The sequence below is a fragment of the Chaetodon auriga genome, chromosome 24 (genome assembly GCF_051107435.1).
Source record: "Chaetodon auriga isolate fChaAug3 chromosome 24, fChaAug3.hap1, whole genome shotgun sequence".
NCBI lineage: Eukaryota > Metazoa > Chordata > Actinopteri > Chaetodontiformes > Chaetodontidae > Chaetodon > Chaetodon auriga.
In genome coordinates this window covers 8,103,136-8,225,568 of record NC_135097.1, presented here as the reverse complement: position 1 = coordinate 8,225,568, position 122,433 = coordinate 8,103,136, and the positions used below count along the sequence as shown (strand labels likewise).

The 122,433-nt window shown below is 45.5% G+C and overlaps 11 protein-coding genes across 24 annotated transcripts; 7 read left to right on the top strand and 4 right to left on the bottom strand.

The window, feature by feature from the left end:
• The first annotated feature begins 1,597 nt into the window (after positions 1 to 1,597).
• On the top strand, positions 1,598 to 23,754 carry zbtb4 (zinc finger and BTB domain containing 4). Of its 5 annotated transcripts, none has more exons than XM_076725279.1 (2): positions 1,598 to 1,763; positions 17,032 to 23,754. In XM_076725279.1, the coding sequence occupies exon 2, from the start codon at positions 17,048 to 17,050 to the stop codon at positions 22,586 to 22,588; it is 5,541 nt and encodes a 1,846-aa protein (XP_076581394.1). In that variant the 5' UTR covers positions 1,598 to 1,763; positions 17,032 to 17,047; the 3' UTR covers positions 22,589 to 23,754. The 5 variants fall into 5 exon arrangements, with proteins under 5 accessions (XP_076581394.1, XP_076581392.1, XP_076581391.1 ...); XM_076725277.1 differs by lacking the exon at positions 1,598 to 1,763 and adding an exon at positions 6,773 to 6,974; XM_076725276.1 differs by lacking the exon at positions 1,598 to 1,763 and adding an exon at positions 11,008 to 11,206.
• Positions 23,755 to 26,060: 2,306 nt separating this feature from the next.
• shbg (sex hormone-binding globulin) lies at positions 26,061 to 31,923 on the top strand. Its single transcript, XM_076725281.1, has 8 exons — positions 26,061 to 27,914; positions 28,733 to 28,830; positions 29,197 to 29,386; positions 29,633 to 29,794; positions 30,267 to 30,423; positions 30,639 to 30,775; positions 30,961 to 31,165; positions 31,414 to 31,923. Exons 1-8 carry the CDS (start codon positions 27,813 to 27,815, stop codon positions 31,545 to 31,547), a joined length of 1,185 nt encoding a protein of 394 aa, XP_076581396.1. The 5' UTR covers positions 26,061 to 27,812; the 3' UTR covers positions 31,548 to 31,923.
• A 1,078-nt stretch (positions 31,924 to 33,001) lies between these two features.
• neurl4 (neuralized E3 ubiquitin protein ligase 4) lies at positions 33,002 to 48,552 on the top strand. Of its 2 annotated transcripts, none has more exons than XM_076724255.1 (29): positions 33,002 to 33,184; positions 38,201 to 38,705; positions 38,805 to 38,870; positions 38,953 to 39,449; positions 39,719 to 39,830; positions 39,926 to 40,014; positions 40,110 to 40,182; positions 40,514 to 40,787; positions 40,866 to 41,047; positions 41,137 to 41,222; positions 41,325 to 41,487; positions 41,577 to 41,787; positions 42,447 to 42,523; positions 42,665 to 42,743; positions 42,865 to 43,034; positions 43,141 to 43,269; positions 43,895 to 44,040; positions 44,217 to 44,435; positions 44,990 to 45,088; positions 45,173 to 45,325; positions 45,409 to 45,576; positions 45,722 to 45,880; positions 46,041 to 46,220; positions 46,454 to 46,547; positions 46,631 to 46,738; positions 46,828 to 46,972; positions 47,286 to 47,398; positions 47,518 to 47,677; positions 47,809 to 48,552. In XM_076724255.1, exons 1-29 carry the CDS (start codon positions 33,020 to 33,022, stop codon positions 48,011 to 48,013), a joined length of 4,827 nt encoding a protein of 1,608 aa, XP_076580370.1. In that variant the 5' UTR covers positions 33,002 to 33,019; the 3' UTR covers positions 48,014 to 48,552. The 2 variants fall into 2 exon arrangements, with proteins under 2 accessions (XP_076580370.1, XP_076580371.1); XM_076724256.1 differs by having other exon boundaries at positions 43,898 to 44,040; positions 47,809 to 48,551.
• A 1,358-nt stretch (positions 48,553 to 49,910) lies between these two features.
• On the bottom strand, positions 49,911 to 67,612 carry hdlbpb (high density lipoprotein binding protein b). The gene is made up of 28 exons (XM_076724257.1): positions 67,499 to 67,612; positions 65,555 to 65,634; positions 63,805 to 63,906; positions 63,379 to 63,530; positions 63,048 to 63,263; positions 61,122 to 61,328; positions 60,700 to 60,915; positions 59,450 to 59,656; positions 58,824 to 58,931; positions 58,445 to 58,549; positions 57,883 to 57,961; positions 57,438 to 57,577; positions 57,254 to 57,358; positions 57,034 to 57,147; positions 56,862 to 56,948; positions 56,592 to 56,723; positions 56,095 to 56,313; positions 55,752 to 55,973; positions 55,434 to 55,652; positions 54,977 to 55,118; positions 54,637 to 54,764; positions 54,446 to 54,550; positions 54,210 to 54,344; positions 53,917 to 54,060; positions 53,611 to 53,790; positions 53,403 to 53,519; positions 53,001 to 53,159; positions 49,911 to 52,904 (listed from the first exon to the last, which is right to left on the bottom strand). Exons 3-28 carry the CDS (start codon positions 63,878 to 63,880, stop codon positions 52,812 to 52,814), a joined length of 3,807 nt encoding a protein of 1,268 aa, XP_076580372.1. The 5' UTR covers positions 63,881 to 63,906; positions 65,555 to 65,634; positions 67,499 to 67,612; the 3' UTR covers positions 49,911 to 52,811.
• Positions 67,613 to 70,319: 2,707 nt separating this feature from the next.
• On the top strand, positions 70,320 to 84,767 carry arhgef15b (Rho guanine nucleotide exchange factor 15b). The gene is made up of 16 exons (XM_076725678.1): positions 70,320 to 70,635; positions 74,532 to 75,047; positions 76,515 to 77,501; positions 77,591 to 77,645; positions 78,034 to 78,086; positions 78,739 to 79,019; positions 79,541 to 79,701; positions 79,942 to 80,094; positions 80,967 to 81,096; positions 81,684 to 81,758; positions 82,074 to 82,166; positions 82,260 to 82,414; positions 82,670 to 82,834; positions 82,954 to 83,039; positions 83,134 to 83,238; positions 83,612 to 84,767. The coding sequence occupies exons 2-16, from the start codon at positions 74,633 to 74,635 to the stop codon at positions 83,773 to 83,775; spliced, it is 3,078 nt and encodes a 1,025-aa protein (XP_076581793.1). The 5' UTR covers positions 70,320 to 70,635; positions 74,532 to 74,632; the 3' UTR covers positions 83,776 to 84,767.
• A 3,102-nt stretch (positions 84,768 to 87,869) lies between these two features.
• Positions 87,870 to 91,925, bottom strand: LOC143317460 (uncharacterized). Its single transcript, XM_076725615.1, has 17 exons — positions 91,847 to 91,925; positions 91,549 to 91,676; positions 91,316 to 91,456; positions 91,177 to 91,245; positions 90,915 to 91,085; positions 90,743 to 90,839; positions 90,448 to 90,656; positions 89,985 to 90,135; positions 89,711 to 89,919; positions 89,492 to 89,612; positions 89,203 to 89,408; positions 88,991 to 89,108; positions 88,740 to 88,912; positions 88,501 to 88,595; positions 88,290 to 88,420; positions 88,047 to 88,202; positions 87,870 to 87,960 (listed from the first exon to the last, which is right to left on the bottom strand). The coding sequence occupies exons 1-17, from the start codon at positions 91,923 to 91,925 to the stop codon at positions 87,914 to 87,916; spliced, it is 2,301 nt and encodes a 766-aa protein (XP_076581730.1). The 3' UTR covers positions 87,870 to 87,913.
• Positions 91,926 to 92,580: 655 nt separating this feature from the next.
• Positions 92,581 to 97,029, top strand: LOC143317459 (uncharacterized). The gene is made up of 17 exons (XM_076725614.1): positions 92,581 to 92,786; positions 92,865 to 92,954; positions 93,286 to 93,437; positions 93,541 to 93,681; positions 93,752 to 94,093; positions 94,226 to 94,322; positions 94,418 to 94,635; positions 94,725 to 94,977; positions 95,045 to 95,253; positions 95,381 to 95,498; positions 95,578 to 95,783; positions 95,878 to 95,995; positions 96,084 to 96,256; positions 96,339 to 96,436; positions 96,514 to 96,632; positions 96,710 to 96,865; positions 96,937 to 97,029. The coding sequence occupies exons 1-17, from the start codon at positions 92,699 to 92,701 to the stop codon at positions 96,981 to 96,983; spliced, it is 2,625 nt and encodes an 874-aa protein (XP_076581729.1). The 5' UTR covers positions 92,581 to 92,698; the 3' UTR covers positions 96,984 to 97,029.
• A 622-nt stretch (positions 97,030 to 97,651) lies between these two features.
• LOC143316722 (uncharacterized) lies at positions 97,652 to 102,771 on the bottom strand. 6 transcript variants are annotated; one of them, XM_076724330.1, is made up of 19 exons: positions 102,536 to 102,771; positions 102,406 to 102,458; positions 101,945 to 102,034; positions 101,747 to 101,871; positions 101,519 to 101,662; positions 101,241 to 101,279; positions 100,941 to 101,117; positions 100,750 to 100,846; positions 100,447 to 100,664; positions 100,119 to 100,272; positions 99,564 to 99,790; positions 99,376 to 99,493; positions 98,972 to 99,186; positions 98,708 to 98,825; positions 98,446 to 98,615; positions 98,270 to 98,367; positions 98,081 to 98,193; positions 97,925 to 97,972; positions 97,652 to 97,764 (listed from the first exon to the last, which is right to left on the bottom strand). In XM_076724330.1, the coding sequence occupies exons 1-19, from the start codon at positions 102,562 to 102,564 to the stop codon at positions 97,673 to 97,675; spliced, it is 2,325 nt and encodes a 774-aa protein (XP_076580445.1). In that variant the 5' UTR covers positions 102,565 to 102,771; the 3' UTR covers positions 97,652 to 97,672. The 6 variants fall into 6 exon arrangements, with proteins under 6 accessions (XP_076580445.1, XP_076580447.1, XP_076580449.1 ...); XM_076724332.1 differs by having other exon boundaries at positions 98,270 to 98,334; XM_076724334.1 differs by having other exon boundaries at positions 98,270 to 98,284.
• Positions 102,772 to 104,854: 2,083 nt separating this feature from the next.
• Positions 104,855 to 105,632, top strand: sst5 (somatostatin 5). The gene is made up of 2 exons (XM_076725376.1): positions 104,855 to 105,112; positions 105,271 to 105,632. The coding sequence occupies exons 1-2, from the start codon at positions 104,984 to 104,986 to the stop codon at positions 105,469 to 105,471; spliced, it is 330 nt and encodes a 109-aa protein (XP_076581491.1). The 5' UTR covers positions 104,855 to 104,983; the 3' UTR covers positions 105,472 to 105,632.
• A 1,270-nt stretch (positions 105,633 to 106,902) lies between these two features.
• Positions 106,903 to 113,619, bottom strand: trip6 (thyroid hormone receptor interactor 6). Of its 4 annotated transcripts, none has more exons than XM_076725371.1 (11): positions 113,541 to 113,619; positions 113,009 to 113,055; positions 110,834 to 111,065; positions 110,123 to 110,226; positions 109,909 to 110,022; positions 109,222 to 109,800; positions 109,002 to 109,098; positions 108,716 to 108,885; positions 108,406 to 108,584; positions 108,184 to 108,304; positions 106,903 to 107,985 (listed from the first exon to the last, which is right to left on the bottom strand). In XM_076725371.1, exons 3-11 carry the CDS (start codon positions 111,054 to 111,056, stop codon positions 107,854 to 107,856), a joined length of 1,719 nt encoding a protein of 572 aa, XP_076581486.1. In that variant the 5' UTR covers positions 111,057 to 111,065; positions 113,009 to 113,055; positions 113,541 to 113,619; the 3' UTR covers positions 106,903 to 107,853. The 4 variants fall into 4 exon arrangements, with proteins under 4 accessions (XP_076581486.1, XP_076581489.1, XP_076581488.1 ...); XM_076725374.1 differs by having other exon boundaries at positions 109,002 to 109,095; XM_076725373.1 differs by lacking the exon at positions 113,541 to 113,619 and adding an exon at positions 113,375 to 113,393.
• A 3,142-nt stretch (positions 113,620 to 116,761) lies between these two features.
• bcl6b (BCL6B transcription repressor) lies at positions 116,762 to 121,900 on the top strand. Its single transcript, XM_076725505.1, has 12 exons — positions 116,762 to 116,887; positions 117,270 to 117,347; positions 117,461 to 117,687; positions 118,056 to 118,304; positions 118,446 to 118,580; positions 118,757 to 118,949; positions 119,154 to 119,356; positions 119,445 to 119,551; positions 119,633 to 119,776; positions 119,856 to 119,986; positions 120,565 to 120,702; positions 120,832 to 121,900. Exons 3-12 carry the CDS (start codon positions 117,467 to 117,469, stop codon positions 120,970 to 120,972), a joined length of 1,662 nt encoding a protein of 553 aa, XP_076581620.1. The 5' UTR covers positions 116,762 to 116,887; positions 117,270 to 117,347; positions 117,461 to 117,466; the 3' UTR covers positions 120,973 to 121,900.
• Positions 121,901 to 122,433: the final 533 nt, after the last annotated feature.

The following is a 122,433-nucleotide window of genomic DNA, read 5'->3' as shown; positions in this document are numbered from 1 at the left end:
CTGCTTACGAGTTAATCATTAGCCAATTAAAGCTCTGGTTTAACCAGCCAACTTTTGTCTTAATGTTAATGCACTAGTATACGGGCGTTGTTACCAGTGGTAATGGGATATGTATTGAACGGTAAAGAATACTTTGATAGCTGAAATTTAATGCCATTTTAGCTAGCATAACTGAATGCCGTTAGCGCCCAACATGGCGGTGTTTGACGATATGCTTCTTGTTGTGAGCGAGAAAGATGGAGTCTGGAATATTCTTGTTGGCTAACTTGACCGGTCAAATAGCTGCGCATTTATAAAAAATAGTGGCCTGCTCCGGGTGTAATTAAGGGATGGCTAAGCGAACGTTTCATTTCACTCGTTTTTATGTAATATGGTAGAAAGTGCTGAAAGTACTTGGAAGTTTGCTAGCCGGTATTTTAGTGGTCTTGACTCCTCGTCGGCGTCGAAGTTGAAGCCATTTTGCTAGCTAAGTACGTGCATATTAGTATGTTACTGGAAGGATAAGCTTGCTGTTTTATCAGTAACGCTTTTTTACGGCAGATTTTACTATGAGTATGACAATGGAGACCTTCCACCCTTTTACTAAGTGTTTTCATTACTTAAAGTTTAGGTGTGTTAGTTAAAGTGTTAATCCTGTCTTCAGGGACTAGGAAGTGCCATTAGCTTGTTACACAATAGATTTATCCGGTTAGCTCTTGTTAGTAGTACCCAAGGGAAGGGAACAAGCAACGTTTGGCTTGGTATTAATCTAAATGTCGAAAGGCAGCTTGGTACACAGTGTTAATGTACGGTCCTTTTTTAAGAGCTCACCATCGTCCCATTCAAGCACTGTTGTGGTTTTTGCATTAGGTGCTGAAATATGTTGCTGTTGACCCTTTATGAATATTTTTTTCTTAATACATTAAAAGAAGTGGAAGTAAAAGCTAGACAGTGGTTTGACCGCTTCTCAATATCTGAGTGTTATGATTGCATAATCTCAATTTGATGTAGTGTTTTGTACATGCAATGACTATGTAACAGTGCTCAATACATCTTGTTAACAATGTTTGTTTAAATAAAGACGCTGAACCAATATGATGGACTGTGGGATTGTTTTATTATTTTGTAATTAAACAAGGTATTTTAAGATTGAACATGTGAAGTCATCTTGAAATATTACATTCATATTAAGTGGGACATCTTGGTGTTTATATGCTGCTACCATCGTGAACATGCTCCTTTGCCATCGTCTCTCTTGGCAGGTCCTGTAGAGGAAGGCATCATTGCAGCCCTGAAGCAAGGATATATGCCACATCTGCAGTATCCTTATGGAGTTAAACCCTGTTCCGTTTTGAACTTGCTCTGTTTTAACAAACTGAGGGCGAAAAAAACGTCCATGCCACGTTTGAAATGCACAGAAGAATGTGACAGTAAATCACTTTGTTCAGCATGTGCCATGCAATACCACGACTATACAAAGGATTCATTATTGACCAGCTGGCTCCCTCCTCTGGCTCATATTGAGAATGATCAGGGTTGCAGAGACATTGCACAACCACATTTTCAATGCGGAAGTGAGTCCCACAAGGCTGTCAGACGTGCTCCATCTACTGCTCTAAGGAGGTCAGTGCAACGAGGCCTGATGGTGTGAGCTCCGTGGTTTGATGGTAATCATCCAAATGTATTTGATGATTGTTGCAGCACGGTTTTTCAGGCATCGCCGCACAATGGTATTGTGGTATCAACGAGTTGCCTCCCGTTTCCTGACAACTGGAGGATTACAAGTAAGATTTCTACTCATCGATATGGGGACTGACTTTAAATGTAGCACAGTGGCTAAAGTGGCTAAATGCTCTTTAACAAACACCATAATGTTTATGCAATAATTACAGTAACTAAATACTTTGCAACTTTCGATTTTGCATGGAAAACGTATTGTTTTTTGGATAACTTGGTATAAAATTGCGCAAATTGGCTCCTTGACCAATTACAGGGTCCATCATTTAATGTCCCTGCTGCTGTGAAATCCACTGTTGACTTACCTTCTGACATATTTAGATATGTCATATTTTAAATTGAAATTAATTCTGACTGATGTTTAAATGTGCTGACAATGTCTCGAAGCTGATGAAGTTTGGAAGTACCCCGATGACGTCAGGTCTTGCTAAAGAACAGCTGATTGTTTTGGTACTTTCTACATGGACTGTTTAGGTGGGTGGCTGTAGGTTGTTCACAGCTGTTAGAGTAGGCCTCACAGTGACGCAGTGTTGGTGAAAGAGAGCATAATTGGCAATAATCTTTTGTTCCTACCTTAGCCACTAATATATTCATATATACATGAAGCAGCATGCATTTGCCTTCTAGAGACATTCATTCCCGGAAGGGGTGAGGATTCATGTATCTAGGGGGAGCTCTTGTCTGGTGCCTGACAGTGTTTTCAGGGGCTGGTGGGGAGTTGGGAAAGGGGGGAGCTTTGTAGCACAATAAAGTAGGCGAACGAGGAGGGTGGGAGAGACAGGAGCAGATGCAAAGCATGGTGGGAGGAACAGACTTTATTTTTTTTTATTTATCTGATGTACAATCAAAGCCTTAATTATAATTGCCCCATAGAAAAACAGCAACCTCGTTAGATGTGCTAGTGAGTCATTACATCTGAAGTTCAATTCACCCAAAAATTTCTTAAACAATTCTGTCACTGTTTCTGAATGTGGATAACTGTGTCAAAAAAACTGAAAACCGAGGCAACACGCCTGCAAGCTGTGACACTTCTTTGGACAAAATATCCCTGCAGACCATAAAATGGAGACATTGTGGACCGTAGTAAAGCCCAGATCAGATTCTGGCCTCTCATTGCTGTATAAATAACCAGCCCCACTCTGCAGTATCCGCCTAATGTGCACCATCGTAAAATAGACAAAAACTTGCTGGGATATCGCTCTAATCATGGCAGATTTGTGTGTAGGTCATGCAAGCAAAATGAGAGAGAATCATATGTCATTATCAGCACGAGAATTAATCGGTGTTAGGCTGTATTTCCCCTTAAGTTATGCACCAGGATGTTGTTTTGTAATAAAAATGGGTGACGCAGGGTTGGAGGCATGCTCTCTCTGAGAACCCTTTGGAACAGGCCGGCCCATTTCTGTCCGCTAGAGAATGTCCTGTTCTTTGGGTGTTTGTTTTGGCTCATGTCAGCCCCTGCCAAGCGTCTTCATCTTTCTTTTATCCTTCCTTTTATCATCCACACACCCTTTCAGACCTTCCAAATTCTCGTCTCCTCTCTTTTACACAGGATTCTTTGTAGGCAGCTCATTTGTGGAGAGCAGACGGGAGTAGGAATGTTAAGTCAGCTAGTATTTGACTCAGAGGATACACCAGAGTTTTGCAGGAGATCTACGTTTTGTTAAGGTTCTTTCAGTCTCTTCCTGGAACTATCTGGGTGCTAAATTAATTGCTCTTGATCCCACCTCGCGTTGCAATCGGCTTAGTGCTAATCTGGGGTTCTCGTCAGCGCAGCCAAGTCTCGCCTGGGCAATGCTGCTGCAGCGAGCTGTCCACTGCTCTCTTCTCCCAAGGTTTTGACCTCTGGCACAGTCTTTCAGGTTCCCCTTTTGCCATACGCCCTATTTTTTCCACTATCATTCTCCTCTCACTCATTGTTAAGCTGGCTGGAAGCTTCATTTTTTTTTGTTGTGAATCAACTTTGCCTACCTCCTCTCTGTGTACAGTCCTCCCTTGTAGTCACATGATTGCTTTTCCTCCCTCACACGACCGTCTCCTAAATTGTCTGAACCTCCCACTTGCACTCAAACCTTCTTTTACATTTTCTCTGACTCCCTCTTTTCATCTTCCCTCCCTTGCTGCTGCATTTCCTCCAGCCCTCTCTCTTTTAGACTCGGAGATGGCCACATGCTGCCTGCAGTGGCTCTCTCCTGGCCCTACCACTCGCCCTGCCTCTTTTCTTACTTTTTTGTGTTCAGTTTCTCTGCTGTGCTGCTGTTTTGTTTCCCCTGGCATGATGCCATTGCCTCTGACCATCTGCCTCACTTTCTTTTTTCTCTGTTCACTTTTTACTGCTCTCCTTTTCATTTTCTTCTGATGCCAGTGCAACTATTAGTGATTTATTATTTAAATATTTGATCACAGGATCGGTTTACCTCATGTTGTCATTGCTCAGAAACCCTTTGTATCGCTCTCTTTCTTTCTCTTTGCATGACTTTCTCAGCTCCCCGTCTTTCCGGGAGGCTGTGATTGAAGTGCCTGTGTGCTATTTAAAGAGGCGTGCAGAAAAGCAGGGTTGTTTACAGTGCCCTCAAAATACAGGCTGTCTAGAAACAGGAAGTACCATCGCCCCGAAGCGCAGCAGCACACAGCGTCAGCCAACATGCAGCCACTTCCTCCTCCTCCTCCTCATGGCTGAACACAGGCTCCGGCAAAACAACCCTCACGCTTATCAGAGAATTATGCACCCCTCCCCTCCGCTGCCCGTCCTCCTGAATGGCGCACATACACAGCAGGCTTTTCACCCCTCCACCATGTCCTATCTTGCTTTCTTCCATTCTCTTGTGCCTACAGCCCCCCTCCCTCCCTCCGACTGTCTCTCTTCGCCAGTACAGCATGCCTGAGTAGCTGCCTGGAGATGAAGGAGCTAATTAATTTGATTTAGCCGTCCTCTCGCTCTGGCAGTGGAAAAACCAGCCGTCCGTCCGTCCGTCCCCCCCCCCCTCCTCCACACCGTATCAGGCACCCCTCCCAGATGATTTTCCACCTATCCCTTCCAGTCTCCTTTGGCAATGTCCACACTCCGAACCCTCTTCTCCTTTGCTTTTTTCCTTGCCTGTTACACAACCATATTTTGCCAGAGGTTTATATGCGTATCAAACTGATTGTAAATTGCATGCCAACTGTAACTCTTACGTGTGGCCTACACCCATCTAATTCCTGTTTTTAGTATTTTATCTCTTGTGTGTGCCCATAGACAGTTTGTGTGACTCAGCAGTGTTCCGCTGCTCACACAAACATGCTTGTTATAGCTCAGTGCGCCTGCTTCATGGATCTGAAGCAGGCCTGTCAGACTCCGGTTGATGAAACCCCATTTCTGTCATTTGATACTCTGATGAATCCGCCCATTGGGTTATATTAGACAAGTCTAGCATAACTATATAACTATCCGACATCACTTGTCAACGTAAGTCTATGAATCCTTTCTGTGCTTTCAGCCTCTATATGGACATACTCTGAACTTTGCAGCATGTAGGTTGTGGACGTCTGCTCAGGATAGCCTCTATGTGATGTGTGTGTTTTCGTCCTTTGGCGTTGTCTTGCAGGCAAGGGGTGGTGCAATGATGAACTCACTAACCTCTCTACTGAAACTGAAAAAGCTTCACCTCTAACTCAAAAAGCGTTTGTGAAGTGGCAGCATTTTATACATGAGCTACAACCAAAATGAATTTTTCCCTTGGTCCATTTGAATAATATTTAGTACTGTAGAGGTAAAATGATCCAGTAATTCACAAGAATAAAAGCAAAGGCTTGGGTAATTCTGTAGATGAGTACAGCTTATTATAACAGAAATATGATTTGTGCTGCATTCTTTTCATCTGACAACCCCTCAGATTTCTCTTGGAACGTCTTGTGGGGGTCCCTAAAACCAGGTTGGCTATCATTTGCCTTTCATAAAACTGTATCAAAACTGCTGTGAAGTCACAAATCTTAGCAGCCTGTCAGGGTTTTAGAAAACATTTAGTTTTGCTTGTTTGCCACTGTTGAAGTCATTTAGCTTGGAGTATCAAATCTAATTTAGCTTGAAAGAGTAATTGCGCACTTCACTTTTTTGTACAGAAAGGCATTGTTGCACTGACCTCTGAGTTGAAAGTTTCAGCTCTGTTGCAGTTCTGTCCATGTGATTTCACGTGTTTCCACAGAAAAAAGGATGTCCGGGCAGAGCTCTAATATTTAAATTTTTATTGCATTTTTACTGGCTCGGTTGAAATCCTCTTCATCTGGGCCAAGTTGAAGCCTGGTTGCCTCAAATCTCCTCTAGCATTTTATGAGATGGGTTTTCTACACCCTGTGATGCATCAGGAAAAGATTTTGACCTTTTACTGGAAAAAGTAAAAGTTGTGAATTTCTTAGAAAAATATATAAAAATGCAAGTTTGACATATCTGGCATGTAACAATACACAGTGGGGTAACACAGCGATACACCGGGGACCCAAGACAGGAACACAGAAACGCATGTCATCCAACTTTAAATGGTGCATGTTTACTTAATAAATTTACTACATGACTCATCTGGAAGAGATGAAGATGGTTTCTGTTATCGTGCACAATTTTGATAGACAAGTGGTTATATAATAGGAATTTCACATAGCTCAATAGATATATATTCGGGGATATCAGCTTTTGTTTTGGCTGGTCTTCTTAAAACATCACATCTCTGCACTAAGATATGTGAAAGAAGAGGAGGGTGTACGAGTTTTATATGCTTTATTGGCATTTAACGTGGTGTTTCGCCGAAGGGCTCAGTAGTCTGAGGAAGAACGATTTATTTGAAATGTCACTTCTGCTGTGAAAGTGTTGGATTTTCTGTTCCATATTGTTTTTGTAAACAGCTCAGAAGTGTTAGCTGAGGACGTGCCCCAACACGCTCATCTCTCCCTATTTCAAAGGAGGTATCATCAAGTTACTCAGTGTACCGCCCCTGTGTCTGTAAGACAATGCTGAGGGCTCAAGCACCCTTCCATCTGTGTGCGTGTGTGACCACAAATGTAAACATTTGTCATGCTTATCTGTACATGTGCTTGCAAAAGATTTATGTGCTGTGGTCTTATTCTACCTCTCCGTCCTCACATTTCAGTGCACAGGCCTCAGAAACAGGAATCGCTGCGTCGTCCTTGTGAAGCCACCGCTTCCTCTTTAAGAAACCACTGACATTTGAACTCCTCAAACGTTTGACTTCCCACTTTGATCTCAGCCCAAGTCAGCTGGAGAGCAGGTCAGTCATCCCTTGTTTGAGATCACTGTGGATGTTTATGAACCCTTGAGCATGTCCCAGGTTATATTCACACACACGTATCAGCAGGAATGCAGCCGGGATTTAAGAATTAGAAAGAGCTGACTCATGCGCTGTTACCAATCATGTAGCTGTTGTCTCTATGCTGTATTTTTTATGAACTCACAATCTACCAAATGAAAGCCAAACTGAAGACCTGATACTTGATATGCATGGCAAACAGCGCTTGTATTGAATTTAACACATGCAGGACTCTACCAAGCCACTGCAGGTGTGACTCTGCATTTTGGGAACTGACAGCGACAGTGAACTTTCCCCTCCTTGTCAGATTTAAGACGACTCATCCGCTTTTTTACTGGAAACGCTAAGTTTATGTAGTAGGTCAATGTGGGGTCATTGAAATCGGAAATTGAAGTTACCCTGTGGATTTTTTGCATGCAAACAAAGTTTTGTTTTTAATCTAACAGGCATTGTGTGTCTCCTTAAAGCACCTATAAGTCATATTTTTTATTTTTTATTATGCTGGTGTTGTATTCACGGCTTGTTTCTGCTGCCCCACTGTGGACCAAAAAATCAATTATTGCTGTTTTAAGGCCGAACAGACACGTTGAACGAGTTTACTACCTCATGAGACATCTGCAAAAAGATTATTTAAATGTTTTGAAATGTGCGCCGCTCACATCGGCCCGCGGTCGTCTTCTCCTCTTTTATTGGCGCTCCGCTACAGCACATTAACGCTGTCAACTGCCCTCCACAGACGGCAGAAATGTGTTTCACTTTACCCCCATCGTGTGTGCACATGTGTCCTCATGCACACGCAGTACAACGGCTCACTTATGAAAACACTGCTCCTACAGCGCTGCCAGCGAGCAAACACTCCGTAGGGTATCTTTAACTGCACCAATTACTTAACGTTGTGTGTATGTGCGTGTGATTTATATGATCGTTATGCGAGTTGTCTTTCCTTGAAAAGGTTTTGAGGTAGTTTATATTCTTTAGATAGTCGATTGTGTGCTTGAAAAAAGTTGTTTTAGTCTGAATAAATATATATTTACAACAGGATGTTGATTAAATCCTCACAAAGGCCTTAGACTGGATTGAACGCTGATCTGGACACTCACTTCTTCTTTCTTTGGATAACGGTTAAATATTGAAGGTCTTGGTGAGCTAATGGTTTAAATTTTCCACCAAGATGGCTTCCTTAGTTCCTCCATCTTTGTGTATTCAGATGTGTGAGTCGCTTGGCAGCACAGCATGAAAAGCTATGATCACGTTTGGCCAAACATCCATGAAAAGGGACGGCTGGACGGCGGGGGTGCCTCTGAATACAGAGTTTGTGGCCGGCTGCAACCACGGGACAATGCCAGCACACATGTGTGGACTGAGCGGCCGCACTCCTGACACACACACACACACTATTGTCTTTTCCAACGGGCAATCTGCTTCACAGACACGGCCTCCGTCTCTTTTGCTGCGTCTTTTCACTCAGACGTGTAACCTCTAGCTTCCATTTTGCCGTCCTGTCCCGAAGCCTCTCGCAACCACTGTCATGTGTCTCGTCCTCAAACACCCAGCGCGCTTTGGAAACGTGCATGAGAGAGGACGCGGGGGGAGAAAAAAAAAAAAAAAAAAAAAAAAGTTCGTCCAACTCCAAGAGCCAGAGAGGTCACAGGAACAACACCCAATCCCAGAGCGGTTCCCATGGAGACAAGTGTGGCAGCGTACAATGAGGGTGAGAGAGAGTGATGAAAGAGAGGGAGAGAGGGAAAGGGCAGGGGAAGAGTAGGAGGAGGGCGGGTTGTTGGCGTCAAGGTTCAGTTGGTGGGTACTGGGGGGAGTCAGGGGGGTAGCAGCTCCGCTCAAAAGGACAGTGGGAAGTATGATGTTGTTGTAGCATAACAGTCCTGGAACATTCTTCCACCCCTCCTCTCATTTTTCTGCCCTCTTGTTCCAGCTGATAGAGTCCTGATCTAAGGTGACCGAGTGGCTCATGGCCGACGGAGAGAGAACAGAGATATGTGGAATTTCCACTGACCGTGACGTGCGTGGCCGAGAGCAGCCACGACGAGCAGAGTCACTGTTGTGAGGCATTGTGCGTGGATATGGATGAATCAGAAGTGATTTGCAGCTGCGGGCCTCGATGGTGGTGCCGTTGTTTTGGTGGGAGGGGGAGGCGGCGTTTCAGTTGCGCCGCACAACAAAACAGGTGCTTGTCACCAGGAGTTTTAGTTTAGCCACCTCTGTCAGACACCAATACACACGCTGACCCAAAAGCAGTTAATTGACATGACCGGCATCGCCGCCGATGGCACTTGAACCCTTTTAGCTGAGGGCATGGACAATCGAAGAGTGTCCCTGCCCCAGTTTCTGTCCCCGTCTGTCCACCTTTACGCCCTTTTCTCTTTTAAAGAGGCACTCCACTGGTATTTCACATGAAGATCAGTTTACCCATCACGGGGAGCAGTACTCAGCCTTTGAAAACAGCGGTATAATGTCTGGAGGGAGCTTTCTGAAGTCCACGAAAATGAGATCGTGTTCTGGGACCAGTGGTAGAGGGCTCATGCGAAAAAGTTGATCCTCGGGTCCGATTCACCACACAAGCTCAGATTTGTAACATTAGTAATTGACTCTCTTTAATTCTGACACCTTTCAAACGCCATACACCGCACCCATGTGTTAGCATGCGAGAGCCCTGTAGGACTCCATCTGCAAGGGACACTCACTTGTGTAATGTGATGCCACCACCATTTGCGATACGTGTGGAGGCAGTTTTCCCAAATTACCTCGGTGAAATGGGCCACTGGCTCAACTTTTCCTGCAACCAAAGGCACGGCATTGAGCGACGTACCATGTTGGGTAATCAAATATGGTAGATAAGTGTTTACTTTGCAATTGTCAAGACGATGAGTCGTAAAAACATTGTTTATAGTGCTATAAACCACTGTGCAACGTTCAGGCCTTCAAAGCCATGGATTCATCACTGAGACCAGCCGTCCTGGCTCGCATTTGTTTCACCGGCACTTGAAGGAATACGCCCTCACCAACGCAGCCTGTTTGGTTGTTTTGTATCTGAACGGCCTTTAGGGTCAGAAAACCAAGCAACTGGAGTTTGAAAGATATGGGCATTTGACCGGCAGAGAGAGTGCAATGAAAGATGCTATCAAGTTGCATCATGGGATGTAGGGTCCATTGTTTTTGGCGGTCGGCCCGTATTAGGGACTTTAAGTCAGGATATCTCGGCCTGTGCTGCGTCGATTTTGACCATTCTTTTTTTAATCTGTCTCTCATAAGTCCCTGAAAATACATCGGACTGCGGCGCTAAATCGCTGGAGTACCCCTTTAATGCCTCCATTTTTCCCTCAACTTGTTTCACTGAGTGCTCCCATCCGCCATTTGACTAGCGCCAGTTTGTCCTCCCTCTGTCTCACTTTCTCGCTGTCTCCCTCGTTCCCTCGCCTCTCACTCCCTGTCCGTGTCTCTGTCCGTGCGTCCTTGTGCCCAGGTTTTTTGAGTTGGCGTGGTTCCTGTTTGTTTTCAGCCATTTTGGGGACTTGCAGTGCTCGTAACAAACTGCTTAAATGGCGTCCTCTTGCTTGCTCTCCCACTCTGTCTCCCTCTGCCTCTCCCTCCCTCTCCCTATCGCTGGGCTTTGTGTATATAAAGTAGTGTGTGTGTGTGCATGTGTGTGTGTGTGTGTGTGTGTGTGTGTGTGTGTGTGTGCATGTGTGTGTGGAGAGAGAGAGGGAGAGAGGGAACAACCCTTCCAAATAAAAAGAAGATTGGATTCAGTGGGGGGGTTGATTTGGGGGGAGGGGGGGTGCATGCAGGGGGGGGGGGGGGATTCACTTGCTGGAAAAAAAGAGCAAAAACACTAAGAATCGTGTGTCAGAAAACTGGAGAGAGAGGAGAGAGAGAGAGCAAGAAAGGGGGAGTGAGTGAGAGCAAGTTCGAGTGTGAGAATCGCTCCTGCCCTCTGTCTTCACACACTGCTGCCTGTATGTGTGTGTGTGTGTGTGTGTGTGTGTGCGCACCGCCTCTCCCTGCGCTCACTCTCTCTCTCTCTCTCTCTCTCCCTCTCCCTCTCTCTCTCTCTCACACACACTCAGACGTGCGCATACACAGACCAAGGGGGAGAGAGAGAGAGGGAGAGGGAGAGAGGGAGTGTGAGGGGAGAGAACACATCGCAGCAGAGATGCAGCAGGAGGTTTTCCGAGGTACGTTCTCTTGTATGCTTGCCTTCCTGAGAGACAGCCAGAGAGAATAAGAGGAAGAGAGGCTGAATTCTGTTGTTTCCCTGCTTGTTTTTCTGCTTCACTCCGCTGCTGTGGCGGCGGTCGCTCCGCGCGTGAAGAGGAGGAAAAGGTTTTTATTTTACTGTGCGTGTGCTGGGGCGTGAGTGTTGGTGGGTGTGCGCATTTATGCAGTGTGTGTGCGTGCGTGTGTGTTTGTGGAAGCGTATTTATGTGTGTGTGTGTGTGTCTGTGCTGGGTCTGTGTATGTGTGTGCCTGTGTGTGTTTGTGTGTGTGTGTGTGTGTGTGCCAGTAACAGGCCTTGTCTCCCTCATCCTCCCCTCTGTTGCTGGCGCACCACGCAGTTCTTTTTCAAGAGCGATGACTCGTTTTGAGATTGTGATGAAACTTTTAATTTATCGAAGCCTCTTGCGTCTCTGTGATTCACCGCAGACTGGGGGGAGGGGGGGGGGGGGGCGTCCAGCACACGTCAGAACAGATGTGAGCTTTGTTGTTGGGGTCTTAACACGGTGGGCCAGTCTACCAGCCCTTGCCCATCAACTTGCTACAAACACCGGAGGAAGTGTTTTGAGGGAAAAACTTGTACGTAGGCGACAGTAAACATCTCTGGTTCCAGCGACTGGTTCCGTCTCTTATTTCGGTTGTGGGCCGCCCAGTTTGTCCTCCATTTTACCAGCCTGTTGTTGTGCTGGAGCTTGGCTCTCGTAGAGCAGCAGAGGGCATATTGATGTCACCAACCCCGTTGTGGCTGCTCTAAGCCTTACTTTTTTTTTTTTCCAAAACAACAGAGCATCTGCTGCCAACTACTCCACATTCCTGCTTTTCATGGATGCCAAGCCAAGCCCCTGCACTCAATGTATGGAATATATGAGCCACCCTGCCACAGGGGTAGGGGTCATAGGTCAGGCAATAGGAAGTGTAGTTTCTCGCTGCTCTGCAGTGTCTCACAGATGATGTTGTCATAGCCGTGGCAGTGTTTTTATTTTGGTCATTTGTGTTTGGGTCACTCATGAGATAAATCCTGTCTGCTGTGTTTGTCTTCAGGCCTTTTTCTACCCTGGGCGTAAAAGCGCTCACATGCAAGTTTGTCGGACTGCGAGTCAGGTCGATTTGTCGATCATGTCGTTTTTTTTTTTTAATGCCACAAACATAAAGGATGTGGACACGTTCAGGAAGCTGGTGCAGCACTTCGTCTTCTCTAAGCTGACGTATACTTGCAGTTTATGGTGACTGTTGTAGCGTGCCGCTCTGCCTCAGTCGTGCTAATACTTTCAAATGCTTCTTGGTTGTTTGAGACTGAGAACTCCGATGGGCCTTTCACACCACCTTCAACGGGGACTGCCTGTGAAATTGAAAATGATTTTGGGGAAATTACCTCAAAAAGGTCACCGGTGTAGTGTTACTGCTCTCCAGAGGTACTTTTTTGGCCTTACCGTTTCCTAATGCATCCTGTGATTCTGTTGCAGCGAGCAGAATTATGGGAATTACGTGCTGGGCTGAGAGCTAACAGAGCGTGGAGAGTATGGCGTTTTAGACATGGGCAGGTTCGCTGGTGCGTGGAGCGGCATGCGAAAACACCACGATACGACAGTTTACGCGTGGGGAGGGGGAGACGAGGGGGCATGCAGTCAGTCATGCTGAGGGGGATCTGAAAGACAAGGAAACCATGAAATGTGAACATAGGAGAGACATGTTTGAAGTTACCCCCAGCTCCCCCCGCTCACACCACCACAACCACCTCCACTCAACCACTCCCCGACCCATACCGACTTCCCTTACCTCCTCCCTCCCTCCCTCTATCCCATCTGGCTGGCTCCACCACGCTCTCTTGGCCGGGGGGTTGTGGAGAGTTCAGTAGCTGTTCTTGCTAACGATGCCCCCCTCCCACCCACTCACACACACCCTCATATTCGCACACATACACCCCTCTCTTCACAGACCAACTGCTGCTCTGATAGTCGGGCCCCCCTGGCCCCTCACTGGGGAGAAAGCCCAACCGACACCTTCCTCTTCCCACATGCTCCTTGCCGCTGGCTCACCGGCTGGAACACCGAGGCCCCCCACATTCTGCCTTGCAGCACTCCCCTTATCCCCCCCGATGCCGAAACATCACTGCTAAACATATTGTTAAGGATTATGGTTTTTAACTACGTCGTTCTTATTGTTGTAGTTATGGCTGCCATTCCGATCAGTAATAATAACGTTGCCTGCCTAATTGCTGAGATCTGTGAATATGTGAAAAGAAAGTGCGAGGAAGAAACACACCGAACAAAGACCAACTTCCTGGTTCGGCTTTGACCTGCGCTACTTAAGGCTCCAGCATACTCTGTCAGGATGCTGTAGCTTTGTGCAAACACGGCTTTCCTGTGCAATCAGTGATTATCAACATCGTGGGCGTACGCACTGTCAGTTTCATCTCAAAATAAAGTGATTTAGATCATCTGTGTTGTTCTACTGTTTCCAGATCTCAGCAACTACTTTGGTGAGCACAGTGATGGCCAGAAGTATGAAAATAAGGCTCAAGCTGTAATCAACCAGAATGGTCCTTTAATGGTGAGAGTGCTGCATAAACAGAGATGACTTGATTTTAGCTGTACTCTATTAAATGAATTTTAATGAGGCTTCAGTACAAATGCTAGCTGTTTACATCCATATTAAATTCTGAAAGTAATTTAAGTGGCACTAAAACGGTATTAAAAATGTAGTTTGCTACGATCAGACTTTTAATCGTCAATTAAAAGACATATTGGACCAAATAGCTAAAAACTGTTTATTATAGTGCCAAATGGAGTTTCCGTACGCATGCATTTTCTTTTTGAAGTGCGCAACGTCTCAATACTTGTGGTTACATTTTTAGGAAATTCCTTTGAGATGGAAGACGGCAAAAAGAAAACAAAACAAACACGCATCGAATGCTAACGGTTATTTGTCTGTTAGCACAAGTGCCAGTTTCAGTAGGGAATAAACAGATTGCTCAACGGCTGGTTCAAGGTCTTGAGCTGGCGTACCAGCCAGTCTCCTCTGCCGTCGTGCCTTATGTTATGCAAGGCCACTTTAGCAGTAATGTTCCTAGTGACTGTCCAAATTCAGTGGATTACTGACTGATGGTTTCCAAGGTCATAAAGTCATCCATGTTTTGCAGATGCTAGTGGCAAAGTATCTCGGAGTCAAATAGTAAAACTTCTGCTCTTTTGAATTGGGCCCAAAATTCAAGCAGACAGTATGTTAGAATTAATGAGCCAAATAGCACTTTTAAGCTATTAGTAATAAGTGAATTGGTTCTAAAAGTCAAACTGCGCTGACAGAGGGAGAGCAATCTGCAAGTTTGTGCTGTTTCTAATCATTTAACGTTCAAGAATGCGAGAATTAAATTCCCCGAATCGAAAGCCAACAGTGTTTGCTTTTGCCTCACATTTGTCAGTTGATATGGAATACGCATTGAATCAGCGTGTCGCTTAAAGTGGGCCTCTGTTCCCTCTGCCTGTCAGCGAAGAGCGTCTGTCATTACAGGAGAGCCAATGCGTTTGGTATCATGCATTTTATGTTAACGTGAGTCTAGTTAGTAATTTGTCCTGCACCAGCCGAGAGCCCGTTCGTGCTATGCGGTTTTGTAGTGCCACAAGCGTAAATAGATGAACACTTCATAGGCTGACCAACATGTTTGTTTGTGCAGAACATCCTGTTGCAGAGAGGTGTGGGAACAGGGTTGCTGTTTATTTTGATTTTGCTTTAGGGTCCCTTTCGCATTCATGGCCACATTTATTTGTGTACCTGTAAGTTGTACAGAGGGGATGTATGTGTGTTTAGGTACAATTAAGAAAAAGCTAAAAGTGTTTTTCTGCATGCCCTATGCATTTGCGCACACATTTCTGTGTGTATGCGTAAATCCGGTACATTTAAAGCGTGTTAAAAGCTGCCTGTCACAGTCAGACAGCATGTCGTGCAGGCTGTGCTTGTGCAGCGGCTGTGTGCGTCACAGAGAGATAAAGAAAAAGAGCGAGGGGGCGTCATACGCATTTTCCTGTCCGCGGCGCAAGCATCAGATGAGATGGTGAAATTTTTAGCCTTAGCACTGTCTCTCAGTGTGTCCGCCCACTTGTAGCAGACTGCCTCTTGCCATAAGGGATTTCCTGCACAACAGCTATCGCTCAGCAAATGTGAGTGACAATGACGGCCTGTTTCAATACAGAGCAGCAAAATATGACAAGCCTGGCGAGACAGCATTGTGCATCCTTATTCTTAGACATAGCTCATCATGAATAGGCACGAACCGGTTTGTTTTCCCGGTACAACAAAAAGCATGTGCACTAAATACGTCACGAATAGACACTTGTGTTTTCCTTTTGTTGCCCGTACTTCATTCCACCTGTGCCCTCAGCCTCAGTGCCATGTTGCACTCAGATTCACCTTTTGGTTTTGAATGTCATTTACAAGTGGGCCCATCCATGTTGAACTACTTTGTTTACGCCTGTCTGTCCTGCCTGTGGCCATGTATGAGTGTACGTACTGTGCTGTGTACACATGCATGTTTGTTTGTGTGAGTGTATGTGCGGGATTATATGTTTGTCTATGTGCTGGTTGTTATTGTGTGTGTTAGTGTTTGCCTGGGCTCCTGTCTGTCTGACAGCGCAGTGTGTCTGACTGTTCCTGTTTCAGCCCCCCACCCCCTCCTCGTGTCTCCTTCTCTCTGTCTCCTGCTCTCTCACTAACCCTCACTCTCTTTCTCTCTCCCTTTTTCTATCACCCTTTCACTCTCCCTCATCCTCACCCTCTCTCTCTCTCTGTCTCTCCCTCCTCTTCCCTCTGCAATAACAGTGCTGACCTAGTTTCTGCCTGTTCAGGGCTGCCTGTGGAATTTTACAGCGGCCTGCCTTCCTGGCTGCTTTGCTGCTTGAAAACGCAGGCAGAAAAGCATGACTGAGGATTTTTCTTCTCGTCGCATCATTATGGCCTTATACTGTCTCCATTCTTCGCCCCCTTCTGCAGACCTAAACAAATGGCTCTGTTTTAAATAAGTGATAACCGCAAACTGTTTCTCACATGTGTATCTGCAGCTATCCTATGTATGGAGAGATTGCACGAGGACTGCGTCCGCCACCATGGCAGTCAAATTAGAATGGAAATGAGAATAGCCTGTCGCTCATCTCCTACAGCTTAGCTGAGATTGTACCGGATGCAGAGGGCGGAAAAACACCCCACTCTCTGTGCACATGCATACAATCTCCCTCCCTTCCCCTTCTTCCTTCCCTCCCTCCTTTGCCTTCACAAATAAATGGTTAGAGTCATGCCCGGCAAATACTAGCCACTGCCAGGAATGGCTAACAAGGCTCTTGCTCAAATAGCAAGAGAGTGGGACTATTTTTATGCGCTAGGGCCATGGATCTAAGTCAACACTATTCTGAATCTTGATTAAATCTGAACGCCCTCCAATTAGGCATAGGGAATGTTGTGTCACAGCCGAGAGAGATGGATCTCTGGAATGCCTTTCTGAAGGCTTGGTTGTGGCACGCTGAAATCTAAACCAGCACTGCCGCAGATTCATTCCTTCCCCCTACCCTCTCCCTCCTTTCACTCACCATTCCTGGCTGAGCTGCTGGAGTTCAGCATTGCTGGGGCATTTAGTTTTCTTTTCCGTTTCTCAAAAGTGTTCCATAAGCGTCATGACTGCTACTGCAAAAGCTTTGGGTGTAATGTTAATTCTTTGCTTTACTTCAATGTAAAAGTATGTGTTGTACAATTATCTGAAGATGTGATAATGCTAATACATTCTTTCTGATTTCTCTCTCAGATTTCGGGGCCTGGTCATGGTGTCCAGTGAGAAGGTGTGGGACCCCCTCCATGCGGGCCTTATTCAGTCACGTCTGAGTGAACAACACCTGGCTGTTGGGCTAACTCCCCTCTGCAACCTCGCACGTAGTGCAACTAAGGACACCACGTGCCACCAGAGTCAGCGGCCGTCACCTTTGTCTTCCCAGCAACTGTCATTAGTGGCTGTAGACACCCTTCACCCAGTTCAGGCCGCCTCGCGGTTGCACCTGCCTGTCAACTTCTGCAGCTCAAGCAAGATCCAAGGGCTACACAAATCGGTTCGCTGTCTTGGAGCGGCCTCTCAGCGTGAAGAAGAGGAGGAGGAAGGGGAGGCTAAGCAGTTGGAGATGAAGGGTAAAAGGCATGGAGGCCGGGGAGAGGCCATGATGGAGGACAGGCTCGAGGACATGGCTGATGGACCTAAAAATGCAAAAATCACCCTAAGCTTCCCACTTAGTGCGGCCCCCCTTCCAGCCTCTCTGACATCTCCGAACCATTGCCGTAGCGCCTCCTCGTCCTCCCCTTCCCCCCACCAGCGGCGGCCATCCTCCAAGAGCTCAGACGAGGGGTCACTGTGGAAACTGGATGCTACCATGGATGTAAAGCACAGACCTTTCAAGCCCCCGAGGCACGACAGCTCTCCGTCCTCTTCACCGTCCTCCTCCTCATCGCCTATGACTGTTCATGCACTTATCAGGAAAGATATAAAATCCCCACCTCCTCTGAAGTGCTCCAAACTCAATCCAGAGACTCAGTTTCACCGATCGCCCCCAAGAATGTCCAGCGGGTCTTTAGGGGGCGGTTACGGTGGTGATGCATGGGATGAGCGGCACAGGTTGGCCAACGGCACAGCCTCACCTTCTCAAACTGCCCAGATCCTCTTCAGCCTGGGCACATCAGCTTATCAGAGAGGTGGGGATACGGAGAGGAGAGAGAAAATATCAGGAAGACCAGTTGGGAAAGTGGGAAGCCCTCATGGACCAAGTCTTCACCCACCCACCCTCCATCTCCCTCCACCTTTACCACCACCCCCTCCTCCCCCATCCGAGGGCCTTACCGCACCCCCTCACTCATCCTCCTATTCCCCTACCGACAGCCTGAAGCCCGAGCTGATTTGCGGGGTGTGCCATCGGCTTTTCAGCTCGGCCTCCTCCCTGACAGTCCACATGCGGCTGCATCGTGGCAGCCGCGCCCTCAGTTGCCGTTATTGTGGCAAAGTCTTCATCCACAGCAAGAGACTGCAATCCCATGAGACCTCCTGCAGGGTGCCAAGCCTGCCCACCAACAGCCTGGGCCCTCCTTCTCTCACTATGCAGCCAAAGGAGGAGCCGCTGGAGGAGGGTGAGGTGAGAGTGGAGGGGGGAGTGATTGTGGGAGAAACAGACATCAGTAAGGCGCGGCCGGGGAAGAAAGCGCGGAGCCTCCTGGCACGTATCCAAGGTGATGATGCAGCAGCCACAGAGCTACTAGAGGGTGATGAGAACCATTTTGTGAAGGTGGTAGATGGCAATGTCATTTACTTCTGCTCTGTGTGTGAGCGTTCCTACATGACTTTATCCAGCCTGAAGCGTCATTCTAATGTACACTCGTGGCGCCGCAGATATCCGTGCCATTACTGCGACAAGGTCTTTGCCCTGGCTGAGTACCGCACAAAGCACGAGGTGTGGCACACGGGAGAGCGGCGCTACCAGTGCATCTTCTGTTGGGATGCCTTCGCCACCTACTACAATCTCAAAACACACCAGAAGGCCATTCATGGGATTAATCCCAGTCTCATCTCCAGTGAGAAGACAGCTAATGGGGGTTATAAGCAGAAAGCTAATGCCCTCAAGCTCTACCGCCTTCTCCCCATGCGCTCCCAGAAGAGACCCTACAAGACCTACAGTGACAGTTTGCATAATGGCCTGCTACTGCCACCAACCGAAACACCTTCCCTCTCCCTGTCTGGCCTGGGCTGTACTCTGAGCCCTGGGGACCTACAAAGCCTCATCAGTGGGGCCCACCCTCAGAGTGTAAAGCCTGACCCAGATGCCTTCCCCGATGGCTTCCCTGTTTCTGTGGCTGCTGAGCACAGGAACCTCTCTGGACTAACACCCCTCCCCCAAATGGACATGCCCCAAGTTAGAAAACATGACAGTGAGGCCCTAGAGTTAGAGCAGAGGAGAGGCAGTGGCAGCTTCAAAATGTCCAGCAGCAGCAAAACCAAAACTCCCAAGACTGGCAGAGACACAGAGGCAAGCATGCCTTCTGTGATAACATATGGCCATACAAAACCCTCTGTTATAGTTCATGGAACAACAGTGTCATCCTCTGTCATCGTGCATAGCAACCAGGTCACCTCTGGAAGCGAAAAAAGCCCAGTGAACAGCCCATCTCCGGAAACCAGCAGCAGTCACACTTCACACAAGGGCAGCCCCAGGCCAATCAAAAAGCAAAAAGATAGTGCAGACAGCCATAGAAAGAGGTCAAGAGACAGTTCAGACACCACAGAGGAGGGCTCCAGAGGTAGACATGATGCAGAGACAGGCAGATTATTTCACAAATCACGCAAGTCCCACAGCAAAAGTGACATCTCTAACTCAAAGCAGCTGTCAGCATCTGTAGGGTCACAGGTCAAAGAGGCAGGGCCACTGTGCCAGATTACTGTACGTATTGGTGAGGAAGCAATAGTAAAGCGCAGCATCTCCGAAACAGACCTTAGGAGAGACAAGAGCCTTTCTCCCCCCAAAACCAAACGGAGTGAAACATCATCTGTGCGGGAGGCCAAGGAGCCACGGCATTCTCACTCCCACCACCATCACCATAAACACCGCCTCCAGCGCAGAGCCAGCCTGCAAGCAGAGGGCGATAAGGATGGAGGAGAGTGTGAAGAGGAGGAGGAAGAGGAGGAGGAGGAGGAGGAGGAGGAGGTCAGGAAAAAGAGCTCCAAATCCCCTGACGAAGTGAGAGAGTACTACTTCCGTCAGGAGGTGCGTGAGCAGGACAGTGACCACGACACAGAGGATAACTTATGGCGGCCTTACTACTCCTACAAGCCTAAGAGAAAGGCCCAAGCACACCTACAGAGGGTCAAGAGCTGGCAAAGAAAACTGAAGTTCAAGCGCTCCATCCGGCTCAAGAGGAGGGCAGAGAGGCTCAAGAACCATGTAAATAAAGAAACGGATAAATCACAAGATGAGGAAGATGATGGAAAGATCGAGGAAGCTGAGAAACCACCAAAAGCTAACAGAGACAAGGGAGAGAGGAAAAAGAAAGATTACCTCTCTGCCCCTTTAAAGGAGAAAAACAAAGAAGCAGAAGAACAAGTTAAAGAGGCCCGTCATGAGGTTTCCACTCCTCCTCTGCACTCTCCAAAGCCTCCTGTGTCTACCTCAGTGGCTCCTATGGGAATAAAGAGGCGGCCTTGGACTAATGGGAATGCAGCAGAGTGTGGTACATGTGGCCGCTGGTTCTCAAGCCCCAGGAAGCGAGACAAACACGAGCTGAGCCATCTGCTGGAGTTTGTATGCCTCTTCTGCCGAGCCACTTTCCCCTCGAGGGATAAATTGGAAGACCACCAGAGAGCCCAGCATCCGAAGCCTACTGAGACACCCTCTGCGCCCCCTAAAGTGGCACTTGGTGAACAAGCTGAAGGGGTCGGGGTTAAATCTGTGCCAGAGGTTGCAAAGTATGATGAAGAAAAAGGGGGGCAAGCAGGCTTAGTAGGGAGTAATTCTTGTCCAAGTCGCCTGAGCAGAAGAGCATTATCACGACACACCTGTCCACAGTGTCATAAAGTGTGCAAGACCTCGTCAGCACTCACTCGCCATATCCGACGTCATGAGTTAAGCAGTTCCCCGGAGAGAGAAAAGGAAGATAAAGACTCAGAGCCAAAAACAACAGAGACAATTGTTAACACTGTTAGCAGAGACACGGGGACTGAAAAGGGACAGGTGCCCAGTGCTCTCTCTGTTTCAGTTATCAGCTACTCCACATCAGACCCGCCCAGCAGCGGTAACTGTTCGGCGTCACGGCAGCATGAAGACCATCTGAGTGAACTGACAGATGAACATCAGATGTCAGAATCCAGTGACAAACCTGAACTGACAGAGCTCACTCATCCAGCTCCAGAGAGAGAGCCTAGCCCACAGATTGCAGACCCTCCATTAGAAAACCCAGTTAACCTCACACCCACGAAACATGAATTCACGCCTGCCACACCCTCCACTCTCCAGAGTGTACTAGTAATGAATGGACCTGAATGTCTGGACTACCGCACCCCCAGCAAAAAGAACCTAGACAGCCAGATCCACAGAATACCCAGCCCCGTTCACATCGCGGCATCCACCAACTCCTCTCCAAATGTGCCCATGACGTCACAGACCAGAATAACCACTGCTGCTCCTCCTGTTTCCATGACAACAGCTCTCATCTCTGAGGGGGGATTCATGAAACGGGATGGGGTCATTATGGACAGAGAGAGGCAGGCTGGGAGTGGTATATTTATACATGCAGGTTATGAGGAACCACCTCTGGTCCAAGATCTCAGAGTTCAATCCCTGTCCAGGAGTCCCTCTCCCAACGAAGCACAAGACCTGACCATGTCCTCTATTCTAGCAAGAGAGAGGGAGATAGAGAGGCAAAGAGAGAAAGAGAGGGAGCTCGAGAGACAGAGAGAAAAGGAGAGGGACAAAGAAATGGTGAAAGAGAGAGAAAAGGAGATAGAGAGGGTCCAGCAAATGAGTAGAGTCGCACACGACCCAGAGGACCAGATTTCTCTGCTGGTCCCGAAAGAGGAGCCCTTGAGCCCTGTGCCGTCCCCCCAGCATATCCCCACTCAAACCACTATGAATGGACCCTCCTCACACAGGCACACTCCTAAGTCCCCCTGCCGGTCCCCCTCAACTATTGGACTGTTAGCTCAAGCCAACCGCCAAGTTCACTCCAGTTCACAAGGACTCGACAGGCTCACACTGCCCACTGGAGCAGCCGGTGCCGTTGACCGCCCCTCTGCCCATGCTCTGCTTCTACCCCGAGCCCCCCAACCACCTGAGCCAGAGCACCAGGACACTGTTTCTTCCAGAGACTCCCAGCAGGGGGACGCCACCCCAGTGGGCTACCCTGCCCAGAATTACCCCCTACCCCTTATTGTGCCGGACAGCTACCGCTCTGGTAAAAAGCAGGAGGAGAACCTGCTCATGTCCTCTTATCCCGCCGGAGCTCTTCCCTTTGGACCACTGGGGAAAATGATGGTCCCTAACGGCGGGGACCTGGCTAAGCTGCCATTTTATCCGGACCCTTACCAGCTGCTCTATGGGCCCCAGCTGCTGGCTTACCCTTACAACCTGGCGGCTCTTCCTGTGGCTCTGAATATGATGGCACCTGGAGGGGACAAGGTGGAGCCTCTGCCTTTCCTCCCCGCCATCTTCAACTACGCAGCCACAGCTGGACCCTACATGGGCGCAGCCCCTCACCCCCTTGTGGCAAATCCCAGCCTCTACAGCAGCAGCAGCGGCAGCAGCAAGAAGCAACGAGACAGCAGCGGCGGAAAACCGTAGGACACAGAAGCACTATAAGGAATATATTTCAACAGGGACGGCCTGGCCTGTTTAGGATGGGAGCGGGAGGGGTGCGTGCTCACTGGGTCACTGAGTACACCCGCACAGTACCCCTGCCTCTCTTTTATTCAGTAGAGATCAGAGCTAGGCATTAAATCAGGAAGAGATTGAAGGGAGAAGGAGCAAAGAAATGGGGAGAGAGGCCGTTATTATGGTGACGTATCATTGCTCCCCTCTCTTTACTCTTGCTCACCTTTCTCTGCGTCTCTCCTGTCTTGCTGTAGTGTGTCGTAGTTCTAGAGCTTGATTAATCTTCCTCTCTGACTCATTATATTATCTATAAGAATAAGAACTGCTAACAGGGTGTGTGTGTTGTGTGAAAAATTAGTCCAGTCTGCTTCCCTTTATAGTCACCGCATAACGAGGATAAACGCTCTTCAGGGAAGGCTTGTGTGGGCAAGAATAAGGGATGAGACAGAAGAGTCCTCACTCAACACAGTTGGAGGTGGCACAATGAGCAACTCAAACCTTTGCGTGTGTTTATATGAGCAAATGAGAATGCAGGTGTATCCTGTTGTTGAAACTGTCCATGAAAGTTATATATGAGCATGTACGTGCACATGTATGTAGGGATTTGTGCATGCTGAGGTGGGCTTAAGCAGGTATGACTGCGTATGTGTGAAAGCGTGTGTGGGTGTGTGCGTGTGTGTGTGTGCGCGCGCGTTTGCGAGTGATGAAGTATGAGCGTGAATGGCTAGATCATTCCGTGTGAGACGCACACAGCATTCCTACTCTAGTTGGAAGAGCTACTGTAGGTCAATGTGTAGAAGTGCATTTAGAAGTGATTCCTCATATCCAAATCATTAAGAAGTCAAAGCTATGGCTGGACGCGAGTCTATGACAATGACAGATCATCTGAGCTTCTAATGTCTCGACTAACCTGGCGACCTTGTGGCCAGATGACACTGTAGGATCTGTATAGCATTCACCATAGTTTATACCTTATGTGCACAAAATAGAAAAGTAGTGGTCACTTAAAGGGGACACTTGTAGCTGCTTTGGATATGTAGCTGGCCACTGGGTAAGAATTTAAGGCTGGTAGACCATTGCACTTCCGTTTTTCATCTCATTTCCTTCACATAAAAAAAAAAGGAGAAGAATAAAAACCAGTCAGCCTTCATCTTGCGTAGCCATTTCCTCTTTAGTTGGAAGAGGAAAAGGCTCCATTTCCTAAGCCAGGAAGAAGAAAGCGATAGCAAGGAAGGAAGAAGAAAAAATGGATTCAGGGTATTGAGTTATTTCTGGATAGGAAAAGAAATATATGGGCACAAAACTGTTGGACTCTGAGTCAGAAAGCCCCCACAAAAATGACCGTCGGGGACAAAAAAAAGTCCTGCTCCCCGACCGAGGGGCGATTGGAAATAGCCTGAACTATTTCCCCCTCTGCCCTGTGTCATTTACTAAGAGGTAGGAAACGGCTGAGCTTAGCAGCCAAAGTGGTGGCCGAAACTCCCCAGGTGCCCTCCTGGGGCCTTTTTGTTACGTGTAATGTTATCTCTATATGTTTGTTTTGTTAAACTATGTTGTTGTTTATGTTGTTTAGCCCTCTGACCAGATGGAAATGGCTTCAGTGAAAAGGGGGAGTAAACTTAAAAATATGAATGTAAATTTAGTCATGAGGTTAATGAAGTACAGCTGCATTAATGGTAGAGTTGGTTTCAGTTCCTTTTTGTTTCTGTTTTGACACAAATAACCTGTTAAAGAACCGTATAACGTCTGGTATGCATATATACAGTAGTCCTAGGAACATGTCAGTAAACTTGGGTTCTGTATCCACAAAGCATGAGCAACACTTGCTTCCTAACCGTTTATATCCTCAGCAAATCTGGCATTGTGCGCACAGCTTTTGTTTCCGTTTCCTTTTATATTTTCTGGCCTCCTCATCTTCCATACCTCTGTTAATATCTTTTTATTAATTATAGCCCGCAGTTAGGAAATATTCCACAAAACTAGCAGCCACATGTACGTCTCACAGTCACTATTTAGGAGCTGTTTAATTCTCCCTCTTCCCTCAAGCTTACACTCGCGCACTGCACCTCCTCTGACTGAAGAACATGTGTTTCAGTGTGTGCGTGCGTGCGTGATGGTACTGGGGCGCCTTTTTGGTTCAGGCAGGAGTGTCAAAACACAGTGTGACCAACTGCAGGGGCGCACAAGCATCCCCTTGGGTGTGGTTACAAGCCTTTTGCGTGTAGGCGTACGTGTTTTGTGTACGAGAAGCGAGCGACTGCGTGAATAAGAAAACCAAAATCCTGTACATCTGCCTAAGCAGCGTACCCCCTGGCAGCATATGGGCCACTTGTTTTGTTCTGTTCTCCGACACTTTTCTGTGGGTTAGTTTCAGTGTAAAAAAGCCTTGCTGTCTCCAATACACTCTCTCAAGCCATTCCCGTAGACGGACATGTTTGTGTTTTTGGACCATTTCTTATGCCATAGTTCGCCATCACGGTTATCATACAGACCAAAAGCATGCAAATCGACGTATTGTAGTGACTGGACTGGAATCTGGTGGTAATATACAACTATTTACTGTATGTTTTAGTTTAAATGAATGTGCCTCTGCTTTGATATTTAAATAATTATCTATAGTAAGAAGTGGATCTGCCAGATTTCAACTGTTAAGGTGCCTTGTTATGGCATAAGAAATTTGAATAGTAAAGGAGCATTTTCTTGAGAAATGACAGTATCATTTGGAGATAGAGTTCATGGCTTTGTTTGCTATGAAGCTGTTCATAGACGTAGGGGTGTGGCTAAACTGTTTTGGTATCGTGTACATGTCTAGGGTAATACTGTGCCATATAGAGCCCACAAAATATGTTAATGTTATTTTTAAAAGATGTTTTAATGTTGCCTGATGACTTTGTCTTTAGATTTGATACAAAGGCTTGTAGCCACAGCTCTCCCAAAGTCTGTAGTCTCCTTTTTCCGACATTCTTCTCGTTCTCTCTCTCTCTCTCTCTCTCCCTCTCTCCCCTTGTTTCCGTCTCCCTTTCTTCCTCTTTGCTGCAATCAAACAAAATAAAGTATTAACCTGATGACCCAATGAAATCAGCTCTCGCCTGGTCTCATGTTTTGTTGAAAGTGATGTATATTAATCTTTACAAGTTGATGTAGTTCTTAATGTGGACCATGTGCTTAAAGTTGGCAAATCCCTGTGAATTCTCCAGTGAAATGTGCTTTAAAGTTGAGTGAATTGGTGAAAGCAGAGCAAATTCAGGACATTCTTTGCACTTCTTTTAAACACATGGTCCATTGCTGTGGACTTCCAAAACTCAGTGTTAATTTAATGTCTTCTCTGTTTCCACTTGTGAATGTTTTTTAGTATCTTTGGTTATTCGTTCCATATTTTTTTCTTCTTTTATGTAATATTAACCACAGCTCACGCTCATGTTTTCTCTATTAAAATACGCTACGTCCTGAAAGTTTGTTCCTGACATTTAAACCAGAGGCTGATTACAGCTTCCTCTTGGCACAGTCACGAGCTAATTTCTTACCATCCTTGAATGAGCACTTTCCCACTAGTGACACTCAGTGGTTCAAACAGAAACGGTCGGCTTTGGTGACTCACTCGTCTTTGCACTCCCGAAAACATGATCTCAGGGGCTGAATTTCTTCTGACAGAAATTGAATATGAATGACGGAGTTTCAGACATTTAACACGTTTCTCGAAACATTCACACTGAAATGTCATGAGTGTAAAAAAGAAAATGGTGCATTCGTGGCTTCTGGTTGCTGGTTTAAAGTCAGTCAGTTCAGTTTTTTTTAGCACAGCGGAGCACTGAATCAGTTTATCCCAGTAGGCCTTTCTAGCATTTTGACTGGTTATAGTAGGTAAAGCACAGGTGTTGCTAATACTATTAATGATGGTTTAATTCTATTCAGGTGTCAGAGTAAACTATGAGAATGGGCCAGCATGCACAATACCAGGACACTGAAACGTGCCCAGCTAAATGGAGCGCAGCCATCCTTAATGTTTACACCCGTGCTTTTTCTACTGTGATATTAAAATGTCTGCTTTGAAAATAGATCCATGTCAGACTGTTTTGGCTGGGGTGGCCCGAGTGGGGTGCCGACTTGTGCCGGGGTGCATCAAGTGTGTGCACACAGTCACGGCTCAGAATGGCATTCAGTTCCATCTCTCATATCTAATTATGAACATTACAGTTTCTTACATTCCTGTTCAGTTTATTTCATTTAAAGATAAATAGTCCTGCCAGCAACGACACAACAGAGTGGTACCATTCAAATGCAATATACAGCTTCCACGCTTTAATCTTTAAATGCTCAAAAAGGAATTGTACCTCCTGGGGTGTCTAATCAGATGTCAGGGGTGGCCAGTGCCAAACTAGGTTTTGGCGTGACTTGACATTTCAGATTAACTTCAAACAGCTGAATAATAGGCCGTTTACTGATTATTCAGGTGTGTGTGTGTGTGTGTGTGTGTGTGTGTTATTTATTTCTTTTTAACTTTTCCTAGTATTCCCCAGTTATCGCGGCCTTCCTGGAGGGAGACTATCACATGAATACAGCCAGCAGAAGAGAGAAAAGTTTTATGACTTGAAGCACAGTTCACCTCTCATCACTCCACACACACACACACACACACACACTGAGTCATAGCCAGCAGTGGTGAATCAAGGTCCCTGTGTAATGGGTAAACACACATCAGTGGTCTGGCTAAGGTTCATCCAGCCTGCAGTCATGTCCACTCTACATGAATCACCACAAAAGCAGGAGATCGACAGACGGATGGAAAGATTTAATTAATTACAAAATTAGGTTTGCTGAATTTGGGATTATTGATATTATAACAGCCGCTAACTGACATCTTTTCTCTGCCTTTGACTCTGTACTCTCTCTGTCCTCTGTTTGTCTGTTGGTCAGTCTGTGTCTTCCGCCCACCTACATTTCCACAAAGATCCCATTAGTTACAACCACACGGTCATGAAGCACTCCCTCCTAGGGATCAATAACCTGCAGTGGCCATGGAATATTTGCCCTGTGGACCCCAGGACGGCGTGCCAGCACACACCTCCGCTCCACACTGAGTCTCTCTGCTCCTCTTCCCACCCCCGACACCTCAGGGTAGCTGGGAGTCTGCAGACCACCCAGGGGCTCAGGGGACTACACACTGGGAGGCCTGGGTGTGCGGATGCACTGAAGGATGGCCGTGTTGTGGAAAGCGATGGCAGGTGGACTGCTGCTCACTTTCAGCCTCACTCTGTTGGGCTGGGGAGCTGAGGGCCAGGGGAACGGACGGGATAAGGTGTGTTCACATGCAATGCCACAATTATTTATGCCTGGAATGATTTTAAAAAAATCCTTCTATAAATATAGTGTGTGAATGACCTATGTGCACTGTAGCTTTTTTAAGCCTCCTAGATGTATGAGTGGTTCATGCTGGTTGCTTTTTTGCTCACTGTTAAATTCAGAAAAGGTCACACAGTCCTTAAGCAGGTGGAAATACCTGTCTCTGAAGAGTAATGATGCATAAATATTTTTCTTCCAAAACAACTTCTGTATTAATTTTGTTTAGAGTTTTTTTTTTTCAAGATAGATAAAAAGCCATTGATGAACTAGTCAAAAAATGATGAATCAAGTTGTACTGTACGCAGTTCAGATGCTATCAGAGGCTATCTCAGCATGCCCTAATAATAATTTGTTTAGACTTAGAACTTTGCTCACATTGTGGGAGGACAAATACGCCACCAGCTGTTTGGTTTCTTTTATCTCAATGGATGATTTTTTTCCCATTAGGTTTCAGGATAGCCTCTGTGTACTGATACACTGTGGGTGGATGCCATGTGGCTCTCTTAACAATGACACCACACTGATTTTGCACTTTAATACCAATTGAGAATTTGAGTGACGACCATCACCTCTTAAACAGTAATTAAAATCCCAACATTAAACATTAAATCCCTACATTAAAGTTTTTTAAGTTAAGTCAATAATTGAATGAAATTCATCACTCTGTTGAAAAATACAAGAACAGGGTTTAAAGAAGGCGAACTGTGCCGAAGGATGAGCTGAGGTGAATGATTTAGTGTCAAAAGAGTACCTGATGGACACTGTGTCTTCCAGAAAGCAGTGTCAGGCGGGGCTACCGTCTACCTCGGCCAGGATAGAGACATCTGGAGGCCACTGATCCACACAACAGTCAACCTCAGTGAGATCAACAGGTACATCAGCAGGAGCAAACCACTGCACCGTGAAGGCATCACATCCACTGAAAAATCTGTGCTTACGGAGGCAAAAAAAAAGAAAACGGAAGTGTGTGGAAGCAAGTAGGAATTCTGGGTCCGCTGGAAGACTGTTGATCTCAGCCCCTTATTTTCAAGAACTTAAATATGAAATAACCTTTCATTATATTGTCTGCCTTCAGCTATAAGCCCCAAGAAATTGCTCTTCTTTTTATCTTTCTATCAGTGGCACTGATCTGGGTGAAACCATAAGGATAAGCAGTAAGATATAAAAAGCAACCCTATGAGCGATCAAAAATGTGGACAATCAGCGTCTTTATTTCATCTCTTCTTCTGTCTCTGCAGTATCAAGTCATCCTTTCAGTTGCGGACATTTGACCCAGAAGGTGCAATTTTCTACGGAGACACCAAAAACGGGGATGACTGGTTTGTTTTGTCCCTGAAAGACGGCATCCCTCTGATGCAGATCAGCAAAGGCGACATCCTCATCAGCGTGGCAGGCGGCACAAAACTCAATGACGGAAAATGGCACACAGTGAGTTTCCAGTGTAGCTTTACTTTTTTTTTTTTAGGAATTAAGTGACAATGTCTTGAAACAGCACCGATCTCATGAAACAAGTTATTTTGCACTGCAAACAAGTCCAATCTGTGGCTAATTAGCAATTAGTTTGAAGAATTAAAGCTCAACACTATACTAGAAATGGTTCTTTGGACATGATATTATCATACAGTACACCAGTGTGTGAGTCTGAATTCTTTTTGTGCTCCTGGTGCCACCAAGCTGGAGGTGAGCAACCATGAGAAGTTTGTGGTTCTAGAGGTGGACGGCTCCAACAAGCTTGTGGTGGGAATGCAGTCCAAGCAGACGGTGGAGGTCCTTTCAGGTCAACTCCGGCTGGCCGTTGGCGGTATCTTGATCGACAAGGAAAAGATGATTGTTCAGGTATAGTGTGTTAATCCACCCTGGGATGAACTTCACTCCCATTTTTGAGGCTGCATTGCATTCTGGTTTATCGAGGCGTTAGTCAGCATCTCTGCCTCTTCTGTTTTGGATGTCAGCACAAACTTATGAGCCTAAAAAGAAGCTTTTGTTGCTCATCCTGTGGGACGAACACCAGAAAAAATACTTTTCTGTTGGTGGTTTGAAATTGAAAATTTATCACACTGCGCTGTAGCTGCAGCTTTGTGCCAGAAATACCTCTCCTACATTAGTGTCAACATTTGGTCAGCTATCCTTGGTAATAAAACATGCTACCATAAAATGGGCTTAGAAATTACAGTTTGTTTTGTACCAGTAAGGTGTAACAGGGGGTTTGGGGCTGGATTTCTCTGTTTAAGCACTCTGACACAGGACTGTGACAGTTTTCGCACTGCAGTTCATTCCCCTAAATGCATTGCTGCCTTCGTTGCTGTAGTTTGAGCCGCAGATGGACGGCTGTTTGCGGGAAGGCAACTGGTTAAACCTCAGCATCCCTTGGGAGACAGAGGCGGAGGAGCTCTGGCCCTGCTATCAACACGTGCAACCTGGCAGCTACTTCCCTGGCACTGGATTTGCCATTTTCAACACCTCAGGTGGGAACATTCTGCTCAATTATACAAGATATGGGCAAGTGCTAACACGCATTCACAGAATAACAGGTCTGGATCATGCATTCTTTTATGAAATATCCTTTTATTAATAGCTTGCTGTAATCATTTGTGACGTGCTAATGGACAATAAATGGACGTGCTTTTCACCCCAGCAGAAGTTCTATTAGTTTTATGAGTTATTCTTTTGTCCTGTGCAGTTTTCCCCATTGAAGCAGATCATGAGGTCAAGGCTGAATTGTGGGGAGATTTCAGTAAGATAGATGGAACCATTCTGAGCATCAAGGCTCCTGGGCAATGGCGGACGCTCGCTCTAGCGGCCAATAATAACACAAAGGTATGCACCTAAATCAGGCATGCAGTCAGAATGCATTTGCCAATAATTCCTTGCATAGTAGAAGCAAGGGTGATTTCGTAGCTTACATCAAGTTGTGCTTCATGCACACAAGCAGACACACAGATTGGAGACCACTGTGACTTCCAGAGTTTTGTAAAGTTATGTCTTCTGTCTTGGTCTTGCAGGAGGTCACGCTCACTTACGGGAAAGAAACAATGAGAATGAAAAACACAATCAACAGACTGGTGCTAACTTTTGACACAGATTCAATGCATGTGTTTGAAGCTGAAGATGACTCAGAGGTCACTATGTCATCTGACAGCGTAGTGAGCTTCCCTGGATTTTTGACCATGTGGAGAGAGGGCCGTCTTGCCATTGGAGGTCTCCTAGGTGAGATTAAACAGGGATACAATGTCTATTTAAGGTCCCATATTACTGCCAACAGAGAAGGAGTTGATTTGCAGAGACGCTTTGTATAAAAACCACACAATAAAAAAGACAAAATATACCACAAGAAGACAACCACTGCATTAACATAAATACCCAGACAGAAAATCCATTGTTTAGGCCTGGCAAGGAGCTTGCTGGTACGATACAAGCTCACTCGTGTTTTCTTCTTCACCTTTTTCACTTTTCAGGTGAGGGTGAGGACGACACCGGCTCCCACTTCTTGACAGGCTGTCTGGAGAAGATCCAGGTCCAAGGGAAGGATTTGGACCTGGATTTAGCCCACAAACACATGTCAATCTCCTCTCACAGCTGCCCTGCGTAGACCATGAAAGCATGCAAATACAATATGTGGACTACATATTTGCAGTGGATTCCTTTGGGTCTAGATGACATAAAAATACAATATGCAAAGTTGAAAATTGTCTACAAAATTATAGAGACAGAGAAGCCTCTACAGAGCGTAATGAATAACCATTAACTTTCCTATTGGGCTACTAATGGTCAAATGTGGTATTTGTACCCGTTAACCTCTAGAATGTGGAGAATTTACAATAAAACATGAATATGTTGTGCAATAATTATCTCTCCTATTAGCCCCATTTGAACAAAATATGCTGATTAATCTGAGCAATGTAAGTGCTGCTGTGACCTTGGTACGTGTAACAGTATGTTTCTGAATAAAATATGATTCTCCTTGATATTGTTATCCATGAATGTGAATTTTACTGCTGCATTTAAGGCAAAATAAAGGCCAATAGTGCTTTGAGGAGATTTAAACAATGCAATTAAATACTAATGATAGATACTGAGTGGGGTATGAATGAGCCAGAGATTTAACGCATGGATTTTGCTCCCTCTAGTGGATTCTTTAAGATAATGTTAGCGTCATATCATCCAAACAGTAAAACCGTTAGATTCATGTATAATCCAAAATATCGTTTACCATCTGAAAAATAGGACATAATTTTATGGAGCAAATACAAATGGTAATAAAGTTGAAATATACAGCATGTCACAATCAGATTAATCCTAAAAACATTTTACTTATCTATTGTTTTTAGTAAGATTTTAAGGAATGCTTTAAATGTGTTCCTGTGAATTAAAAGGTCATCAGGGTGTTATGGGCGTGTATGTCTGATGTACTTAAAATTATAATAGGCTGAAGAGAATTAAGCCTGTTTTTTTCCTCATCTTTCTTGTCCAAAATTCAAGCAGAAACGTTTGAGGCATTATATGAATAATACATTTTGACTACACGTTTATGTTTGACAAAACACATTTAACCCATGACAGCAAAATGTATTAACTAGGGGCGAATACCCTTCTTAATTAACATAAATGAGTTAAGTAAAATACATAAGATAAGATAAAATTAAATAAACCTGGTAGAGCTTAAGGTCCCCTTCATTCTCCCACTTTGTCATTTGGTGAATGAATAAAATGTTCACCCATTAAAATCAAGTCTATTTACTATAAACTGACTTCACATTCAGTGATGGCAACATTATTTAGTATACAGCCATAAATAAAAACATTGATTTCAGTCAGAAATAGGGCCTAAAATAAAATAGAAATGCTTGAAATTATATGTACCTTAAAATGTAAGTTGAATTTCGTGTTCAAATCATATTGAAATCAATTTCTAAACATATGTCAAGCTTTAAAGTGGGTCATTTTATGTATTACAGAACTGGGTGCGGTGCGGCTCAATTGCATGGATTGCAGAAATGTACCGCCTGCCATACGTTACTGTCGCAAAGCCCGACTGTCGTGAATACTGGCCGCCCACTGAAGATGGCGGCGGAGCTGCATCCGCGGAGCGGAAAGCTGATCGGCCTGTCCAACTCGAACCGAACCGCCCGGCGCAACCAGCCAGTCCAGGAGTTCAATCATGGGCTGGTGCTTAGTAAGGAGCCGCTGAGGGACCGGGATGTCTTCACCGTCCGCATTGACAAGAAGGTAAACAACAACAGGCCCACCGCTGCTGCTTCTCCTCAGCGGGGGTGAGAGCAGCGGGAATGCGGGAGCAGCGCTGGTGGGACGGGCCGGTGGTCAGTCTCTGTCCGCAGTGAGGGGCTTCTTCTATGCTGGGCGGTTCACACTGCTTGACAGCGGCCACAGTTGATGCAGTTGTTCAGGGGTGAATTACAGTCACAGTCAGAGATTTGTACTGGACAGGTGGATTTATTAAACACATTCTTCAGTGTAGAGATGTTTAACTCATCACTGAGCTAACGATAACCTGCTGGTGTTGCCTTGGTACCGTCAGTTAGCCATGCTAATGAGCCGCTAGCAGTAGCAAGTAGCAAGCGGCGTGAGCTCAGGCTAGCCGGGGTTAGCTTTTCTGGAAGGAGCTATTTGGGGGTCTGTCGTGTGTTGACAATGACTTGCTGTTGTTTATTGCACAACGGTAGTTCAACTAAGCTGGTTAATGTATCTCTGTTTAGTGTTATTTTGAAGGAGTGGGTGACAGTCGTAGGTGCCTGTCAGCCTCTCTGACTGTCGGTGCCGATGGCTAATAATACTGCAGTGCTCATACCAGGCTGGGCTATCACAGTGCCTCCAAGGCTATATGTGAACTTAAATACACACAATGCGTACAATAAGGTACTGCTATCTGTTACTACTGTCATTAATGATACCCACAGTTAAAGGACCTTCACTATTCATACACTTTATCCAAACGCAAAGCACTGCCAGTGTAATGCATGAGGAGTCTGACCACTAAATCGTATAACTCATTAATGGCTGGTGTCTGTAAACATGCACTCCTCCAGTATTACTGCAGGGACATTTGCCACTTTTTAGTCCTGTGAGATTTTATTTAATAAGAAATCAGAGTATGGGGAATCAAATGGAGTGTACATTTGTTGCTCTGCTAAATGTATGTTCATATTGTTCAGATCGAGATATGATATTGATCACTGTTTCCAGAGAAGATCTGTTTAGATCTCTTTCTCATTTTATCTGGGAAACGTCTCTTATTCCTCAGTAAAAATGCCAGATTGCTCATCACAAGTGTATCTTTTGCTACATAGATCCACAGTTTTAGGGCTTTCTTTTTTTTACACCAGTTTGTATTCATTGCTTTTTTGCCGGCAACTAGTAACATGTGACCAAGATGCAGGTCGCTTACTCCTAATACTTCTGTTCAAACCAAGGTTCAGTATCTTGTTGTCCTTGAGGATCTCATAGTCTTCACTCTGCTGTTCAGGATGAAGTTGTTTAGTTTGAACATGGTTTGCAATGAAAGAGCAAATTAAATCCTCCATTTCCTTGAATTTGCAGCTTTCATGTCTTTTACATGAGTGCTTATTTATGGCTTGTATGTGCTCTTGTGGCTCAGGTCTCTCTCATATCATATCAATGCCTGTGCACACATTTTGCCTGTTATCAGCATAGAAGCGCTTGTCTGTTGTAATGGCCTCTGCAGCTTGCAGCCCTACTGGGTTTGTCAACAACATGGCAGCTCTGAAGCCGGTGCCAGTGCCAACTGGGCCACATGCAGTATTCACCCTCTGAATAGCAGCGTGTCCGGCCAAGATGCATAGTTATTCAGAAAATCTACCAGGATGCACAAGGGCCAGTGAAGCTAACGTAGTTCAATGGCACCTTACTGTATGCAAATGATTATCTGTCCCTTACAGTGCTCTCAGCCTGATAAGAGCTCTCGTAAACAGCCTCATGCTCTGTCATGACAAGCATTGCCTGGGTGAAAATCAATAATTTTCCATCGCAAAGCACCCAGACTGGTATGACTGCCCCTCTCGTTTACTGACATCCACTAAGCTACAGTGAGACGTTAGAAAATGAGCACAAGAGGACGAGCAAATGAAATTATTTATTAGACAAACAGTTTGCTCAGACTGGGACTCTGTCAGTGGTTTAGGGTTTGTATTTAAAGCTGTGGTCTAGAGGAATGATCCAGCTTTGGAACATACATCTCACATATTGCGCATATTAGTTGGAAACGTTGATTTGAAATGGAAAATGACCCATAGTGTAGGCTGTTATCAGCATGTTATTAGTCACAGGCAGAAAGAGCTGAAACAATTAGTTGATTTGTTGATTTTTCAGGAGAAAAATGATCAGTTTGATAAGTAGTTTTTCAAACCTTTATGTCAAACATTCTGCAGCTCCAGCGTTTCATCTGTGACAATTTGCTGCTTTTTTCTCTCTTATATGACAGCAAAACAAATATTTTTGGGTTTGGGACTGGTGTTCAGACAGAATAAGCTATTTGAGGAGGTTGCCTGACAAACTGGGAGAAACAGTGTTTAACATACCGAACTATAAATCGATTAATTAAGGAAGAAATTGGCAGATTGATCAGGAATGGAAATAATTGCTAGTTTCAGTGCAATAGCCAATGTTAGGCCTGTAATGTCATCAGTATTATATTGTTCTGTTATTAGTTTTGTTGCCAATATCATGTCCACTTTTGAAATGAGATTATTAGGACCTTTTTGACAGTGTACTCTATGCATATGTTACTAAGACGATTGTCAAATGAGCAGCAGAATGAAGGTATCAGCACAGTTAGTGTTTTTAAAGCACAGCTCGTTTTTATATTGTAATACAACTTAGAAATATACATTTTAGTTAAAATTGGTACAAGTGTAAAAATCCAATTTTGTCATTGTCAGTATTTTAAATGGTGGTAAAACCTTCCTGTTCCAAAATTGTGCCCATGTCTCACCTATGCAGAACTCGGCTGTTACATTTCGTCCTTGTGTGTGGTTTGCGAGCTGCGAAGCTTTTCCCTCTCTGTGTAGTCTTAGCAGTGCTTCTCAGTCCCTGCTTTGGATGCAATTAATTTTTCATTCTTTTCAAAAGCTGTCTAGTGGTCGTGCTCGGCATGTATGGTTATATCCTATAGTTATTGGTCTTTTGAACAGAGAGAGAGAGACAGAGAGAGACTGAAAGGCAGACACCCACAGGCTGGCTGTTACATAAGTGAATGAGCAAGGGAAGGCGATGTCTGTCTCCTCCACACAGCGACCCGGTCAGACTGAGTTACTTCTAAATCTGTTAACCTAGATACCCGGGCTTTCGTAGCACACTGCCTTACATAGCACCTGCCACACAGCTGAGGAGGACACCATGGGAGGAAACAAAGGAGTGGAGGCAAACAGGACAGTGTTTTTGAAATGATTCTGATCTTGGAAGAATCTTTCTATTGTTTTTTCCTCGGTGCGGAGGTGAGCTGCAGAAAAACATCCCGGGAGCTGGTGGGACTTCAATGTTATGCTCAAGGTCACTTCATTGGGGTGGATTTCTGCCAACTTGCACTACAGTCCTGTGGAGTAGTACCAGGAGGGGAAAAGGAAAAGGAGAGCGGTTGATGATTCATCTTAAAGTACTTTTGACTCGATCGTCTTTTCTCGAGGAACGACCTGCATGGTTTTTCTTGGATGTCATTCTGCGGGGGGCAGAGGGTCAGGTGGAGCCAGGAGGTCACTCCTCAGTGGGATGTCGTGGGTTCGTGCCCCTGTGTGTCGGCAAGCATCTGCTGGGCTGAAGTGTCTCTAAACAGGACTCCCAATCTCCACCAGCTGCACCGACTCCGCTCCGTAGCTGACGGTGCACTCTGTCATCGACATCATGGAGGCAAAACCCATGAAAAAATAGAACTCAGCCCTGGAGATCAATAGAGTATCACATTATTGTGAGCTTACGCTGAGTTTTCTGTATCGGGGGAAGAAATGGAACTTCTGGGCTGCATGTTACGCGATATGATTTCAATGTCATGCAAAGGCAAAAGGAGTTTTGCAGTGAAACATTTGTTTTGTTTTTCATGTCTTAAATCATCTGCGGAAAGCAAGATCATGGAGGTGAAGCTTGCTTGCTTAAATGTTGTTTTCATTGTGTGCACAGATTTAATCACCACAGCTGGACCATGTTGACGTCTGTGTTTCCATGAGAGTTTGTTTCTGTGACTATACAGAAGAAAGAAGAAACATGATCAGGGAGGTGGGAGGGTTAGCTACGACTGTCAGCTGGCAGAATCGAGCAGCTGAGGGTTCATAATTCACTCCACTTTTAGCTGAATAACACAGAGGTCGCAGCAGATTTTCGAGCAAATTCCAAAAAGTAGGAAAGGAAAGAGAGTGGATGAAAGCTGCCCACACTTAATTGGACCGACAAAGGGATCTGATGAGTCTTCTGATTCAGTGGTCAGCTCATTACACAAAAATGTTCAACACAAGTGTGTTTTTTGTGGGATTAGTTGACCATGAAGCCAGAAAGATGTGTAACTCTATTTTTTCTCTGATCTGTTCCCCTGGACCTGGTCTAAATATAGCACAGGATGTGCACTCTGCTGCCTTTCTGCATCAATATGTTTTTAACATCTCATCTTGGAAGTTGGATTCTGGTGCTACAGTCGTGTTTGAGGGAACATCCCACTGGTTGGTTCGTTAAGGAGAGTACGGTGATGAGGAATTAATTTGTTTGACCCTGGGTTAATTTTTCCACTCAGTGTTTGAGGTTAACATTGGGGATTGTAGCGTACTGCTAGATGTACAACCGCTGCCTCTACATTTTGCTATCCCATAGCTCGGTTTGTTTCCTTCATGTCGCTGTGTGTTCACACTGTCCTGTTTTATTTTCAAAGGAGCGCTCCCTGAGCCACGTTCTTCACTGACAGAGTGACTAAAAATAACAAGATGGATCATACAACAAGGCTCACTTTGTTTTCCATAGATATCTACCTGCAGTTTTTAGCACAGTGCTTCACCCTTTGAACATCACAGCTTCGACGCTTCCACTGAGCCTCAGAGTAACAGCTGCTGACAACTGTTTCCTTACTGCTTTCTCTCTCTGGATCTCTTATTGTAGTTGCCAGTGTGTCTAAATTTCATAGTATCCACAGAAAAATTTCATATGAGTAAAAATAGAAAACTTTGAGTGCCATGATGTGTCATAATTTGTGCGTGCTGATAATGTAAATATCCATTAAATCTTTTCCGTCAGGTGAATTCGTGGAGCGGCTCCATTGAGATTGGCGTCACGGCACTGGACCCCGCCGCGCTGGACTTCCCCAGCAGTGCCACAGGCCTTAAGGGCGGCTCCTGGATCGTGTCGGGCTGCTCGGTGCTGCGTGACGGTCGCTCGGTCCTGGAGGAATACGGCCGCGACCTCGACCAGCTCTCCGAGGGCGATCGGGTGGGCATTCAGCGCAGCTCTCGCGGGGAGCTCCACCTCTGGGTCAACGGGCAGGACTGCGGTGCAGCTGCGAGCGGCTTGCCGCCCAAGCTCTGGGCAGTGGTGGACCTATACGGCAAATGCACTCAAGTGACGGTGGTGAGCTGTGAGCCACCGCCGCCCTCCGCTGAGAAAGAGACAATAGAGCGGGAGGAGGTGGAAGAGGATGAGGAAGAGGAGGAAGAAGTAGTGGTGTGCGGGGTTCGGGAGGATGTGGGGATCACGGCACTGATGAATGTGGCAGCAATGAATGGAATGATGAATGGAGATGAAGGTAGGGTTTGTTTGTTTTTTATCAGTGTGGTTCTTTTTTACCAAGATGTATTCTGGGATTTGCTGTTCTCACCCATCCTGTCACCCTTCTCCCCATCAGTGCCTGAGCTTAGCTGCAGTCACAGCAGACCAGACAAGTTCCCCAACAACCTGGAGCCTGACACGGGTAAGAAAATCCTCCTCAGGTCAGGTGATGGATGCTGTCCAACACGACCAGTATTGACATCTTCTTCTCTCCCTTTCTTCAGTTCTAACTGAGCACCAGCTCTTTGATGTGTTCAACAACGCAATAGTATCTTTCTATCGCTCTGAGGATGAGGGTGGAGGGGAAGATGGTGGAGGTGGAGGAGGAGCAGGCGGCGGCGGAGGAGGAGGAAATACTGGAACCGACTCCTCGTCCAGAAATGACAGGGGGAACAGCAGCAGCAGCAGCAGCAGTGGAGGAGGTGCTGTCAACAGCGACAGTGGAACAGGGACAACAGGAGGGGGTGGAGGAGGAGGAGCTGGTGGTGCCGGAGAAGGTGGAAATACTAATAACAGTCCTGCGGGTAACGGAGGGGTTGGGCCGGGGGTCGTGACGGGTGGGATGACCACCAACGACGCGCTGCTCTTCCACGAGAAATGTGGCACACTGATCAAACTGAGCAACAACAACAAGACGGCGGAGCGGAGGAGACCGCTGGACGAGTTCAACAACGGCGTGGTGATGACCAACCGGCCGCTCCGACACAACGAGATGTTTGAGGTGTTTACAGTCACACAAACTCAGTGCCGGGATGCGTGTTCATATATGAATAATGGAGTGACGAGCAGGATGATACTGAAACAAGAAAACATCACAGTGTTTTTAAGTCCATTGTAGAACTGATTTACAGCCTGATTTGAGCATATTAGAATTAGATAATTACATATAATAAACATTTGAGGAGAGTTAGTAGTAATGGCGACATGACAGCCAAGCAGACAAAGACAAACAAAAATGTCTGTACTTCATACCCTCTGTTCTACTTTCAGATCCGCATTGATAAGCTAGTGGACAAGTGGTCAGGCTCAATAGAGATTGGCGTGACCACGCACAATCCCAACAACCTGGACTATCCTGCAACTATGACCAATCTGCGCTCAGGTAACACACACACACACACACACAGAATAGAAATTGTGCTAAATAAACCAGCGGTTGTCCAGTGTTTATGACGTTATTCTGGCTGTTCATATCAGGTACAATCATGATGAGTGGCTGCGGGATTCTGACCAACGGGAAAGGAACCCGCAGGGAATACTGTGAATTCAGCCTCGATGAACTTCAGGTTTGTGATGACGCACACGCACATTTCACTCTGCCACCTGCTGTGCGTGTGTGTGTTTTGTATAATCTCCATGAACTCCTCTCATCCACGTGTAGGAGGGAGATCACATAGGGTTGATGCGCAAAGCCAGCGGAGCGCTTCATTTCTACATCAATGGCATCGACCAAGGTGAGACCCTAATGAGGGGAGAGGAGGGTGGGCTGGAAGTGGATGGTCACGGTGATTTGATGGTGATGTTTATAAATGAGCCAATCAGCTCAGAAGAGAAAGATGAGACCAAGTGAAACATGAACATATGTTTGGTTTTTTTATAGATAAATAGCAGGAGTACTTGACGTATCGACTACAGCACTGATATACTTACATTATAATCAATACTTAGAAACACAAGAAATACTGTATGTATGTATAAATACTGTACTGCATAATACTGAGAATGTTGGCTGTGGAGCAACAGTGATGGAAGTCGGTCTCATGACCACTTGCTGTCTGTCCTCAGGTGTTGCGGCGGCCCAGACCCCCGGCGTGGTCTACGGCGTGGTCGACCTCTACGGCATGGCCGTCAAAGTCACCATAGTCCACAACCACAACCACAGTGACCGCCTCAGACGCAACAACGCCATCATGAGGGCTCTATCGCCGGACGTCGGCCGACCCAGGCCTGCTCTCTCCCTCACCCCAGACACAGAGGGGCCCGACCGGCTGCTCTTCCACGCCAACTGTGGCCAGAAGGCCGCCATCATCAGTGAAGGCAGGACGGCGCTGCGGCCACAGTGAGTCCACCTCTTATTCTTCACATGCTTAACATAAAACACTGATACACACGTAAGTTCACAACACTGCTTCCACAGCGCGACTGATGACTTCAACCACGGCGTGGTCCTGAGCAGCCGGCCGCTGCGCTCCAATGAGGTGTTCCAGGTTCGCATCGACAAGATGGTGGACAAGTGGGCGGGCTCCATCGAAATCGGCGTCACAACGCACAACCCTGCATACCTGCAGCTGCCCTCCACCATGACCAACCTGCGCTCAGGTGAAACAGAAAATGCGGACACACTGATGAACGCTGGATGATGTAGAAGAGAAGTTTCAAACGGAAAAATTAACATTTTTGTTTTCCAGGGACGTGGATGATGACGGGGAACGGTGTAATGCACAACGGAACAACAATCCTGGACGAGTATGGACACAACCTGGACCGGCTCAAGGTGAGTGATTTTTCCTTTTTATTACTCAGCTTCACCTTCTTTCCTCCTCCCTCCTCACACTTTGCACTAATCCCTTTCTAAACCCTTTTTCCCGTCTTGCAGGCTGGCGACACAGTGGGCGTCGTGCGGAAAGAAGATGGCAGCCTCCACTTCTTTGTGAACGGTGTGGCTCAGGGCCCAGCAGCCTGGAACGTCCCTCCCAGTGTCTACGCCGTGGTGGACCTCTACGGCCAGGCTGCTCAGGCCACCATCATGGACGACATGGGTGAGAGAGGGAGGAAGTGGAACAGGGCTGTTAGGATGCTAAAATAATGAGATTCTGAACGTCTGTCTGTTCCCCCTCCTCTGTCTTAGTGGACCTTCCCCCTCTTCCAGAGGACAGCTCAGAGGGCCCCACAGCCATGTCCCCCGGGAGCCCCTGCTCAGTAGGTGGAGGCAGCACAACCAACGACCTGCGTTTCCACCAGCTACACGGCACCAACGCCGTCATCACCAACGGGGGGCGCACCGCCCTGCGTCAGAACTGCCGCAGCGAGTTCAACGACGCCATTGTCATTTCCAACAGGTGATGAGACCAATGTCAAAAAACCTTTAGTGACTTCTAGATGTTGCCACTAATGTCTGCTCAAGCTAGTAAGCCACCCATTTCCCTCCACATTTAGATTTTCATTACATCGAAGTCGATCAGCAGAATCGCACCGTAACAGCTGGTGCAAGTCTAAACTTTTGCAGGGACTTAGTCTGAAAAACGAGCGGCTTCTGCCATCTGTGCTTTAGTTTCAATGCTCAGTGATCTGCAGCAGGTGACAGAAGGTAAGGAGGCAGTTTCAGTTTTCTCTTAATTAAAGCTAATTTGTGGGGCAGATTGACAACAGCCCAGCAGAGAGTAGATTATTTTAGGGTTTTAGTCATAGAAGTATGTCTTTAGACATTATGGAGCACTATTCTGAGTAAGTAGGACATATTCAAGGCATGCTTTGTTGAAGCCGACCACAACCGGCCATTGTTATTAGCGATCTGGTCAAGCAGTCACCAGATACAAACGGGTTATGAGTCGCTTGACGTGGTATTTACAGGCGACGGTGTAGACAGAGTTCTGACTAAATATTGAATTTGTAACAGTGAGCTCATTCTCCTGTGAGCTGACAGCAGAGATTAAGCAGCATTCACAGACTGTGTTGTCACGGATCCGCCTCCGGATTTGAACTTGTCGCCTCCTTCCAGGTGCCTTCGAGATGGAGAGCTGTTTGAAATCGTTATTCAGAAGATGGTGGACCGCTGGTCGGGTTCAATAGAAGCAGGTGAGCTGCTCCCATTGTGTCCTCCAGGAATCCGGCAGCTTGTGTTTTCTGTGACATTGAACATTCGTCTCTGCTGCAGCATTTCACACGTATTTGAATGTATTTCATGAGTAATCACCACTGACCTCCATGTGTGTCCAGGAGTGACAGCCATCAGGCCAGATGAGCTTGAGTTTCCCAACACGATGACTGATATCGACTATGACACCTGGATGCTCAGGTAGAAGATGCATACCTGTATATTTGTATTTTTTTACTGTTTCCTCCCTGAAGTTTTGGTTGGATGGCAGCTTTTGTTTACATTTGGATCACAGATTGTACACATCTTCCTTTTTCCACAGCGGAACGGCCATCATGCAGGACGGCAACACGATGCGCAACAACTACGGCTGTGACCTGGACTCCCTGACCACGGGCTCACGGATTGGCATGATGCGCTCAGCCAGCGGCGACCTCCACTATTACATCAACGGCGTGGACCAAGGCGTCGCCTGCTCCGGTCTGCCTCCAGGTAAAGGAGTAGTTAATAGAAATCAGAAATGTCTCGGCTGCAGCACAGTTATGGTTGACCGCTGGCTCGAGGTATGTTTCATTCGATGTCTCGCTCCGACTCTCAGAGGTGTATGCTGTGATCGACCTGTATGGCCAGTGTGTTCAGGTGTCCATCACCAGCTCCTCAGGCCCGCTGGACAACAGCCTCTGCACCAGCAACATCACTGAGAAGAGCTTCCCCATCCACTCACCAGGTCAGCGTTCAGACACAGTCTGAAAGTTTGGGAGATGATGTTGATATGCTTCTTGAAAAACACTTCATTTTCAAAATAATCTGGAGTTTCAGCTGCACTCATTTAAACCAACACTGTTTTAATATTTGAAATGAAATGATCCCATCTTCATATTTGTTTTTCGTCCTCTGGTGGGGAAATTAGCAAGCATTAGATAACCATGATCAAAACATACAATCAAAGCATTAATAAGATGAACAGCAGGTAAAATAAGACAGAGACAAATACGCTTTGATTACTGTGGGTAGAAAGGAATTCTGTAAACTTTTTGCATTTAATAGTAACAATTTAGATAAAGGCTTCGAGAGTCTGGAAATGTTTTGAAAGTGCTTGAATTGTACTCTTAAAAAGGTATACGAACCCTCCCCGGTACACGTCAGGGTTGTGACTCAGGTCTGCATTTTCAAATCAGATGAACTGTATGAAAAGTCTGCAAAGGTTTTTTTTCTATAGTTTTCCACCAACATATTCTATTTCAATTGTATGGATTCCTAAAATTGAAGATTTTTAAAAATCCTTTCATCGAGATGTGTTTTTGTATCAATGTGTCTTTTGTGTGTGTGCGTGTGTGTGTGTGTGTGTGTAGTAGCAGGCGTAGCCCACCGGCTCCACAGTAAACACGGTAAGAACGTGGTGCTGCTCGGTGAGGGCTGCCAGGCCGTCAGGGTTGGAGGCTACGCTCACGGCATCGTGTTCAGTGCGAAGGAACTGAAAGCGGACGAGCTGTTCGAGGTAAACGAGGGCTCGAGGAAATGTCATTTTTCAAATAATGTGCACGTTAACCTTAAATAGCATCATCTGATAGAAGTCGAATTTGCTTTAATAGAAATGACATGGTTTATGTTTTCCATTTGCTTCTACCGCTCGTGTTTCCGCTCTCTCCTGATTCCTCTCTCTGCCTTCTGCAGGTGAGGATTGATGAAGTGGATGAGCAGTGGTGCGGTTCGCTGCATATCGGTCTGACCACGCTGGCACCCCCTGAGCTGCCGTCCTGCCCGCTGTCAGGACTCTCCCCCTCCCTCCCGCAGCTTCGCACCAAGGTCACCTGGCTGCTCTGCGGCTCTGAGGTCCGTCGCAACGGCGTGCTGCAGCGCCAGAACTACTGCTGCTCACTGGACCGGCTGACGGTAAGCTGCACCCCCCACCCCTGCTCTGTGAGGAAAATCACTCCACTCCGGGTCTGGCAGCTCCTCGTGGCTACCTGTTAGATTTACAGTCAGCTCAAAATGTTACGGATTGCGTAAAAACAGTTCGATGTGGTTAGAGGTCGTATGAAAGATACAGAACTGCTGTGCAGCCGCTGTGGGATCGCTCCCTGTCCACGCCGATGAATGCATCCATATTTAACACTGCACAAGGAGGAGTGTGGTAGATCAGCAGCACAGAGCCATTATTTAATGTTTACATTAAGGTAACAAAGACCATGAATGAACACATTAACATCAGTACCTGAATATTCTGATTTCTTTCATTTGAATCTTGACTATTGATTATTCTTATTTTCTCCTGCAGTCGATAGTAGAAGGAGTTATGACATTCTGCTGCTGCTTAAAGTCGATGTGACACAATTCAATTAGTAACAGCTTATTAATTTTCTCAGCAGATTGTTTGCTCTTCTTGATTAAAAACAAATCTGTGCTGCCTGGCCTCATCATTGTTTTTAATCGACTGATCCTCACAGGTCGGGAACCGCGTGGGAGTGAAGAGGTGCAGTGACGACACCATGCACATCTTCATCGACGGGGAAGACATGGGACCTGCAGCGACTGCAGTAGCCAAGGTACACACACACACACACACACCTACAGTACACAGCTGCTTGGCCTCACGCTGCCACTGAGCACCTCTCTGCGGCCCCTCGCAGAATGTGTATGCAGTGTTGGACCTGTACGGGCGGATAACAGCGGTGTCCATCGTGAGCTCCTCGTTGATGGAGGACATGGAAAGCGTGAAGGCGCCCTCGCTCTCCTCAGACAGCTGCAGTGAGGGAGAGGAGGACAGCACCCCCGTCAGAGAGGTAGGAGCCTAAAGAGAGGAGAGCGCCGGCAGTTTAAAGACCCTGAAAGTCAGACTCATCGTGCCACCTCTTCCCACCTCCAGGTCGAGACGGAGCCGTGCGCCCTGGTGCCCACCATCATGGCGTTCCTGGAAAACCACGGCAAGAACATCCAGCTGTCCAACCAGAACCTGACAGCAGCCAGAGTCTCCAGCTACAACCAGGGCCTGCTGGTCACCGCCCAGCCGCTGGCTCGCCAGCAGCTGTTCCAGGTACCTTTTCAGTATATTTTGGTTTCTATGTGTGGTCCAGCTGGCCATGATTCAGGTTCACGTGAATTTACCTGTAGAAATCACTCCAAATACGTCAAGAAGGTATTTCAGGCTCTGACTGCTCTAGCCTCTCTTTGGTCTCCAGTTTCAGATCGACCGTCTGAACCCGTCGTGGACGTCGTCGCTGTCGCTGGGGGTGATTGGTCACTCCCCCGACCGGCTCAACTTCCCCTCCACGGCGTGTTGCCTGAAACGCTCTGCCTGGCTGCTGCAGAGAGACTCCGTCTTCCACAACTCCCTCAAGGTAAACACACAGAATCTGCCATGAATTGATTTTTGTCTTGTGTGACAAACGTCGTGCTGACATCAGCCTCACTGACTGACTGATTGATCGATCTCTTCTCGTTTCTCTTCCTGCTCTCCTCTCGCCATCCACTGTTCTTACTGCTCACTCTTTTCCTCAGATATGTGAGAACTACGGTCCTAATCTGGACACTTGTCCGGAGGGGACAGTGTTGGGTCTGCTGGTGGACGCCAACAGTTGTCTCCACCTCTACGTCAACGGCATGGACCAGGGCGTGGCGGCGCAGGACATCCCTTCACCCTGCTACCCCTTCATCGATCTCTACGGCCAGTGCGAGCAGGTCAGCGCTACAGACGCACAAGTGCTCCACCACACTCACTTTGTCCTGTTGCATTCTGGTTATTTTTCACAAATCTTCAAATTAGAGACGCAGCAACCAACGTATGTTTGATCGATAAATGATTTAAATGATCTCACCTGGTGATTAACTGATCAACCAATAATGATGTCAGCACTACATCAGTATGTACTGAACCCCAAGATATGCTAATGAACGTTGTGTTGTCATTGCAGGTTACAATAGTAACAAACAACGTGCCGGCTGTGGGAGGAGAGAGCGGTGAGACTCGATGTCAGGGGGACATGGAGAAGGCCGACATGGTTGACGGTAAGAAGCCAGCGTTCACGGTTTGTGTCTCTTTTCATTCAGCTTCTGCTCAGTTTTGACTTTTTGCCGTCATGTTTTGACAGGAATCAAAGAGAGTGTGTGCTGGACGCCGCCTCCAGAGGTCAACCCCAACAAGACCTGTGAGTACCAGGCACTGTGCTCGCGCTTCAAGGACCTGCTCACGCTACCAGGTGAGTTTTACTCCAGCCTTCGAGCTCTGTCCCCGATCTAAAATCGCACAACGATCACCATCTCTGTCTCCTCTCCCACCGGTCGGCAGATGGTTATTTTAACGAAGACGCAAAGTACAACCTGTGCTACTGTGAGTCCTGCCACAAGCTCCGGGGTGACGAGGCTTATTACAAGAGAGGAGAGCCGCCCCGGGACTACGCCTTGCCCTTTGGGTGGTGCCGCTTTGCCCTCAGGTACGACAGAGCAGTGAGCCATCGCACGAATCAGTCACAGCTGTGTACTTTGACTCAGTGCCAGGGAGAGAGCTGATAAAAATGGCTGAATGCACCTTTAATTTCACCATGGGCTGTAGGAGGTAATGAGTTCCAGTGGAAGTAAATCTTGAAAAACTTTTCATTTTTGTGTGAGCTTGTTAATATTTAAAACTAATTTATTTATTCATACAGCATAAAACAAAAGGGACAATAACACTAAGAATTACATCAGGGGGACAGAAAAACCTGTCTGCTGCATGTGTCTGTAAGCAAACGCGTGCTCTCTGTGCAGGATCAAGCCGCACTGTGAGGTTTCTAACGCGCTGAAGAAGTGGCACATCGCGTACCACGGCACCAGTGTAGGAGCCCTGCGACGCACGCTGGACCACAGCCAGCTGCTGCCTGGTAAATTGCTGCCTCCACACTCTGTGCCTCTGAGGTTCTTCTGTTGGAGTGTTTGATTTTCCTCTTCGTGTCCAAAGCTGTTCTTTAAAGGTGAAATTCTCATCACTTTGTCGCCGCAGGGACGTCGTCCATCTTCTCAGTGTCCCCCGTGAAGGCAGAGGGGCCGAATGGCTACAGCGAGCCGGAGGAGAACTGCGCCCCCGGCAGGGAGGTTCCCAGAGTGCGGCTCTCCCCCACTATGCGCTACTCCGGCATGGAGATCTTTGCCCCCAAAGTGCAGTAAGTCCACCTGGTTCAGAAAAGCACTTTAGGTCTGCCTGCTTGTTTTTATGCACATTGGAAAAATCAAGTTTTGAGCATTTGAAATGAAAGGAGAGCACTTACCGACAGCTCTCCTTCTCCTCATGCAGATTTCAGGACCCCCGCTCCCACCGCTGCCACCAGGCTCAGGTGGGATTCCAGGTGTGCGTGCGTCCCGGCTCCTACAAGGTGGGACCCCAGACGCTCGGCCACAGCGAGCCCCTGGACCCTCGCTTCAGCAACTCAGAGATCGAGTGGATCACCAAGGAGCAGGGCGGCACGCTCCTCTACGGACTGCTCATCCGGGTCGAGTGAACGGAGCGCCGGGCGAGGCATTCGGGTGGAAGTGGGGAGGGTCCGTGCGGCGCCCCCTCGTCCTCTTAATAAACTGACAACCAAATCCAACCCCTGCCTTGAGCGAGAGACTCCTCTGGAATCCAGCTGTTCCTACTGTGGATTGTTGACAATTCAGCATTATTGATTTTTTTTTTTTTTTTTGTTTTGGTTGTTTTCTCTTGGACTCTTTTAATGGCCGGGGGCTACGGCGGTTTCAAAGAACAGACACTGCCTGCACTTTATGTTTCGGACACTTGTGGGCGATTTTTAAACTAACTTCTCACGACACGTTAGTTCATTCGCTACTTTTAGGGGTTTTTTTGCTACGTTTTTTTGTTCTCGTTATTTCTAACATTTTCTTCCACCCTCACAAACAGCTTTTTTTCCCCTCTTTCGGCACTTATTTTAACACTTACTCATCTCTGCTCCGGTCAGTGTTTTTATTTTGGGAGGAGCTGTCCCCTGCCAACCTGCACGTTAACGGACTGTCACCTAAAAAGACTTAAAGACGTGGGTCAAAAAGAAAAAAAAAAAAAAAAAAAAAGTGACAATGTTTTCAAAAAATAGAAAAGAAAAACAAAAATCAGACACTTGAATCTGAGAATGAACCCGAGAGTGTCTTGTGATTGTGACTTCTTTGGGGGGGTTTTAAAACTGGAGGAAGAAAAACTGTTTACACATGTACTGTATGTAGCTGTCCTCTTCGTGTCTCCACATTAGCAGTCCGGCTACTTCGTCAGTCCTGTTTGCGTTTCTGTTCTGGCCCAGCATCACCTCTGTCTGGCTTTTAAACTGTGGATGAAACTGGAAGGTGTGACAGTAAAGCTGACCTGAAAACAGAAAAAAAAAACCCTGCACCTTCTTTGGAAGCTAAAAATTGCGTATCGAGGTAACGAACAGCAAAATACGCTCCGGCCTTACAGCTGAGTGGATCCATCATTAGATATTTAAAAATATATATATTTACCTCTAGACTTGGTAGGTTTTGATACAGAAAAAAGGAGAAGTTTGACATTCTGGGAAATTTGCTTTCCTGCGGAGAGGAAACCTCGTCAAGAAAACGAATTTCCCAAGCTGAGTTTTTTTTTTTTTTTTTTTTTCTCAACGTGGTTAAATGGACTGAAGCCGAAAGGTTTAAGTGGTTTTCCACATCACTCCCACTGTCTCGCTTCCCCACATCGTTTACTCTAGATCCACTCACGCTTCCACTCCGGTCTCGCCATCCATCATGTCTGACTCTGTTTACCTGGCAGGACCTCCAGAGCCAACGGGGAGTTTTAAGGTCAGCAGGAGGACAAGTAGTCTCCATCCCACGACCTGCGCTGGTGTTTACATGTGAATGTTATTAATTAGGGCTCTATTATTTCAACTAACATCATTGATTTACATTTGTCAAATGTTTATACGAGGGTTTTATTTGAATCCCAAACATCCGCCTAATTATTGATTGTATGTGAACAGCTTTCCAAAGCGCTTTCTTTGGTTTTCACCGTTCTCAATCCTGTTGCCAATTTGATAAAACCTGCTACAGAACATGAAAACCCCAACTTTTTGTTTTGTTTTGTTTTGTTTTGAAGGCACAGTTTTGATGAGTCAAACTCAAATTAAAGAAGCTCAGTCACCTTCTTAGAGCAGCTGTGATCTGACTGATGGAAGATCTACAGGGTTTGGCAAAGGAAAAACTTCCAATCAAAAATGTGAAGAATATTATTATATGGGTTATTTATGGCCCAGTGCTGCTTTGTACAATTTAATTTGTATTTTCTTTTTTTTCTTTTTTTTTGTTTTCTGTATGTTGCGTTGTACAGGCTGTTACATAACAAATCATATCTTCCTGATTTATAAAAAATAAACTGACTGACAGTATGCACAGAAGGATGGTGGCAGTGTGTTTTTCTTTCAAATTTTATTTATAGTAGGAAAAAAAAAAAAATCCGGTCACTGACATGTTATTGCAGTCTTGCATACTTCCTCAATCACACCTTTCCAAAATGCTGTAGACTAATTACTCATTAAGGCCAATAGTGGGTTTTTTCATAGCTTTTTACAGAAATAGCGGCTGCTCCCGGGGCAGCTCTGTCCTGCCATTAAAGAACAGACACACATGAAGAAATTTTAAAACGCAGAGTTCAACAACTAAAAATAGACAGATTACTAATTTGCTGTCCCACCAACATATAATGATGCTATAACTGTATTTAAGTACAATAAGTCCTGCTGACAGACAGTGATCTGCTGTGTGAGCCTGTCAGGTTGCATAGACGCTTTTGTTACTAATCTGTCGCCATCTTTAAAGATGGATTCTGCTCCAGCTTTGACTTTGAAGTTGGACCCTGAGATTTTTTCTTTTATTTTGAAATTTATTTTAATGTCCTCTTACTTAGAGCTGTCAGTCTGGTCTTTTTTTGTTTGTTTGTTTTTGTTGCTTTCTTAATATTAATTAATGGAGTAACATGGTTTGGTTAGCTTAGCTTAGCATCTTGACTGAACAACAGCAAACGCGTACCTCCACCTGTCACTTCAGCACTGCTTATCCGTGATCACATAGCGCCCCCTACCGTTACCTGAACGTCGGAACACAGTTTTTACTTGTTATCCAGCAGCAGGTCGCATCTCTAGAGGTGTTTTCAATATCTAACACGTGTCTATTATCTGCCCAGACTGACAGAAATGTTTGCTGGAGCCGAAAACAACGTTTGAGTGAAATACTTCGTCTACCTCAGCCATAAGTTTGCGTAGGGAACGCTTCAAAACCGAATCTCGCAGTTACTACCCGGTGCTAAGCTCACACATAGGGTCTAGGGGAAACGGCTAACTATCAGAATCAGCTCTGATTTAAGTTAAAGACACATATATGCGCACCTCTTAACCTCATTAACGGACGTGTTGTGTCTCTTGTGTTTCATTTGTACGCAAACAGAAACGTATAACTGACGGTTTGTGAACTACTGCTGGACCTGCTTCTTGATGAACCACAGTGTATCCATCCGCCTCGCACTTCGGTGCAGCGTCTATCCAGCGTTTTTGCCTTTCTGTTCTTGTACAGATTAAATTGTCAAACTATAACTTGTTAATTAGTTAGTCTCAGAGGTGTAGGTGTGTTTTCCAGTCTTTATGCTAAAATAAGCTAAGCTGCACAGTGATACCAATCTTCAGAAAGCGAATAAGTTCTCCCTTAAGACTTCAAGCACGAGGAGGATTCTGGTTAAACTGACTGAAATCTGGGCCAATTGTACAGTTCACTTTTTTTTCTCACAAGTGGAAAAGGGAACAAGGGGAAACAAAGGTTTTTGCTACAAAATATTACTAAATACACGTGAAGCACTTGTTGAAGTGCAGCTGTTGACAGTTTTAGTGGGAGCGAGGGCAGCCTGTAAGCAGCGTTTGTGTGCACGTTGACAGTAAAAATCAAGTGTTCATGACGAGCTGAGAGGGGGAAACAAACCTCTGAATGAGCTCTGAGAACAGCTCTGAGAAGAGAGACAAACGGACAAAGACCATGTAAAAGTTTGGTTCAGCTTCATTCAAATATACATCTTAACTTCCGCTCACACACACACACACACGAGCGCGCGCACACACATACAGTCTTCCAAATATGCCAGAAACCAACAACAACAACAACAACAACAAAAATCCCACAGTTTAAAAAAATAGCGAAAAGTTCTTTGTACACTTCCACATAACAACTGTTAACATGTGCCCAAACCCTGACGTACAGCATTCACTCCCAAACATAAGGTTGTAAGCATCGAGCTACAGTGGGTGCTTTTATAAAAACACATGATCACAGTTCAAATAAAATGGCTCCTTTTTTCAATAAATAAACAGTTGTGACAAAACGACCTTCATTACAAACAATCGGTGCAGGGCTTCGAACGTGACTTGAACAGAAAACCTCCAGTGAGTCGACTACAGCAGCTGTTTTTGCTCCCAGCTCCGACATAAATAAAGGGGGGAATCTACAAACACTTGTGGGTGAAAAACCTCTCCTGAACCCACTCACACACTCACTCACACACACACACACACACACACACACACACACACAGCTCATTGCCTCACCTGCTGCACCACATGTGTGACTGGAAAGGTGAGCCAACATGAAACCTCCTGGTAAAAACCACAGGAAAAGAACCTTAAAAGATGTCGCCGTTTACAAACTTGCACGGTAAAACTCGCATCTTTTTTTTTTTTTTAGCTTAAAAATCTGACTACCGTTACTTGGATACACCACCACCACCTCCACCACCTCCCTGGAAGCGTCTTGCTTCAGGTGTCCGACGATGTTCCCCGGTGCTCCCTGACCCCACTTCTCTGATTCAGCGGACTCTGAAGAGCTGAAACCTTTCTGATGTACTGCAGTGATTCTGAGGGTGCGAGTCTGGCAGTCAGAGGTGATGAAGGGGGACAGTTTTTGAAAGATTTCAGCGAGACCAGCAGGGGTGGTGCAGTCGAGAGAGGCAGAGCGGGACTATAAAGAGAGCGCTCCACGTTCTTTTTTCTCTCACTCTCTCTCAGGGGGGAAGGAGGAGGTGAGGTACTAAGAGGAAAGACAGATGAGGAAAAAAAAAGAAGGGATACTTCTCCCAGAATTCACTGTGGCTGGTTGTGGGAGGGCGTTACAGGGGAGGTTTACAGAGAAAGAAAGAGAGACACTAACAAGAAGAGGAGGAGGGAGGAAGGCGAGCAGCAATTTGATTCAAGATTCCTTTTTGTCTCTCATCATCTACTTTACAGAAGTTTTTTGTTTTCCTTTTCCTCCAGGTGAGCGGTCTCAGAACTTCTTGGGACCCCAGGCGGACGCTTGCTTCGGGGCCACGCCCGTCCCAAACGTGGGAAAATCCTCCGCGCTGCTCATGTCAGGAGCCTGGAACAAACAGATGCCATGCTCAGCGTATACAACATGAAATGCATCATCCCGTCTCTTCTCTGTGCGAGGTAAAAAAAAACCAGCATGTCCAACCTTGTTCCCTGCTGCGTTCCAGGGGGCGTCCCGCACCACGAAGCCCTTAGCAGGACCCCCGCTGCTGTCGTCCACTCCTCCTGCTCCGCCTCCTCCTCCATAGCGAGATGGAGGCTTCATGTACGCCGCCAAGGTCTCCGTCTCTGTCACGCTGAGCATCTGAGAGAGGCAGAGAAAGAAAACTGCCCTTAAAACGACCCAGTCACCGTTTTTTTTGCGACAATAAAAGCGGAGTGTCTTGTGAATACGGCACTATCAGAACGGTGTGCAGTCAACAAAGAACTCATGTTAATTTCACCTGCCAAGATAATGAAACTTATCAGCTTTAGAGCCAGAGGACAAACGCTGAATTCCTAGCCATCATGGGAAATGTACGTGACTGCCACGTCTTTGTGAACTCACATATTCCTCCTCCAGGTTGAGCAGGTGGTCGATGGCGTTGTCCACGGTCTCAGGAAGGCCTGTCACCGTCACTTTATCTGGCTCGTCTGAGCCTGGCTGAGGGAACCGGATATCCACCTGAAATCATGAAAACACGACATTGAACAACAACAAAAAGAGAGAATGATACAAAACAGACTCAGGACGCACAGAGTGTAACCCTCCTGACCTTGAACTCCTCCATCAGCTTGCGGATGGCTTTGCCACGAGCTCCGATGATGCGAGCGTGGGTCCTCGGGTCCAGGTGAACGTCTTGGCTCACCATCTCCTGCAACTCGGCCACCAGCTGCTGGATGGCCTCACGCGCCTCCTCCACGTTACGCTCGTACCCCGAGATCACGATCAGATCCTGGAGGTGGGGGACAGGACGGATGAAATACAGGAAGATAGAGGGTGAGAGGAGGAAAAAACATGAACTGGACAAAGTTAAAAGTCTTGATGGTCGTCATGATCCCGATATGCAGCAGTAACACACCTGCTGCTCGTCTCCTTTGTCGGGGAACTGGATGCTGACGTCGTGGTCTTTCCTGATCTGAGAGATGACGGCTCCCTTGCGGCCGATGATCTTGGGATGAAACTTTGGATCCACAGACATGGTCACCTTGAAACTGCGCAGGGCCTGAAAAGGAGACGGGGCAGCAGAAAGTTCACACATCTTCACATCCTTCACTCAGTATGAACCGCGTTACCGTGATTATCAGACTGTTCAGGAGGTGGTATCAGCCCAGACTTGCAAAAAATACCACAAGATATTTTTTGTGTGCGTACCCTGTCCTCCTGCTCGGCCTGCAGTTCTTTGACCCTCTCAAGCAGACCCTGTTTGGCTCGCTCCACGTTGGCTACGAGGCCCGTCACCTTGATCACATCCAGCTGCTTCTCTGGCTGCGGCACCCAGATGTTCACCTGCAAGACCACACGGAGACGACGTGCACGGGATCAAACAGACGTCACTTTTTAACAAATTAAATGTATTGCCAGTAGATTTCACCAGGCTGTAAACTAACCTCGTACTCCTCCATCATCTTCCTGATCCCACTGCCCTTCTGGCCGATGATGTAGCGATGCAGCTCGTATGACACCTCGACGTCCTCTGTTATGGGCACCAGCGCCTGAAGGAGGAAGTGGCGTTATTACTGAGGAGACGGATGATGGAGAGAGAAGATCATGACTGCAACTGAGGGAAAATGGCGCCTACCAGCAGGGCGGCTTTAGCCAGTTCACACTTCTCTGCACGCCCGGCGATGCTGATGATGTCACACTTGCGGGGGACGAACTCCGCCTCTGGACTGACTTCACCGTTTTCCTGCGGTGGAGCGTCCTGACCTGGAATTTTACCACAGATTGAAAAGCAGGTGTTTAATTTCAGTTAGAGAAACACACGACTGCCACACTGGATTCAAATAAAGATTATTATTACTATTATAAATATTACATTCTTTTTAGAAATACGTCCATAAAAGGACAGTATTCACATACTACTGCAGTATTAGCACCACAGCTGCAGGTGCTCTTCTCCTGTGTGTTATGCTTCTGACCTGCAGAGCTGTCGTCTCTCTCGGGAAACTTGATTTGGACCTCGTGCTCCCTGGTGATGTGCTGGATGCGGCACCCTTTAGGCCCCATGATGGCACGGTGGTAACGCTGAGGGATGGCCACCTCCACGCTCACCTGGGACTCCTGCTCGAGGGAGGAGACAGCTGGGTAACAACGGTACCGACCAGCGGCAAACACACAAGTCCAACAGGATTACGTGTGGGTGTAAAATCAACATGACGTGTTTGATCCTGTCTGATGTTTAAAATGCAGCTGCTGTTGGCAACGTTTCAGTGGCAGTCACAAAATTAAACTCCTTTGATTTAGCTTCAACCTGAACGCCAATATTGATCCAAACAGCCGTCTCTTGTCTGGGCAAAACTGATCAAAATGAAAATAAACAGAAGTTTGTAATGACCTGAATTTCACACTCTGTTTTGTCTTTCTCAAACATCTTACCAGGTCCTCGATGATCTCCTGGATGCGTTTCTTGGCGGCCTCCACGCAGTCCTTGGCTCCCTTCAGAGTGACTCGCTGACTGTTGGCTCCCGTACGTGGGAAGCTAACCGCTACGCCGCCGTACTCCTCTGCCAGCTCCCGCAGCACTTGGCCTCTCCGACACACGAAGTGGCGGTGGTGGCGAACGTCTACTGCCATGCTGTCCTCCACCACGTCGTCCTGGAGAGAGGGGATAATAGGAATGTAGTATTTAAGAAGACAAAGAGGATATTTAAGATTTAGAACAGTTCTCAAACTCATTTATCACTTTATAATTACCAGGTTTTTGACCAGACTCTCCAGCTCCTTCTGGGCCTGACGAACGGCTTCCTCTTTCCCTACGATGGTGATCAGTTCCTGCTCGGTGTCATCTGGCGACGGGAAGATGATCCGGGCCCCCGTCCTGTCCCGCACGCGGCGAATATTGGCCCCGCCGCGGCCAATCAGGAATTTGTGGTACTCGGGTTTGGCCTGGAGCTCAGCTGTGAAGTTGTTGACTTGCTGAAAAGGACAAGAAGGAAAGAAGGAAAGGACAGAGGACGGAAAGGAATGTCAATATCTGCTCTCTCCTTCACTCCCTTGTATCCAGTCCTCAAACTTTTCCCTCCCCGCTCTCACCCACCTTCTCCTCAGCCAGCTGCAGCAGCTGTTTCTTGGCCTTCTCCACCTCACCGGCGGGCCCTCTGATGGTGACTTTGTCCGAGCCGGAGCCCTCGGAGGGGAAATGGATGTGGACGCCGCCGCAGTCTTCCATGATGGAGCGCACGAGGCAGCCCTTTGAGCCAATCAGAGAGTTGTGCAGCTTGGCGGGGATGGTGACCTCCGTCTCCTTAATGTTGGCCTGGAGGGATGAAGAGAGAAAGGAGAGCAGGTTATTAATTTTTGGTTATATTGGAATTAAACTTGAGCATGAAAGTTCATTCTTGACCTTAGACACAGTGGTTTGACAAAAAAAAAAAACTTTACCTTTGGCCCACTTAGAAGCTTTTACACCATTTTTCTTTTAAATTATTATCATTTTTTGGGGCATTTTCTGTCTTTATTTTATTGGACCATGAAGGAAGGTGAATAGAAAAGAGAGAAAAGTTGTATCTCGGCTCAGAAACCCTTTCAGCTCACCAGTTCTCTCTGGATGGCGAGGATTCGATCTCTGGCCGCCTCACAGTTGCTCTTCTTGCCTGTGATGACGATCATCTCGGAGTTACTGTTCTCTGTCGGCAGGTCGATCTTAGTGTTGGTCTCCTCACGGATCTGGTAGCACAAACAACATCTGTTATTTTGTTCCTTTAACATAACAATACAGCTGATGTCCATACTTCAGCTGTTTACTGTTCACTTTGTGAATTGACATGAATGCATGAATTGATGCGACCATTTTCAAAGTCTCACCTTTTTGATGTTGGCGCCGCCCTTACCGATTATGTTTTTGTGAAACTGCTTAAAGATGGGAACCGACAGCGAGAAACTATTCTCAATCTGCAAAATAAAGAAAGCTGCTGTGAAGACAAGTGTGGAGAGATGCGGACAGATCCGGAGACAGAGAGAGAACAGTGGGTCCTACCAGGTCAGCGATGATTTTCTGGAGGAACTTGGCACATTTCTCCACCTCGTTCTTCGGCCCTCTCAGCTGGACGATGTCGCTCTTCTGCGCTGGGTCCGGGAAATTGATGATGACCTGGAAGCAGATGAGATAATGCCCGTCAAATTAAGTTAGAGCGGGATCAAAACTAATTTACAGCGATGAACAGGCGAGATAAAGCGCAGTGAGGACGAACGTTCACCTCCGGGAACTTGTCTCGAACTTCTTTGATCTTTTCTCCCTTCTGGCCGATGATTGTCCGGTGGAACTTCTGCTCCACGATCAGGTCTTTGGTGCGCTCGTTTTCCTGGAAATGAGAAAAAAGTGTGAGTGGAGACAATGACGCTGAATGAATGAAGCAGCCTAAACTTTGACCACACTCTCACCATCCTCTGGACCATCTCAATGAGCTCTCTGCGTGCCAGCTGCACTCCTTTGGGGTCTCCCTCGATCCGGACCAGGCCACTTCGTTCGGAGTCCTGGGGGATTCGTACCGACACTTTGTACTGCTCCTTGATCCGATTGACTGCAGTGAGGGTGAAGAAAAGCAGGAGGGGATGGATGGTGGGACAGAATGGTGAAAAATGAAGGGGGGGGGGGGGGGGTTACATTTTCAAGTTTTATGTATACAAGATGTGATGATTCTGACTAACAGAGAATAAGAATAAAGTGGCTAAAATCACGCATCAGTGGATAATTTTCTTTGAGGCACTTTATCCGACCCTTACATTTAAAAACCGCTGGTTCCGCTGCCATCTGAACTCTAAACCCCAGCAGTGTTTGCGTCCCAGTTTTTTTCGGTTGAGCTCAGCAGAACAGAGGTGTACTCACTGTTGGCTCCGTTCTTTCCGATGAGGTGTCTGTGGAAACGCTGGTCTATGATGACTTCAGTGTAGTCCATCCTCACCAGCTGCACAGAGAGAGATTAAAGACTTAGGACTGAGTATGTACCCGAGCTACAGCACAGAATCCCTCAGCTTTCCGTGTGTCTTTATTAATGCTTAATCAGGGACACCAACTGTCTTATTGTAGTAAATATCCCATTTAGGGCTGCAACTAATACTTACTTTCATTACCAACTAGATTTAATTTGAATTATTGCTTCAGCTTTTGTCTATACAATGTCAGAAAATGGTAAAAAAATGCTCAAGACTGCATCTTCAAAACGGCTTCTTTTGTCTGGCCCACAGTTCAGATCACAAAGATATAAAGTTTATAGAGATATAAAACACAGAAAAGCAGCAAATCCTCACATAAGAACAGCTGGAGCTGGAGAAACATAACTCAGAATATTAGCCCAGGTATTAGTGCAGGTGGGTCTTTGCTTAATGAACTTTTTATTGTAGATGGTTTGCTGAGGAAGAGCCATGAGTTTAGGTCCATGAGTACTCACAAGGTCCTTGATGATCTCTTGTATCTGAGCCTGAGCCTGCTCCACCTCCTCTGTCGGCCCCTCCAGACTGATGCGCTCCTCACCATCCGTAAACTCTATATGAACCTAAACACACACACACACACACAAATAAAGACAAGGCAATCCAAGTCCTGCTGTCACTTGTCAATTTCCCCTCCTTCATCACCTCCTACATGATACACACTGTTCGCCGGTCTCGGTTTCAATTGTCCCACACACTGTCAAAGCAATACACCCTTTATCCTGCTTTCTCAAAGAATTCTGTCACATTGTGGGGAGGAAAAGAAGAGGAATGTGTGTTTGATCTCCAGTTTCAAACTCGGATCATCACTCCCCTCCTCCATCCTTCTCCTCTTACCCGTGGCAGCTGCTGTGTGATCCGCCCGATGTTCTGTCCTTTCTTGCCGATGATGAAGCGATGCAGCCAGGCCGGAGCGGTCACCTCTACGACCATCACGCTCTTTGCCTGCATGAGCAGAAGACTGACAAGTTAGAATCCAATTTACATTCACAACCATTCACTGAAATCTCAGAACAAACACTGATAAATGGTTTCAGACGCATTCACCTTTGGAAAGTAATTGGCTGCAAATTAAAGCTGCAATAAAAAACATGTTGTTTCCAGCCTCAGCAGGCAGCTGTTTTTCTCAGAGAAGGCTCTGACAAACCCACTGCACACCACCTGGTTGGTACCGAACAGTCAGACACAGTTCATGGCTAGCTGGCGAACATAATGGAGCATTTAGCGCACACACATGAACACACAGCAATTGAATGTTAATGTTGCTCTGTGTCTGCTTGATGTGTAAACAGGGAACCGTTTGCTAACATGTGTGCAATATAAACCTCATGAGTTGAGAATATGCCGTGTCTCGTGTCTTGTTTTTCTGCCCCAAGATTGAGAAATTATTCATATATTAAATCACAGCGTGCAATCCCAATTCCAAAATCATCATCACTTTAAACCTCCCCTCTCCGCCTCACCTTTGCGTACACCTGCGTGAGCGCCGGCCCCAGCTTGTCAGGCTCTCCCCTGAGGATGATGGTCTCTGAGCCAGAGTCCAGAGGGGGCATCTCCACGGACACCCCCGTGGCCTCCAGGATCTCCTGCAGGGTGTTGCCCTTTGGACCTATGATGTACTTGTGCTGAGACTTCTTCACCTCCACGGAGATTGTGGTGGTCTTCCTCTTCTGCAAGGTGGAGAGGGAGAAGATTGGAGGTGAGTGGAGACAATGAGGAGCACGGTGAGGAAGACAGAAAGAGCAATGAAAGACAGGGAACAGGAAGGAGAAAAGATGGCATGAGTTTGAGGAAAAGGAGGACTGAGCGACAGTCAGACAAAAGCAGAAAATATATTTGTGTCTGCCTCTCATACATATGCACTAAACGACATTAGCATTCTCATCCTGTTGTTCTCTAGTGAAATCCAATTTTCTCCCCACATTATCTCCGGCTTGCCTATCACCAGCGCTCATCTGGTACACACATACGAACGCACACTTCCTCATCTACGTTTTATTCATCCATCTTTTATCGTTTCTTGTAAACTCCTCCTAGAGAACGTACGTTTGTGTTTGGTAGAAAATAAAACGACCTTATACCAAACCTCCTCCAGGTTTATTACAGATGAGCTTTCAGATTCAGCCGGCAGGTTAAACAAGTGGCTGAAGGGAGACTGTGGTGAGGACAGAACCGCCAAGTTTATTTCGTTTCTTGTTTTGCTTTTGTGGTTCTTGCCACCCTGATATTGTGTGTTCCTAATTTATTTATCGATGAATACATGGACAAGAAATGGAAGGAAAAAATAAGCTGAGAAAATCCAAACAACAGCAATAAAAGGCACAGAGATGTCATCATTTTACCAGTTAAAGGTCATTAAGTAAGTTTGAGGGGTAAAGCTTAGGGGGCCTGACTACAAATGATTAAGCAGCAAACAAGGAAAGAGAGAGGTGCATGCCATGAAACCAAACTCCCCGGCAGGAATCGAACAGTGAACACTAAAGTTTGATGATGTATGCCTTTACCATTAGTCCACCGGGACGCTCAAATCAATCAGAGTTAGATTAAAGACAATATGGAAATAAAAGCTCTGCCTTTAGGTTGCTGCTAAGCCACTAATCACTTTAAAAATGAATCAATTTAACTTCACAAATCAATTCTAAACTCAATCAGGAGCCCGGGTCAGTTAGTTAGTCAGGATCGGAGCCCTGCGATCGCCTTTGGACAAACACACCTTGTCGTCGTAGATGGCTCGGATGCGGCTGAGCGCCAGGGCGACGGCCTCCTTCTCCCCGGTGATGACGATCTCGTCCTTGGGCAGGCTGGGCGGGGGGATGCTGATGCGAGCGCCCGTCTCCTGGCTCAGCTCCTGCACCAGCCGATTGTGGGCGCCGGCGATGAAGGGGTGGAAGGCCTTCTCCAGGGACAGACGCTCCACTGCCCGCTTGTCCTGGTGAGTGGGTGAGCGTGAGGAGGAGGAGGAGGGGGGGGGGGTTTACAATAGAACATGTTAACAGTGGTTAACTGCCATGATTAGAGAGGCAATAAAGTGCACAAAGGTTAACTATCATCTATCTTCAGTGCTTCCACTTATGATTGTAGCTCTTATTCGCCCATCGCTCCCCCGCAAGACACTTTCAAAGAGCTCCCACTGACCTGTTCAGCAGAGATCAGAAGTATTTCATGGCGAGCCTTCTCGATGCCCTCCTTGGTGCCGGTGATGCGGATGTTGGCGCTGGGGTCGTCGGGACGTGGAATAGCGATCTTGGTGGCGGTCTTCAGCTCTAGCTCCTGCAGCTTCTCGCCGTTCTTACCAATGACGAAACGATGGTGCTCCTTGGGGATGGCGACCGTGGCTGAGGCCTGTGGGAGCGGGAGAAAGTTTGAGGGAGAAAGTGAGATACATTTCCATTGTTGCGCAGCGGAAAAAGTCAGGAAATCATTGGAGCAGGGGCACATTATCGTGCCTGAACTGATTTCATTTGCATTACATAGATCTCTCTGAGGAGTTATGAATCAGATATATCCATAAAAATACACACAATTGATGCTGCGGCTACACTTTCCAAATTCCTATATTATACATTTGACCGAGGATGGTAATTGGAGGAAACTTAAAGAGCGCCAGTGAAATAGTTTTCAGTGGGTAAACAACAACAAAAGCATTCGACCTTGCGAAGAGGACGGAGTGTTTTTCTGCACCGTTGTATCAATAACTGCAGTTCAGCTAAACAGGTGGACCTCAGTGCACCAATTGAGGTGGAAATCAGCATGTTTCACCCGCCCTCGGGGAGCTGACGGTCATTTTTCAGCTCAACTTTTTGTCCTGAACTGGCCTGGCTGCACAGATAGGGTCTTTCAAGGTGCAGCTAGAAGCGACTGTCCCTGTGTATCTTTGGATTGAGTTATGCTCCAAAATAAACCACAGTGATGTAATTTTGTGAGAATGGGAAAAACAGCAAATAGCAATAAAAGAAACAGATCGTCACATTAAAACTTCTGTGGTCCCATTCATCAGTTTAAGTGGTGATGAAGCGCTCTTCCTCAAAGGAGCATCTGTTACCCTGCGGTATTTTTCAACGCTTTCACCATCAAGACAAAAGCTGCTTGTCAAACTCATTTTTTACATTTCAGACACTTAAACATTGTCTATGTGTGGGTCCAAAATACAGGAAGGTGTAATCCATAGAAACACAAATCATTCAACAGCAGCACACACCAAGAGAAAGAAGTTAGGGAAGGCATTTTTAAACTGGCAAAATTACAGTAAACTGTGCAGCAACGCTTATAAATTAAATGCAACAGCAAACACTTGTATATTTATACCCATCTTATTCTGCATCCTTGAAAAATCAACTTGCTGCATGATTTAATTCTTATTTAATTCACAGCAATGGTCTCAACGAACGCACTGGTGCTTTTGATTAATATTTACAGCTTTTATTGTTATTACGATCATGCTCATGACCATTTTCTTTTATTACTGGTATTCTAACCCATTACCGTCATCAGTCTGTGATTTGTTCATTGTTAACGGGGGGGTGGCCCGACGGGAAGGTTCAGGTTAGAGTTAGTGAACCCTCTATTTTCAGCAGGACAGATGCTACTTTAGGATCATAGAAATATTATAGGAATATTGTATTTTATAGCATTGAGGATTTATAGTCAAGAGTTTAGATAATGTTATAGCTCCAAGATGAAAGTGACTGAGAGAAAAAGGCACAATCACAAATCCGTTTGCTGCTTCAGCACCGCAGACAGCAGCATGGATTTATCAATACGCAGCAGTTATTTCAGAGCCATGGTTAGACCAGACCATAGCTTCTACCTTGAACAAAACTCAAGTCAGATAAAGGATCAGTGAGACAGTCACTAACATATTCAACCACACAGCCACTCTGTGCCTGCACCCTCTCTGAGACTCTCCGAGACTTTGCCTTTCTTTAATGATTTTTATTTTCTTATTTTTCTCTGCTTAACCTCTACGAGGGCAAAGAAAACCGCACTTTCAATCCGTCTAATCAATCATACACCCCTGCCATGCTCAGCATCCCACACAACAAACAACTACAATAAATGTACCTGCGTCTGCAGACGAGCAACGATTTCCTTGCGAGCCTTCATGACGGAGTCCAGTTTGCCGGTGACCATGATGGACAGACCCTGGTCTTTGGCCAGGGACAGCTCGATGTGGGCGCCTGTCCGCTGCATGATGTCCAAGCACACTTTGGCCTCCTCGCCCTCCCCGAACTGGCTGTTGTCCTTGTAGCGACGCTCCTCCAGGGGCACGTGGAACACCTGCACACGGAGCAGGTCAGAGGTGTCTCCTTTGGCTGGTTTTACCACAACCAGTGCATCTTATTGGCAAGCTCTGCTGCAGCTGACGTGGAGTGATTATTTATGTATTATATACCTGGGTGATGACAGAGGCTTTGATGGGCCTGATCTTGCTCCCCCACGCTGAAGCCGGCTCCCCGGCCTTCTCCCCTGGTGCCCCCTTCTCCGGCAGCGGAGGGAAGGCCTCAAGGTAGGTGGGGATGTAGGCCTCGTCCTCCGGGACACAGCCTGGCCCGGAGAGACAAAGATAAATAAGGCGAGGATGAAGACAAGGATGGAGGAAGAAAATAGTATGCATGTATGGGTGGATAGAGAAGAGAGTGTCAAGATTAACAAGAGACAATAAGTATACAGAGATGAAAAGCACTGCACCTCAAAAATCACCATAAGTATCATGTACAGTACAAGAAACAGAGAATGCAAACAAGAGAAATCTAAACGAATCTGGCGAGAAGCTCCTGAGGTAAAAAGTGAAAATGAGTGGATGACAGGCAGGCGTTACCTGCAATCTCCTGGTCCTTGAGGCCACTGCGATGCTCCGCAAAGCTCTCCGGGGTCAACACTGCCACTGAGCTCATGGTTCAAGACTTATTCCGCTATTCCACTAGGACAGAGATGCGGGGAAGGATGGAGTGCAAAAAAAAAAAAAAAAAAAAAGAATAAATCAAACCGTACAATCTCTTGGGAGGAAATTAGTGGCTGTATCCTCGTGACATTTCATATTCATAAATTACTAACTTGGTGATCCAACAGCAAAAAGCCATAAGACACACACACGCCTGTTTGAAACTTTGTCTCTTCTTCCCTCCTCGATTGCACTGGTGGATATTCTCTAGGATCGCTTTCCACACGCCCCAGAAGATTGAGGCTGCCTCTGTGGCATTGCTACACTGCACCAACGCTGCATGTTACACCTGAGATGCTCCAATTAGCACTTTACAAACCTCAGACAAACACACGGTGCCACAAAGCCTGAGGGACGGGGTTATCACAAGTCATACACGTTGAGCCGTCCTCGACTAAAAACAACTGCTGCTGACATTCCTTGTGATACAGAATCACAGGATCTTGTCAACAGTGACTTCTGCATGTTTTGTGAGCACAGCAACAGTCTTGTGGTTTAGGGAGGAGATTGCATTTTTATGGCTACTAAGTGCTGGTGTAGCAATAAAATACAAATGATTAGAATGCTAAAAGAAGCAGACAGTGATGAGAACATGATAGAAAACTGTTCTCTAATTTACGGTTGATGGAGGAAGCAGGTCTTGTCTCTTACATCTCAGATAGAAGTGCGATAAAACCATGCTCTGAAATGACGGTTGAGCTGTCTAGGATTATGAGAATCACTCAATTTGACGCGATATTTTTGCTTCAATATCTTTGATGTTTTCCTCGCTTGTAAACAAATCCATCCCCTCGATGTGCAGCGCTTCTGGCTGAGCACAACAGTGACTTTGTGTTATTATCTAAGATCTGTGAAATGTTCCAGTAGGACTGTTCCTCTTGAAATATTACTATGTGCTCCCAGCGTACATTCAGATCATAGCTGCCACGTGAAATCTGCTCCTGGTGGCGCAGACCCTGCCTAACTCCCTTTAAAGAGCCCTAAATTGCATTAGAAAAGTACAAGACGTATCTAAAGGAGTAAGAAGAAAGTCTTGTGGAAAATATTGAAGGACACAGCAGCACTAACTTAAAGCTATGGAAGATCCGATCAAGCAGAAGTAGCTTAAGCCCTATTCACACGGGACAAGTATTATCAGAGGACCTCATGTGATTTAGAAATTACCCCCCACCCCCCAAACAACAAACACACATCTATGTTTCATGTGGCGCATTCCCACAGGATAAGTCTGTGTTTTATTCAATTTTACTGACATTAGCCCTCAGATATGATGTCAAGGCTCTGCGTAACATTCGCTCCCTCAACAACAATGAGCCTCCTGAATTCGCACCCAAAATGCTGACAGAACGTTCATTTATAATTGCCAACGCAAGGCAGAGGCAGAGAAAACAAAAAACCTTGCACAAAAAAGAAAAAAAAAACCCTCCTGATTGTCGATTGCACAGGACTGCTATCATCGCATGTGGTATGGTTGGAAATTTGGGGGTGAAAATTTAGTTTACAAATTACAGACAAGGTAGATTTGCACAGGATTAGATCACAGACAACCCCAGGTCCCCAGGTAACACAAGCCCCGTGCGAATAGGCTTTAGTCTAACTGTATTGCACAAAGTCAGGTCAGGCTTACCTGCAAAAGGTCAATTGCCAGAGAGTCCGTCCAGTTAGCGGCTACCGTAGGCGCTTCAGTGTGACTGTCTGTTTCAGCTCCTGGGTGAAGAGAAAAAAAGAGACTGAAAGTGAAGACTGTAAATCAAAAAGCTCCACAGCACGGAGGCTGGGTTTAATACTGTAAACACCCACACTGCACTGCACCTTAAACTGTCTGGATCTGATTCACTCTCCTCCTTTCTCTTCCCCTCCCCTCTCCACATCTCTGAGCCCATCGTCCCCCCCATCGTAGTTTATAGCAAATTCGATGGCCGAGGAAATTCGAGAGCGAATGTAACCAAAAAATATGAGTCTGTGCTGCACTACAAAAAACATAATGCCCCTCGCTTATTCACTTGTTTGTAAGTTCAGCCCCTGGTGTCTCATGCTGAGTTCACAGGGGGAGAAACCTCCAGCAGCCAGCTGGTCAGACATGACAAATTCATACTTTGCAGCCAAAGACTGTTTGTTACCAAAAGTTCCAGATGTGTATAAAATGAAATAGTAAAAAAAATGTGGAACATTTCTATTTGGTGGAACGGTTCAGCCAAAAAAATAAAAATAGTCTAGATTTAATGGTTTTGGGTTTAAATATTTCACTGAGAGAAGACATCAAACAGCTTCAGTGAAGAGCTGGAACAAGCAGAGAGAGAAAATGGAAGATGAGTTTAACAACATTAAAGCGACTTTAGAGGAACTGAGGAGTATAACTGAAGAGGTGGAAGGCAAACTAAGTATGTTTACTGTGCATGTATTTCCATTTTAAGTTACTTTAGATTGTAATTCACTACATTTCAGAGCAGGGCTGCACCTAACAAATATTTACATTGTCAATTAATCTTTCGATTAATCGATTACTTGTTTGGTCTTTGCAAAGTCAGACAACAGTGAAAAATGTTGCTATCTATGTTGTTATCAAAAGAGTTGAAGATATTTTTTGTTAACAACTAATCAATTAATTGTTTAATTGCTGCAGAAGCAAATATTGAAATTTTTACTTGATTTACATCCTATCTACATGTATTTGACAGCAAATGTTACTGTGCAGGATCTTACAACAATAACAGCAAAGAGAGTAGCCACAATACTCTCCACCTAAACCAAAAACTACAGTAAAAGACTACTTATACCTTACTGCTGCAATACTAATTACTGCATTTGTAACCCACATAATGTCTACTTCCTTTTGAGTATATTTGCTGTTAATGCTTGTTTTAACAGTGGGGTATTATTACTGTCACTTCAAGAATTTATCTCCGATCGCCCCAGTGTCTCCCACTGTGGATCATCACCTGCTACCACGATGTTAGTTTGCTAACAATTACATTAAAAAGCAATGAAGCGAGGACATTACAACTGAACGTAAGACACAAAGAGCACTGTGGACACAGTTTAATGCTCACAGTCAACTTGGCAGTAGCAGTGACTATTAATACCGGTGTGTTTCCAAGTCACTACAGAAGAAATACAGACGGTGAAATTAATCTGACCGTGCACCATGCTAGCTAACGACTCCGCTAATCGCATCTCCCTCTAGCCCAACGTCTTTCTTGCTAGCTTGAGGATGCACTGCATGGCTGGTCGTGCTAGCTTGAAGGCTATGTCAACCTCTGCTGCCGAACAAATGCTAGGAGTTTCAAACATTAGTTAGCCGGGTCCGCTAAGCTAACACACATCGCTGTGCTCCGACCTCAGCCGGGGATGATTAGGCGCAAGGACTTTCTGATAATCGGCTAAAAAACAAGCCAGGCGGAGAGATAACCAGCTCCAGCTCGCTAGCTCCGGGGGCGCTAACCTCGCTAACCCTGGCCGCTTCTCGTTCTTGTCGAACCGGCTTTCTCACAACCATGCCCAGACTCTCCCTTCATCCGCGGTGTTCATATTTAAGTAGAAAGTGAAAATGAAATAAATACAGTAACCCTACCTTTCAGAGAGAAAATATAGCAGAGGGTGTATGTTTGACAGGTGATGGTGTAAACACAGATGTGATTGGTCTAGGAGCATTTCCTCTGCCTGCGGACTGATACGAGCATGCACTGCGACTCACTGAGTATAAAGGAAATGCCGCAGTATCTTTACGCAACAGGAGCATCCAAGTTAAATAGACCCACGAGATTTTTAATTTCCTGCAACTCACTCTGTCGTTGTATTCGAGAGTTAAAGAGGACAAAATGACTAACGTGGCGTTGTGAATGTTAATCGATAAATGAAGGAATGCCTCAAGTCACCAGCCCCCGCATCGTCTCACGGCCATCAAACTGACCGGGTCTACTTCTCATTCATAATGGCCTGTATGCTCCACAGGAGTGAGCGCGTCAGACTTCTCTGAAGTTACACGCAGCTTTGAGATTACAGGATCAATTTACGAGGAAAGGAAAAAGCAGACGATAAATTATAAATTGTAAAAATAAAAATACCCCACTACTAATAATATTATGTAATTGTAAGTAAAAAAAAAAAATTAAAAAAAATTTAAAGACAGATTTTTGCGATAATGTGAAATAATACATCTAAATTTTCAGGCGTGAAGTAGAAAAGATGATGAGATAGTAATAGATTAGATTAGATAAGATAAGAAAAGATAAGATAAAAGACGAGATAGTAAATATTGAGTTACTAAGTAAAAGTCAACTGATAGTAAGGGAAAGTTACGAGATAGCGACTCAAAAAGGTGATGAATAAATAATAAGGATAATTAATAATTGGATTATTAAACTAAAACCACGAGATACTAATGAAAAACTGTGAACCTTTAAGTCAAATTTTGAGAAATAATTAAAACATTCTGTGTCTTTTTATTTTATTTTATTTTATTTTGGACACTAAATCAAAATTCTGAGCTAATGCATCGAGCTTTTGAGTAGCCAAGATAATACAACAGCAAGTTAATACTATGAGATGAGAGTCAACATTTTGAGTTACTAAGTCAAAGCTCTCAGATAGCTCGAAGTCAAAAATATGGACTTACTCTGATTATTTTATGTTTGTCATGTCTTACTTTTCAACTTTATTTTTACTATCCTCCTCGCACAAATGTGCTTTCAGAAATTGTTGCTCTGCAGAACTCTTCACACCTTACGGCACCGTTTACAATAAAACATCTAAAATGAACAGTGATCTCCGAAGAACCAGTTTCTCCAATGGACTCCTCAAGTCTGTTCCGACCTGAGGCGCTAGGTGGAAGCAGGATACGAAAATAAAACCCAGAGGTGAGGGGAGGGACGTATGCAGCGGCCAAGCGCCCACGGCTGTGCACCTGCTCCTGCAAGCAGGCTGTTTTAATACTGTATCATGTGATATGCATTTACAGGCTGTGGTCCCCTTAGCATTACATTGTCATGCCACTACTTCATTCATTAGGAGTGAAATTACTCTACTCAAGAAAAGTCGACCATTCAGATTGAATTTGTCGAGGAAAAAAAAGAAAGAAAGAAATGTAGGTAAAAATAACAACTACAATAAAAAGACAAAAAGATTTATTTATTTAACGAGTGGCTGTATCTCAATTTGAAACTGAAACTTGTTCAGTGTTTATTACTGACGTATGCACGAGCTCAGCTGTAAGTACCGTACAAATAAACCATAACTAAATGATTATATGAGACCAACCATGAAATAAAAATATTTAAAGATCTGTTATAGTTTTCTGGGGTTTCAGTCGGTTCAAAGTCCAGAGATACGTGAAGTTTACGATAAACAGTCGGGAAATGTCAGTATTGTGACGTGTTGGCCTTCAAAATAAGAGCAATAACCTAAAACCGCAAAATCATCACAGCAAGATTTCAAAATTAGAATATAGGATTCAGGAACATTATTATGCAAGAGTAAAAGGGTAAATCATTTAACAGTTAAACATGAAATACTAATAGCATAGGGCTAAACTGAATTGTGAATTGTAATTATTTCAGTTAATTGTGAATAGCATGGTGATAATTCTACTGTTACTCTGTTACACTAATATATTCGTTGTCTTCGTTCGTTGTTCTTTTGAACTCATTCTTATTTATATTAGTTTAAACTGGTTTTGATTACTTTATGCCTGTTGCTATCAGTTGCTGTTTTAACAGCTAGGGTGTGTTTCAGTGTTTTTTAAATCTTTTTGCTGTTGAAAGAGTCTGCTTTGAATAGAAACATCTTGTAGTTTCATTCAACTTGACTGAACTTTAGCTTCTTGCAGGCAGGTGAAAAGAACACACACAGACCTGAACAAAGGAAATCCTAAAATGCACAAGACATACAATAAAGCATATAAAACAAATGCTAAAACCTGCCACACAAACTCCCATTAAATGATTTACAACAAGTGAGGACATACGAGCACCAGTACATCCAGCCATAATCCTCTACTTGAAGCATTAATTGTTAAAAAGATACAATAACATATCCATGGTCACCCACCAGTTCTTCTATGGATAAATCATCATTAGCCAACTCATCATGAGAATTTAACAGTGTGATGGTGTGGCAGATAAAAGTGCTACTTTCAGCATTAATGGTCTCAAAGAATTCTATAAAGCTATAATTATAAAATTTGCTTGTGTGTATCTTTCAAAAACATATACATCCTTCAATTTTTCAGACGCTAATTGCTCAGAATATCTGTCACCAGAAACATTTTAGACCTGTAAAAGCACGGATTTTATTTTGAAACCCCTGACCGGAACCTGTAAATATTCCTGTGTGTGGTTGGGCGGTTTTTGGCCTCGGGGGGGTTGTTGCACTCCTACCTCCCGTCTCCTTCCCTCATACATGCTGCTGGTAACAAAGGAGACAACAACAGGGGATGATGGGTGCTCAGACAACAAGCCTGTCAGAGAAACATTAAGAAACTGAACCTTTTCGCTTGTACGTTGTGGATAATTTGTTTTAACAGTTTATTTAACGACCTTTGTTTATTTATTTTTTCTCCGCGCGACGAGTTTTAAACTACATTAACGTTGCTGCGTCCCGGACCGATTTTAACCTAAAGCCTTTTCTCTTGCTAAAGCTAACTATGTTGGACTGCCCAAACTAGAGCCGAATGACAGGAGAGAAACAGCCAGACATGTCTGAACAACACTGGTGAGTTATCTTTCCTTTAATTTGTGTTTTTAGAGAGAATAGTCCACAATTTGTTGTTTAGCAGGTGCGGTTTGGTTCACTTTCGACGGTGGCGGCTGTCGGCACCTGTTCCCTTATGGAAAGCAGGGGTTGTCTGATATTACAGTGACGTTGCCATGCTGAAAAGTAGGTTACAGAAACCTATTCATACATTTGACAATTAAGGGGTACAAATAAGAATATTTTAGGAGGACTTTGATTTTGAATATTTTATGAATACTCTGCCCTTGCCATTTAATTCGTCTGTAGTCATTTTTATGTCGTGAAACGCGTTTTCTTATCATAGAAAAATGACACATATTTGGCTCTGACGCTATTGGCAGCTTCCCTGTTACAATCTTATGTGATCTAAATATCATATTTACATTTCCTTATCTATCACTCATGGCATCAAACCAACTCTACATTTTTATTCCTGTTTCCAGTACTCCCACCCCTTGTATGCGTGTGTGTGTGTGTGTGTGTGTGTGTGTGTGTGTGTGTGTGTGTTTTCCTTTCCGACACACCTTTTCCGTCCCCTCTTCCTGTCCAACGTGGAGCTTCCATGCACATCACATGTATTACAATGGTAGCTCTCTTAAAGCCCCCCTACCCATTTTATATACACACTGACCCATTAGTCTCCAGAGCAGATGGCCTACTGTACACACACACACACACACACACACACACACACACACACACACACACTCAGAGAGAGCATTGTGTTAATAGACACCCACTTGAAGCACTTAAGGATTGTTCTCAAGCTGGTCTGATTAGGGGATCACACCATATCTGGTGTGTATTGGATTTGCCTGGACAAATACTGGAATGAATGACTGGCCCACTGACCCAGCCTGAGTGTGTGTCAGGTCCAGTAGACTGGAGGGTGCAGCTATTGAACTAACCAGGTCAATGGGCCAGGTCAAAGGCAAACAAAAGACAAGTGAAGTCTGCGATGGGCTAATTGAAAGAAAAGTCAGCGAGGAATTGAGTCTGGTCTATACGTGCACTGACACTCATTCAGAGTGTGTCAACCCGGCTGTGTAGATGAGTGCTTTGTGGGAGAACGCACCCTCCTGTTTTGTGTCACCCGTGGACAATGATAGTATCCAGAGGGCCTAAACTGAAACCTGGAAGGACCTCCATTACACCCACACACGTACTTTGCTGTCGTGACGTCTCTCTCTGTCTCGTTATTTTTTTCTCGTCTCTCTCGTCTATCTCTCTTGATGCCAGAGCTTATCAATGTTTCTGAGAGCTGCCGAACTTGGAAATCATAAACCGAAATGAGAGAAGGACCATTAGAAGATGAAAGCGTGTGCAGGTTGATGGTTATGAAAGCATTTTTCTTTTTCATTAACCCACTGAAAGCTTTCCATTCCTTCCACTCCTGCTGTCATTTTGCAGTTATTTAATGTATGACTCTTCGTCAGCCCAGAAACATTTTTCTCGTCAGACCGAAACATGAAACCCCGTCTGTCTCTTTATTATAAGCTCACTGACTGTGCAGCATGCTCATCCCATCCAAACTGGTCTGACTAGCTGGTGCACTTTCCTAGTAACAGCCAGCTACTGGTTGTATTGACTTCAGTGAGCTGTGTGGAAACGACTGTCAGCTCCAGAGCCCCAAATAGTCGCCTGTCATCTGTGATGCTCGTCTTACCTGCTGGTATAAGGCACTACTGTTGATGAATTTCTTTAAAACGTCACAGCTTCATATGAAATTACTGGCACTTTACACAAAATGAACAGCCTCTAATCTTTCCCAGAGCAAAACACTACGCGAGTGCGCCATGAAAGTGGCGCTCAGATTATTTGGTAATGCTCTTGCATAAAGTTGGGGGACTTACAAGAGGCCGATTTAATAAGTAAAGGTCAAAATCGGTGCAGCAGAGGCAGAAATATCTCAGCTTTCCTGCCTGCAGTATGGTTCAAGCTCCTACATTTCCCATAATGCACCCTTAGAATTGTCTTTACACAACTGTTTACTCAAGCCGAGCGGCGCTCCTTGCGATGACATCACTGACCTTGATTTGTAAAATCGGAGTGTCCCTTTAGGAATCTGATAAAAATATCTGTGCTGATAATCGACTGCCGTTCATATTTATATTCCTTATCAGCAGTGCTGAAGAGGACGGGAACTAGCAGTTATTTCCGTTATTTAATGCACATTGTACTTCAGGATGGTGTGTTCAAATGCCAAAAACCCAAAGATATGACATTTTAATTTCTGTCATCAGCGAAGGGATCGGCCTGTCAGTGGGCCGACTGACAGGCTGACGTCCAGAGGGAAAAACTGCTGGCGTGGCTAAAATATAGATACTTGGGTTTCGTATGACTGCCAGCTGCAGACTGCTCTCTGTGACTCTGTCTGACAGGATTAATCTAAAGCATAATCACGACATTCACTGCTGAGTTTTTTGTCGCAGCTTTCCAACGATGTGCATATAATCCTGAATGCATGCAGCGACACGCTAAATGTATTCATCAAGAAGCGGCACAAAGCAGCGCTTTCTGCTGCGCTGCTCCGTCTTCTGCATGACTCAGAAGATGACTAACCCTGGTTGGGTTCGGTGTTGCATCAGCTGTTGCACACACGTCCAAAAAAACCCAGTGAGAAGAATCTGCAGCATGGCCATTTGGTCGCCTGGAATGGAAACTGAATTTCACTTTATTGGCGTCATGTTTCTTTTTATGGACGCTAACGGGGGAATTCAGATTTTTTGTCACACTTAGGGCGGTATTTCGAAAGCGTGAAAGTCTGTGTAAAGACCCCAGATGATGAAGCACAAGCAATTATTACCAGGGTGTATGAACATGAGGCTTTCTGACCTGCCAGGGCCACAATGGGCAGGGTGAGGTGATCATAAACGCCCTCATGTATTGAAACAGTAGTTAACTATTAATTGAATTCCACCAGTGCGTCAGGAAACATATAGCACTGTACAAAAATGTCAGCTTGCTCCACTTATATCGCTCATTATTTGACAGCAAACCGTGAAGTCTTTGCTGCCTTCACACAGACGAAGATTGAGAGCAGTCGAAATGGAAACCTTCTGTCTGATCGGCGTCCCTGCTCTGATGCTGCTGACACCCTCCAGCCATGAAAGCAGTGCATGAGTAAACACTGTGCTTCTCAGCTGTGAGTCATTAATAAATAACAATTTCAGAAGTTGCACACTGATGTGAGGGAACTGTACGGTGGAAAAATCAATGATCTTGTAGCTGGATTTCCCTTGGCTGCGTCAGCGTGCGGTGCACTTGTCTTTACAGTATGGCTTGTTTGTGGGAATGTGCTCCTTCCAGTGCAAAGTTCATACTGCAGTGAGGGATTTGTGGCACGGAGAAGTCTGACTTTAGGAATGTGCCGTAATGGAAATGCTGAATTATGCAGCGTTTATCGCCTCGTGTAAATGTTTAGTTCAGCTGCAGGAAATGACTGTCGTTACGGTGAATAATTTCTTTGTTAAGGGGTAAAAAGCCAAAAAGAGAGAAAAGCTGAGAAGCACTAACCTGTGGGTTTAAGGCTCATTATACAATCGCAGCAAGTCTAACCAGGGACCTTTATTGCTCTCTGCTGACTAAGACATGAAATCCCCCAGTACAAGCAGCCGTATCACAGGTTATGTCCTTATTTGTGGCACCTGAGGAGGTGAAACTATGAGCAAAAAGTTTCATTTTCTTGTGGTCCCTCAGAGTTGTCTTGGGACCCCACACCCAAGCGTAAGGACAACTGCCCTGTGGTCCAGGATGCCCCCAGTCGTGTCACTTTAGAGGGTGTTAATGAGGATCTGGGAGGAGTGAGGAGTGTAATGCTAAATCTGTGAAGTGCTCCTTTAATAACTCTCTTTTCCTTTCTCTTTACTCATCAGGTGACGATGACAGGCTCACATTGACCTTCACCCTTAAAGCCTGACCTCTGATTGGTCAGGGCTGGCAGTGAATCGCACCTTAGGAGAAGACTCCAGCTACCATGTCTGTCCAGGAAGCATCCCAAAAAGCCACGGCGCCCCCCGAGGCCAAACCGAGGCCTGAGATCCCTCCAAAACCGTCATCTCAGGCCAGCTCCCCTCCTCTGGGGGACCGAGGCAGCAATCAGACTGCACTTCCTGCAGGGAAGGTCAAGAGGATTGTGAGCAAGTTCAGCAGACAGGAGAGTGTGGCGAACGAGCCGGAGGAGCAGCCCACCAATGGCACTGCAGAGGTCACGACAAGTAAACGGTTCAGACGTCCGCCCACCATAAAGCCCAAACCGGGCCGCGCCAGCCTGCAGCTTCAGATAGGGGGAGAGCAGGCGCCGCCGCTGCCTGTGAAGAGGAGCCGAAAGCCGAGAGAGAGTGAGCGAGGAGAGGAGGGGGACAGCATCAGCATGGAGGGAGGGCGATCAGGTACAGTACAGTACACTCGGGTCTGAAGATGTTTGGCTATCAACCAAATTTCCAAAGTTCTCTCATTCTTTCAGTCTGATACAGTAAACACGAGGAAGCTGTGTGACATGATTTCTGGTTTTAACCTTTTAACCTGCCATTCAGAGCTGCATAGGAGCGCATTGATTGGTTTAAAAGGAAACCTGCAGTGCACTCTGGGTGTTGTTCTGACTGACAGGTGCGGCGCCGCTGGCTAGTCTAAGCCAGCAGCCGTAAACGGGTTCAGTCAGTCTGTTAATCACCGGTGTGTGTGTGTGTGTGTGTGTGTGTGTGTTTAAGAGAGAGAGAGTATGTGTGTGCATGCCTGCTGTTGAGTAATGTGAAAGCAGGAAGTGACGCTGACACCAGCAGTAAAGATAACACTCAATCTTTTATATCCATTATCTGTTCCTGTTGTTTTATGGCAGTCTCTCAGCAAAATGCGATGAAACTTTGGACAGTCGTTCCAGTTTTAATCTGCGGCTCATTGACGGCGGGCCGTCCTTTGCTGTGTCATGATGTTCGGCTTTGCCCTGACTCAACAAAAGAGGAACCCCAAGAAGTGACATTTTATTGTCTGATTATCTGATCACTTCCTCGTTTTTGTTACCCGCCAGCAACAGGAAGCCTTTAATCAGGACGTCAGATACAACTAACGATTACTGTCAGCATCCATTTATCTGTCAGTTATTTTCTGATTAGTACGATAGATAACTTCTGAAATCTTTAAATTCCTTTTTTTTTCTGACCAGCAGTCCACAAATATTAAATATACAATGATATAAACTGGTAAAATCAGCAGATGCTCATGTTTGAGAGGCAGGACCCAGAGAAAATTTGGCACTTGTGTCTGAAAAATAAGTTAAACAATGAATCAAGCATCAAAATAGATTCTGGTTAATTTTCTGTAGATTGACTAATCAGTTAATCAACTAATCGTTTCAGCTTTACTGGTGATGTTTGAGCAATTATGGAGCTTTAACTGTTCCATTAGCATAATGAAATTATCTTTATTTAACTACATTTCCAAAAAGATCTTGTATTGGCTGATATGGAAAAAGTTTGACTTTTTTTTGCGTGCCTCATATCTTCACTCACTGACCCGCTCAGCCTTCATCCTGCCTCCTCTCTCTGTCCTCCACCTTTTCCATTTCCTTCTGTCAATATTGAATTTTTTCCCCACTGCAGACTTTCCATGAATATTTGAACACACCACTTGCAGATGCGCTGCATTTGCATAGCGATGAACTGCTGACTTGACAGTCCAGCGTTTGCCACGTGAAGCTGTTACAGATGGGGGGGGGGGGGGGGGGGTGAGCCGTCCTATCAGGGGACGCACATACAGGATGGAAGCAGACAGGAAACAGCTCATTCACACCCATTAGCTCAGTGTTTTAGCCTGGCATGTGGAGGAAAAGCTTTTAATCTGTTTTGCTTCTTTTGACACAGCACCTGATGGAAAAGAGGTGGAGATTAATCTGATTGGAGGAGGTGAAGTGGAGGCGGAGCACAGTCCACGCGCGCCCCTCAGTCCCTGCTGCGACCCGAGCTGCAGCTGCGCGTGTCACCTCCAGTGGCCCGGCATGAAACTGATATGGGTGCCCGTGGATGTGGACGGCGATGAGGGTGGAGACGAGGATGGGACTGATGAAGAGCAGAAGGGGGAGGATGGGGAGGAGTGGGAGGAGTATGAGGAGGTAGAGAGAGGAGGGGAAGGGGACAGTGAGGCAGGGGATGAGGTGGACAGGACTTCAGTGGCTGATGGGAGTGTGTTGAAACAAAAGATGACAAAGTTCCACCAGTCTTTGAATGTTTTGATCGCGGACGGCCACAGGAGACGTTCGGACCCGGGCCCTCTCTCTGTTCTCAGCCTTGCTGTCTCTCGCTCTCAGTCTCCCCCTGTCCCCCCAAAACATGCTCAGTCAGCACAAATCCAATCCAACAACACGCCCACCCAGAACGAAGAAGAGAACATTTATGAGGCCACACTTCCTGTGGTCGACCCCACTCCCAAGAAGCCTCCCACTGCATGTAAGGAACTGGATATCCCTCTAATCAAGGTGCTCAAACCAGCCCGTCGCTCTAAACTGTCCTGCAGCACCTCAGACCCGACATCCGACTTTCAGGATAACACAGAACCCACCTCGAGCCCAGACAGTGTGCCGCCGGCCATCCCGCCGAGGATGCCCGTGACTCAGGACAGCCGCAGCCTCACTCCCGTGCACCGGGGCGGCATTCCTCTCCCCCAGCCCACGATGGAGGAGTGGCGCGTGCTGCGGCCCTCGTCCCCCAGCGGCTCCACCGCCAGCGGGCTGAGCCCCCAACGGGCCATCACTCCACCCCCAGCCAGCCCCCACAGACCTCCACCTCCACCACCAAAGGCAGATCCCAGGAGGCTGAGCAGCGCCTCACTGCAGTCCCTCACGCTGAAAAAAGGTTTGTACCGAACAAACATAATTATCTTTGCCTGAGATGAGTTATGAATGATGCACAAGTTGTTAATTTTCTGTCTAACTTCTTTTTAGACGGAGAGGAGAGTGGAGGGAATGAAGGAGAGAAGGAGGACACAGCGGAAGAAACGTGAGAAATCATCAAAAGACCAAAACCATCAATGAATTGTTCCTATAAACAAGTATTGTCTGTGTAACCAAAACCTGATGTAGCTTATTTTATCATTACAAAAGCCCCCATTGTTGTCCAAAAACTGCTACAGACACATTAGTGGGCCACAGTTTTGCACTGGATGACATGTTTCTTTATTACCATGAACATAGTTGGACGTCCTGCTGCTGCAAAAGCACATCAACACACCAAATGTGTATTAATCCACAGCTGAAAATAGTCCCCAGCAAACTCACTGCTTACTCTTATTTGAGTAACGTTTGCATATTCAGAGACTGAGTTGCACGCTGTTGGTGTTCACCCACACATGTAATCACCCTGGTTTGACCCCTCTCTCCTCTTTCAGGCACCCAGTCAGGAGGGAGTTTTCGTTGAACTGGGAGTCTCGGCTGCAGGATGGTAAGACACCTGTAACAGACGTAAAAAGACAAAAATGAGTTTGGCCACTGAAAATGTCACAGCAGTGCTTTTAATAGGATGCAATGTCAGTTTGATCATCATCATTTGCCCTGAGCTGTGATGTTTGCCTATATATTGTATATATAGTATGCACTGCATTTGTCATAGTTTACTGTTTTCATTATTACTATAGGAAAAAGCAACAAACTTTACCAAATTTTTGTCGCAAAAAATGTGACAATACATGCGTCTTTTCTAGATATTTCCATAGCTTCTCCATTTCCATTAGCGTCCATCAACAGCACACTCAGAAATCAACTGTTTTTTTGCGAGCTGTGACTGCTTACACTTTCTTTTTTCCTCCTTTCCTGTGTGAAAACACTCCACATTCACAACTGGCTCAGAATAAGCATTGAAACAGGACACAGCTTCAGACTGTGCTGCTCTTATTTTGACAAATCAAGCTGGTCGAGTTAGTGGAGGCACAATCATTTACCAGTTACCACTTTATCGGGTACACTGGGACAACCTAATGCAATTCAACACAACAGCTTTTCAGTTCGTCCTAACTTCAGGTGTCCACATCATGTATATCTGTTACTTGTATCCTGGGGTCTACTAGTAGGAACCTTTGTGTCTTGTTTCCCCTCAGAGCCTCTGTACCAGACGTACCGTGCCACCGTCATCACCAAGGAGATCCGACGCCAGACAGTTTGCCGTAACATCAGTAAAACTAGCGTGGACTATGCCATGGACTGGGCAGCCCGCCGCTCCGGGACTGGGACTGGGACTGGGACGGCGACCGGAAACGGAGCCCCCAGGGGCAGCCCCGTGCCCACGCCGAGCCAGAGCACCCTGTGGCAGGACCTCCAAACTGTTCGAGACAGCGGAGTGCTGGAGCAGCTCAGCCCCGAGCGCTGCAAGTACCAGGAGGTGAGGCATCGACCTGAACTGAGGAGTGATTACAGAAAGAGAGATCGATGATGCGAGGAGAAGAGAAACGGGAGATGCTGGATCAAGTTTGAAATCCCATCTTAAAGTAATAACGCAATGTTTTTCTATGAATTATGGCCCACTCTGCCTCGCTGCATCACTCACGTCTGGAATAACATATTGATCCACTCTATCCCCAGTTCATGAAAGCTTTTCCAGTGGTTCGTCTAACTTTCCAACCTTGGGCAGGACTTTTCAAGGGGAAAAATCCTCTAAAGAGCAGGAAGTGATACATCTTAGGAAGACAGCGAGAGCCTGAAGATAGACCGAGCCATTTTTTTGATTAATTTGAACAAAAAGAAGAAGAAAAAAGGAAGATACACCAACATACGCCAAAAAAGATCTTAAATAAAACGTATCAGCATCTAAATGGATATTATTCACAGATTACAAAACAACAGTGTTGATTCCCTTTTCCTGATCTTAATATCCTAAAATCCTTTCTGTGTTCTCCCTGGCAGAGCATGTTTGAGGTTTTGACATCTGAGACCTCGTACCTTCGATCCCTGCGAGTTCTGACCGAACACTTCTTGGACAGCAGGGAGCTGCAGGAGACAATGATCATCAGAGACAGGAAGACCCTCTTCTCCAACATCCTGAGGGTCCGGGAGGTCAGCGAGAGGTGAGAAACGGCAGAAGGAAGGATGGAGGGAGATAAAGGGAAATAGGGAGGTGATTTATGGGTTGAACTGCCATGAGGTCACTTGGCGCTCGGGACAAAGATACCAAGAGATAGGAAGGAAAAGGAAAGATGGAATGAGTTATTTCCTGAACTGGGATCCAAAGCTTTGGAAGTCTTTGTCTAGTTGTTCTTTAGGGTTCAAAAAGCTTTGAAGTTTTCATGAAATCTTTGACTCCACAGGTTCTTGAAAGACTTGGATGACCGCATATTTGAGGAGCTGGTCTTCCCTGACATCTGTGACATTATCCACTACCACGCCCAGCACAACTTCCCCGCCTACATCGACTACGTCCGCAACCAGATCTACCAGGAAAAGACCTACACGTTGCTCATGTGAGGAACCGCAGTCTGAACCAGTTCCAGGTCTCTTACAGTTCAGTTGACGGTGCAAAACAAAGATGAGCCAGCACCATGAGGCAGACTGGTGGAGAGGACTATATGATAATAATGATCACTTTATTTTAAAGTGCCTTTCTTTACAACAAAATACTTGCACCATGTGCTTCACTTTAAACGGACACAGAATTAACATAAAAGTAAGAAAACTAAACAGTAAAGCAGGCACTGATTGTCGAATAGGAGCAGGGTTGCAAAGGGTTTGTAGATTTCAGGGGAATTTCCAAGGGAAGTTAAGCTCAGGAATTCTGGAAATTTTGCACAATTTCAGTATAAAAATTTCACATAAAAAAGCCTTATGAGGCCTTATGACATGTTCAGGGTTAAAGTATGCTCATTTAATTGAATTGTAACCACGCGCTGCGTTCAGGAGCACACCCTCCGCGTGCATTCTTCTGTCACATGTGCAGCCACAGAACTGCCAACACAGCTGCACTGTCTGAGCCAAAGGCCTACATGCTTTTAATCAAAACTATTCATCTATTTAACCCATTTCCATTCATTCTTGTTAACTGAGTCAACCCAGTTAATTTACATTCAACTCAGCCAGATTGGTTTTTTTTTTTTTCATTTCTATTAGACTGGTTTTAAATTATGTCAGCTTACGATTTGGAAAAAGGTTTGTGTATGTCAGCATATGACGTGATTAACGCAGCCTGAGCAAATAACCCCTATAGTTTCCCTGTAATTCCCATGGAAAGTTTTCATGTTGAATATTCCTGGAATTTGCAACCCTCGATAGGAAGATTGGATTTTATGGAACATTACAGCTGCATTACACGTGTGTGTGCGTTTCTGTGTGTGCGCAGGAAGAACAACGTGCAGTTTGCTGCGGTCATCTCTCGCCTCCAAGAGTCGCCTCAGTGCCAGCGGCTGCCCTTCATGTCCTTCTTGCTTCTGCCCTTCCAGCGAATAACACGCATCAAAATGCTCATTGAGGTGAGCGGCATCATGGGAATTGTAAAATCCCGCCACACCTGTGTTGCTGCTTTTAGCAAATAAAGAATAAATCCAGTAGTTCAGTGAATACAACCAAGGAGTGATTAGCTTAGCTTAGCATAGAGACTGGAAGCAGGGGGAAACAGCTTGCTAATGGCTAAATAATCAGACTGAGGATTAAATGTTTGTGGTTTTGAGTCCAGAAGTAGAAACGTGTCTGTTTGCTTTTGGTTTTTCTTGCCCTGTGAGGACAAAGCTCAGGAGGTCGGCGTCATCGCTACGTAACTGGAGCGTGACTACAATGCAGGGAGCGTTAGTTCAGGTGTCTAAACGCTCTGCGTGACTGACCCTTCTCCTCTGCTGCTACAAGCCATTGGAAGTCAATAGTCCTGAGCTCATCACGCTGTGTTGCTTTGTGGAATATCCTCGTTCCAGCGTTATCTCCCCCGCTCTGCCTCTTGAGCCATAAGCAAACACAGGGGCGCACCTCTCCTCAAGCTCATGATCTTGTTTGTTTATAAATGGAAAAAATGTATCCCGCCGCTTGTCCGCTGCAGAAATAGAAAAGTTGTTGTTTGTCCTTTCAGAACATCCTGAAGAGAACAAAGGAGGGGACGAAAGAGGAGCAGACAGCCTCCAAGGCTTTGGCTTCGGTGTCGAAGGTAAACGCCCCTCGCTCTTCATCACCGTCCCCTATGCCCACAAATCCATATCATTTGACTCTCGAGTGCTTCGCATGCCTCTGGGCATTTGACGTCAGCCATTGTTTGAAGGATTTCCTTTTGATTGAGTCACAGTGATAGTGAGTCATACGTGGCACTGAGGACAAAGGCAGTGTGAGACAGAGTTTGCTCACACAGGGAGACATTTCGGGCTATTTCGCAATGACACCCAGTTTTATGTAATGAGGTGGAAATAAAAACAAGTGCTTATTTCATATTCTTGTCTCTTTTTTCCACCTTCATAATCACACGCAGATCATGGACGAGTGCAACACACAGGTGGGAAAGATGAGACAGATGGAGGAGTTGATCCATGTCTCTCAAACGCTGGAGTTTGACAAGCTGAAGGTAACGACAAGCGTGTGTGCATGGTCTTTATTTGTCCTTTATTTAGCCGGACATTTATTTTGAAAAGGAGATGAACGTTTCGGTGTCCTCCAGGCCATCCCGATCATCTCCCAGACACGATATTTGGAGAAGAAGGGAGAGCTGCATGAAATGTCCAAAGGAGGGACTCTCTTCACCATGAGGGCCAAGTTCACCCCCGTCTACCTCTTCCTCTTCAACGATCTGCTCATCATCACCGCCAAGAAAGGGTGAGGCGGGATGGATGTTGATATAGAGCTATCAAATGGATTGACATGACATTAGTACAGACATTCACAACGCCCAGAAGAAGATCACTTTTAAACGGTGCACACGACTACACACCTGCTAGTAAAGTGTTAGCAAACCTTGTTAGATCAGTGGCTCAAATGCAGCAGGAAGTTGTGTTAAAAGAGAACTGACAGCAGATGCCAAACACAATGGAATGCAATGGTATGTGACGAATTCTCCTTTTTCTTGAGCAGCGTGGAGCGCTTTGTGGTACTCGACCACGCCCATCGCTCTCTGGTGCAGGTGCAGCCAGTAGAGGAAGGGGGAGGCGGCATCCCCTACGAGCACTGCTTCAACCTCACCCTGCTGGAAAACCACCAGGGACGCATGATGGAGAGGCTGCTCAAAGCTCCCTCACAGTGAGTGCCTTAGTTCAGACTGAGTACATCTATCCTTATAATCTACATATAGAGTCAAATACAGCTTCCTGACAGATAGCACCTCAAAACATGTCATTAAGAATTTCTTCTGTCGACAGGTCAGACATGCACAGGTGGATGGCTGCTTTCCCCAACCCCACCAACCCAGACAGAGATGAAGATGAAGTGATTTACGAGGACTGGGGTGAGGACTTGATGATACCGCAGCATGCGCTTGCCTGTCTTTCATATCCACGGTTTCTCACGTGTGTGTGTGTGTGTGTGTGTGTGTGTGTCAGACTGTCCTCAGGTGCAGTGTGTGGAGCAGTACATTGCCCAGCAGGCAGACGAGCTCACCCTGGAGCCCACTGAGATCATCAACGTCATCCGCAAAACCAACGAGGGTAAGAGCGACGTGGAGGGAACCCCGGGCCAAAGAGTTGTTTATTTATTGATCAGACTGTCACAGAGAGCATTTACCATTTGGCATAATGAGTGTGCGGATCTAGATGAAGAATCAGATTAAGGTTTCAGATGTGGTGCACGTTTCCTTTCAAGACAGTCATATGTGCTGACATGCATCATTAACATACCCCTTCCTTTGACTCTGCTTGTTTATGCACCCTGATCCTCATAACTCAATCCTCAACCCTCCACTTTAGCAGTTTATTGATTTGTTTCGACTTTCTTGCATGAACGATACAGAAGCCTCCAATCTTCCCCTGTTTGTTCTCCTCCCACCTCCCCCCCTCCTCCCACTTCTCCTCCTTGTCCCAGGCTGCTGCGAAGGCATCCGCCTGTCCGACGGTCAGAAGGGCTGGTTCCCCGCGGCAAACGTCGTAGAGATCACCAACGAGCACGTGAGGCGGCGAAACCTCAGAGAGCGCTACAGAGTGATGCAGGCTGCGAGCATGGTGGCCAGGGCCAACGCCGTTCATTAGGATGGACGGATCACGGATGTTTACATTCAGTCGTTTTTAAAAGGACGATAAAGGGAGACGAACTCTTTAAGAGCTCGGTACAGAGATGAAGTGTCAGTTTCTAATAACCAGGAAATGAAAGACAAAAGGAGAAGGGTGACGATCATGAGACGTCATAACAGCAGTCATCACCTTTTTTTTTTTTTTTTTCACTACTGGAGTACATGAGTGAGCAGCTGGGAGCTTGAGGTGGATCATTTACTACTGATGCTTAAACTATTTGAATATGCATGCATGTGTTTAGTAACAGCACGTTACAGCTGTACAGTTCACCTCGTCTCTGACTGTGAGCATGCAGCCCCTGCTCTGACACCTCCTCATGCACTGAAACTGCAGGTTTGAAATGCCAAACATTGCAGCTACAGCTCGACCAGATTGTACGAATGCCAGACCGGCTGCGGAGAAAAGAGCTGGGTGTTCCCGTAAACACCTCTCGTGTCAAAGTTGTCACATGCACACGCAAGTTAAATCCTCTTTCATTCCAGTTATGCACAGCAAGCCGTCATGTCACCAAAGTGGCCAGAATACAGGATATGACATGTTTTATAATACAAGTTTTGCTTTTGGTTTTTTTTTTAAAGTGTTAACATTTAAAGAGGAATTTATCTCACCACAACCTGCAAGAAATCAGGAAGTGCCTTCAAATAAACTCAGAACTACACACAAAGACTTCTGTCAGGATCATATCGAGCACAAGAGCTTTGAAGTGTAAATGTGGGCTGAGCTGTACTGCCATCATGACGTTCCAGTGGTTGTGCTGTCTGTTAGCTTGTTAGCTCTTTACACATTGTGGAATAATACTGTAGCTCCCCCTGCAGCCTGTTGTCAGTGAAGACTGGATATTATTTGTGGATACGTTGTAAATGAACAATATGTTGTAAATACTGATGGGGGGGGGTTCTCTCCTTCAAAATGGTAGTTGTGCTTTTAATAAAAATGTGTGTCTTTCTAAACCTGTGTTTCTTTTTCAGTAACACACTCAGCTGTTGATCATTTTTATTGAACACTGATGCGGAACTAATAACACTGTTTTCATTTTCTGTTCCAACAGGAAATAAATTCTACAGAAACAAAGGGTTTTTTGGGGAACATTTGGATCAAAATTCCAAATTTTCAGAGCAACCAGTGCAAAGAACCCTTAACTACTTGGTTCCATGATTAGAACAAGGTAGAAAAAAGAAACCAGGCACACAGGGACAAGAAGACTCTCAGGTTTCGGACAATCACTGCACATTATCCAACACTCCCACGTCTCCGAGGCTGAGGAGGACATACAGAGCGTCTCCCTCAGACTCTGAGAGCATCCGTTCCTTCGCCTCTGACAAACCTCTGCAGACACTGGATCTGCTCTCTGAGTCTGAGGACAACGAAGGCCACCTCAGGGTTAAACCTGATGCCAAGTTTTGCTCACAAACTGGCAGGTGAACATGATCAGCATTCCTCCCCTCCACCGACACTAAGTCCCCCCAGCCTGGCTCTCCGGATTCCCAGACACTGTTAAAGCTGACGTTGTTTCGGGTACAGTCAGTAGTTACTGCTGCAGGCGAAGTCTCAGATCCTTGATGCTGGCATGGCAGGGGATCAGGAGGAGTTGCTCCTGATTTATTGTGGTTTTGGCCCCAGATTTGGTCCTCCTCCATCAGGCTCAATAGGGTATTAGCTGCCTCAAGCTCAGCATCTGATTGACATCTTTCCTGCTGCAACTGAGCTGAGGTGGAGTCTGTAGGTTCAGGGTGGCTAAGGAAGACGATGTGGTTCAAGTCCATTTGTGGAACAGTAAGAGTCACGTCTCTCTGTACAGGCTCTTGGTGGTGCAGTTTAAGGAGGTTAGTAATGGCCTGGTCCTCCTCCTGGGTAAGCTGGAGGATGACCTGGCTTGGTCCCGCTGGAGGCTGGAGGGTTTTTATTTCAAAGGTGAGGCTGCCCAGATCCCTCATGGGGTGCGGTCCAGCTCTGAATGGATCTGGGGGGGCTGGTGGGGCCACGCAGGCGGACATAACCGGTGGCGGAGTGTTGAGCTTGAAGCAATCGATGACCTGATGGAAAGAAATGAGGGTGGAAAGAGAAATTTATTGAGGCGTTAATGGGAAGATGGAGCAGATAATGAAGTCTAATTGTGAGGATTTACACACTTATCCAGCATCATGACATTATAAGATCAAACAACTGGAGCTGGCAGTGTTCACTTTCACAGGAATAACATTGTTATTTTTTTCCTCCCAGTGTTTTCTTACTATCCGACCTCTTGGTTTCTGTTTCAGGTGCTTCCCTCATCTGCGCTGCTGTGCAATGAATTTGTGACTTTTTGATGCGTTAGCAAAATACAATCATCACAGGTCTCCCGGGAAAGTTGGCCCGAAAATGAAAGGCTGATGGCTGATACTATGTCTTGACTGTCAAAACAAAGCACCTCCTCTTTCGCTCTTGGTCTCAATTTCCTTCTAGCCCCCCTGGACAGGGTCTTAGCTCTGTCTGACAGGCCTGAACCAATCTTATTAAATGTCCTCTTCTGTCTGAGCCCCTCCATAAGCTCTCCCTCCACAAACCCCACCACCGTGTCCTGTGCCTATTCAATATACATGTACCAGTATTCCTAATTTTTGCATTAATTTTCCTCTTCCTCTGCATTAGTAACAATCAACACCAACAGCTTCTAATAACCCCGAATCTTGACTCAAATTCGACTGGATGGTTTTTATGTTTATCAGTGTGTTTGTCTTGTCTTGCAGGGACCAATGGTTATTGGGATATGAACAACTGGGCTTATGAAGTCTCAGCACTGACCACCCTCACCATCAACTCACTCCCAGCGTTGTGGATCCTCCACCCTGGGCTCATGGTGGGGTCAGAGTAGAAAAACTCTGCGGGACTGATGGCATCGACTGGAGGGAGGACAATGAGGCGTCAGTGAGTGTGCACGGCCACGTGAAGCTCTGAAACGGATGGGGCGGGGCTGACTCACCTGGCTGGTTGTAGCAGTCCTTGTGATGGTGCGCAAAGTCTGCAGCCATGTACAGAGGCAGGAAAGAGGGGTGGTGCAGGGTCTTGTTGGAGATGGGAGGCAGGGTTGGCTGCCCGGACCCCTGTTTGAGGAGACATATTGAAATACGGAAGCTTGAAAGATGAGAAACTCCGTGCAGATTGCTTTGCTTACAACTTATGTCGCAGTAAGTAAATTTGGGGTTCGAGAGCGCAAGGGACAAAACTCACAACACAGTGTCCTTCTTTGTTGCTCATGGTTGACTTTTCTGTTGTTCAAAGACAGCCAGAAGTGGCATCTAGCTGGTTACCTCACGTGTTCGTGTCAGAAGAGGCTAAAAGTCACAAATAAACAGTCGCGGTTACGTCTATGCTAGCAGCTAGCTAGCACCCCCTGCTGGTTCGCTAAAGAGACCCCGTGCATTACACTGATAAGAATTGCTGAAACTAATAAAGATTTTGTTTGTTTTTTGTAACCAGACAAAACAAAATATTATTAAGGGGAGAAACCACAGATAAAAACGTTTTTTTTCACGCACCTTTCAATTTTGAGATTTTGGCTTGGGCATTTTTTCCCGTAACATGTTTTCCATCAGCATCTTTAAGATTAGTGGAAAAAACATCTAACATTTGTTTATTGTAACTCAAATGAACTCATGTAATAGATACTGTATAATTTGCATATTTACACAGCAAATTTCAGCAAACTTTTTCAAATAGGCTGAAGTTAATAAACATTACAGCTGCAGGCAGTAAATCCTCTGGTTTTGTCATCTTGGGTTCATTTCAGTGTGCTGTATTTCAAGCTCAAGGCCATTGTGACCCAGGCTTATGGCCAGGTGTCTGTCTGTCTGGCAGCACTTGTGCTACACAATCAGTGTTCAAATTTCAGTGGCTATACAGAATGAAACTTGATGACTAAGACAATTATGACATTCAATGTTTGTAAAATATACTACAGTGCAGTTCAGTTCTATCCCCACCCCCTTTATCATGTGCCTTTCAACCCTAATAGACAGTTTTTCATCTCCATATTAGTATTAAAAAAAAATTCAGTACATGTAGGAACTCTTAAACAACTTTATTAAATTCAAAATTTTGTTTAAAAAAAGTATTTCCTTCAGCTGTGGGCTGCATCTACTTTTGCTTGTGATGATCCTGCTGCTCCTGTGAAGAGATGTGAAAAAAAATAGAAATTAGCAAAGTGAGACCTTATGTCTTACAAATGAATCTTAAACTGTTAAAATCCTCACCTCTTCTCATGCCACTGAAAAGATTATGAGTTTTAGAAACTTTAATGTAGCGAGCGGGTGGGTGGGCAGCAGGCAGGAATGGTATTCCTGCTGGTCTTCTGGTAGCAGGTCTGCTTTGTAGCGCTGTAGTGGGCTTGATGGTGGGACTCTGCAGACCTACAGTGCAGAGACAGCAGACATGCTCAAAATCCAAAATGCTGAGTGAGAACTGATCATTTCCTGCAGGTGAACGAGCTGCTGTACCTGCTGAGGGCTGGACATTGAGGGCTGTCGTGTGGACAATGCTGCCGAAACCAACTGTGTCGGACTCAAACCTGTACACTGAGAAGAGGCGATGGAGACCAGCCAGGGAATATGTACACTGCGCTAACACCCTGCAAGGCAAGAGGACCGCTTGAAGATATTGCACTAGATTACTGGTAGCTGCAGTAATGGCAAATAAGTCGATACATACCTCTCAGTGGCATCATTAGAAACTGCTTTGTTCATATTGAGGTACTTCTTGCTGTAGAAAATCTCATTTTGATAGGTCACATTTTCCTTGCCAAGCTAAAACGGTGCAAGCAAGGACACATTTATACAACATTCAGCACAGTCATAGATAAGTCAGTAAATTATGTGATGCCAAGTACAGAAAGGATTCAAGTCCTCTGTTGCCAGTGTTGATAGTTTCACATTAGTAAGTAGTAGTACCATGACTGTGGATCCACAGCTGTTCAGTGGAAAAGAAAAGAAAGCCCTGGTGTTGTCTGCCTCTTTGGGTCCACAGTATTTGTCTCTCAGGTTGGTTCTAGCAGGAAGTCCTCCACTTGGGATGGCCAGAGACAAGTCCGCCACCACTGTCATCCTCCCATCAGTTGAACACACTATAGAGAAACATTTAGCACGTGTCACTATATAAGACCCACCCACTCTTAACAGTAAAAAGAACAGGATGTTCTTACTAATGAGTTCAGTTGTAGTGAATTGACACGTCTTCACAGCGGAGCTCTGGACCTGTGATGTTTCACGATCCCGCACAAGGATCTCAAAAGTGCCTAAGAATCCCTTCAAAGTCACATCCTGTAAAACACATGCAGAGTTGAGTTCCATCTTAAAAGGAAACCAACACTACAAACAAGAGTTAATGGTTCCAATAAGTCATTTCTCCTGTCACCTTGTACTCGTAGCCATGAGTGAAGAGCGGCACATCCAGCAGTAGACTCTGGCTGTCGTTGCTCATGATGTAGCCGTGCTGGGCTGCCAGCTCTGAGGTCAGTGGGTCTGAGCCGATACTGATCTCCCACAGGTAATCGAAAGGCCGGTGGTCCAGTTTGAAGCTGATCCCAGACTCGGAACAGACGGCGTCAAAGGTTGGAGGAGCTGTAAATACAAGATAAGTCACTCTGCACACCATTTATACAAATAGTAACCACAATTTTTTATTTTTTGATTTAATGACTTACAGACATCTGTGAACAATGCTTCAATAGACACCAGGTGGTAATAGGACTTGTTTTCAGGCAAAACAGTTAGCGTATAGTTGATGTCCAGCCTATACTGAAGAACTGCATCTTCTTTAGAGAACTAGGAGACAAAATACAACCATGACTGAGCTCAGACAGTTTAAAAAAGGAGCAAAATGCAGTTGGCTTAAATCAGCTTACTTCAAAAAGACCTTTTACCTGATGTGTGACAACTGGGTCATCAAAAGGCACCTTCAGAGTGTAGCCAAGAGTGTTGTTGGGATGAACAATTTTTGTGATTGTATGAATGCTTGTATTTGAAAAGGGAAATGTACATTCGTGATCATTCAAATGAAGAGCAGCCAACTCAACGTCTTCAGGGACATCTCCGAGGTAGACGGTGAACACACGTTCCTCAAGAACCGTTCCTGAAATGAGGAGCCATTCAGATTATGGTTTGCGTCAACTTGACAAGTGTCGTCATTAGACTTACGGTTTTCGGTGAAAACAGGGCGTGGCAGCAGGGGAGTGGCCAGTGTCCTGTGGAATCGGATCCTGGTCTCGACATGATCCTCATCCACCAGGATTTGCTCCAAGTAGAGATGAAAGACATAAAATTCATAGAGATCGCCAGACACGAAGCTCTGCAACACACACATGCAGTTTATGAAGGTATACAGCTCAGATATGCTGCTAGACAGCTTTTCCTAACATGTTTCTTGTTTGTTCTTAATACATCATGCTGCCAGATTAAAAGAAATCAGTGCACCATGTACTAAAAATTGTACTCCCTGGAGAGTTGCATTTTATACCTGCTAAAAATAGTTTAATGCAGCAGCAGGGATGTCAATTTGAAAGTCTTTGAACATCCCTTCATCGCCAAATTATTTTACAGTGACCAAGATTATCAGGGCAAGAGTTACTGTCCTAATTTATGGACCTTGAATGGATCTGACCTTCCTGTATCCTCCATCAGCGTTGTAGGGGATGCTGAGCTGGACTGTGGTGTTGTGCGTCTCCACAATGCAGCCTCTCTCCTCTGCAACTGCCCGCTCCACGAGTGCGCCATCAAGTCCAATGTTGAGCTGTGAGCCGTCAAGACCTGGGTACAGCACCTCTGGAGTCTCCCACAACATGTAGCCGCTGTCATCATATGATGCCTCATCTGTTGAAAAGACACCAATATTGCAATTTAAACTGTAAATTCTTGTGTGAAATGTAGCTACAGCAAGTACAGGCTGTCATACTGACACATGGAGCAAGCAACCACCAGGTCCATCATGAGGACAACCCAGCCTTGTCTGGAGAACACCGTTGCATGGACCACCTCTACTGGAACACCATTCACCTGGAGAGAGACTCAATCAAAACCTGCTTTAGACTGAATGTTTTACAACAGAGACATTATACATCGGTGGTGTACCTCGGTGCTGAATGAGTCAGGTTGTCCGTATGGTGTACGAAACACAAGCCTTCCATCTGTCAAGTCAAACGCATAACCTTGCTTACGAGCTTCAGAGAGGTTCATGGGCGGCAGCTGCTCCTCTGCTCTCTGAAACATCACCTGCCAGTCTGAAGTGGTGGAGCTATGTGCCTGGGAAGAGATTTAAAGTCTTCATAAGAAGAGAGTGGCACTTGACAACACAAAGTAAGAACATAATGCAACAGTGACTTGAAAAATTTACAGGTTTGAGGGCATTCCAGTCATCCATCTTTGTCCCAGATGAACAGGTGACTTCACTCCTCACAGATACCTGGACAGAAACCAGAATTACTTAATTTGAAATGATCCTATGAGTAAAGAAATAATCCAACCAAGCTTACTTCCATGTAGTTGGCCTCACAGGTGACCTCTCTGGGGGACCAGGGGAGAGTGGGAGAACAGGTCTTGTTCAAGGCGTACGTAGCCTCCTTTCCTTCATGTGTTGCAATCAGGTTGAAGTTGAATGTGAACACTTCATCATCCTGAAAGACGCCGTAACATAAGTCGTACAAAAACGCTCAACCTCATAATTCTAATTAATCAAAAAACTGATTTATATGCCATTTGTACATACTTTGTTGTCAGTGTGAGAGCTGAAATAAGATGCTCGGAGCTCCACATGGCCCTGCAGAGGGACAACACTGATAGTGTAGCCAGACTTTGCTGCATACTCCTCAGTGATGGCATACACACCTGTCTCATCTGAAAGAGAAAGTTCTGTGACTAAATACATGAAATAAATCCATTATTTACATGTGGACTACAGGTACATAAAACTCCTAGATTATTTCCCTCTTAGCAGAGCCATGTTTTAGATAGTGACAATCTGAAAGCGTTTACATAACAGCATGATAAAGCTGTGCATAACTTACCAACAGCCTCAAAGCGAGGGTCCTCCCCAGTGAAGGAGAGATCAACAGCTATCATCAAGTAACGATCAAGACACGCCATCTCAAGTACTTCTGTGTGCACAAAGAAGTCAAGGTCAAAATATTGACACCCTATTAGCGATTGCAAGTCTATAAGCCAGTATTTTAATTACCATTTGGAATGCCTGTGCATTTTCCGGTTGACCACATAGACAGGATTAAGGCCACGCTGTAAGAGAAAGAATGTGTCTCTTGCCTGCAAAAATGTCAGCACAAATAAAACTTAATAGCTTGTCAATCGCCTTTAAAACAACTTACCCAAGGCAAAACCTAAAAGCCATAACCACTGATGTGTTGGCCGTGTCTAAAACTAGCCTAGCTGCTAGCAAACTACACCTCCCAGCCAACACAAGGTAAAGTGAAACACTTGCTTGGTATATCCTGGCCAAACCATGTGGCTCTGTCTCCTACACCAGCTTTTATAAATCCATTTCTTGACTCATGAGGCTGAAAGGAGGGCAACTCTAATCTCATCAGCTGCAACTGATTCAAAGCCAGCTTTGATTGTTAATGAGCTGCACATGTGGCTGTAATGACTGAGGGCCTCTGGTTGGTTGGTGAAGAAACGGACTTAAAAAGCTGGTGTAGCAGACACCACCACATGCTGCAAGTTTGGCCAAGAAATACATCAAGAAGCAGTTCACTTTAGCTTGTGTTGGTTAGCAGGTGTAGTTTGCTAGTGGCTAGGCTAGCTTTAGACCCTGCCAGCACTCAATGACTATGGCCTTTGGGTTTTGCATTTGGTAAAAGATTTTCAGTGTCATTTACATACTGCAGGCTGTTTAGCACACCTGTATGTTTATAAGTTATATGTCTTTGTCTTACAGCCTGGTCTTGCTCCTGTCTATGTGGAAAACTGCAAAGTGTGATCAGATTCCCGACGGTAAGAATTAAAATGTCTGCTACAACACATGCCTGTACTCATTAGCACATTAAGAACTGAGCTTGTTTGTTCATACAGGAATGATTCATAAGGAGTGTCGTGATCGCTTCCTCATGATAGCTGTTGATCTCTCCTTTGCTGGGGCTGAACCTCACTTTGAGGTTGTCGGTAAGTCCTGCACAGCTTCATTACTGACCACAAAAGGACTCCGCAACCATTTGCCATGTGTAATTAAGAATATCGGTTATTTCCAACCCTTTACTGATTACACTGATAACTGGGGAGGTGGGGAAATTGCCAGGTGTGTTCAGTTGAAAGCGCTTACTCTTGAGTCACAGTGGCTCTTGAACCTTGGTGTCTTCTGCCATTTCTAAAGGTTGAAATGCCATGTTTTAATGTTGGTTACATTTTAAGTACATTACTTAAGTAAAGCTGATATTGAATCAAAAGTGCAAGAACAGTTTTTGTGCACACAGAGACTTATATGATTGTCCTCCAGATGAGACAGGTGTGTACCCCATCACTGAGCATTATGCTGCAACATGTGGCTACAGCATCAGCATTCATCCTATGCTGGGCCATGTGGTACTACGAGCCTCTTACTTCAGCTGTCACACTGACAACAAAGTATGTATAAATGGCAGAAACGATGTCTTTTATCCACAAAAACCTAACTACAGATGAAGTACTTTACAACCCATAGGAGTTACAATTCTGACACCCTTTATACAACCTTATTTCATGGGTCTTTTAGGATGATGAAGTCTTCACATTCAACTTCAACCTGATAGCAACACATGAAGAAAATCAGGTTGCCTATGCTTTGAATGAGACCTGTTCTCCCACTCTCCCGTGGTCTGCCAGAGAGGTTACCTGTGAGGCCAACTATATGGAAGTAAGCTTAATTTCATTGTAACATTTACTAAAGACAATTCAGGTGCTTGCTAACCCTGATTTCTCTGCAGGTATCTGTGAGGAGTGACGTGGCCTGTCCAACTGGCACGAAGAAAGACGACTGGGATGCTGCAGTCCAAACGGCATGTTTGATATTATCTTTTGGGAAATTTAGAATTTGTCATATGTGGTTGGTATACCATAACATGCAATTAAATAACCACATTAAATTCTCTTTCCAGGCCTATACCTCAGCCATCTCAGATTGGCAGTTAATGTTTCAGAGGGCAGAGCAGGAGATGGTGCCCATGAGCTTTAATGAAGCTAGGAAGCAGGGCTATGCATTTGACTTGACAGATGGAAGGCTTGTATTTCGAACACCGTATGGACAACCTGACTCACTCAGCATCGAGGTGAACCAATAAAGCAAAATTTCTCGCACTTTATATTTGAAATACCTAAACTTTAAAATGACCAATTTATTAGTAATGCCTGTGTTGCAAAGCTTAGTCCAAAACAGGCTTTGATTCTGATGCTCTCTCCAGGTGAATGGTGTTCCAGTAGAGGTGGTCCATGTGATTCTGTTCTCCAGACAGAGCTGGGTTGTCCTGATGGTGGACCTGGTGGCTGCTTGTTCCATACGTCAGTATTAGAATCTTTTGCTATACTTTCTCTTTTTTTTTTTTTCATTGCAATTGACATTGGCTTCAGCTGTAACATTGGTGTCATGCCCACAGATGAAGGATCGTATGATGAAAGCGGCTACATGATGTGGGAGACTCCCATAGTGCTGCACCCGCTGGTGTCAAGTCTACATGAGACACAGCTCAACATTGGTGTCAATGGTGAACTTGTAGAACAGCCAGTTGCACAGGAGAGAGGCTACATTGTGGAGAAGCACAACACCACAGTCCAGATCAGCATCCCTTACAACGCTGAAGGAGCATTCAGGAAGGTCAGAACTGATGATATAGTCTTGGCAGTCAAAAATCAGGATCAAATTTATGGCACACTGGAGAGATGCGCTGACATGCATTAAAGCAGGTTTGGTATTCAGGAAATGTTTATCTAACAGCATATGGTATTCACTTAAGGAGGCATGTTAAACCTGATACTACTCCTTCACACTTCCTGTATCTTTTGCAGAGTTTGGTGTCTGGCGACCTCTACGAGTTTTACATCTTTAATCTCTACTTGGAGCAAATCTCAGTGGACGAGGATGGCGTTGACACCAGACTTCGCTTTCACAGGACACTGGCCTCTCCCTTGCTGCCACGCCCTGTTTTCACTGAAAACCGTAAGTCTCTAAGGATGAGACATTTGTTACATTTATGCACCGTAATCTGAATGTCTCCTCATTTCAGGAACAGTTCATGAAGAACACATGTTCATGGTCTACCTCGGAGATGTCCCTGCAGACGTCGAGTTGGCTGCTCTTCATTTAAATGATCATGAATGTACATTGCCTTCTACAAATGCAAGCAGCCACACGATCACAAATGTTGTTCATCCCAACAACACTCATGGCTACACTCTGAAGGTGCCTTTTGATGACCCAGTTGTCATAAAGCAGGTAAAAGGTCTTTGAATTTTGACCAGTGGCATCTTCAGATGTGATGCTGGTTTATATTATCTAACCTTCAACCTGCTTAGCTCAGTCACAACTTCTATTTCCTTTTTTTTTTTTTTTTTTCTTCTAGTTCTCCAAAGAAGATGCAGCAATGCATCTCAGGCTGGACATCAACTACACACTGACCGTTGTACCCGAAAATGAGGCTTTTCACCACCTGGTATCAGTAGTGGCATTAACAGACGTCTGTAAGTCGCCAACCTTATTTTTAGACTTGGTCAATCCTACTTGTGCATGAAGCAGTTACCCATTATCTTGTATTTACAGCTCCTCCAACCTTTGACGCCGTCTGTTCCGAGTCTGGGATCAGCTTCAAACTGGACCACCGGCCTTTCGATTACCTCTGGGAGATCGTTATTGGATCAGACCCGCTGACCTCAGAGCTGGCAGCCCAGCACGGCTACATCATGAGCAACGACAGCCAGAGTCTACTGCTGGATGTGCCGCTCTTCACTCATGGCTACGAGTACAAGGTGACAGGAGAAATGACTTATTGGAACCATGAAGTCTTGTTTGTAGTGTTGGTTTCCTTTTAAGATGGTGCTCAATGCTGCATGTGTTTTACAGGATGTGACTTTGAAGGGATTCTTAGGCACTTTTGAGATCCTTGTGCAGGATCGTGAAACATCACAGGTCCAGAGCTCCGCTGTGAAGACGTGTCCATTCACTACAACTGAACTCATTAGTAAGAACATCCTGTTTTTTTTTTTTTTTACTGTTAAGAGTGGGTGGGGTCTTATATAGTGACATGTGCTAAATGTGTTTCTCTATAGTGTGTTCAACTGATGGGAGGATGACAGTGGTGGCGGACTTGTCTCTGGTCCTCCCAAGTGGAGGACTTCCTGCTAGAACCAACCTGAGAGACAAATACTGTGGACCCAAAGAGGCAGACAACACCAGGGCTTTCTTTTCTTTTCCACTGAACAGTTGTGGATCCAAAGTCATGGTACTACTGCTTATTAATATTAAATGTTATACAGTTACACTCATTCTGGAAGTTAAATCTACTTATGCCTTTGTTTGTCCAGCTCAGTAAGGACGATGTGACCTATGAAAACGAGATCTTCTTCAGCCAGAGTTTGCCTGCTCTGAAAAATCCAGCAGGATCCAGCAATGATATTGCCAGGTGGATCTTCAACCCCAGCTTTTGTTAGTTACCCCTCCTGAACTAGTCATAAGACTATTATCCCTCTTGCCTTGCAGGGTGTTAGTGCAGTGTACATATCCTCTGGCTGGTCTCCATCGCCTCTTCTCGGTGTACAGGTTTGACTCGGACACAGCTGGTGTTGGCCGCATTGTGCATTCTGCACACTCCACTGAAGGTAGGTGGTTCAATCAAACCACACTATCAACCTATATTTTCATTCCATGCGGACATTTGTTTGGTCCTGTATTCTAGGTGTACAGAGTCCCACCATGGAGCCCACTACAATGCTTCAACCACTAGTGCCCACCACCAGGCGTACCAGAAGGCCTGTCTCAGTACGACCTGGCTACCAATCCCCTGCTCAGTACATCAAAGTATCCAGCTTTTTACAGAATCATTCTAAGAAAGGTCGGTATTAAGTAAAACCTTAAATCAAAAATGGAAGTTCTAAGTTTCGAAATCTTTAATTCTCTTCACAGGAGCTAGAGGATCTTCACAAGTCAAAGTAAACACTCCTGGGTTTTGAAGGACTGAACATGTCTTAACTGAAACTCAATAAATTTGTATTTATAAGAAAACAAATGTGCAGGCTGTCACTTGGGTCTTGAATTAACACTACTGTACATTAAAAGGACAAACCAACCTGCGTTGGTAGCTGGAAGGAAGAGCGACATAGTTTGAGTTACAGGTCTGCTTCAGTGCAGATACAGATCTAAGTTTTGGTATATAAACCTGTTTGACTTGAACAAATTCAAAGTTGCTCATCTCTAAAATATGTAGCATGATTCCACATGTAACTCTATTGGGATGGTGCTCAATGTGAAGAAATTATTACTATGAATATCCTCGCTGCACCATTACTAAAGTTCACATTGTGATTGATAGTGATCCAGCTTTGGGTTGCTCCTTGACCCTTAAAAGTGAGCTGGCCCACTGTGGGCTTTTTCCCTTCCTAAACATCTCCCTGACTATAAGGTTTACTCATGCTATTAACCAACATGCTTATTTTCTTACCATTATTGGCCTTGGCATTTAAGTAAATGCATAAAAAGCACCAAAACTCCCTATTTCAGTATCACACCATGCCAGCATTTTTAAATACTCTATAATTAACAAAATCAAAATGAAATGATCATTTAATTTCTCTTATTTTAGGATAAACACTAAAGATCAAACAATTCAAAACAAACCTGATTTAAAAACATAAAATTGTGTTCATTTATTCAATTTGCAGGTCAGGTATGCAGAAGCCCATGAGCAGAGCACAAGGAGCAGCAGCATGGAGACAAGTGTCCATGTGATCCTCACTGTAGCTCCAGAAAAGAGACAAGAGGTTAAACATCCTGTTACTTACACAGCAGTAAAATTATCTTGGACAGCTCCATAATGACTCCGTTCAGTCTCAATACAAATAAGATTTGAACATTAAGCATAGAGGTAACATTTACAGTTTCACAGCAACACTACCTTGATGATGGTTTTGCTGTCTTTCCAAATTCACCCATTTTCTTTGATCTGTGGTTTGGAAAAAAGTCACATTTACATAATGTTAAATGTCAGTCGCAGATCAGCTTTTCCAAATTCTAACTGAAGTCACAGTTTTACACACACACACACACACACCTGTGTTTGCAGCCTCCCTGCGTGTGCGTTTGACTGGCAGAGAGGAGTTGAATGGGTGATGGATAGCAACAGTGCTTGTCTCGTTGGCTGGGTATCGACACTGAACTGTCAGCCTGAAACAGACAAGACTGACATCAACACTATCATCTGGTTTACAGACAGACTGAGCTCAGTGTGTAGCTTCCTCACCTGTATGGAGAATCTCTGTGTATGAGAGGATCGTCAAAGGGCAGAAAATCTTGAGGGTAACCGATCTGATTTTCATAAACGAGGAAATTTCCTTCAGTCTGAGGAAATATGAGATCAGGAAAGAGGCCAAGATGCTGTATTTTCTGTGTGAATTTCAAGTAATTGATGGATCTCACCGTTACAGTTGTCCCACAGGAGTCCAGGCTGAAGCTGAACAGGGCTCTGGCACTGTCCGTCTCCAGTGGAACACAGCTGGGGTCCAGTAGGGTGGTTCGGTTGGGCTGAGTGGGCGGGATGGTGTGGGTGGTGTCGACTACTGCCACCATCCTCCCCTCTGGCAAACACACTGTCAGAAAAAGGCTGCGAGCATCAGGGTTTTCAGAAGCTAAGACCAGAATGTTAACTTTTTCTACCTCAGTCTGAGATTGCAGTGGGTACCTAGTAGCTCTCTAACAGGAAAGGTGCATTTATGGACAAGACTGTCCTCCACTTTGAGAGACTCTGCGTCCACAACGGACACTTCCACTCCAGAGACAATACCCTGCAATGTCAGCTCCTGCATGGGGAAAAAACAAGCTGGCAGAAGGGAGCAAAGGAGTGTTTGTGCTTGTAAACAAGTAAGATGGAGATTAGGCATTGGGCAAGAAAAAAACAAATTAAGTGAAATGAAGCTAATGTAAAGCAGAAACTACAGTTGATCACCCCATAGTTCATCACAGGGCTGTTGGAGGGGATTTCCACAGTCAAGTAGTCGTCCTCCGCCTCCACCACGAACCCACCCGTCTCCACCAGGTCCCAGTCCAGCCTGCGGGCTCCGAGGAAGAGCTCCCACTGCAGCTCGGCCTGGGCCCCATGGTGCAGCAGCAGCAGCAGGCTGCTCTCAGTGCACTTCCCCTCCAGGTTGGGGGAACTTGGAGCTGCAGCAGGACAGACAGGGAGTTCATGTTCGAGAGGCAGGAGAAGAGTTTAATACTTGATTTTTAAATTGAAACAGGTTGGCAATAATATAAATAACAAATGTTGTTCTAATTATGGAGACAAAACATAAAACCATCAATGTATTCATTTAATCTGCACCAACTGGTCTGAATCGATGTGATACTCACCTGTGTATTCAACACTATGCTCCATAGAGGCTTGATGATAAAGCACCTCTCCACTGGTCAAGATGTTAAGAATGAAGGTGAAAGAGAGGCTGTACCTCTCATAGCCACCGCCTATATGCTGGGATTAGACAGGTTGTTTCAGACATTTTGAACTTGTGCACGTAATAAAACTGCTCAATCAGGCTCACCTCTGGGATTATTTTCGGGTGTGACACTGGAAAATAAAGCTGGTAGGAGTGGCTCCCGTTGGAGTGGGAGATCCTGGAGACGTTGAGGTCTGCGGCGCTCTGTGTTTGGTGGCTCTGGGTCCAGGTTAAAAGGTCGCCGCCACCGTCTACAGTCACCTTCTGGAGGGAAACATCAGCAGCGAAGAGGCCTAAAGTGACGGAAAACAATCCCTCAGATGGGACTGTGTCTGTGGTGAGAGAGGGTGATGTTCAATACACTGGAGAGAGGGATATTAAATCATGGCATAAAGTATCAACTACATGCAAAATCCCATTTAAAATAATGACACTGACGTCCAGGGCAATTACATGTGTTCCACTTTTATGCTTTACAGACAATACTCTTTCAAATGTGTGATATTATACCTACAATAACTAACTTGTTTTTGTAGTTTTCAGACATTTTACATTTATTACACACGATACCAGCCCGACTGCACAATCTGTATGTTTATTACTCTTTTTCACTTAATTATGCATCAATAAATAAGCCAACATGACCTAAGAAAGCCTCACTGTTGGTGAAGACTGGGATTTGTGGGACGAGAGGAGTCTTAAGGCGCCTGAAGGAGCGATGCTGTGTGAGAGGCCAGCGCTCGTCCTCCCACTGCCTCATGAAGAACAGACCCACTGACATGGACTGGCTGTACTGCCCCCTCACAACACCGCTCTGGAAGAATCACAGCAGACACTCTGACAGGCTGAACCCAGATCAGCCACTCAAAAAAAATGCAGTTATTCTGATTTCTCTTTCTTTCTGTCCACATTTTAACTGTTATCAACAAATAGACTGATTCACACCACTGTGGGAACCATTGTCCTCTAGTACATCTTATTTGTATACCTGAATGTGTCCACCATAAGCTCCTAAAGGTATCCTGACCTCCAGTCTCCCTTCCTGCAGGCCCATCTTGAATCCCCTCTCTTTATTCTCAGACTCACTCAGAGCCTGGCTGCTCGCTCCGACCCTCACGCCTCTGTCCCTGAACTGACCGTGGACTAGCGGAGACAGAATATAAGGGACAGTCCACAGGAGGTCAGCCCCATCTGCTGTAGCCTCATCTGGGGGTGAGAGTGGGGAGAGGAAAGAGACATTGCACTCTGGTCTCTCACAGTTTTCAACATGAAACTGATGAACCGTACTAACACAGAGCGCAGGCGACGGTGGCGTCAACAGCCAGGAAGCTGCTCTGGAGTCGGAACAAGATGGTCGCTCTGACAATCTCTAAATCCACTCCCCTCTCCTGTGGAAAAACACACACCCACACACAGCATCCACTAATTAACTGAATGATGCGGGCCCAGTAATCCCCAGTAAACAATACTGTCTCTGAGTACCTTGACGAAGTATGAGAGAGGGGCGGAGTAGGGACAGCGGAGGGTGAGGTGTGAGCCGCGGAGTGAGATGTGGTAACCCAGAGCAGCAGCCTCGATCAGGGGCAAGACCCTCGCTTCCTCTGGTCTCTGGTCATCTCTGTGGAACATAACAGCCATGTCTGCTCCGTCAGCTCCCTGCTGAACGACAAAGAGGCGTCTAAGCAACTTATCTGACATGAATGAGTGTAATTTATGAAGCCATCGAGTGAAACATCAGACAATAAATGCAAATACATCTCTCGGAATGTGCCACATACAAACCTTGTCCTCATGTTTGGATGTAATGGCCTGGATGGACACCTAGAGAGGGAAAGACGAGCCTTGAAACACCTTCACGAATTGTTTGTTTGTCAGTCATGTGACTTATAGACTACCATAGATAGTAGTGTAAAACAATCATCGTTCTAAGATTTGTCTCATCTTAACCCATCAGTGGGTAGAAAGGTTTGATCTCACTTTTTCCACCTCATCTTGGGCTTTAATTCTGAGTCACAGCGTAAGTGTGGATGTGATGACATAATGCAGATTCAGTGACTCACCTCCATGTAGTTCTCCTCACAGACCATCTCTCTGGTGCTCCACTGGCTCTGGAGTGAGCAGTGGAGCTGGAGGGGATACGCCGCCACCTTCCCATCTGCCTGCAGGTTCACAAACCACAGACCCAGGTGATAGTCTGTGCCCCTCTGCAAAGGAGACATACAGATGTTGCGTGTTATTAAGAATGCAACACATCAAAACATAAAAAAACATAGAAAAAAAAAATCTACCTTGCTGTGAACATGACAGGCCAGGAAGGAGGCACGAAACACCAGGTCTCCAACGTCAGTGATCAGGACGGTGTAACCACAGAGCGTGGCCTCCTGATCGGACAAGAGGTGGACTCCATGCTGGTCTGGTGGTTTACAGTAAAACGTCATCAACAAATGAACCCAAACATTTTTCTCAAGGAGGATAAAGAAACACACCTTCAAAGTCAAAACGGATCATCACGCCGAGGAAGCTGGACTTGACAGAGAGCCAGAAGTGACGCTCGAGACATCTGGTCTGAAAGACTCCTGAAAACATTAAGAAACAAGTGTTTTATTAGTAATATTGTATTAATCTCAGCCATATCATCATACACAGTGTGAGGAACTCCTGTAATGTTAAGAGAGGCAATAAAACAAAAATAGCAAACAGTATTTGCCATATCCTATATATGATTTCAGACAAGTGCTCTGTCACAGCAATATTTCCCCTGTGGACAGACATTTAATAGTCCTGGCTTGTAGGACTGTGTACATGAGAAGGTAATATAGGGTACGGAAACCATTTTATTAGCATGGCTGAAGTAATATCCACCGGTCCTTCTCATTCCTGGGTGATGTCAGGAAACAGGTACTTCTTGGCTTTAAGGTCAGGCTTATTGTCACTGAACTGGTCTTACCTGTCGGCACTGGACCGGTGACACAGAAAGGTGAAGCGACGAGCAGCAGCGCGCTGAAATAACACACATCATGAGTCTCTGCATGAGGCTCTATTTAAACTGCGCTTTGGCCTCTCACTTTGAAACTCACCCACACAAAATATGGAGAAATAGCTTCATATTCCGAGCGCATACGCGACACGAGACTCATTTGAGTGAATACGCCTCGATTTTGAAAGCTGTCCGTCGTGTTTACCTGCGGAAAGGTCGCCATTTTGACCGACTCACCTGTTAATGGAGACGCTAATGAGCGCACACTTTTTTTTTTTTTTTTTGGAAAAATATGATAAATGTCTTAGAATTAAAAGTAGGTTAATTTAGCAAAAACATTTCGTGATGCATTTATGTCCTTTGAGGCTCTGAATAAAAATGTGATCTTACAGCGACACCCAGTGGACAGAGATGATGGTTACAATATAAATACACAGCGAACATGAGATCATTCACCATTGATGGCAGAGGTGGAGTGGATGACTGAGTAAAGCTGTGCTCGCTGATCTTCATATACTGTAAATGTTTCCTCCAGTTATCGTTTAATAATTAGCTTCATCTGCCATCACTTTGCAAACAATAAATGAGCAAAAATAACTTCAGTACAGTTTAGTTGATGAACAGATTCAAATTTTTAATGCAAAATATTATCGACATGTAAAGTACATTTTATTTATTATAGATTAAGGTGGCCATTAAGGTCAGATTTTGGATCCAGGACTTGCACTTGTAATTCCTCCAGGAAGTTTATTTCAGTTGATTCTACTTGGTCAGGTGATAGGCAGACATGCTGTATCTTTTAACCTTGAAGCATTGGAGTACATCAGTGTTTGCCTTAAATCTTTTGAGGTCAACAGTGCACAGTGGTGATTGTGTCTGCTTCTCCACGAACAGATCAGCATATTTATCTCCATCTAAACAGTATATTCCTCTCTGACCGCCGCAGCCCTCAGGCTGTTTTTTGATTGAGTTTAAATACTAATAATTCTTGTTGAAGTCCGGCAGGCTGATGTCTCAGCTGCTGCTCACGCAGCGCGCACATCAACAGTTACATAATCAAAAAGGTTGTGAATGCCATGCATCCATTGTCATTTTATGAGTAAGTGAAAATCACGAACATGAACATCACAAAACACACAAGACAAACTGAGAACAGAAAAAAGGCAGGGAAGACTCAACAGCTTAAATATGATACTAAATAACAGAATCCTATGAAGTTATGTACAAATGAGCAGGATGAACTGCTTGTTAGCAGTGAGTGAGGATGTTCAATTAACCCTGACCCTGCTGACACTAGTTTATGTAATGTAGCAGCAGGTGTGGAGCCAGTGGAGGTGTGATTTGTGTGATCATCACACCGCTGGTGTGCCTGCGGTCACGACATCCTCACTACTCGGAAAATGTTACGTAAAGTCAAGTCGTGTCATGATTAAAGACTGAGTAATTGGACTTAAAGTCCTGTGGTGGGAAAAAGGTCAGCAGTTCTCAAACTGAGAAGCTCGCCTTTAATTAGACCAATCGCACTCGCGCTGGAGCCACAAAAGGCTTCGTACAGTTTTGTTTACACATGCAGCAGCACTCCCTAAAACCTGTAAACTGACTTTCATGTGTAAAATCAGCAAAGCTCCCCTTTAATTTTCTCCTGTGACCACTCAGATTGATCTTGTGACCCTCTGGGTGGTCCCAAACCTCAGGTTGACAACCTCTGAACTGAGTTAGCTGGTAGCTCGGTGGAGCCTGTGGCCTTCCCACTCTTTTTACATCGTGTTTCGAGGCAGTCAAACCATAAATTATTGCCAAATGTCCTTGTAAAGAGAGATTTAAATAATACTTAATGGAAGTACCAGAACTACCAGTTTTCACCTTTTGCTCAAACTCTGTAATTATCTCCTCATTTTTGCCCAAACTGCAAACAAAACACTTAACAGCAAGTGTTTTGTTTGCAGCCTGACATTTAGATGTTCTCTGTGTTTATTTTCCTGTGACTCAAAGTGACGGTGGTGGAGCGTCGGGCTGGTTAGCAGCATCCAGGCAGCCTCATTAACATTTGAGTCACATTGTGTCATTAGCACAGCACGCAGGACTCGTGTTGAGTTCAGGACACCTGCAAAGCCGGTGTAGCTAATCACGACTGACAGAAGTAAAGTCAATATGTTAGCTTTAATTAATGTGTTTTGCAGCTAATATTTCACATGTGAAGTTTTTGCAACATGAGCACCAAACATCAGATCCTGGAGGTCGTGTTACAGCAGATTTGTGCATGTCATCATGGCTAACGGTGACCTTATCCTGTCCGGTGACACTTCTCTTCACAACCTCCACCCTCTCCACCAATCACATCCTTTGGTTGGCTTGAGGAAGAGGAGGATTTGAAGATGAAGAGGCCTATTTATCAGCTCAACACATCCTACGCGGACAGTGATACGTTTCTGATTGGCTGGGGTTTTGTTGTGTTTTGGACTTTGGCAGCATTGCACATCATCAGTGTTCAAAGAGAGAATCAGGGAATATCAGAGTTGGATTCTTGTGTCTGCTGTTTGAGGTGGAGATGCTTCGCCCTCAGGTGCAGGTGCTTCTTGTGGTTGTGTTTTCCTCTGTGCTGCTGGTGGAGGTCAGCGGCTCCCCACGCAGAGACATGCTGACAGAAACACTGAGAGCAGACCTCGCCAACGACAAGGTGAGTGACTCAGAAATCAACCACTGCAAAGATTTGAATGGCTGAAATGAGCGTTGTGGCCTTTAAGTGCTGCTTTCTTTCACGGAGAACAACTTTAAATGTACAAATGGTGTCTGAAGTACTTTTTCAGCTCCTTTTCATTTGCTGTCCTCCTTCAGGATCTGGCTCACTTGCTCTTGCTGAAGTTTGTGTCTGAACTGATGGCTGTGAGGGGAGACGAGATGCTCCCCAGGCTGCAGGAGGAAGAGGAGGAGGTGGGCGTCAGGGAGGAGGTGATGCGGCGACATCTTCCCTTCTCCCAAAGAGAGCGCAAGGCAGGCTGCCGCAACTTCTTCTGGAAGACGTTCACCTCGTGCTAACACGTTCTTTTTAAGGATGGAGTAATCCATGTTTGCTCACTTTGTTGTAACTGGAAGACGCCAAATATGCTCAACAACTGGAAACGGTGATCAGGTTGTATGTTTTGAGATTGGCAGGGACGTACACAGAGTTGAAAATAAAATTTTCTGATTTAAAAGGGCATGTTTGTCAGGCAATTTTATCTTAAAGGGGCATTCCACTTTAACATTTAAACAGGACAGCTGGGCCCTGATTATAAGCCTCAAATATGGGTAAAGCCTCCCATAACTCTGGATCCTACATTTCCCACAACACACTTTGTCAAGACATTTGTATAAAGAGTGACAAAGACACTGATGCACTTGTTGACATTTTAATAATCAATTACGTTACTACAACCTGTATTAGGAGAAAATCCACTCCTGTGTTCACATGTTCTCCCATTTCTGTAACCAACTTCAACTGTACTCAAACAACCTGTTCAATCGACGCAGAACCTCCTCCTCCTTCTGCTGCAGTACCGCAGGTTTTGATCTAGAAGCTCCAATTCACAGCATTTCAAACTGAACACGCAGTCGGGAGAATAAATGGACGACTGTGTAACTAAAACAACATGATGCGACTCATGGAGTATGACACAAGAGATGGCATGGGTGCAGGTTTGAAAAATGACACATCTGAGCGCGAATGAAATGATAACCTTGATGACAGAAAGCAGATTAATGCTGACACAGTATGTACAACATGAGATAAATTAACAAGAGATGAACAATGCAACTCTGAACCGTTTGAGCATGATCAAGTTCTGTAACCACAAAAAAAAAAAAAAAAAAAAAAAAGCAGAATTCACAGACAAACCCAGTTGCAATGACATCCTTGAGGTAAGGCTTTGAAACTTCTAGCCCTTTAAGTTACACACATACAAAAAACCAGGACGGAAAGACGAGAGAGGTTAAACACAATCATCACAAATACTGTAGCTCCAAAGTCTCAGAATGACAACTCACACAAGCGCAAAGATGAACAAAAATCAAATCCGCTTGTGAAGAGCTGGATTACAAAATCACAATCAGTTTTTCTGGGTAACAATATATCATGAAATTCCACTTTTAGTTCGTCTAGTGCTAACATTAAACAGCATGTCAAAGTCAAGTAAATCAATGTAACTCGAGAATTATTTGTTTCCAACTTTCCCCAAGTGGCACATGTACAAACTCTTCACATGGGGCTCGAGCTTCACATGCTGGGATGTTTTCGAGCCCCCTTTAAGGGCGAACACCCTGTTTTCCTTAGAACAGAAGAAAGCATTTGACTTCATTGCACCATCATCTTCAATGTAACAGTCAAGTATCAACCAACACATGTTAAACAAAACAAGACAAACCAAAAACAAAGCAAGATTGTGTTTTGTAGACATTCAAAAATGTTATTCTGGATGATTTCAAAAAAAAAAATGGCAAAAATCCTGTTACGAACTTCGATTTTTAAGAAACAACACAATATTGTCATGTTTGAGCGCTGATGTACGAGAGATTTGTTCTAGCAAATATTGTACTAGCGTTTAATCAAAAGCTAAAGAAAGAAACGTCTGGGTCGCAACGTTAACTACACATTCCTTTCGTCTACATTTCTCGTGCTATGAGGCTACTTCTCTGCAAAGATTCACTGCACTAAAGGCTACATGCTTTCCAAAACAGTTGGGAACAGTTTCATTGTCAAACCAGCCCGTTATGTACAGTCACAGTTGCTGCATTATGTGCTTTTAATATGCTTGTTTTGAGGCAGTTCTGCACCTTGATAGTTAGTGTTTTACAAATGTACAGGTCCCATTGTTCAGACGGATTTACATCTCATCCTAATTAGCATTTATGCTGCTTCTCTGCAAGAACGCCCTCATTTTCAGCTCTAAATCTATGATATCCTTCCATACTTTCATTGTCTTTGACAGTGATAATAATGTGCAAGCTAACAGCCGAGCAGTACCGGTGTGAATAAATGGGAAGTGGAGCCCAAGCTGCCTGCAGGTCAGGCCACTGTCAAACACTGAGCTAAACATGAAAAGTGGGGCAGCTGTGTACCATAAAAGAAAGAAAATGTGGTCGGACTGTTGAATGAAAGGAAACGAGTGAGGTGGCTGCTCCATCAGAACTCCATCTCTAATCGGAATCAGTAACAGTAACGACAGAAAATGTTCCTCTCCAAATGAAATTGCAGCTAGATACCAACAGAGGGAACTATAGCAATGTCAAAGTCAACTCATAGTCAGAGCAACCAAGACCACAAAAAAAGGAAAACTAGCTCACAAATCTGAACAAAGCAGGGGCACCTCCTTCCTGTGCTGACGGTCCGAGGGTTCGTGAGAGTGAGAGGGCTTCGAAGGTGGCACGCTCACAGCGGGTTTGTTAGCAGTCGGTGGAGATTTTGGCTGAGAGGTCCTGGATGCGGCGAGCGCTGCAGCTCTTACACAAGATGTGGCCGTCCAGCGGGTAACAGCCTCGACCCTCCCCTTCAGAGGACAGCAGGAGCCCACATTCCTGATGAACAGACACTTCATCAGCTCAGATTCACTCTCTCATATGGACTCATCCCTTCAATACATTTAAAACATTTATCCTTACTTAAACAACTCTCAAACTGTCAAATGAGAAGCTCAAAATCAAAACATTCTTGCTGTTTGGGGTATTTTGCGTGATATAAACCTGACCTGTCCAGTTGCAAAACAGCTGACTCACCTCGCAAACATAGCAGTTAACATGGAAGCTGCGGTCCAGAGCGACTATCCTCACTGTCTCCTCCTGGCCCAGTTCGGGCATGATGGGCTCTCCACACACTGAACAGCGAGGTGCATACTTCCTGTCAGGCAGAACAAGCAACAGTATTTACAGTTGGTGGAGATGTCGGTCACACAAAATGATGCATGACTTCATGAGCATGCCGTTTGAATGCCTTCATACCGATGAAAGTCATCTATGCAGTGTATCTGAGAGGTCGCGTCCACGGTGAAGGGCACTCCGTCCAGGCAGCAGTTACAAACCACACAGGTGAAACAGCGAGGATGGTAGGCCTTGCCCATGGCCCGCAGGATGCGGTCCAGGATGGGCTTAGAGCACTTTGAACAGCGCTCTAATGTGCTCTGAAAGCAGGAACAACAGAGCAGGGTGAGGACAAGAGGCTGGAGAAGACCGCCCCACCCACCAAACCTTCACCACACATCCTAAATGAGGCAGTGTTGGACCTTCGTCCTACTGATGCTCCTTTACTTACAATATAACAGCTCTCGCAGTAACTCTTCTTGTCGAGGGCGTAGAAGGGTTGACCCCGGAGGCGGGCGTGGCAGGTGATGCATGTGAAGCACTCCACGTGGAACACCTGCTCCATGGCGATACAGCCACTGCCATCGCCGACCACGTTGTCGCCGCAGCGGGCGCAGCGACCTGAAAGAGGAGGGTGGACACAGAAAGTCAAAATATTGTATGTATGCGTTTGTTTTCATTGAAATGCCACGATGCAGGTTCTGCCGTGTCACAAGTCATTAATGTAATGAGTGTACCAAAATAGTCCTCTGAAGGGGGGTGGTTCATATCATACACCAGCTTCTTGGTGAGTCGCTCCAACTCTTCCTCAGGCCTGGTTATTACTGCCCCCTGCTGGAAGAAAAGAGGAGACATGCGTTCACCCATTTCATTCCCAGTTATTTAATATTTATGGTATTTAGGGGCTGGGTATTGAACCTTTACTTCTTTCTTGATTAAACTGGAAATTTTGTCTACCTTGTTGGATTGATATGCAGGACTCTGTGCAGCCCCTGATCCTGTCTGATTATTTTCCATCCCTCTCTTGGACAGTGGAAGCTGGTTAACTCTTCCTCCAGATCCTGAGCCGCTCCCCTTGTACCCCGCCTCAGAGTGCATCTCCTGAGCTTGATGTGGAGGGTACCAGCCCTGCGGACTTGTCTGAGTCTGGGGAGGGGGGCGTGACACGTGCTGGCGAGGAGGGGGCGGGGTGTAGGCCTGTTCAGCCTGTCTCCCCGTCTGAGAGTAGGTAACAGGCTGTGCTGTCTTGACCTGGACGCTGAACCTGGGCCCGGTGGGAGTCGAGGCAGTGGTGTAGGAGGCTGGGACGGGCTGGGGGTAGGGCTTAGGGGTGGAGGAGTAGTAGTCCTGCTGGTGGGAGGTGGAGTACTGAGGTGACTGGTGCTCGCTGGGGTAAGGGGGCGCTGGGTGGTACTGGCTCTGGGGATGAGGGGGGTAACCCATGGATGGCCGACCCTGAGGAGGAGCTGCGTTCTGGTGTGCAGGCTTGTAATGATCCCCTGAGAGGTATTTGTTGTAAGGCACGTTGTCGTACAGCTGAGAGGAGTCCGGAAAAATGAAAGTGAAGAGACAAATGTTTAGGTCAACTATGCAATTTCTCAAGAAAATCTGTCCATTTAGTTTCGATCATTTAGTTTGTCCTACTTGTGTGCTGGCGTCCTGTGGGTGGCTGTCCAGATCAGCGAGCATACTGGTGAGGGAGTCGATATCTGCATCGATTTTGGAGTGATAGCTCGCTGGCTTTTCAGGACCACGGTGCTATCAACAGAACAGCATAAGAAGCGTGTATATTTAAGAAGAGAAATTGGTCCAAAGGACATTTTTAATGATCGGCGAGAGCTGCAGAAAATGCACTAACCATCAGCTCGTAGCTGTCCATGTGAGGGCTCCAGGTGCGGTCTTCTTTGGGACCATGGTGAGGGGAGTAATAGTGATCGCCAGATGAATGATGAATGGACCCACCTTTAGGTTTGAGAAGAGATGTGAAAAACCAAACTCATCTCTGTTTTTAGTTTGTTTCCATGAAAATAACCCCTTTATGCCTTAAAATGACTAATGTAACTCTACACTTTTGCCTTCATGAGCTATACATGGATCTACTATTAGGCAAATAGCTCCCTCCCTCCTTAGTTCTCCACCCACCCCTCCGCCGCTTGCCTGCAGCTCGAGTGTGCCTGCTCTCCAAACGCACAAAGCTCTGCTTGTTTTCTGTTTTTCTTGCTGCTGTATGCTACAAAATGGCAAGTGGTGATGTTGGAGTAATTCAGCTTTACATGTTCGAACTGATTCCAAAGAGGAGAGTGAATTGTTAAAGAAAACCTGGCTGTCATCGGTCCACTGCAGTTCCAAGGCACAAAGAAATGTGTCTTTTTGTATGTTTTGGATGTTGACATGTATTTAATTTGATGTTTGAAATATCTATTTTGATATTTATCTATGAAAAAATAAAATAAGTGATGCCATCAATGCATCCATTCGGATCTGATTAGCGTAAGTACATGTAAAGATGCATTTTTGTTTTGCATGGCTGCCATCCCTGAATCCAGCACGTGTGTCGTGGTTGTCTTACCTGTGGGTCCAGTAGCCATGTACCTGTTGGCCATCCCTCCACCTCCTCCTCCACCTCCTCCTCCTCCGTTCTGGTCATAGGGGCCATATTTTGGCCGGAAGTCGGACATCCCCTTCTTGTTGGGGGCTCGGTAGATTGCTGACCCGGCAGAGTGGGACATCTGGGGGACGGCTCGCTCTGGGCTATCCAGAGTTCTGGGAGGAAGCCAGGTGGGACCGGACATAGCAGGCTTCTGAGATCCAATAGAGAAAGAGAAATGTTCCTGTCAGCTTTATACTGTAATATGACAACAACTTGCTTCCTGAACTCAATAATTCCTGACATGGGGTCAGCCAGTATGCACGATTATTATTATTATTATTCAGCTTTTAGCCATAATTTGCATGAGCACAACCGTGGCTCTTGTGTCTACTTTATGTAAGTGGTAACCAGTGGAAACTAAGGGATGCTTCAGACTTTTGTTTACTATGGCAACGGGGACACACAGAACGAACAATAGGCTTTTAGTTGAGAAGCAGGAAGAGAGCAGCCATTCTGAAGGACTCGGGGATTTCCAGCAGGCTCACACATTGCCCTGAAACGTGTGTGCGAGTGTGTGTTTGTGCACTTCGAGACAAACACTCGCGCAAAAATCTCTCCAGCCCGCTCGCACACAAACTCGCACACAGACAGACAAACAGGTGCAAATCCGCGGTTAGCCCTCGTCTGTTATCTGCCACAATGGTTATTGTCTTTGGGTGTTTACACGCTGGTATTATTGATTTCCAAATGAAGCAGAGACAAAAACAGGGCAGGAAATGTTGTGTAATGATATGTGTCTGTGTACATGTGAACACCTGGCTCATAACAATATATTGCGTATCCTCTGTGGGATAAATAACAACACTGACAGCTGAGCCGACAAAGCCTTGACTCGCACCTGAGGGCCTTCATTAAGATACAGATCTTTATCACAGAAAGGTAGAGAAAGAGGGAAATAAAATCCTTCCAGAAAGCAAGCAAAGCGGTTAGGGTTCACGAGTTAGCGCTGATCAGTCAATGACACAGAATGAACCAGCCTCGATAATGGATTCATCATTTCAACCACTTCACAAACAAACACTGCTCAGTTCTCAGACTCCAAGCATGAATGTACTGTTATAACCTGTTTGGAAAGCTCCTGTGTGCTTGACACGATGCCTAAACGGACTGCAAACACAGGGACGAGCCAAAGCAAATTGCTATTGTCACAGTGGAGAAATTAGTAGCCCACTCAGACTGATTGTATGCCGGTCTTGCGGCCGTCATAAGTCCTTCTTGGTAAGAGGATTATAATGATGGGTGAGAGGATGATGTAGAAATACATGAATACAGTGCACGGCATGTAACCTTTGTTTGTTTTTTATTTGTGTTCTATTACTGTTTCTATTCATGGGATTGTTATATTTGTCATGCAGCAGCTCATCAGCATGAGCTTCAGCTGACATTACACAGCGGCCACGTGGAGGAAAGTGTGACAACCGCCTCAACAATCGACCTGATTTAAACCCCTGTCTGAATCCGGATGAGCACACACTCAAATCCGCGGATGGCTGGGCCAGGAAATTAATCCAAACGTTTTTATCACTCCGTGTTTTAAAGCCAGTTGTTTTGTTTTTATGCGATTTAAAACACGCAGCTCGTCCATTTGTCCATCAGTTAGTTCGGCTGGACCCCTCGCTGGATGCATGGAGGCGTAGCAGCTCATGAAATGTCAAAGTTGGTGACAGTCACAAGAGTCAAGCAAGAGGGAGCAAACGAAGACGACATCCGGCGTTTTTAAAATTCAGAATAAAATGTCTCCACTTTAAACATTTCGGCCACACAGAAAATGACTCCATATAAAAGGCAGTATGGCTATAATAACTGGCAGCAAATTCAAACTCATTTCGTGTACTCTTATCTTGTCGGTTTTACAACCGTTTGTTATTCTGTGACAGTAACTGCATTTTCACGCTTTTATTTTGAAGGCAACAGACTCTGGTTAGCGTAACACGTTTGACACAACGTAGCTCAATGTAGCGATATGTGCTCGTTAAATTGAACAAAATAACAGAAAGACAACGTGACTTCAGACAATGAGTCATGAAAAGGATAAAAACTAAATCCGCAAACAACATGTCCAATCAAAATTAGCAACCGATTAGCATTTCCTACCTTTTACAGTACCTTTACAGTGACTCTCCTCTTCCCGTCAGTCTCATCTAAAAACCAAGAACAATATAAAACTGGTCAATCAAAACAAGAGCCGACATATTAAAGAAACACTAAGGATATTTTCTTGTTTTTAATAGTAACGTTGGTTCCGCGCAGCAACATTAACGTCTCTTACCGATGAATAGAGACACTAACTGCAGTTGTTCGTCCAAATATGTCCGTTGTGCGTCACATATGTGTTAAACATACCACTTAAGTAATATAAGAACCCATAATGAAGGATAATTAGCAATACTTAACTTTAATAACAGGCTTGTTTACTTGTTTGCTGGCCTGTTTTGAACTCGAGCAAAGCTCGTGCCTTACCTCCAGGCTAACTTCAGCACAACCGAAGAGGAAACAATGAAATAGCCGACACCTACCGCCCGAAACGAGCCGCACAAACACAATCTACACCTCCGCTGAAGCGATCAGAGGTCAGTGAAAGTTACCCCTAAATAACTTTCTTTTAGCTTCGGCGTCGTTAACCTACTTTGTGACGGATCCTGAGGCCTTTAGCAGCAGCAGCAGCAGCAGCTCCTCACTGCATTCCCGATGTGTGACGTAGCTGTGGCTGCTGCGCGCGCGCGTGTGCGTATGCATGTGCGTGTGCATGTGTGCGTGCATATGTGGAGAGATGTGGGGGGTCTGCTACATACATTTTTGAAAATACAAAAACTGTTATTGACATTATATTAAAAATACAAGCCTACTAAGCTTTTTCAGGAAAATCCATTCACTAAGCACTAAATGAAAAGCACATTTCTGAACAAGAAACCCGGGGAATGATAACATCTGAGGTTATTTTATTTTGGGTTTTGATGGTAAATCTAACACAGAGCACACAGAGTTTGGTCTGAACTGATGTTTTCTTGATATCGTACCCAGTTGTTTACCACCCTGAAGCAGCAATGAACATGAAGGTCATGAGCTTAATTTATTATTTTGTGGTTCAGGAGATTTGGGTCAACTGTCTGTCTCCCCGTTACCCCCCCCCCCCCCCCTCTTTCTTCTTCCCCCTCCCTCTCCATGTTGGAGGCCCGCTCCTTCAAAGACGGGGTTTCATAACTTTCTGATTTATTTTTGATTTCCCAGTCTGCCTCTGCCAATAAGCGGACAAACAACCCGGGCTGCTCCCTGGGATATCCCCACTTCCTCCTCCTGCTCCTCCTTCCAGCAAATCCGTGCTGTTTGCCCTTATATGTCCAGGCTGTTCTGCAACCACAGGAAGAGGCAGTTCAAGCAGATCTGTTATTGTTGCAAGAGCAATCAAAATTTTTGCCACCAACTGGGGATTTAGAGTCAAAGTGTGGCATCAGCTCATACATTATCGGACAAACAAATGTAGTTCTGTCCAGGCAACCAGGAAGCCGCAAAGCGAGGGGAATCCCTGCTTTGGTTCAGTTAGAGGACTGATAGTTAAACACAAGCTGAAAATGTTATTGGCTCATGAAATTTCACAAAACTGTGTTTGTTCCTTGTTTGAGAAAAGCAGAAAGTTCACAAGAGTCATCAGTTTGATGCTCAATAGTAGCAGCTGTGCATTTTATCAAAAACTGAAGGGTCACTGGGTCGGTGATGGGCACTGACAGAAGCAGGAAGTCACTATGAGCGTTGCCAAGCCTTGCCAACGGGATGGACTCAATGGCTTCCGCCCATTGGTGAACCTGTTTAGTAATGTTCTCACTTTTCCTCAACCGCCCCCCTCATCCGTTCCTCTCACAATGCCTGGAAGTAGCCGAGACCTACATCTCCCTCTCTGTTTTCTTAATCGTTGTTTGCCTTTATGGTTTTTTTTTTCCCCTCTTACAAAGCGCACAATTGATCCGACCTCCATCCAAACAAATAAAAGCACAAGGACACGCACACGAGCTCTACGCCCCGTGCAAACACTTTGCTTCCGATTCACATTTTCAAAGGATTTATATCCAAACGTGGTCATGTTGTCTGATTTTGTATTTCATGTTTGACACATTTGATTTATGTAAAACATATCTATGAGACATTTTGCTGTTTTACAAGCTGTAGCTCAAAATTGTTCTAGACTTGCATGAAGGTATACTGAGTCCAAGCACCCAATGCCAAACATCTCCTGGTTTACTGCTGTTCTCATACAATAGAAGAAACTTAACACCTAAAAGGCAAAAATACCAATTAATGCAGTTAGCTTTTACAAAGAAACATCTAAGTTGCAGCTCAAAATTCAATAAAGAATTCAATGTTTCCTCAGCTGAATTGGGTGCAGTAATCCTGTCAGTGGAAACAAAAATAATCTTCTCTTTATTAATCAAGTGACCACTTGCGTCATCCTGCAATCGGTTTTTGTGCGAGGCAGGTTTATCTACCCGCAGCCAACCTTGAGGATTTCTCTTCTATGTCTCCTTCTGTAAAATACTTTGATGTGAAGGAAATACAGTTCATAGTTCACTCTTGCGGTGCCTCAATTAACTGTCCTGTGGTCGGTTCTCTGTGAACCCAAGGCTGCCCTGAGGGTGAGGTAACTTTCCGCTTGTTTTTTAGTTATTTGCGACCTCTGAGGCCCTGTCCTCCTCTCTCCATCACCCCCCTCCATCTCCATTTCTCCTCCCTTGTCTCCTGCTCACTTTATTATTGACGGATGTCCTGCGCAGGCGTTTTCATCCATGCTCTGAGCAGCTTTGCAGGATGCACTCAGAGGTTTGTGTGTGTGTGTGTGTGTGTGTGTGTGTGTGTGTGTGTGGGTGGGTGTGTAGGGCAGTTCCTGCACATCTGTCGGGTGCATTTCTCTCAGGCAGGGCGGAGTAAAGGTTGTTTTTCACCACCAGGAGAAGGTGTCTCCCATCTAGAACGATGGATTTGGTCTTGCTTCCTTCCTTTTGGTCCTCATAACATAACGCCTCTGCTCTCAGGCATCAGGCCAGAGGCTTCCGGACACTGTGGAGCACTCACCAATGCCCGTTCAGCCAAACTGGTCAACTCAGCAATGACACAGTTTCCCCTTGAGTGCCATTGGTTCTTACATTTGAGTAGTATCCTGAGAGCTCAGGAAATGCTTGAGAAGTAATGTACAACTCCGAAAGGCTCAGTCGCTCACAAGCAAGGATGGAGCAAGTTTCACCACTTTGAGAACACATGATTGTATATTATTACTATATGGGCTGTTTTTGGTAAACACAGGTCTTTGCAAATGATTGCATTCATGTTTTACACAGCGTCCCAACTTTTTCAGAATCAGGGTTGCAGCAAAATAAGAGTGGAATTTTAGTAACAAAAAAAAAATCTTCCCTTGATAAGATCTCAATAATGAGGGCACAGCTTGTTTACCTAACAATAAGTTGGTCTTCCAGCTTCCTGACAGACAGTTTCCTCTGTCCTGGAGAGGGGTGCAGGGTAGGAAAGCGTTGGTGGGGGGAAGGCCGATGCTCTCTGGCTTACCCCTGGACAGCACACGCACGTACCGCATCTCCCTGAGGGTCCTCATATATATTTTTTCAACGTGGCACAAAAACACACTATGCTTTCCTGCCATTACTTCGCTCAGAGCTATGGGGGTTTAGAAAAACTAATAGGCCACTAAAAATACTCGGAGCCCAGGGTCTAGGCCACGCAGGGCTCTTCCTGCGTTGCTTCCAGTGTACGCGTGGGCCATTGAGGAAAGAGGAAACGAGCAGGCTCTGGTTGTATGGGGGCTTCCTGCACAACATTATAAAGAGCTCCCTCCCTCTGCCTCCCCTCGCAGTGCTGATCAGAGCCAGTGGAGGCTGCAGACGAGGCCCCGCTCCTTCGGTTGCAGACTCAACACTGAGCCGAAGGGTTTGACGTCAGTGCGGGACACCTCAGTTCTCGTCCCTGCTGGTCGGGGTGAGTTGGAAATTGATTTTCTCAGCATATTCACATGTTTACTGAGCTGTGTGAAAACTGCTTGCTTGGATTGACTTATTAGCTGTTAAGTGTTGTTAATAATTTTGTCTTTTCTTGATTAACTCGTAAGAGTTTACAGTTAAATGTAGATCTTTTGATTTAAATTTTGTTTAGGTAACTGAAAAGTCCATTTAGGACTTAAAATGGTTGAATTTTAGATTTTTCACAACATTTAATGTCTTGATGAGCTCTTGGCAATTACAACTTTGCTGCCTTTAGCAACTTCTTTGATATCTACAATAATGTATATAGTAAAGCTTAAGTATTCATGATAAAGATCAAGTGGATCAAGTAGATGTTTCATGTTTTTTTCCTCACGCAGGTACGAGTAGGGAGCTGGTCTCACCTAATAGATGTGTCTGGGACACTCCAGTCTATTTATTCTATCAGTGACACATAGGTGGGTCATTTTTGTGCACGATCATTTGAGAGAAAAAAAATCTGCTCACTCAAATATTCACTGTAAATGATGTGCTTTGCTTGCTTGCTTCATTTCTAATGCCCTCTCTTCAGATCCAGATGAACATGATGGACGTGCTGGAGGGACGCAGGGTCGACAGGGTGCAGGAGGTGAGGGCTGCTGCGCCGGCTGAAGGGTACGTGAAGGAGTTTACCCGCCACTGCAACGACGTGCTGCTGAACCTGAACGAACTGCGGCACCGCAACATCCTGACTGACACCACCCTGGTTGTTGGCAACATACACCTGCGGGCGCACTGTGCTGTGCTCGTGGCCTGCAGGTTGGTGCAAAGGCCAATGCATCCATATAAAATAGTCCCCCTGCATTCTCATACTATGCCATGGAGGAGCGAAGTTTTCTCTGGTTGGCGTAGTTTTCAGTGGAGTTTGGTTGAAACAAACAATAATTTCTTCTTTTCGGTTTCCTTTTGAAACACAATCCATTGAATGTTACATCTTTCCTCTTGACTCATACATGTTTTTTGCTCTCACTTTGTGTTTTGTCCTCACTTCTTCCTGCCTTTCACATGAGACATCTATTGTCTTCACCCCCGCCCCCCCCCCCCCCCCCCCCCCATTTAAAACATTGCATTTGAGCCAAATTACGATCCCACATTAAGTATTTCTGTCTTTCCCTGTCTCCTCACAGTGGGTTCTTTTACTCGCTGTACTCCCACCGTGTGCTGCTTCAGGGGCGCGGTGGCAGCGGGGAGCAGCTCATGACCGTGTCTCTCCCCGACACCTTGGACCCATCCAGCATCTCCCTGCTGCTCGACTTCATGTACACCTCCCGCCTCCCCCTGACACCAAGCATCGTCCCCGGGGTGCTCGCCGCTGCAACCTACCTGCAGATGGACCATGTGGCCGATACCTGCAGGGATTTCATGCAGCTGCACTGGTGAGGGACTGGAGAGAACATCTGTTAGGACAGGACAGATTATGTGGATGAAAAAATACTTCACATTAAAATTGGATTAGGTTGACTGTGCAATCTTGCACGTTTTTCACTTTGTAGGTTGACAGATTCTTTGTTTTTCAGCAGGGAGAATAGGAATGCAAGACTCCCACAACTGGAGCTGGACTCCAGGGTGTCTGTAGCCTCTGTAGCCCCCAAAGGAGGGGACCTGCCCACTCCAGGACCCCAGAGAATCCTCCCAACGGCAGTTGCAACGAGGTAGGAGACTTACATGTGTAAACTGTAAGCACAATTTGGCAGAAAGTGCTCTCTGGGTGTGACTCTGACATTTCCTTCTTGCTTATCGCTTTGGGTTTGTGTTTACAGATTGACACAAGTGCTGCTCTGTTGTCAGTGTTTAGCTCATTGCAGCACTTCCTCTGTTTCTCCTGCAGGGTCCCTGCGGAGGTCGGGGGCTCTCTCAAGCCAGGGGCTTTCCCGACCTGCCAGCCCGGTTCAAAGGCGCTAAAAGGAGAGCCTGAATCGCCCCTCATGGGCACCCCGACTCCATCTCCAGACAGCCCCGCCCGCTCCAGCTGCCAACCGAACTCTCCAGCAGAATCTAACACCTGCAACAAAAACCTTGTGGTGAGATTAAAGAAGATTAAGAAGATTAAAAATGTATAAATTGTTCACCTTGGTAATGAAAACCAACAGCATTGTCAAACCCAAGGGGACCTAACAGGAAAAACTCTCACTAAGTGGTGCTAATGATTCTCTATATCACCACTGGGAAATTTTGTTTTACGTTTAAATTGAAGTAATTAAACCAGCTTTTGTTTATTTCTCCAGAGTGATGTCAAAGCTTCACCAGATCCTAAGGCTTGCAACTGGAAAAAATACAAGTACATCGTCCTCAACCCTCTCTGCTCAGCCACCACGGTGAAGGAAGAAGAACTGGAGGAACCGCAAAGTCACACCTCACCCATGGCCGACAGGATGGGCTCGACACCAACAGAGGCGTGGTCTGGAGAAGTGCCTGGTCAGATTGATAGGTAAACTGGAAATGGGAGATGAGAGAGGAAGAAAATACAACTTTTTTGAGTTTTTGCAATTATGTAATCATGGACCTCTCTTCCTCAGACAGGGGCAGGCCTCCTGCTACGAGGGTTCTGGCCGAGCCCCTCCCCTGGGGCCACCCCCCTCTGTGGACCACCCAACAGTGCCTCCCACTCACAAGGAGGGAACAGGTACAACAAAAAACCTCCTTCAACATGCAGAAAGTTGACTTTTAAGCACATTATTTCATTGTATTTCGTCTGCTTCCTCAGTCTCACCCTGCAACATTTTCCCAAACCTGCACCCCACTCATCCAGAAGCTGCCCACCACAACCAACACGCAATCAAGCGGGAGAACTACTTTGCGCCCTTCTGCTATTCTGGCAACCTTCAAGGAACCAAGACTGTCTGCTCAGGTGAGGCTGTAGAAAATCTCTTTCCCATTCATTTTCTGTATTTAAAACCAACACCTGACCTTGACCTCTGCTCCGGCAGGTGACAAGCCGTATCGCTGTAATGTGTGCGGCGCCCAGTTCAACCGACCGGCCAACCTGAAGACTCACTCTCGCATTCACTCAGGAGAGAAGCCTTACCGCTGTGACACCTGTGGTGCTCGATTTGTTCAGGTGAGGGCCAACTGCCGTGTGTGTGTGTGTGTGTGTGCATGAACGCTTGAGGGGATTTTAAAGTGCACTACTTAATCAATCATGTGTCAGTCATGCAAGCACATATTAGAACTTCCTCTCAGAGACCGTTTCCTCTTTTTCTCATAAAAAGTCCTGCATGTGCAGGTGGAGTAAATGTGAGAGTGATTATAAAACTCAAGTCTAACCCTAAGTTAGTCATCCAAGATTTCATTAAAAAGAGCCAAATGACAATAATTCTTTCCAAAAAAAGAGAAGAGAAGAAAACACAACCTCATGCTAACTTCTCTTCTGTAAGAGCAGGCACAGAGCCGATAACCTTTTGCATTTAAACTCCAAGATCACGATGATGTAGTTGGACATCAGATGACTCTTGAAGGCTTGAATCCAGCTGCACAGAGAAAAAAAAAGTAATATTAGAGTGCATTATGAAGGAGACAGTTTCTTGTGGTCAGGACACATGGCATCAGTCTGCCTCATCTGAGGGTTCATGGTGAGAGCGTTTATTTAAATCTTATCACGCTTCTCACTTCTGTTTGTGTGGTTTGTCCTGGTGTTAGGTCGCCCACCTGAGGGCCCACGTTCTGATCCATACAGGGGAGAAGCCGTACCCCTGCCACACCTGTGGCACCCGCTTCCGCCACCTGCAGACCCTGAAGAGCCATCTGCGCATCCACACCGGAGAGAAGCCGTACACTGTGAGTCAGAAGCACACGGCCTGTTTGGCCGATGAAACGCGGCGTGCAGCAGTCAGAAATCACAGGATATCTGTGCCGTTTCCCCGGCGTGCCGCCGCTTGTTTAATCTGTTCGCGCCTTGTTTTTCAGTGTGAGAAGTGTGACCTTCACTTCCGCCACAAGAGTCAGCTGCGTCTTCACCTGCGCCAGAAGCACGGGGCCGTCACCAACACCAAGATCCGCTACAAGGTGCTGACCGAGCCCTACCAGGCTATTCTGCAGGCCTGCTGAGGAGGTCTGACCTTTGACTCAATGATGACAACCAGCACGTTGGCCAGAATAATAACTGAATATCTAAATCTGTCAGAAAATGTGAAATTCGGTGAATGGTTTTTTCTTTAAATTATGAGCATTTGGTTTTTAATATGAGGTGGTAATTTATAGCTTTTAAGAGAGAGGTTAGAGAGCCTGGAGAAAATGTTAAAATGGATTCTGGTTGGAGAAAGAAAGACGTTTGCGAGTGGCTCTGTAAGGTTCATTAGACATCCTGGGTAGCTTTTGTGAGACGAGACGATGTTAAGAAAAGTGTTTTTGAAGGTCTGTGAAGGGATAAGAGGAAGGGAAGAAGACTTTGAAAGAATTGTGGGACGTGAAGAAGCATGAGCATGTGAACGATCGAAGGAAAGATAAAGCAAGTTTTTGGAAGGAGATGTTTTGGAGTACGTAAATTAAATTCTATTCTATTGTTGAGAAGCACTTAATCAGTGTTAATTTACTGAAATCTTCTTCTTAAATGTGTATTTAACTCAGATTTATCTTAATCTTGAGGCCTGGGGCCGATTCTGTTCTTTAAGAAAAAACAAAACTATGCAGTGAAAATCTGCTTTTATGGTCCAAGCAGGCAAAGGACTTAGTTGTCTTGTAGTCAGCATAAAATGAAATGATAGATTGTTTTCTGACGTGAACAAGTAAATAAGATGACTGTTAACAATTGGATGATCGATAATATTGCATTTGTATGTGTATGGGTTCATTTGCTGGACAAAGATAGTTTTGTACAATTTAAATTAAATCGTTTTCTATCAATTGGCGCTCTGGTGCTCAGCGTCTCTTTTAATATCATAATGTCACATATGTAATGTTATGTATGATGTGCAAACAAAAAGTGAAAGTGTAAAATCTGAAACATCTCTGGAATTAAAGCTAATTCACGTGAATTCACATGCTGACCAGACAAGATATTTTCAAGCTCTCTTCAAGCTGTAAGCCCTGCTCTCTCGGCCACACTTCCCCCCTTCAGCTATTCTCCTCCCTGGACTTCCTTCCTCTCATTAACACACTTTTTCTACTCATGAATCACGTCTTCTGTTAGCTCAAATCTGTCCCGCCATTTTCCAGATTTTGTTTTGTTTATTTCTTGGCGCTTTTGTGGAAACAATGAAGCCGAGGGCACCTGTTTCCTCCAGGTTCCCGACGCCGGGCACTCACACTACCAGCCGACAACACGTGTGTGAGCTCAGTGAGCGCTTCCCGGGGGGTGAGGGGGTCCACTGTGGAGGGTCTGCAGACTCCTGCTGAACTCTCCCACCCTCTGTCATCCCCCACTTCCTGTTCGCAGATGAGTTGTGGCTAGCTGGGCTCATTGTCCGTGTTCAGCAGACAAATGTTGGAAGTTTGACGGGACTTTCCAACCTCCATTCCCCTCCTCAAATGAAAAAAATGAAACCTGTGACATGCAGCTTTTCCCCTTCA

Bases quoted from the DNA above. Each gene is read 5' to 3' on its own strand.
- zbtb4 (XM_076725279.1), top strand. From the start codon at position 17,048: ATGGTGTCCAGTGAGAAGGTGTGGGACCCCCTCCATGCGGGCCTTATT.
- shbg (XM_076725281.1), top strand. From the start codon at position 27,813: ATGGCCGTGTTGTGGAAAGCGATGGCAGGTGGACTGCTGCTCACTTTC. The intron at 28,831-29,196 runs GTACATCAGCAG...CTGTCTCTGCAG, and splicing joins AACCTCAGTGAGATCAACAG to TATCAAGTCATCCTTTCAGT. The intron at 29,387-29,632 runs GTGAGTTTCCAG...GGTGCCACCAAG, and splicing joins ATGACGGAAAATGGCACACA to CTGGAGGTGAGCAACCATGA.
- neurl4 (XM_076724255.1), top strand. From the start codon at position 33,020: ATGGCGGCGGAGCTGCATCCGCGGAGCGGAAAGCTGATCGGCCTGTCC. The intron at 38,871-38,952 runs GTAAGAAAATCC...CCCTTTCTTCAG, and splicing joins CAACCTGGAGCCTGACACGG to TTCTAACTGAGCACCAGCTC. The intron at 47,678-47,808 runs GTAAGTCCACCT...CTCCTCATGCAG, and splicing joins ATCTTTGCCCCCAAAGTGCA to ATTTCAGGACCCCCGCTCCC.
- hdlbpb (XM_076724257.1), bottom strand. From the start codon at position 63,880: ATGAGCTCAGTGGCAGTGTTGACCCCGGAGAGCTTTGCGGAGCATCGC. The intron at 59,657-60,699 runs GTGTGTTTGTCC...TCCACCTTGCAG, and splicing joins GAGCCATCTACGACGACAAG to AAGAGGAAGACCACCACAAT. The intron at 57,148-57,253 runs GTGAACGTTCGT...ATCTGCTTCCAG, and splicing joins TTCGAGACAAGTTCCCGGAG to GTCATCATCAATTTCCCGGA.
- arhgef15b (XM_076725678.1), top strand. From the start codon at position 74,633: ATGTCTGTCCAGGAAGCATCCCAAAAAGCCACGGCGCCCCCCGAGGCC. The intron at 78,087-78,738 runs GTAAGACACCTG...GTTTCCCCTCAG, and splicing joins GGAGTCTCGGCTGCAGGATG to AGCCTCTGTACCAGACGTAC. The intron at 80,095-80,966 runs GTGAGGAACCGC...GTGTGTGCGCAG, and splicing joins AAGACCTACACGTTGCTCAT to GAAGAACAACGTGCAGTTTG.
- LOC143317460 (XM_076725615.1), bottom strand. From the start codon at position 91,925: ATGGCGTGTCTTGATCGTTACTTGATGATAGCTGTTGATCTCTCCTTC. The intron at 90,136-90,447 runs GTCAGATCCATT...TGTGTGTTGCAG, and splicing joins CTGATGGAGGATACAGGAAG to AGCTTCGTGTCTGGCGATCT. The intron at 89,409-89,491 runs GTAAGTCATTAA...TTGTATTTACAG, and splicing joins AGCATTGTTCACAGATGTCT to CTCCTCCAACCTTTGACGCC.
- LOC143317459 (XM_076725614.1), top strand. From the start codon at position 92,699: ATGTTTATAAGTTATATGTCTTTGTCTTACAGCCTGGTCTTGCTCCTG. The intron at 93,682-93,751 runs GTAAGCTTAATT...ATTTCTCTGCAG, and splicing joins GTGAGGCCAACTATATGGAA to GTATCTGTGAGGAGTGACGT. The intron at 94,978-95,044 runs GTAAGTCTCTAA...TCCTCATTTCAG, and splicing joins CCCTGTTTTCACTGAAAACC to GAACAGTTCATGAAGAACAC.
- LOC143316722 (XM_076724330.1), bottom strand. From the start codon at position 102,564: ATGAAGCTATTTCTCCATATTTTGTGTGG. The intron at 102,459-102,535 runs GTGAGTTTCAAA...GTGTTATTTCAG, and splicing joins TTTCTCCATATTTTGTGTGG to CGCGCTGCTGCTCGTCGCTT. The intron at 102,035-102,405 runs GTAAGACCAGTT...TAATGTTTTCAG, and splicing joins CACCGGTCCAGTGCCGACAG to GAGTCTTTCAGACCAGATGT.
- sst5 (XM_076725376.1), top strand. From the start codon at position 104,984: ATGCTTCGCCCTCAGGTGCAGGTGCTTCTTGTGGTTGTGTTTTCCTCT. The intron at 105,113-105,270 runs GTGAGTGACTCA...GTCCTCCTTCAG, and splicing joins CAGACCTCGCCAACGACAAG to GATCTGGCTCACTTGCTCTT.
- trip6 (XM_076725371.1), bottom strand. From the start codon at position 111,056: ATGTCCGGTCCCACCTGGCTTCCTCCCAGAACTCTGGATAGCCCAGAG. The intron at 109,099-109,221 runs GTAGACAAAATT...CTTTTCTTCCAG, and splicing joins CTGCATATCAATCCAACAAG to CAGGGGGCAGTAATAACCAG. The intron at 107,986-108,183 runs GTGAGTCAGCTG...TCTGTTCATCAG, and splicing joins TTAACTGCTATGTTTGCGAG to GAATGTGGGCTCCTGCTGTC.
- bcl6b (XM_076725505.1), top strand. From the start codon at position 117,467: ATGAACATGATGGACGTGCTGGAGGGACGCAGGGTCGACAGGGTGCAG. The intron at 119,777-119,855 runs GTGAGGCTGTAG...CTGCTCCGGCAG, and splicing joins AACCAAGACTGTCTGCTCAG to GTGACAAGCCGTATCGCTGT. The intron at 119,987-120,564 runs GTGAGGGCCAAC...TCCTGGTGTTAG, and splicing joins GTGGTGCTCGATTTGTTCAG to GTCGCCCACCTGAGGGCCCA.